General features: G+C 45.3%; 6 protein-coding genes across 11 annotated transcripts; 3 read left to right on the top strand and 3 right to left on the bottom strand.

Annotated features, from left to right (window-relative positions):
• Positions 1-17,868: 17,868 nt before the first annotated feature.
• On the bottom strand, positions 17,869-19,854 carry LOC133375163 (heat shock 70 kDa protein-like). Its single transcript, XM_061606725.1, has one exon. It carries the CDS (start codon positions 19,852-19,854, stop codon positions 17,869-17,871), a length of 1,986 nt encoding a protein of 661 aa, XP_061462709.1.
• A 3,328-nt stretch (positions 19,855-23,182) lies between these two features.
• Positions 23,183-25,108, bottom strand: LOC133374579 (heat shock 70 kDa protein II-like). The gene has a single exon (XM_061605607.1). It carries the CDS (start codon positions 25,106-25,108, stop codon positions 23,183-23,185), a length of 1,926 nt encoding a protein of 641 aa, XP_061461591.1.
• Positions 25,109-56,703: 31,595 nt separating this feature from the next.
• LOC133375011 (hemojuvelin-like) lies at positions 56,704-69,255 on the top strand. 3 transcript variants are annotated; one of them, XM_061606444.1, is made up of 4 exons: positions 56,704-56,952; positions 62,504-62,684; positions 64,704-65,206; positions 66,481-69,255. In XM_061606444.1, the coding sequence occupies exons 2-4, from the start codon at positions 62,591-62,593 to the stop codon at positions 67,105-67,107; spliced, it is 1,224 nt and encodes a 407-aa protein (XP_061462428.1). In that variant the 5' UTR covers positions 56,704-56,952; positions 62,504-62,590; the 3' UTR covers positions 67,108-69,255. The 3 variants fall into 3 exon arrangements, with proteins under 3 accessions (XP_061462428.1, XP_061462429.1, XP_061462430.1); XM_061606445.1 differs by lacking the exon at positions 56,704-56,952 and adding an exon at positions 59,753-59,984; XM_061606446.1 differs by lacking the exon at positions 56,704-56,952 and adding an exon at positions 61,929-61,990.
• A 16,831-nt stretch (positions 69,256-86,086) lies between these two features.
• LOC133374717 (SLAM family member 9-like) lies at positions 86,087-99,444 on the bottom strand. Of its 3 annotated transcripts, XM_061605910.1 has the most exons (7): positions 99,230-99,443; positions 97,489-97,833; positions 97,076-97,375; positions 94,887-95,000; positions 94,604-94,698; positions 89,517-89,611; positions 86,087-88,859 (listed from the first exon to the last, which is right to left on the bottom strand). In XM_061605910.1, exons 1-6 carry the CDS (start codon positions 99,387-99,389, stop codon positions 89,522-89,524), a joined length of 1,104 nt encoding a protein of 367 aa, XP_061461894.1. In that variant the 5' UTR covers positions 99,390-99,443; the 3' UTR covers positions 86,087-88,859; positions 89,517-89,521. The 3 variants fall into 3 exon arrangements, with proteins under 3 accessions (XP_061461894.1, XP_061461895.1, XP_061461893.1); XM_061605911.1 differs by lacking the exons at positions 86,087-88,859; positions 89,517-89,611 and adding an exon at positions 90,305-93,900 and having other exon boundaries at positions 94,887-94,997; positions 99,230-99,444; XM_061605909.1 differs by lacking the exons at positions 86,087-88,859; positions 89,517-89,611 and adding an exon at positions 93,672-93,900.
• Positions 99,445-102,414: 2,970 nt separating this feature from the next.
• LOC133374718 (SLAM family member 9-like) lies at positions 102,415-107,385 on the top strand. Its single transcript, XM_061605912.1, has 6 exons — positions 102,415-102,506; positions 103,179-103,523; positions 103,637-103,936; positions 105,062-105,225; positions 105,801-105,864; positions 107,284-107,385. The coding sequence occupies exons 1-5, from the start codon at positions 102,452-102,454 to the stop codon at positions 105,861-105,863; spliced, it is 927 nt and encodes a 308-aa protein (XP_061461896.1). The 5' UTR covers positions 102,415-102,451; the 3' UTR covers position 105,864; positions 107,284-107,385.
• Positions 107,386-121,620: 14,235 nt separating this feature from the next.
• Positions 121,621-131,831, top strand: LOC133374796 (uncharacterized). 2 transcript variants are annotated; one of them, XM_061606015.1, is made up of 7 exons: positions 121,621-122,005; positions 127,093-127,566; positions 128,056-128,145; positions 128,941-129,054; positions 129,205-129,302; positions 130,640-130,724; positions 130,967-131,831. In XM_061606015.1, the coding sequence occupies exons 1-6, from the start codon at positions 121,939-121,941 to the stop codon at positions 130,703-130,705; spliced, it is 909 nt and encodes a 302-aa protein (XP_061461999.1). In that variant the 5' UTR covers positions 121,621-121,938; the 3' UTR covers positions 130,706-130,724; positions 130,967-131,831. The 2 variants fall into 2 exon arrangements, with proteins under 2 accessions (XP_061461999.1, XP_061461998.1); XM_061606014.1 differs by having other exon boundaries at positions 128,935-129,054.
• Positions 131,832-142,092: the final 10,261 nt, after the last annotated feature.

Here is a 142,092-nt window from a genome sequence, read left to right as displayed (position 1 = left end):
TGGTGGCCACCATTAGATTTTGTGATATTATTATTATTAACAATCATAATATTTAGTTAGATTTCCTTGCAAAAGTGACTGGCAACAGTGGTGGTCTTCCAATGGGGTATAAAACTCTTCCCCTAAAAATAAAGTAAGCTTCTAGTCCTCATGGTTTGTGAATAAAGGACTAATTTGAATGTGAACATAGGAAACTACGTTATACTGAGCCAGACCCTAGGGTCCATCAAGGTCATTATTGTCTATACTGGTTGGCAGCGGCTCTCCAGGGTTTTGGTCAGAGAAGCCCTATCTGGGATTGAACGTGGGACCTTCCGCATGCCAGACAGGGGGCTCTGCCACTTTGCTGGAGCTCTTCCCCATAGGAATGTCCATTGTCTCTCATCAAGAACCAACCCTTCTGAAAAAAAGGACTCCCCTCACGCGGCAAGTAGTTAAACTATAGAATTTGCTCCCACACAAGGTGTGGTTAGAGATGTGAGACAAATTTGATTCAGTTTGCATTGAGAGACAAACGTCCTTTATTCATGCTTGCCAAAACAGTATCTGAACCGAAACACAGTCATCCTTTGAAATTTGTACGTCTCCACATTTTGCAATGCAGTTCTCCAGCCAATGAATGCGTACAAAAAGGCACCAATTTGGGTAAAGTGTGCACTGAAATGCATATATGGGGGAAAATAGTATACAAGCATGCATTATATTGGGGGAAATTGCGTTGCAAAAATGTGTATATATTAGGAGAAATTTGTACCAAAATTCTGATGAATGTTCACGAGGACTTAAATCTTTTTTTAAATGGCAAAGCTGAGTGGCAAGAATGAGACACCAGTATTGTTGGATTTGCCCATCCCCAGTGATGGTCATGAACCAGGATTGTTTCAAAAGAGGCTTAGACAAATTCATGGCAGCGGAGAAGGCAATCAAAGGCTACTAGCCCCCATTGGCTATGTCCTCCCTCCTCTGTTGAAGGCAGGACGCCTCTGAATAATACCACTTGCTGGCAGTTGCAGGTGGGGAGGGTTGATGCTGCGCTCAGGTCCTGCTCGGAGCTTCCCTTTGGGGTGCTTGGTTGGCCTGATCCAGTCACCAGGCTCTTCTGCTGTTTGCCTCCCCTGAGTCTAGCGGAAGAGGCACCGATCAGCCGGGAGCCAGCTAACAATATTACAGACACACACACGTTCTGTTTCACAACCCTTCGTGTTTCCCATAATATTCCTGAAGTGCACTTGCCTACAATGTCAAATGAGAACAGACTTGTTTGAGAGGCTAATTAACACGTTGGCAAGTAAGAAATACCACTAAAAAAGCAGGTGTAATTTTGGAGAAGCCTCGGTGTCTTGCATTAAAATTTGTACATATTTTAAGGCGATGAAGAACAATGGGATGGGAGAAGAGGCACACAGCACTTTATGGCCAATGAAGAAGCTAAGGGTCTATTTTTTGGGCGGGGCATTTTGGAAGTGTCCATGCCCCAAATTTGTTGAACTTGGGTGCACAATATCACTTCAATTGCCCAGAACAGGGATAGGATATGGGGAAAGATGCACGTCATCATGGGCATGGGTGTGCTCCCCAGTTCCCTGTCTTAATTTAAATCTGATTTGTTGTGCCACAGATCAGGGCCATGCGTTAGAGATTCTACATCTCTGCAACCAGGGCTTAGACTGCATGTCCATGCAGCAGAATGAGGCAGCAGAGTAACAGATGGGCAAACCTGTCAGTTTTGGTTTCTCTCGTTGTTTTTCAGGCTTAAGGTCAGTTCTACACCTTTCCACAACAGTCTGCAATTTTTTTTAAAGACGAAAAAGCCCTCATGAAAATTCAGCAGCATTTTTGTGGGAATTTCTCCGAATGAACACATTTTTGCAAAGCAGTTTTGCTTAAGACACACAGTTTTGCAAAGCCATTTCTCCAAATGCAATGATACTTTCAGGAATGCATGCATTTTTGTACGCGTTATTGGGATGGAGACCCTGTCATCCAGCCCTATTTGGAAATGCCAAGGATTGAACCTGGGACCTTTTGCACGCAAGACACATGCTCTCTACCATTGAGCTGCTGCCCTTCCCAAACAGGAACATAGAAAGATGCCTTATATCCATTCAGTCCCTTGGCCATCTGTCTCAGTATAGTCAACACTGACCGGCAGCAGATCTCCAAGGTTGCAGAAGGTGCATTCCCAGCCCTGCTTGGAGATGCTGTTAGGGACTGAACTTGAGGACCATCTGCGTGCCAAGCAGATGTTTTCTGGCTGAGCCACAGCTCAGAAAGATTTTGCAAAGCGATGCCTTTGTCAAAGCCCTCGGCAGCAAATTGCAACATTGCCATGTCCGTAGCTTTATGGTCCAAGAAGAAGCCTCTCCAATGGAGTGGGATGTGCCCCTTCCCGTCCTTGTCAGAGGCGATTTAAGCCAAGTGCTCACAATACAGACTTAGGAGAGGCAGGCAAAGAGCCCAGTTAGGGTACAGGAAAAGATGTATATAAAAAAATAAAATGTGTGTTTTTTAAAATAAAAAAGCAATGGATTGAACGCAGCATCACCGGGAATGTTGCGAAAGCCACGTTTATGGGATAAAAGTGTCACTTTAAAATCCCACCCAATTCCCAGTGGGGCTGCTGAAGGCGTGGAATTCTCAATCTTCAGGGAAATGCGTGGGTGAGGGTTAGAGGGCAGGGGCTTTTAGGGAAATGGAGGCATTTATGTCCCTGCCCTCGCAAGGAAGAGACAGCATGGCGGGTTCACTGCTGCAGGGATTTGAACGCAGATCTGTTTCTAGGGTGTTTTAGTTCTGCAGAATAGAAATAATAATATTTTGTAGGGATATAGGCACCTAGGAAGCTGCGTTTTCCTGAGCCAGACCGTTGGTCCATTTAGCTCAAAAGTGTCTACACTGGCTGGCAGTAGAACATAGTTCAAGGGTCCAGCAGGGAATCTCTCCCACTCCTCCTTGGAGATATCGGGCATTGAGCCTGGGGTCTTCCGCATGGAGAGCAGTTCCTCATCCACTGTGCTACAGCCCCTAAAGAGCTTCAAATGTTTCTAAACGCTGGACACACATTAAAAGAAATGCATTTTAATGCTGACCAAGTTTACTATGTCTTGTGGGCAGCGAATTCCACAGTTCTAACTACGCCCTCTGTGAAGACGTCCTTCCTTTTGTCTGTCCTGAATCTCTGGAACTCCGTGAGACCATCCGGTGAAGCTGAATGATGGAAGATTCAGGACAGAGAAAAGGAAGACTTTCTTGATGCAGGGCACTGATGAATTTTGGAATTCGCTTTCACAAGAGATCATGGTGGCTCTTAAGGTGGGTGGCTTTAGAAGGGGATTAGTCCGATTCATGCAAGATGCTTCTCTGAATTTTGGGATGCAGTTCTCCAAAAGGAAAAAAGGGTGCACAGAAATGCATCTATGAGTGAGAACATGTAAGCCTTATGTTATGTTAGGCAAAATTGCTTGCCAAAATGCATGTATTAGGAAAAATGTGGATGAAATTTGTGTACGAATTTTCATCTTTCTAGGCTGGTCCTAACGCTTCACTTCTCCCTTCACTCAGAACCTGCTGGCAAGTCTACAGAGTGTCTGTGAGTGTTTGAGCAATTAAAAAAGAAAAATGAAAAGTTACCTGTTTCATTTATTATTATTATTATTATTATTATTATTATTATTATTATTATTATTATTATTAAAAAGCAAGAAAAGAATGGAGAAGATGGATACAAAGGAATTGACTCTGTTCTTACCATTCCTTTGTTAGTCTTAAGAGCCACCTTCGGATTTTTTAAGGGGGGAAAATGAAAGGCGGCCTTTGGCAATGACACCAAGAGTGTCGACGCCACATGTGGGAGGTGCTTTGCGTGTGAAATGGACCCAGGGGGGCACCTCGGAGTGCAATGGGGTTTTTTTGGGGTAGACATTATGCATGTTTTGGACCTATTTTGGACCTCCATCGCCGTGGATTTCCAATCTATGGCACCTCCGCATAAAAAAATTGGGGATTGTTGAGGCAGTCTCTCTCTCTCTCTCTCCACCTTTCTCCTCAGCTCTTTTCAAACATTAGCCCATTCGGTTTTATTCTGGGAGAACAGGAGTGTGTTGCGGGCAGATAATTAGTGGCGCCATCTGTGAGAATATCCAAAAGAGAAGAACTGGGGGGGGGACCGCCCAGCCTAGCTTGTAGAGAGAGAGAGAGACAGACAGACAGGCAAGAATTGTTCAAGGGAGAGAGACCAGGAATTGGGGGGGAGTGGGGGAGTGAAAATGTTTAAAACGCTAAAACTCTTGGTCAATATTATTTTTATGGAGTCAAAAAGCAAACAAACCGGAAACAGAATGCAACTTGCCAGAAGCCCGTCTATCTCTGATCCTTTTAGTGGTGGGTCACTTCCTACTTTGCCTTCTCCGTTGCAGGCTCTAAGCCACAAGCGCTAATCAAGCCTCCATATTTAGAGGCAGTGTACCCAGACATGACAGGAGGCACTCTACCCAACACACACATTTTTTGCAAGCCAATTCCCCTAGTTTAATCAGGTTTTCCTGTACATTTTTTAAAATTAATATATACATTTTTATGTCCACTTTCTCTTAATGTACACATTTCTGTACACTTTTTTGGAGGGGAGTAGAGAGTTGGCACTGAGGAGTGTGAATTTTGAAGGAGAACTGTTTTTGAATTCATGCATTGTTTCAGGGAGTGTGAATTAGGCAGGTAGGTTTGCATGAAATTAAACTGTGAACCAAGCCTAATTTGTCCCTTATCCGTACTAGGGATGGAAAGATCTGTCAGTTTTTCACTCAGTTTCTCGTTTTTCCTATCTTAAATTCAGTTCTCCACCAATGTGTGCTTTTTTATATTAAAAAAAACCCTAATGAAAATTCTCCAGAACTTATTGCGATGTTCTGCTAATAAACACATTTTTGCAGGCAGTTTTGACTAATGGGCACATTTTTGCAAGCAATTTCTCACCATGTGATACATTTTTGTATGTTATTTTCACTCATATATTTGTTTTTACGCACACTTTCCCCTTACATGTGCATTTTTGTAAACTCTGGAGAACTGCATTGCAAAATTCAAATAAGTGTGAATTTCGAAGGATGGCTGCGTTTCGCTTCTCATATTGTTCTGGAAAGTGCGGATTTGATAGATTCGGCTTGAAATACAAACTGAATCGACATTCTAGTCTTCTCTAATCCTATTTTAGGCTGGATCCAGGCAAACTGGCTGGCATATTTTAATGCCGGGAGGGGGAGGGTGCATTGTGAAACAAGCGAGATACTGCAAAGACCACCACAACAAGGAGATTTATTGACAAACTTGGGGTTTTGTTGTTGTGAATTTCCTGACACACTTTGATCATATCATATTGATAGCTAAACCTAGAGGGAACAGGAGTCTTTAGGCGTAGCTGGCTGCCTGCTTGTGTCAACCTGTTTGTCAATAAATCTTGCACTTCTCCCTGCCCCCCCCCCGCCATTCTTCTCTTCCAAAACTGCTCCTTGAACTTTGCTCACTAGAGGAATGATCTGGAGTCATTTGCTCTGCGGGCTTCTTAATGCAACGCATAGAGAAATGAGGTCTGGGTTGAGCTGTGGGAGGAGTCTGCCAAGGACAGCCAGCAAGGGGTGTGGCCTGGACAGAGTGGGTGTGGCTAGGGAGGGGTGTGGCGTGGAGAGAGTCCCAAGGGCCAAATAGAAGGCCTCATTTGGCCCCCAGGCCTAGACGTTTCCCCAACTCTGTCTTAACAGAGACCAGAGTCCAGGCGGAAGCCACAAAACCACTTCAAAGTGGTTTATGCGATGCCATTTCCAGGCCAGTCATAGATAGAGAGAGAGAGAGAGTGGCTGCTGCTGACTCCTGGTTTTTAAGGGGTTCAAAGCGGCTTGCATCGGTTCAAACTGGTTTTCACCCAGCTCAAAATCCGGTAGCTCAAAATCAGGGGAAGGGCAGTAGCTCAGTGGCAGTGCCCTTGCTTTGCATGCAGAAGGTCCCGGGTTCAATCCCACAGAGGCGGCATCTCTAGGCAGGGCTGGGACGAGACCCACTGTCTTGTAACTCTGGAGAGACGCTGACGGTCAGTGTAGACAACACCAAGCCGGATGGACCGAGCATCTGCCACTTAAATTTCTCAGCAGCCTGCAAAATGGAGACAAGGACGCAACGAAGGTGTCTGGCGGGCCCTGAGGTGGCCAAGGCTGTGCCCTCCAGGTGCTGGACTACAGCTCCCATCATTGCCCCTGACCTTTGGGCCATGCCGGGTGCTGGGGCTGCTGGGAGTTGGAGTCCAACGAGATCTGGAGGGCTGCCCCTGGTATGTGCCGTCAAACATATTGCCTTCATTGCCAAGAAAGGAAGGAGGAAGACCTGGATGGACAAAAGAGAGGATGACCCTCACAGGTCTGACTTTGGCAGCGGATGCCAAATTGCACAGTGCCACATGCACAGCAGATAAAGCTGAATGCCCTTCTCATCCGGCTTCTCCACCTGGAGCTCTCCGCAGATATCAAGGCAATCCGGCTCTAACGTGATCGGCGTGGAAGGTTTCTGTTTGAGAGCAAACACACTCTGGGGGGCGGATTGGGGGGCCGGTGGAAGAGGGGATTCTGTTTCCTAATGAGCTGGCCGCAGAACACAACATGGGGTGCTGGAGAGGGATCAATCATTTGGGGGTAAGTTTGCGGTCAGCAGCCACATGCTATGTGAAAAGGTTATTCTATGGCGAAGAGAAGCCAAGCAAAGGGGTCTAACTCTTTGGGGGCCAGTGTTGAATGATACCTTGTTGCTCCAAAAGTCAACTCGCGGATTATTGGGTTGAGTGGGTTCACCGAGGAAGCGTTGCTGAAGGGGAGTCTAATAGGCAAACAGCGGATGTAGAGATGCAAATGTGTGTGTGTGTGTGTGTGTGTTTGTGTGCCTGCCCCAAGTGATCTACCCAACAACCCACTGAATAGCTACAACAGACAGTTAGGGATGGATAGAGCTGTCAGTTTTTATTCTCTCAGTTTCTCATTTTTCCAGTCTTAAATTCTCCACATTTCTGCTGCACAGCGCAATTTTTTAAAATAAAAAAAATTCTTCAGCTTTAGTGCGGATTTCTCCTAATAAACACATTTTTGTATGCAATTTTGCCTAATATACACATGTTTGCAAAGGATTTCCCTCTAACGTAATGCATTCTTGTATGTTATTTTCACTCACATGTTTTTATGCAGACTTTACCCTACCATATGCAAAATTTGGGGGCATGAGAATTTTGCAAGATGGCTATGTTTCTGTTCACATATTGTTTCAGAAAGTGCAAATTTAATAGGTTCGCCTTTAAATGCAAACTTAACTGAATTTCTCCCTCAGCCTAGTTCCGCACCTCATAGATTAGTTCCCAGGCTTGCAACCCTTGCTGCTGCCCTGTTGCAACTCCTTGTTGTTGTTGTTGCACCTGTGAAGTAAGCAAAAGGAAAGTTGGCTGAGTGAGATGAGGTGAAATAAACTGTGTGTGAAATGTGATCATTCTTCTTACTATTATTCTCATTAATGGGTTGTATTCAATTAACTTTTACTCAAAGTACACCCACTGAAATTAAAAGGGACCTAAGTTAGTAACAGTCATTAACTTCAAGGGGTCCACTCTGAGTAAGGATGTGCTATAATTCTGCCCAATTTGGATTTGGTACCAAATTTTCAATTAATTCACTTATTCTCTATCATCGTGGATCAGAGTTTTATGTAGTGATCTTCCGCGGCTATTTTCGAAAATGTTTTTTTTTTTTTAAAAAAACTGCCTCTAAAATATTGATAATTTTATCAATATTTCCTTTCATTTATTGATATTGCCTTTCAAAATATTGGTGTGTCCTTTAAATCATCAATATTACTGTCAATATTTTTTGCAAAGGGGAAAAAAAATTGGTAAAAACAGCAGCTAGTGGACAACAAACAAACTCAAATCGATACCAGCCTGTCAGTTTGACGGAATGTTTTTGAACCAGCACCAACCAATGCTTCCCATCCCTAACTCTGGGTAAGAAGTGAATTGAATACAGGACATGATTTCACATCTTCCCTTTTCATGGATCATGTCCAAGGCATCTAACAACAATGCAAAAACCAACAGACACAAATAAAACACTTGCATCCACATTTGGACTACTACTACTACTGATGATGATGATGATGATAGTGAACTGACTTGATAAGAATGGTGTTGGACAGGCAGAGGAGAGAGCAGGAATTCTTTGGCCAGCCCAAGGGCTTGTCCTAAAAGATGGAACTTCCCCTGGCATGGGGTCATCTGGGGTGACCCGCTTCTCAAAGAGCTAATTTGCAATCCTGGCCTTTAAAAAAGAGAAAAGCCCCCGAAACAGGGCTCGAATTCATCGCCCAGGAGCAAGGTGAACACCGCCTCCAGCGGAGTTGGGGAAAGAATGAGGGAAAGAGAGAAACAGCGAGGAAGAGGAGGATTTGGAAGACACCCTTAATAAAACGGGTCTGGGGGAGAGGAGGTCACAACCCGTTTTTAATTGGGTTCATGTTGAACAACAGCTGCGTCAACAGAGACAAGCCGGCTAAGAAACGTCTGCTGGGTCCCGCAGAACGAGTGGGTGGACGGGGGGGGGAGTTGTGGTGGGTGGGCAGCCGAGAGCGTTGTCATGTGGGTTGCCTAGCGACGTGAACGTCAGGGTACAGGGATTGGGGACTGGCTGACCCCCATTTAACAAGCACCCATCAGAGGCGGGCAGAGATTGACAGGCTCAGTTTCCTGCAGGCTGTGGGATGGGGTATTTTTTGGGGAGGAGGGATAAATATGGGTTTTATTGGAGTCGATTGTGAAGAAAGCCCCAGAACCTATTTAAAAATGCTAATGCTGCATCCTAAAATGGATGAAGAACTAGTCAGAGAATCTTTTGCGTCATGGGCCAGAGTTGGGCGTCCATTATCGTCAACTATCCCAGGGTAGCAGGGCTTTGAAGCCTCGGAACGTGGCTAGCTGTGAGAGCCCGGGCAGGAGGGTGTGCATGGTGGTGGTGAGAGGACAGTGGTCGCTTGAGGACTGGGGAGGCAGGAGGCCCCTACACCCTGCAGAATAGGCCTGTAGCATTAGCGCATGGGACAGCTGGGTGGGTTTGATCCTCCATTAGCAGTCGAAAGACTCCATACAATCCAGTTTTTATGTTATAAAAACTGTGTTCCAGAAGCACCATAGACAGCTCCTTGACAGGTCGGACTAAAATCCGGAGTGGATTCCACTGTCCCACTGGCATGAAGCCACCTGCTGCCCCTGCCCACCATATTAACAATAGGGGAAAGCCCCAGGGCACTGTCAAGTAGGAGGGTATTGTTTTCTAGGCGGAATAAGTAACACGCCTTGGGGAAAGTGTCGGAGGCATCATTGTGGGGAACAAGCAGATTCCCCTGAGACTTAGATCTGGCTTCCAAAGTAGTCTAAACAGGCTGCTTTCTTCTAATTTATTTATTGAATAGCTTTAATTGCTACCTTCTCTTTTCTCTTGAATAATGGCTGGCAATATGTGTCTACCCCCCCCTTCTCTCTGACGTGCATGAATGAGAAGATGAAAAGGGTATTAGCGGTGATGGATGGTCTACAAGCTGAGCCTTTGACGGCGACCAGCTTTACTCAAGAGCCACGTTAGAGGCCGTGTGCCAAAATTGCTCCAGTAGAATGGATGGCCGAACCTGCGATTTAAAAGAGAACACAGAGTAATGGCAGTGGCTCTGGCTAATTCCGGAAAGATGCTGGTGCTCAATTCTCTCTCTCTCTCTCTCTCTCTCTGGGAGCCCTACCCAGTAAATCCACATTGTGATGGGGCAAGCCTATTCTGTTTTGCAGAAGGCAGGGCTGTCAGCGGAGAGTCCCCTATCTGAAGGTGCTTTCTCTCTGAAGGTCTTTCAGACCTAGATCAGAAGGCTGCCTGGTCCAGATGTTCTACCTCCACCATTGGAGGTAGTATGCCCTTGGAAGCCAGTTGCTAGTGGGGAGGGTGCTGCCGTTGCACTCAAGTCCTCCATGCACGCTTCTCTTTGGGACATCTGGTTGGCCACCGTGAGGACAGGATGCGGAATGAGATGGACCACCGGCCTGAAAGATTGCGAACCCTAAGAGGAGAGAATGCTGGGGGAGGGGTTGACGTTGCCGATCAGGAGCTAGCACCTGGACAGCAGACGGAGCAGGCACCTTGGCCACCTAGACTGTGTGCACACCCTACATTGAAAGCACATGGCTTCCTCCAAAGAATCCTGGGAACTGCAGTTTGTTAAGGCTGCTGGGAATTGTAGCTCTGCAGGTTTCTGTGAGGGAAGCCATGCACTATCGATGTAGGGCATGCCTGCAGCCCTGGTCACAGCCTTCTTCTCCACTCTGCTGAGCTGCACTGTATTTCTGTTTAAATTATAGTAATTCTTTCTCAATGTGCATCTGTGCATCTAAATTATTAGCACATGTAAATTGTATGGAAATCTGTGCCTTTTTTGTTTAGTTTTGGCAATGCATTGTCATCTTAGCAAGCTATGGTTTATTTCTTCAGTGGATGTGTTCGGGCATGGCACCTTCCCAGAGTGGTTAACAAGGGGGAAAGCAGTGTTTCGTTGTTCAGAATGAAGCTCAGCACAACAGACTCCCCATTCATGGGGAAAAAAATGAGGGGCTGGCCTTTTTTCTTTGTTTATGAACACCGAAGAAAAACATGAAGAGCCCTTCAGCTGGTCTGTCTAGTCCAGCATCCCACCAGAAGCAAGATACAAGGGCAACAACACTCTCCTTATGTTGTTACTCAGTGGCTTGTATGCAGAGATAGACTGCCTCTGATAATGGAGGTTCCATTGTTTACTATCTTGGTTAATAAGAACACATGAGGAACTCCTGCTAGATTAGCTCAAAGGCCTATCTAGGCCAACCAAAATGACTCTTTGGATGCCCACAAGCAGGACCTGAGTGCAGTTCTGTAGATTAATAATAATAATGATAATAATGATAATAATGATAATAATGATAATGTGGCATCCATCCAACGCATCGCTTCAATGCAAGGATTTATACTTGCACAACAAAACTCCCCTCTCTTTCCTCTGTGTGCACTCTGCACTTTCCCTAGATCTGCTCCAGAGGATTGGGGGAAACCTTAGAACAGATTTAGGGGGTGCACGTTGGGAGGGCAGGAGAGGGGGCGGCTCTATTGTGCAAGCGGAAATCCTTGCACTGATGGGATGCATTAGTTGAATACCGCCTATTGTTCTTGTTGTTATTATTAATTACCTTTTTTTTCTTTCCTGCTCTCGAGAGGTGTAGCATTCACACACGTGAAAAGGTAAGATTCTGAGTGCTTCGTTCTCTGTCAGTTCTGCAACAGCTTGGCGGCGGGCCCTTTTTATTATTCGCCTTGTCAATTAAGTTTCTTTTTTCTGTTTCTTTAAAAAACAGAGACTTCATATTTTCACGGAGGCATTCTTCTCCTTGCCTGAATGGAAATACCTACTATACAATTAAGTCAGACAGATCGGCATCTTTTAAAGATTCCCCACCACGACTAGCATTTCCTTCTCGCAAAAATTGCTAATTTGTAGTCAATGTGATGCGAGTTCTTCAGCGCGCTCTCTCTCTCTCTCTCACTGCGCCTTCTAGCGCGGGTGATAATTTATAAGCACGCAGCAGCCTGTCCGTCACATACGGGAATGGTGAGATTTCTGCGCCACAAGCCACTGAAACAAGTCTGGTTTGGAGAACATGTGTTTGCTTTCTAGAGGTTTTTTTTTTTAATCGTGTTATTCTGTTTTAATATGTTGCAGTCTGCCCAAAGCATTGCTGTTTGCAACAGAAAAGCAGGGTATAAATAAATAAATAGATCAGCATTAAGGAAGAAGAGATGAGTTGTTGTTGGGACAGGCTGAGGACCCGTCATGTCCATGTCAGGCTTTCATTCCGCTCCAGCTGGGAAGTTCAGAAGCAGAAGGGGATGAAAGCAACCTCTGCACATCTTGCTTTCTTGCATCCTCCTGAAGAACAAAGCGGAACCTGTTGAATTTCTGCTTTTTGAAGGGCAGAGAAGCCCTACCAGAAAATGCTTCTAGCCCTCATGTCCATGTTCCTTTTTTTTAAAAAAAAAGCATGTTGACTGTGTGTGTTTTAAAGTGTTTTAAACTCTTGAGCTACTTGAAAGGTTGCCACAGAGAGGAGGGCCAGGATCTCTTCTCGATCATCCCAGAGTGCAGGACACGGAATAATGGGCTCATGTTGCAGGGAGCCAGATTTCAGCAGAATATCAGGAAAACCTTCCTAACTGTTAAGCGGTATGACAATGGAACCAATGACCTCAGGAGGTGGTGGGCTCTCCAACACTGGAGGCATTCAAGAGGCAGCTGGACAGGCACCTGTCGGGGATGCTTTAAGTTTGATTCCTGAATCGAGCAGGGGTTTGGACTTGATGGCCTTAGATGCCCCTTCCAACTCTACTACTCCATGATTCCATGAAAGCAAGTTTCTTCTAGCACATGTGTATACTCTTTTTTAAAAGCACAGTTCTAACCCTTGTGGCCACATACTTTTTCTTTTAAGCAAGTTTCTAGACCCTACTGCCATTCTTTTTCATTTAGATAAGTTTCTAGCCCTCATAGCTTCATTCCTTTTTTTAAAAAAAAGAAAGGTTCTAGCCCACATTACTGCATTCCGCTTTTTTTTTTTAAAAAAAGAGCAAGTTTCTAGCTCTCATGGCCATACCTTTTCTTTTAAGCAAGTTTCCAGCCCTCATGGCTGTGTTCCTTTTTTTATATATACACTTTTGTGCTGCAGAATTCCATAGATCCAGAGGTACCTGATCCTGGGGCTGGATCTTCCCCCAATTTGTAGTAAGAGGAAAGAAAGAATACCATTGACATTTTTTGGGGGGGTCTCTCTTCTACACCCCTTACTGCTTCCTCTGCTGCACAGACCCCCCCCCCTCGCTTTCTCTCTCTGCCAGATCTGGTGCAAAGGGAAAGTGAAAGCGAGATCAACAGTCTGTCCCATCTCTTTGAATCATGGAGGCAAACAGGCGAAGCTAGCCTGACAACCTCAAGCTGGCCATTAACACCTTCCCTCCTGGCTCTGTTGTCAGCCTGGGTTGGGCAGTGTGGGGTTGTGGCAGAGTGAGGGAGGCGTATACCAGTTCCATATCTTCACTGAAAATCCCCGCCCCCTACACACACACCCATCTGATCTTAACTTAGCCAGCGGCAGCAAACGTAGAGGAAGTCGCGATTAGCCTAACAGCAAACAGCAATACTGCGCTCAGTAACTCCTTCGGTGGTCCAGGGTCACCAAGTGAGTTTTGGTGTCTCTCACTCAGGTCCTGCTTGCCAGCTCTGATTTGCCTCTGTGAGAAAAGCATGCTGGACTAGAGGGCAGGGGTGTAGTCATTGGGGGTCTTAGACCCTTTTTTGGGAGCAGGGTCCCACCAGGGTTCCTCTGTCTCCAGCATCCTACAAGCCAATTGGGATGAAAGGGGAGTGTGTGAGCCACTGAGAAGACTCTTCTAACATGCTTCCTTGCCCTTTCCTGCTGATTGGAGCTGAGCAGAGTGAAAGGAGGTGAATCAGCTACTGAGAAGAGTCTTCTCCCCTCAGCAGCAAAAAATAGGTGTGTGTGGCTGTGACTATCATGAAGCGACCCTTCACTTCTCGATTTGCCGCTATGCTGCTGCTTGGGGAGGTCTTTTGACCTGGATCCAGCAGCCAGGCTCCTCTGAGTTTCTGAGTCAATGAATTAACACGTGAAGAAGTAGAAAAATCTATGGCACTCAAAGGAGAGACTCTGCAGTTCCTCCTCTCCCCTCATGCCTCTTCTCTCTCAGTTACAGTCCTCTGGAGGAATTTAATAAACCTGACCTCTTGTTGACTCAACAGCATGCCCCAGTCGCCCCCAAGCAAGCCCTCTCCTCTAACCCTTTGGCCTCGGCAAACTTCCTGTACTGGGAGGCCCACCCATCTAGAGGAGGACACCTCGAGCAACTTGGTGAGCTCACGGCCTGTTGACAGAAGGGGCCCCGCTTGGGGAGGGTGTCTACTTCTCACCCCTTGTTTGACTCACATGGGGATACTTCTCAAGAGCAAGCAGCTCGCAGGCTGCAGGCAGAGAGCGGCTCATAGTCTTAGCACAGACATGGCAGTGGGGGCAGCCGGGGGAAGGCGTCATTATAGGTGGGCGCAAAGCCGGGAGAGAAATCCCTTTTTTCAGAAGGTCTCTCTGCTCCAGTCTTCCAACGTTTTCCAACCCTGGAACATTCATTCAGATGCCTGCAAGCAGGTCATACAGGTGAGGGTTTCCGGTCCTCTTGTTTGTCCCAAGTAGCTGGTACACTGCTTCTGGATGAGGAGGTTCCATGTTAGTGCCCTGGTGGATGATCACCTTTAGCGATAGCCCCCATGCGATGGTGCTGTCAAGGCAGGGCTCAGCAGAATGACAAGGAGCAGGCCCTCAAACACAGCGGGGTCAGTTTACCACATTTTGAAAGGACAAAAGGGATACATGTTGTCATCTAAAGCTAGCGGCTGCAACCGCATTCTGTATATATTCATAATTTGCGTATTTCCTCTTTGCAACATTTATTATAGAATTTTTGGATAATTTTGTTGGTTTTTCCTAATCAAAAGGGAAGGGCCCTGAAAGCCTGACATTTCCTGACCCTGGAATGCTTATTCAGCAACTGAGATTGCAGTAGAGGTTGCCCACACACTTTCAAGGACATCTTCACAGCCACGAGGACTAGAAACTTGCTTTATTAAAAAAATGAGTAAAGCAATAGGGCTGGAAATTTGCTTAAAAGGAAAAAAAGTGCATAACCACAAGGGTTAGAAGAATCGTGTTTTCAAAAAACGAATGTAGCCATAAGGACTAGAAATGTGCTGAAAAGAAAAAAGTACGTCGCCACAAGGGCTAGAACCATGCTTTTTTTTTTTTTAAGGAACATAACCATGACAACTAGAAACGCAGCCATGAGGGCTAGCATCATGCTTTTAAAAAAAGAAATGAGAGCTAAAAATATGTTTAAAACAACAAAAAGAATACAAGGCCAGAAAAAAGGACATGGCACTTTAAAACACACACAGCCATGAGGGCTACATAGGAATGGAAAGATCTGTCGATCCTCTCAGTTTCTCATTTTACTAATCTGAAATTTCAGTTCTCCACATTTCTTCAGCAATCTGCAATTTTTTTTAAAAAAGAATCTCATGAAAATTCTTCAGCGTTTTGGCATGGATTTCTCCTAATACACATTTTTTGCAGGCAGTTTTGACTAATGTGCACATTTTTTGCAAGCATTTTAACCTGATAAAATGGATTTTTGTATGTTATTTTCACTAATTTTTTATGCACACTTTACCCTAGCGTATGCTTTTTTGTACCCATTACTTGGCTGGAGAAATACATTGCAAAATTTGGGGGCATGAGAATTTTGAAGGATTCTCACAAATATATTTTCATGCACACTTTCCCCTGATAGATGTAAACATTGGTTGGTTGGTTTGCAATTTTGTATTGCAAAATTCAGATAAGTGTGAATTTCAAAGGCTGGCTTTGTTTCAGTTCTCATATTGTTTTGGAAAGTGTGAATTTGATAGATTCAGCTTTAAATGTAAACTGAATTTTTGAATAAACTAAATAGGGCTCACAACATGCTTTTTTTAAAAAAAGAAATAATATGGGCTAAAATTGTATTTTTTATATTTTTAAAAAAGGAACTCAGCTATGAGGACTAGAAACTTGCCTTTCCCCCCAAAAAAGGACACAACCATGAGGGTGAGAATCTTGCTTAAAAGAAAAAGAACGCAGTGGTGAGGGCTGTAAAACGATGCTAACCCCCCCCAAGGAAATCTGTAGGATGCTAAATTCTGAAGCAAATGCCACATTTGCTGTCTGTGTTCCCTGCACTTGTGCAGATGTACAAGAGCTGTCTTGGCAGCCTGCTGATATCCTATGAATCCGGCACTCCTTCCCCCCTTCCAAATGTGCCAATCCTGGTATTAGGGCTGCATTCAGCCCCCCCCCGGAGGAATTCTAACCAGCCATATTTCTGGCCCGGTCCGTCTGGACTCTTCAAACGTTATTCATCTTCTTGAAGTCAGAGAGAGAGGGGGGGGGAGAACATCCCACCCTAAGCACGCCCCCTCCCCTTTCCGTTCCTGTAAGTGGCCATTAATTAAAGCCAAATCGCAGTACAGGGAAATCAAATGACTTCACAGTGATTAAAGCCTATTACCGCCGGGGGAAGCGGCACGCATGGTAATTTGTGGCTCAGAAACTGTGGCGGAGATGCCAGCTCGTTTGTCTTGGCTCCTCCTAGGCCCCTCCTCCTGTAGGCATCCTGCGCCAAGGATCGGGGCCAGCCCCACAACTGCCTGGCAAGTTGACATTGCAAGAGGTGGCAGGCTTGCAATGATGACCTCCTGACGTGACGGAAAGGCCTGTCCTCTCACCTTCCCCCTTACTCCCTGGCCACTTGTACCCCAAAACTCTCTGCCTTCAGGGGAGACTTCTTGAGATCCATTCCCCCAGTGTGGGGACCCTGAGAAGCTGCCATGGAGCATCTCTGAGCTGCAAGCGAAACAGGAAAAAACCAGAGGGTCATTTCATGTGGAGGCTGGTCCTATTGGGACACCCCTTCGCACGCCCCATCAACGGAGGGTTGGCCCTCGAAGACCCCCAAAAGCTCTCTTGCAACTCAGGGCTCATATGGTGAGTCAGACCATTGGGTCCATCTAGCTCAGTGTTGTCGACACTGACTGGCAGGTGCTCTCCAGGTTTCAGAGAGGGGACATTCCCAGTCCTGCCTGCAGATGCCAGGGACTGCACCTGGAACCTTCTGCATGCAAAGCAGGTGCTCTGCCACTGCGCTGGCCCATCCCCAACTAGATTAGATCAGCCTTTACCCCAGCCTGGTGCCTTCTGGATGCTGTTGGATGACAATTCCCACCATCATTATTGACCAAGCTGGTGGGGGTCAGGGGGCCTGAAATATCTGGGGAAAGCTAGATTAGACTGTACAGGGATCTGTCACTTTTAATTTAATCATTGCATAGCACCTCATTCTTGAGGTATTGTTGTTGTTGTTGCTGTTGTTGATATTACTACTACTACTACTAATAATAATTGCATGATGTATTCTAGAGCCAAAGGAAAGTATTAAAATGTAATATTTGATACCAAATCCATGCCAGCAGGATCATCTCCCCTAGTTTTCCATTATTATCAATTTATGCAATATCGTTAGACCGAAGTGGTAATTGTGGGGCTGATTTTTCTTTCCATAAAACAGCTGGCTTATCAGTTCTGAGGGACAAAAAGACCATCCTCTCAAACCCTCTCGATCAAGGCCTTTCCAATCAACCCATGCCAGTCTTGTGAACAAGCCCATCAAAGTTTCTAGCCCTCAAATAGTTGAACTGCCCTGCCTACTGACACATTCCATGGTAAGTCCCAGACAGCCTGAAAAAGAGGGTGAGGGGAAGAGTGAGTGGGTGGGTGGGTGCGTGGGAAAGAAAGTCAGAGAATGAAAGTTACTCTCTTCAGTTTCTAGAAACTTCTACACTGAATTAGAATCCCAGGATATTGTAGCTATGCTAGAAAGTTGGGGAGACTTTAAGGTTCCTGGCAAATAATTTCACAGCACCCTTAAAAAAAAGCCCAAGTATTTTTTAGAGGACGTTGCTCCAGGGAAAGTTAGGGGGTGAGGATAAGCTGCAACATTTTGCTTGTATTCTTTACTGTTGACAGTCCCAAATGCCTCCCCTCCTGACCTGGAAGTACAAAGCAGAAATATTCCCATCGACCCACTTCCTTTTCCTTTTAATGTGCCTCACAATCTACCCAGAGATTTGGAGCTAGGCTTTGCTTTTTCTTCCCTCCTCCTCTGAAGGTTTCTCTCCATCCATGCTGAAGTATGTGATGATGGAATAGCAGACATCCTCCAGCTCCCTTTTTCGCTCTTCGTACTCCTTCTTTGGGGCTCGCTGGTTGCCCTCCATCCAAGCGGCAGTCTCCTCGCACATTTCAAGGACCCTCCGCTTCGCTCGGTCATCCAGAGTCTTCTCCTCTACAGCCACCCTCTTCAGCTGGAGGGTGCTGGACTCCAAAGAGTTCAAGGCTTCTACCTTTTCTTGCTCAGCCTTTTCTTGAGCACGGTACTCTTCCTCCTCGTGAACAATGCGCTCCATCTCTTCCCTGTCCAGCCGGCCCCGTGTGTCTGTGATGGTAAGCTGGTTGTGGTTGCCCGTGCACCTTTCCATAGCAGACACGGTGAGAATATTATTGTAGTCGATGTGGAAGGTGACCACGATAACTGGCATGCAGCGCTGAGCAGGTTGGAGGCCATTCAGCGTGATGGTTCCGAGGAGCCGGTTGTGTTTGGTCAGTGTCCGCTCTCCTTCGTAGACTTGCAAGAACAGGCTGTTTTGGTTGTCCTCGGTGGTGGAGAAATTCCTGGTTTCCTTGGTCGGGATTGGAGAGTTGCGCTTGACCACGACGTCCATCACGCCTCCTACCGTCTCCAGCCCTAAGGAAACAGGAGTCATGTCCAAGAGGAGCAGGTTCTGCAAGTTTTGGTACCTGTGGCCTGTCAAGATGGCCGCCTGAATGGCTGCTCCGTGAGCCACTGCCTCATCTGGGTTGATGGCCTTGCACAAGTCCTGCCCATCGAAGAACTGTGACAGAAGCCTCTGGATCGCGGGGATGCGGGTGGACCCCCCAACGAGCACAATGTCATCAACCTGGGACTTTTTGATCCCAGCCTCCTCCAAGGCCCTCTCCACATGATGCAAGGTGGCTTGGAAGAGGTCAGAGCACAGGTCTTCAAAGTTGGCTCTGGTGACGGTCGTGTGGAAATCAACCCCCTTATAGAGGGAGTCAATGGAGATGATGGCTGTGACGTTGGAGCTCAGTGTCCGCTTGGCCTTTTCGCAGGCCACCTTCAGCCTCTGCTTCGCCTTCTTGCTCTGGCTGAGGTCTTCCTTATGTTTCCTTTTGAACTCCTGGGTGAGGTGGTCCACCAGCCGTCGGTCAAAATCCTCTCCTCCCAAGTGTGTGTCTCCAGTCGTAGCCACCACTTCAAAGATGCCATCCTGGACAGTGAGGACAGAGATGTCAAAGGTCCCCCCGCCAAGGTCGAAGATGAGGATGTTTCTCTTCCTCTTCCGTTGGCTGCTGTCATTTAGGCCGTAGGCGATGGCGGCTGCAGAAGGCTCGTTGATGACCCTCAGCACCTGGAGCCCCGCAATCGCACCAGCATCTATGGTGGCCTGACGCTGGGCGTCACTGAAGTAAGCTGGGACTGTGATGACGGCCTGTGTGACTGGACGGCCTAGGTGGGCCTCAGCCACCTGCTTCAGCTTGGAGAGCACCATCGCGGATATTTCCTCTGGATAGAAAGACTTCTCCATCCCTTTGTACAACACTTGCACTTTGATCACCCCGCTGCCACCGTCAACCACTTGGAAAGGCCAGTGACTCAAGTCGGACTGCACCAAAGAGTCTTCGTACCTGCGGCCGATCAGCCGCTTCACGCCAAAGACCGTGTTCTCTGGGCTGAGGCCTACCTGCATCTCTGCCGGTTCTCCCACCAGCCGCTCCCTGTCAGTAAAAGCCACGCAGCTGGGGGTGGTCCGACTGCCATAGTTGTTGGCGATGATGTCAACTTTCCCCCTCTGGCAGACTGCCACGCAGGAGTAGGTGGTGCCCAGGTCAATCCCCACCGCTGGGCCCTTGGGGCGAATTCTGGCCGCTGCCGTTTTAAACCTGGGGGTAGACTGTGGTGGGGAGCCATCGCCGGCGGGGGTGTCCTGAACTTTCTCATGGCTGAGGTCTGCTCCCATAGGCGGGCTTTTTTCCCCAGGCCCCCAGCCCTTCTGCCAAAGATGGAAAATTGGCAACCCTGGGGCCGGTGGGGCAGATCTCCTTGGCTCCTGAGGGAGGTTTTCCTCTGCCTGTCCCCTTGCTATTTCTCCTAACAGGACAGGCGTGGTGGCGGCCCATCATGTCATATGTCACAATAGGCCCTCTGGCTGTGCCTCAAGGCCTCAGGAGGTTTGCTCTCTCTACTTAGCCTGGGTTTCATGCTGCCTGCCCAACTGCGATCTTTTGGGGGAGAACTGGAGACCCATCCCTCCACCTTCTGATGCAAGGCCGGTGAGCACACAGTTGGTTGTGGGGCCCAGAGGCTATAGAACTCCCACTCTTGAGTTGGTGGGTTTGGAAACTGACAAAGATTATGAGCCTGCAGGTCTTCAGTGCTGGTTGACTTGCTCCCCACCTCGGTTGCAGTTGACTTTTTCCATCCTGGCTGTTTTGGCTCCATGACCAATTGCAATATTCAACACAAAAGTTTGATCGTTCATGCCTTTTAGCCAAAGATTGGGGGATATAGAGTCTGACATGCCTTACCTGGAGGGGAAACTCCCTGTTGTGGGCAAGTCTTTACCACTTCCCCATAATAAAGTCATTGAACTTTGGAGGGCGCTGTACCACTCGGCCACTCATAGTTTGGGTGGCTGTTTCCAGAAGGTTCCTGGATGCCTCTCGATGCTCAGATTGTTGCAAACAGTCTTGGGGCAATGGATCTCTATCCACTTCGGGGGGCCGTCCACTGGATGCGTCTTGAGGCAGCTCCACAGATGTGGGGGGCGGGACATGTCTGGGACTTCCTCAGAGGCCTTTTGTTCTTCTGCAAGTCCTTCCCCCTGGTATTGTCACTTCATACGATCGGGGCTCAGCCCTCTTTGCTGTAACGAAGGCAGCGGCCCACCCTTGGCTTGTGTGCATTCGGACCTCGTCACTGGCACACAGAGGTGGTGAGGGGTTGGTTTCTCTATTCTAGTGTGACTTCTGTTGCGGATGAAGCCAGCGAAGTTGTGTATGCACTCTGACAATACCTATCTATCTATCTATCTATCTATCTATCTATCTATCTATCTATCTATCTATCTATCTATCTATCTATCTATCTATCTATCTATCTATCTATCTATCTATCTATCTATCTATCTATCTATCTATCTTTATGTCTGTCTGTCTGTCTGTCTGTCTAATCTCATCTCATCTCATCTTATCTCATCTCATCTCATCTCATCTTATCTCATCTAATCACCATAGAACTGGGAGACCAGAGTTGAAATCCCTCACAGCCACATGAAGCTCACTGGGTGGCCTTGGGCCTGTCACAGTCTGTCAACCTGTAAACTGCCTCGCAGGGTTGTTGTGAGGATACTATAGAGAGGTGGAGAACCATGTACACCATCTTGAGATCCTGGGAGGAAATGTGAGATATAAATCCAAACCATCATCATCTAAAAGATCACCTCACCATTTATGAACCCAACTGACCTCTCTGCCCCTGCAGGAGAGGGATTCTTGTGGATCCCATCCCATCCAAAGATCCGTTCCATGCCCCATGGGAATCGAGCCTTTCCTGTGGTGGCACCGGCCCTTTGGAACTCCCTCCCATTGCACACCAGACAGGCACTGTCTCAATTGTCTTTTCGGCGCCTATTTTTTAACAATCCTTTTTTATGGAGAGATCTGTATCCTAGTGGGTACCTATATTTGATCTGAAATTGTTTTTTTTGCATATGAAATTGTTCTAAATCTGTTTTCGTATATGGTATTGTTCTTAATGGTTTTCATATCTGGAATTTTAAAAAATTGTTTTTACATATGGAATTGTTTTTTTTTTCTTAAATGGAACTGTTCTTAATTGTTTGTGTATATGGGATTGCTTGTACATATGGTTTTTTTTTTAATGGTTTTCGTATCTCGAATTGTTTAAAATTGTTTTACATATGGAATTGTTGGTTTTTTTAAAAAAAACTGTGAAACTGCTGCAAGATCTTTTATGGGAAGCAATTTATAAACGGAATTAAAAGAAATAAATTATGCAGGAGGGAAGGTCCCTGCCCCGAGTAGTTTACAATCTAAAAATCTGATGCAGGTGGAAACGACAGAGGGAAAGTGGAAGCAATCTGTGGTTGTTTCAACAGCATGTGTGCAGGCTTGGCTACAGGCTTCGCTGCTGTTGGGCCTGGGATCTTGGGGGCGTTTAGGCCAAAAGGATCCATGGAAAACAAAGGTTTTGGGAAGGGATTTAAAGAAAGGGCAGAGTTTTCCCAGGGGGCAGGAGACTTTTGGGTGGTGCTCACACCAGGGAGGACCAATGGCAGTCTGGAGGGGAGAATTCTTCCTCTTGAGATAAGCTACTTGTGGCTGCAATGAGGAGAGGAAAAAGGATGCAGATTGTCCTCTGTGGTCCTCTCTGAGAAGGTAGAAACCTGAAGATCAGGGGAAAGCACTTGGTGCGGATTGCTGTTATTCCCATTTTACAGAGGGGAAAAACTGAGGATGAGAGGTAATGGTTTGTCTCTGGCTAGGCGATGGGTGGGGGAGGTTAAAGCTACTAGGTCTTCTGGGTATATGAACAAATCCATTGTGTTCTCCCTTCCATTGCCTCCACTGTAATAGCAGAACCCCAAATTTGTTATATTGTCAGAGAGAGATGTTCCTGGGTCACCTGGGTTTTTGCTTCATTGGCTTCTTTAATTGACTGCCACTGACTGTTGTAACGCTTTTAATTATTGAAACACAGGAACCGAGGGAGCTGCCTTATATCGAGTCACAGGAACAGCCCATCCAGCTCAATATTGCCTACACTGACTGGCAGCAGCCGTTCTCCAGAGTTCCAGGCAAGGGGATATTCCCAGCCCTACCCGGAGATACCAGTGGGGACTCAATCTGGTGCCTTCTGCATGCAAAGCAGGCTCTCTGACTCTGAATTACAGTCCTTCCCCTTAAAAATGAGGTAAGATTCGTGGTTCTGAATAAAGGGCTGATTTAAATAGGAACAGAGGAAGCTGCCTTATATTAAGTCAGACCTTTTGTCCCTCTAGCTCAGTATTGCCAACACTGGCTGGCAGCACCTCTGGGCAGCAGATGTTTGCAGGGGGCTGAACCCAGGACCTTCTGCTTGCAAAGCAGGGGCTCCACCAACTGCGCTGCGGACCTTCTCCTGTCTTTTATTTGTAAGCTGGGATGAAAATGACAAAACAAAAGCAAATGTGGACAAATGGAAGAGGCAGAGCAACTGTTTTCTTTCCCCCTTTATTTTTAATGTGCCCCGTAGGTGGAACAATGCCCTCTGGCCGCTTGGTGATTTCATTCCATTCCCTCTTTGGGTTCCTCGTCTTTCTCCTCCACCGCCACATGTTGGTCTTCTTCTCCAGATGTCCCTCCTGCCCTCTCGCTTTGGGTGAGGGAGGTGCATATCGAGTCCCATACTTCCTCCAGGTCCTTCTGATGCTTCTCACATTCTTCCTTCTCGGCTAACGGGTTGCCCTCCAGCCAGGAGGTGGCGCTCTTGCACATCTCCAGCATCCTCCGCTTGGCTTTCACATCCAGGACCTGTTCCTCTGCCACCCTCTTCAGCTCAAGGGTGCAAGACTCCAGGGAATTCATGGCTTCGATCTTCTCCTGCTGGGACATGTCATTCACTCTGAACTCTTCCGCCGTCTGGACAATCCTTTCGATCTCCTCTTTCCCAAGGCGGCCTCGGGTGTCAGAAATGGTGAGGTGGCTGGTGTTTCCCGTCTCCACGTCCTTGGCAGAGACGATCAGGATATTGTTCTCATCAATGGAGAAAGTGACGACAATGACAGGAATCCCACAGGGTGCCGGAGGAATGCCTTTTAAGGTGAACGTCCCCAGGAGGTGGTTGTGCTTGGTCAGGGCTCTCTCGCCTTCATACACCATGAACAAGATGGTGTCTTGGTCGTCTTCAGTGGTGGTGAACTCCATCGTCTCTTTGGTAGGGACAGGTGAGTTGCGCTTGATGATCGTCGCCATGACTCCGCCTTGGGTGTTAATCCCCAAAGACAAAGGGGTGACGTCCAGAAGGAACATATTCTGCATCTTCGGGGTCCGGTTGCCCGTTAAGACGGCGGCCTGAATGGCCGCTCCGTAGGCCACTGCTTCATCGGGGTTGATGCCCTTACACAACTCCTTCCCATTGAAGAAATCCTTCAGCAGCTTCTGGATCCTGGGGATGCGGGTAGAGCCCCCAACCAACACGATATCCTTGATCTCACCCTTGCTCATCTTGGCATCTTTCAGTGCCCTCTCCAATGGCTTCAGGGTGGCCCGGAAGAGGTCGGAGCACAGGTCCTCGAAACGCGCCCTTGTGATGGCTGTGTGGAAGTCTATCCCGTGGTAGAGGGAGTCGACCGAGATGCTGGCGCTGGTGCAGGAACTCAAGGTGCATTTGGCACGCTCGGCAGCAATTTTCAGCCTCTGCATTGCTTTCTTGTCCAGGTGGAGATCCTTCTTGTGCTTCTTCCTGAACTCATCAGCAAGGTGGCCCACCAGCCTTTTTTCGAAATCCTCCCCACCCAAGTGAGTGTCCCCTGCTGTGGCTTTCACCTCAAAGATGCCGTCCTCTGTGGCGAGGATGGAAACGTCGAAAGTGCCCCCACCCAGGTCGAAAATAAGGATGTTCCGACTACCTGCCTCCTGGTTCCTCATATCCAGGCCATAGGCGATGGCAGCAGCTGTCGGCTCATTGATGATCTTCAGGATCTGGAGGCTGGCAATGGCTCCGGCATCTATGGTGGCTTGGCGCTGGGCATCATTGAAGTAGGCTGGCACTGTGACAATGGCTTGGGAGATGGAGCAGCCTAGGTAGGCCTCGGCCGTCTGCTTCATCTTGGACAACACCATGGCGGAGATCTCCTCAGGATAAAAGGTCCGCTGTTTCCCTTTGTGGGACACTTGGACCTTGAGCTTCTCCTCATGGTTGACCACGGTGAAAGGCCAGTGCTTCATATCCTCCTGGACGGTGGCATCCTCGTATTTCCTGCCAATCAACCGCTTGGCATCGAACACTGTGTTCTGGGGGTTGAGAGAGGCCTGGCTCTTAGCGGGGTCCCCAACCAGGTGTTCGGTGTTGGTGAAGGCCACGTAGCTGGGTGTCGTGCGGTTGCCTTGGTCGTTAGCAATTATCTCCACTTTGTCGTGTTGGCAGACAGCCACGCAGGAGTAAGTCGTACCAAGGTCTATCCCTATGGCCAGGGCATTTTGCTTAGGCATGGTTGGTTGTGCCGATCTCCTTTTTGGTTGAGGTTGACCAAGAACTGGGAGGGGACAGATGTTCCCATGAGAGATTTGTTGGCCTCTCTCTGTGTGTGTCTGGGTTTTCTCTCTCTCTTTCTGTCTTTCTCCTCCTTCAATACCAAAAAGTTGGCTGACCAGGACTTAGATTTTTTATCGGGGTCATAACATCTTCTCCCTTGCCTATAGCTGGGCAGTTGGGACTTTTCTAAGGGTCTCAGGGAGGCTAACCTCAGCTTCAGACCCACACTGATGACTTCACCATCACACACATCACAATGGGGGTTGAGTAGACAAACCTGAAACAACTGGCTTGGGCCACACCCTCTGTGCACCAGCTCTCTCTCTCCCTCCCTCCCAAGGGTGACCCAGCTTTGCTTAAGAATGCAGGACCTACTTGCGGCATCAGACCACAGGGCCGCCTGGCCCAGCATCCTATTTAAAAAACAGCGGCCAACCAGATGTGACCCCAGGAAGCCCACAAACTGGACTTTTCATCCCAAGTCCTTTCTGCTGTTTTTTTTAAGATATACTGCTTCTGCACATGGGTGGTCTACTCAGCAATTATTTGCTATTAGCTGTTGATAAACCATCCATTCCAGGGATGGAGGACCCTCAGAGAGGTGGCTGGCACGTGGAATTTCAGTGGCAACACCCAGGAGTGTTCCTAACTTGCTCCGCTGTGAGTCTTCCAAGGTGGGGGATGGAACGCCTTGAAATGGGTAGCCTGACCCAGGGCATATTGCAAGATCGGCTTGAAGCTTTCCAAGGAAAAATGGGATACTGGTATGAATAACGGAATAAATAATATGCTCTAAGAAGCAGAGGGAACATGTGTGTGTGCCTGAGCGTGCACAGAAGGGATGAATGATTGTTAAAAGAAACCTTTTTCTCTCAGGAATCTGATACACACATCAATTTCCCTACCCTGAAGGAGGACGCAATTCACACGGAAAAAAAAATTAGCAGCTACTGTTAAAAGCAGGTCAAGTTCGACTAAGGAAAATGTACACGAGGGCTTTACAGTAACACAGACTATAGGGCTCCTGTGTTGGCCGTGACCCTGGGGGTTAAAGGTGAAGGGTTTCCCAGGAGTGTCTTTGATAGAGCCATCTTTGATGAGAAAAGGCCCTCTATACAGATCTCCCATCATTACCATTAGAATGTGTTGCAAAACTCAGACCTCGAAAGCGAGATGTGATGGAATGTAATTAAAACTACACCGTTTAGATTTCTCTCTCTCTCCCTCCCACCCCTCCGGTTGCCTCCACCCTGCATCTCCAAGCCTCTCACTTTCTCTTTCTCCCCCCCAGTTAGACCCTTAACCCTTTGCATTGCATTGGTTCGTGACTAGCCTGGCAGAGAGGTATCCCCCCCTTCCCCCCAGCTGGCAGGGCCCTCTTCTCCCGTTTTGAACAGAATGAAAGAAGGAAGCAGAGACTGTACGAGCACCTTCGCTTTTACCAACCCCATCTGAAAATAAACCCTCTCCTCTTTCAGAAGCTTACCCTGTGTCCCTGGATGCAACACTGTCCCTGAAGTGTAGGCCCCAATGCCTTTCACCTGCTTGACCTAGCTGAAATGAAGGCTGAATACCTATAGCCATTGTTAGCTTTTAAAGTTCAGCGTATGTTAATGTTATGTTACGTTAATGTTTATTTATACCCCGCCTTTCAGCCAAATGGCCCTCAAGGCCAGCGCTTCATGTCCTCAAGGCACCTTACAGAAAAAGTGAACACAAATATAAAAGTACATCAACAAGGCAATACATCAATAAAGCAATACATTGTAGAAAAAATGAAATTAAATAGCAAAGAACATTAATTAAGAAAAAATATCTAGGGAAAGCATTCCATCTCGTATTCAGTTTGCAAGTGTATTCAGTTTGCAAACCATAAACATCAAATACAGAAGATTCCATGCTTAAGTCCTAGTGCCTATAGGCAGGGCTGGGAAAGGCCCTCTGTCTGAAACCCTGGAGAGCTTCTGCCAGTCAATGTAGGCACTACTAACCGAGTGGATGGATCAGTGGTTATTCAAAGCCATGAGGACTAGAATCTTGCTTTGTTTTAAGGAGCTCAGTGGCAGAGCCCCTGCTTTGCATGCAGAAGGTCCCAAGTTCATCCCCCAGTGGCATCTCCAGGTAGGGCTGGGAAAGACCCTCTGTCTGATACCCTGGAGAGCTGCTGCCACTAGTCAGTGTAGGCAATACTGAGCTAGATGGACCAGTGACATAAAAGCTAATGCAAAGATTTCCTTTAAGGGTTGGTCCTGATGCCCCTCCCCCCATGCAAGCAAATTTTTTTGTCTCTCCAGGGCTCCACTGATTTTGGCAGTGGCAGCAAAAAGCAAAAAGATGAAACAGACCCGGTGATGGGGTGAAAAGAGAGGTTATACCTCTCCGCCCAGCCTGACGTGGCCTGACGTGGATGCAAATATTTATCCGATATCTGCAATGCGCTCGAGACTGACCCGGAAGGTGCAGCTGGTGCAAAATGCTGTGGCTCAACTGCTCACAAGCAGGATATCGCCACTGTATTCTGCCGGTGCTGGAAGAATTGCACTGGTTGCCAGTTAGCTACCAGGCTGAGTTCAAGGAGCTGGTGTTGGTGTGCAAAGCCCTATATAGCTTGTGACCAGGATATCCCAAACCTTATATAGCTAATGGATCACTGTGCTGCCGGCGAGGGACTTCTGCAGATACCATCTCCTCGGGAGGTCTGTTCTGCACAGCATAGGATTTGGACCTTTAGTGTAGTGGCACCGGCCCTTTGGAATTCCCTCCCCTATCTCGGTGACTGTGTGATTGTTATTTATTATAGCTCATTGGATGTTTCAGTATGTTATATGATGCCTTCTATTGATGATGCAAACTGAGTTGAGATCACATTTATAAAAGATAGTGGTGTGTGTGTGTGTGTTATGTGCATTCAAGTTGATTATGACCTATGGCAACCCCATGAATTGGCAACCTCCAAGAGCATCTGTCATGAACCACCCTGTTCAGATCTTGTAAGTTCAGGTCTGTGGATTCCTTTGTGGAATCAATCCATCTCTTGTTTGGCCTTCCTCTTTTTCTACTCCCTTCTGTTTTTCCCAGCATGATTGTCTTTTCTAGTGAATCCGGTCTTCTCATGATGTGTCCAAAGTATGATAACCTCAGTTTCATCATTTTAGCTTCTAGTGACAGTTCTGGTTTAATTTGTTCCAACACCCAATTATTTGTCTTTTTTCACCATCCATTGTATCCCCAAAGCTCTCCTCCAACACCACATGTCAAATGAGCTGATTTTTCTCTTGTCCATTTTTTTCACTGTCCAACTTTCTCATGCACACATAGAGACTGGGAATACCATGAATGATCTTGACTTTGGTGTTCAGTGACACATCTTTGCATAGTGGGATGTAAGTTTCTAAAAGCAATCAATCAATCAAATTGAGGAGGAATCTGAGCACCTGTTAGCTGGCAGGCTACTTTAGGAAGTTGTGACATTGTCTGTTTTGTCCCTTAAGAACATAAGAAGAGCCTGCAGGATCAGGCCAGCGTTCCACCTAGTCCAGCATCCTGTTCTCACAATGGCCAACCAGATGCCCATTATGGGAAACATGCAAGCAGGACCTGAGTGCAGTAGCGACTTTCTCCCTTGTGATTCCCAGCAACTGGTATTCAGAAGCAGACTGCCTCCAATGGTGGAGGCAGACCATAGCCATTGTGGCTAGTAGCCTCTGATAGCCTCCTCCTCCAATGGGAATACAAGCAAGGCCTTCTCAACTGGGGAAACTCAGGGCACTTCAGGGGCTTTATATCGCAAGTGGGTCACTAGACATCCACAGAGATGTCCAAGTTCAAATCAACTCTAATATTCCACCAATCAAAATAATTTACAGTCAGGGAGGTTGTCTCTGATGTTCCCTCTGAAACAGCAGATCCTCACTGGCATCTGACAGCAATCTGGTTGGTGTTAAAAACCCAGCACATTCTCCAATGCACATGCAACAGTCAAGTCCACTCTTTGCCAATCGTAGCTGATGGATCGAATGTGTTGATTAGGCATACCGACTCATCAAGAGAGTTTCCCACCAAACTCTCCTCACTATCACCAGCATATTTAGGAGCAGAAGATGATGCAGTTCGCAGGAAACATGTTTTCTGCAGACACCAGACCAGGCACACAACCCTGCACATGTTTAACACATGCCTATGAGCTGTTACTAAAACTAATAACAAAATAACAAAGCGCTGTCACTCAAAATGTTGACTCCACACCAGGGATGGCGGAGAAATTTGATTCAGTTCACATTTAAAGGCAAACCCACCTAATTCACACTTTCTGAAACTGTACGCAAACAAAAATACAGACGTCCTTTGGAATTCATGCTTCTCTGAATTTTGCAGTGCCTTCAAAGATAGTGGTGTGATTGATTGATTGATTGATTCTCCAAGTGATGTGGGAAGGTGAAAAAGTGAACTTGACTGGAAAAATGAAAACAGATTTGCCCGTCCCTGCGACAGGGCAGTTTTTCTCCTTCTCCCATAGTTCTAGAACTTGGGGATATCTGATGAAGATGAAAACTGACGGCAAATCAGTGTAGAATTGGGAGAACCAAAAAAGCAAACGGTGAAACAGAGAGAAACCAAAATGGACAGATTTGCCTATCTCAACTCTGAGCTGAAGCCTCTCCATCCCTTACTTAAAAGTCAAAGTGACATGGTGTCCTGATGTCACACCAACATGTTCCCTGCATCCTGTCTTGTTTGTTTACTTATTTATTTATTTATTTAGTAAATTTATATCCCGCTCTTCCTCCTAGAAGGAGCCCAGGGTGGCAAACAAAAATGCTAAAAGCACTCTAAAACATCTTAAAAACAGAAGACTTTAAAACATATTAAAGCTAAACATTTTTTAAAAAAAACATATTGAAACCAAACATCTTAAAAAACACAACTATTAAAAAATGCCTTAAAAAGCAATTCCAGCAGAGAGACAGACTGGGATAAGGTCCCTACTTAAAAGGCTTGTTGTTCACGGCCAGCCAGAGATATGTGTGTCTTGTGTGCGGGGAAATGCACAAACGCTGACCTCAGAAACACGAGTAACTTGCATTGCACGTCACCATAGGGGAGAAATTTGACACTGGACTTTCAGGCTGGATCAGGTCAAAGGGGCCTCCTTTTCTCACAGTGGCCAACTAGATGCCCATTATGGAAAGCCCACATGCAACTCTCCCCTCCTTCAGCTTCCGGCAACTGGCATTCAGGAGCATGCAGAGGGAGAACATAACCATCATTGCTAGTAAACATCTACATTTTTGAGAATGGAAGAAGAAGCTGCTGGATCAGGCCAAAGGGGGCTCCCCATGTGCCCCAGTGAGAAGCCCGCAAGCAGGACCTGAGTGCTCCCTTTCCTATGCAGTGAGTTCGATTTCAGGGTCTACAAGGAACAGTGCGCAGGATTGCAACCTCTTGGCCTGGATGCTTCAGATGTGAGTGTGCATCTCTTTGCTTGTCATTACAGAAAAGTCAGCCCCATACAGCTACACATATGTCTTGTTAGTTAGCGTAAGCAAAGGTCAATGTAATTGTAGCAGGCCAGTATAAATCATTCTGGAGGTGCTCAGCGCCCGCCATCCTGCCCTTCTGAACAAAAGACTGGCAAATCCCTCCCTCACCCTCTCCCTCTGTCCCGCTTTGAAAATTCACCAGGTCTCCCACAACCACTTCTCCTCCGCCCCTGACCTCTCCGCCATGGGGTCCTGCCCTTTTCTCCTGCCCTAATATTGAAGGATGTCGTACATCACGGTCCTTGGTCCATCCATCAAGTTGCCAGCCCTCAAGATCAGGGTCATGGATAAAAAGAGATCACAGGTCGACTGGGAATACACAGAGAGGTTGGACAGAGCTGCCTGCCCTGGGGGGGGGGAGGGCAGTGGGGCGGATAATATTCTTCTTTGGAGGCAGAAGCTGGAAATTAAGGATGAGGTGTTGGGGGCAGGGGAGTTAAACCCTTACATCTGCATAGCTACTACAGGCTTCAAGGGGCTGATTGCAAGTACATAGGATTTTTTTTAAAATGGCAAACAGTTGTTAAAAAGTTTGCCACGTTTTTTAAACACTGTTTCCCACCCTTCAAACTCACCTGGTAATAATTTGTGCCAATGGGGATTGCACAGAAAATTTCAGAGTGGTTTGCGTCTTGTTTTAATTAGTGTGTGTGTGTGTATGTCTGTGGCACCAGCATGTCTTGAATTGTGGCCTTTAAGGGGTTTATTTTAGTTAGTTATTTGCATCTTTACATTCCACTTAAAGCAGGAAGACATTTACCATATAGCTAACAATAAAATATAATATATAAAATCTGCCTGATAAATCAAACTAAATAATAGCAATGGATCCAACCAAGTCATCAATTGAAATTAAGGGATTTGGGTCTAATCTGACTAACACTGAATTACTACTACTAATAATACTAATAAACTGTGCTCAGAGTAAACACATTGAAATGAATGATTAATAAACTGAAGTTAGTCATGAGTAGCACTAACCCTATAACACAACCCTATAATACCACCACCAGCAAACAAATGGATTTACTGGTTGGCGTACACACCTCTGCCTAATTTAATTGCTTTTATATATGCAAATATATCAGCTGTTTTTATACGAAATTGTTCTGCGTATGTCTGTAATACAAATCTATTTGGGAAGGCCTCATGGCAAACAATATATAAATGAAATCAATCAATCTATTCAGTCCTGTTCAAGTTTTTTTCTTTTTTCTTTTCTTCTTCAATTTATCGTATTTTGTATCTGTACATCACTTAGAGATTTTTGAAATATTAAGCGACTTATAAATGCTTTTAAATAACAAGAACAGAAATTTCACCCTTTAAGCATGAAGTACAAAACAGCATCAGGGTAGAGGTGGGCTGAGGAGGGGGCTACCCTTTTCAGTCTTCACAACAACCCTGCAAGGTAGGGTTAGCCTGATAGATACTGCTCAAGGACAACCAATGAATTTCATGGCTGAGTTTCATGGGAATTGGAACTCAGTCCACCATTCTGTCCACTATATTAAAAAATGAGTTAAAATTATATTAAAAAACAGTTTTAAAAACTGTTTGCTTTTTAAAGATTTGGTTGGTTTTTATAACAGTAGCTGTAATCTGCTCTGGGCAGCTCATTTGGGCTGGAGGGAGACGACATGGATGTGTAAAGTAGGTTCATCAAACTGCCACCACCATCTGCCACCCAAAGAGCCTGCAGGACTTTGCATCATGCTAAGGCCAAACCTGAACAGCTGGCATAGCCCAGTGGGGAGGAGAGCCTGGCTGGGAGTCCAGAGTCTGTGAGTTCAAATCCCCGCTCGTGTCTCTTGGGTGTCAAGGGCCAGCTAAAGATCAGCCCACAGTGAGTGGCTCAGGGGTTACATGCCCTGCCACCTGTGCAGCCGTGGGCAAGCAGCATAGTCCCAAGGAGCCCAGTCGCCCCCCAGCTGGCAGTTGCGGACAAGGAAGGGGCTGGCTTGTGCAGCTGTGGCAAGCTGAGCAGGCCCTAGCCAGCTGGGGAGGACTAGCCTCAGAGGGAGGCAATGGTAACCCCCCTCTGAATACCGCTTGCCAAGAAATCCCTATTCATAGGGTCACCATAATTCGGGATCAACTTGAAGGCAGTCCATTTCCTTCAGCCTCCCTGCACCCACCACAGCCCAGCTTTTAAAATTCTCCAGACACCAAACATTCAGTGCCTGAGGTCAACTACCCAAAGAGATGTGTGCTTGGAGAAGCAGAGGTTCCGCTTCCACAACTGTCTCCCACCTAGGAACAGGGGAGAAAGCTGTTTGGGTTGCATTTGAATGTGAACCTACCAAATAAAATCTATATTAAAAAAATTCTGATAGGGGAAATCGCTTGCAATTATTTACTTATTTCTTTCTTTCATAAACAAATCGCTTCCCGCAAAGCGTCTCGAAGAGATTTCTCAGTACTGTGAAAGCCATATACAACACAACTGTGTATATAAGGACAGTTAACACAACTGCAGATATAAAAGGTTAAACTCTATAAATATATCTGTCCTAGGTAGGGATGGAATTATCTGTCTGTTTTCGTTCTCTGAGTTTCTCCCTTTTTCAGTCTTAAATTTGGTTCTCCACATGTCTGCAGCAATTTGCATTTTTTTTAAAAAAAAATCCTCATGAAAATTCTCTAGCATTTTAGTGTGAATTTCTCCTCATAAACAAATTTTTTGTAGGCAGTTTTGACTAACGTATGCATTTTTGCAAGCCATTTCTGATAATGTAACACCATTTTTGCGTGCTTTTTTCACTCATATATTCATGTTTGCGCTCACTTTCCCCTGAATATAAGCACTGTTGGAAACATTGCTTGGTTGGCGAACTGCATTGCAGAATTCGGATAAGTGCGAGTTTTGAAGGATGGCTGTGGTTCGGTTTTTGCGTTGTTTCGGAAAGTGCGAATTTGATAAATTCAGCTATAAATGGAAGCTGAATCAAATTTCTCCCTTATCCCTAATACCAGGCAAAACTGTGCAAGAAAAGTGCACATTTAGAGAAAACGTGCACGGGAATTTGTGTGACTGTTCATGTGGATTTCCCCCCCCCCTTTAAAATGTTTGCAAACCTATGTGATAACGGGGCGAAATGATTGGGGAACAAAATGAAAAATTGGAAGGGGCGTCCATCCTGACACCCAACCCATCACCACCTCCCCTACGCACGCGCACGCAAGCACGCACGCTCCTTTAAATAAAGTCCCCCTCTTTCGTTTTATTTCAATCTAATTGAACGGGGAGTTCTGAAGACAAAAGCTGGCAAGGCTAATTACACCTCATTATTCCAAAGGCTCCTCATGCCTCACTTCTCCTCAAATGCCGGCAAAAGCATGGGGGAGGGGCGAGGCAATTAAGGATAAAGCTTTGGTGGAAAACAAAGTTAGTTAATTCACACAGCGAAGCAGAAAAAGAGAGGAGGAGGGCTGGTGGGGTTTCATTATTTTCTCTCTCTCTCCCTCTCTCTCTTTTGTTTCTCTTTTCTTTTTTTGGGGCGGGGAGGGAGAAACACACCAGATTTCCCCTCCCACTAGTGAATTGATGGCCTAAGAGCAATTGAAGATGTGTGAGGGGAGATGTAGAAATTAACAAATTACCACAGAAATTCTTCTAGAACGATCGTTAATGGGGGAACTCACACACAAACATGGACGCCACCACCGTGCCGGCTGCCAGAGCCCCGATTCCGGTGTTACCTCCTCCTCACTTATATTACTATCGCCTCATTTCTGTAGGGCAGACTCATATAAAATCTATATCTATGCAGCGTACAGGCCGAATCTCAACTAAAACCAGATTTCAACGATGCGTTCGCGGGACCACCCTTGAAACGGTTGGCTATAAATCCTTCGGTTGCATCCCGCAAAGTCAGAATAGGCCAACCGGAAAGGGCGCACCGAAGTTACCCGCGGCCATCGCTTCTCATGGGTCTCCTCTGAGTAGGAGCACGACGGGATGCAGGCCCTTGGCTTGAGCTTTAGCGTTGCCATTGCCGTGGTGCAGGATTTCGTGGGCGGCCTTGGGTGGGCTAGGCCCCAAAGCGCAGCACAGAAATGCTTTTCATAAATAAATAAATCCTGGGGGGTATGGGGGAAGGGATGGGTAGGAGTGGTATCCCCACCCCCACCCCGTGGTTTCGCATGTGGATTCATGTGCACTCAAAAAGAAACATGGAGGACATTCAGCCTTGAGGTCATCTGGGTCCAGAGCACACGCCTCTGTGTACCAGTGCCAGCAATGGGCAAACAGAGAAGAGGCTATGTGGCATAGTGGTCCAAATCCTGACCCAGCCATGAAGCTTTCTAGGTGACCTTGGGCCAGTCACAGATTCAGAGTAGACCCACAGAAATTAATCAACGCAACAAACTCAGGTCCATTAATTTCAAGTAAAACTTAGTTGAATGCCACGCACAGTTTCTCGGCCTGACCTACCTCACAGGGTTGGTGTGAGGATAAAAGGGGCAGTTGGGGAGGGAACAAACCCTGTACTCCCCAGAGGAAAGATATTATTATTATTATTATTATTATTATTATTATTAAAAAGTTAAAGGTGTCCCCGCACTTATAATGTGAGTCGTTTCCGACTCTTAGGGTGACGTCTTGCGATGTTTACTAGGCAGACCGTATATATGGGGTGGGATTGCCAGTTCCTTCCCCGGCCTTTCTTTACCCCCCAGCATATGCCGGGTACTCATTTTACCGACCACGGATGGATGGAAGGCTGAGTGGACCTTGACCCCTTTTACCGGAGATTCGACTTCCTCCTTCTGTTGGAATCGAACTCCAGCCGTGAGCAGAGCTTTGGCTGCGTTACCGCCGCTTACCACTCTGCACCACGGAGGGTCTTATATTATGATGATGATGATGATGATGATGATGATGTGTTTCCTTTTGGCCAAAAGGCCCTCAAGGCAACTTACAAAAAACAAGCCCTGAGGGGCTTCGACACTTGTACCTGAGGTTCCTCTCACCCAATAACATTTTGTTTCCTCAGCTGGATATACCGCTGATCTGTTTGCTTGAAATGAACGGCCCCGCTTCCTCTGATCTGGGGAATGTTCATACTCCCCCTCACAAAGAAACTCTTTCGCACTAATGGCTTCCTCATGTGAAGTGGAACGGGTAACACCGCAGCGTGAGAACCAGATAGCCAAATCAGTCCTAACTTGACAGCTACACGAAGGAAACGTAGCAGGCAGTTGGAAGCAGGACGGACAATCCTGAGGTTAAAACAACAGCAGCCCAGGTCAGCACACCAGAAACTCTCTTTCCACAAATTTAGAGTTTACCTCAGATTTTCAATATTTGCACCTGTCTCTTTGTGGTGCTTCAAACCTTACCATCCTTTCCATCGGCTTCCACCCCTTCCTTCCTCTCTCTCCCGAGGCACAGTCACACGTTCCATTGAACACAGGTCCAAGCTGCCTCTGCCCATGTACAAAATGTTTATGTGAAGACATGCAGGCTTGGCGGTTTGTACAGCTCAGCTGTCATGTAGGCAGAGTGTGAATGTACCTACTGGGAAGATAGGACCCTGCGTTGTACCAGGACAGGCCCTCAGTCCCTCTAGCTCAGTATTGTCTACACTGACTGGCAGCTACGCTCCAGGGATTCCGGCAGGGGACATTCCTGGTCCTACCCAGAGATGCCCTACTAGGGATTGAACCTGGGGCCTTCTGCATGCAAAGCAGGTGTTCTGCCCCTGAACTAGGGATGGCGCAAATCTGTCCATTGCAGTTTCTCATTTTTCCAGTCTGAAGCAGAGTTCTGTACGTTTCCAAATCAGTTGGTGAATTTTGTTTTAAGGATCTTGTGAAAATTCACCAGCACCTTAGTGCAAATTTCTTCCAATACACACATTTGTATGTAATTTTGCCTGATGTTTGCTGCACAATTTCCCCTGATGTAAAAAAAAAATTGCGTATGTTATTTTCAGTAATGTATGCATTTCTAATGCACACCTTTCTCCAGTATGTGCCTTTTTTGCACATACTGCTTGGCTTGAGAACTAGCTGCATTGCAAAAACGGGAAAAGGGCTAATTTGGAAGGACGGCTGTGTTTCGGTTCACGTCTGGTTTCGGAAAGTGCGGGTTAGGTAGGAGTGCCTTAAAATGTGAACTGAATCAAATTTTTCCTCCATAGCTATGGCTACCTTGAGCTATGGCATTTCCTCTAAAAGCAAATATAGACTCCTGTCCTCATGGCTCTGAATAAAGCACTGATTTAAATACAAACACTGCACGCAACCTCATTCCCAGTCAAACTGTTGGTCCATCTAGCTCAGTACTGGCAGCAGTTTTTCAGGGTTTCAGGCAGGGGACGATCCCAGCCTACCTGGTAGATGCTTTGTTGTTGTGATGTGCCTTCATGTCGATTATGACTTATGGTGACCCTTTGAATCAGCGACATCCAAGAGCATCTGTCATAAACCGTCCTGTTCAGATCTTGTAAGTTCAGGTCTGTGGCTTCCTTTATGGAATCAATCCATCTCTTGTTTGGCCTTCCTCTTTTTCTACTCCCTTCTGTTTTTCCCAGCATGATTGCCTTTTCTAGTAAATCCTGTCTTCTCATGATGTTTTCAAAGTATGATAACCTCAGTTTCATCATTTTAGCTTCTAGTGATAGTTCTGGATTAATTTGTTCTAACACCCAATTATTTGTCTTTTTCGCGGCCTGTGGTATCTACAAAGCTCTCTTCCAACACCACATTTCAAATGAGTGAATTTTTCTCTGATCTCTTTTTTTCGCTGTCCAACTTTCACATCCATACATAGGGATCAGGAATACCATGGTCCGAATGATCCTGATTTTGGTGTTCAGTGATACATCTTTGCATTTGAGGACCTTTTCTAGTTTGGGAACTTCTGCATGCAAAACAGATGCTCTGCCACTGATCTTATAATGGCCCTTCCCCTGATAGCATGGCCTAATGGTGAATGCTAATTTCTCACACTCAGGGCCTGCTTAAGTGACATATTAGTACATGTGCACACTCACCCCCACAAAAGTTAGTTGAAGTCAATGGGACAAGTTAAGACACCTCACTTGCACCCCCTGTTGATTTCAGTGGGACTTAAGAGCAACTCACTTTCTCCAGACTGAGGTCCTGCTCCTGACAAAGGTGAAAGTCGATCTCCACACTGACAATTTGGACTCAAGCCTTTCAGCTCCAGGATTTAAATGTTATTTTTCAAGCTTTGCATGTAAATCTGAAGAGTTCATGGTTCAGATTCTGTAGATAAACCTTTTAAAACTTTAAGGGGTTTGTGTGTGTGTTTTAAAAAAGAAAAATCAGGTAAGTGGTTCTGCTTTTAACCTAAGCAAACAGATATTGCGAGGACCATTTGGGTGAGTCTGAGAGAAAGCAACCTGCTTTTTTCAACTGAGCAGTGTGGGTGCTCCAAAGCAGATAATCTAAAGCCTTGTATCCAAAAACAAGAGAGGAGCAAAGATCACTTGCAACTCCTCCGATATCCGGAAGCATTTCAACAGGGAACGCTTACAATTAAAATCAAATTTTAAAGTCTGCATGTTAAAATCTCTAATTGACTCAGTTTAAACTAGGAATATAGTAAATACTGAATATAGAATCAGTTTTCCAGTCATTTTGGGGGGGAGTGTCTAAAATTTGTTTGGTTCTTTTGATAGCGTTCTATGTTTCTAGCAATTTGGATGGTTTCCTGTCCCCACCCCAAGCACTATTTCCAATAATCAAAATGTTTGATTAATTAAAATGTTTGATTGATCAAAATTTCATTTTGCCTTGGAAAGCCAGGGCACTCTGTTCGACTTCTTGGGAATGTTGAAGAAATCTTGTTTGCCCACAAACAGCTGTTACTCCAAAGAACTGACGTGGATAACAGCTTTAAATATTTTGCAGCTTGTTGTGAAGTAATTTCATTTTCTCCTCAGTTGAAAGGCTGTTTCTATCTTTTGGAAGTTTTGAGAAACACACAAGTTCTCATTCTGGGCTTTCTTACTCTTGACTAATTGGTAACCAAAGTTATTAAATCATGTCTCACTGCACTTTTTAATCCTTTCCTTTTTATTTATTTTTTAAATGGCAGTGTCACAATTTCTCTCTCCCCGTCCCTCATGTCCCACAGGAAGACCGGGGGGGGGGGCAAAGTGAGTTTTGGGGAAAAAAGATTACAAAAGAAATTAACATTGTGATATTCTCAGGGTTTTGGAGCTGTTTTACAATTCTGCCCGTCATTAAATTGCCCTAATCTGGCTGCTGTTATGAAAACACAGCGCGTCTTAGTCTAACAAAGCATATTTCTTTGCAAGTCACTTCACAACAATAATTTCCAAGCCAACAGGAACTTCAAACCAAGTGTCCAGGCTCTTTCTTTCTGTCCTTCCAAAAGCAAGCAAGATCAGTGACAAAGACATTTTTAAATGAGTCTGAAGTCTCAAGCCAACCTCTTTGCTCAAGTCCTGGGAGACTTTGACAGACTTCCCCGTGCGTAACCAGCTTTTAAAAAATGCAATCTGTTTTCTAAATGTTTCTCTTTTGCACAACCATTTTTTACTAACCGTTTCCAAAAAATCAATAATTCTGGTTCTTTACTTGCAAAGGTCAAGTTCTTCTTTTTTTAAAAAATGAAGAAAAGTAACTTCACATTTTCAGGGTGCTGTTTTATTCATTTCTGATTTCCAACATTTTATGCTACACTAACAGATTGTGCTTTTTGAGAGGAACAGTATATCTTCACCAAAATCTGCGAAAGAAATGTAAATCATAGGGAAGCATGCACCACACGTGTGCCAATCCAATGTGTGTTTACTCTGGAGTAAATCCCCACTGGGTTCAGCAGAGCTGATGCCCAACTTGTGCATGCACAGCCTTAATCTCAAACTAATTGCACACAGGCACTCGGTCAAGTTCAATGGGGTTTAAGTGGGCAAGATGCCACACCAGACCTTTTTTTAAAAAAAAAATATACTGTGGAACGCAGGGGTTCCTGGAGGTGGGAGGGGACGCCTTTTTTTTTTTTTTTAGTGAAAACCATTAAGTAGGATTTAGGGGGTAATCATAATATAAGCAAACACGACTGGATTATCGCTTTGCCTTGTTCTTCGGATAGCGTTAAGCCCTCTTCTCCTTGGATTACTTTGCTCAGTTATAAATAAAGTAGAAGGGTTAGCATAGAATGAGCTGCACAGGACCCTGTCACCTTGTGGGCAGAACACTCTTTATTAAGGCATCTTCTTCCTCATACTCTGACTGAGAGATCAATGGCATAAATGGCTGTCCTCTTGTCCTGACTTCTGGGACAGAAGAACTGAAGGATGCAATTGTCTTTCCACTTAAAATGTAGCCACAAATGTCTCCTGTTGCTATGAATTGATGAAGTCTTGCTCTCTCTCCTGCCCTTCTCCTTTCCATTGAGGCATGCAAGGATCAACAGAGAGCTGGACGAGAGATGCTAATTGTTTCAAAGAGCTAAAGTTGGTTTGAGAAAGAGAGAGATCGCTGCCTGGGGCCTGTGAATCGATCCATTTCTCACCTTGGTCAATAGGCTTGGCAGGTTTTACTGTCGCTTCTAAAACCTGTTTGATCGGCGTCAACAGCAGGGTAAAAATAGCATGAGGGTTCACTCTTGTGAAACTATTTCAGTCCTCTGCAGTCTTCTCTTCCTCCATCTTTTACCATTTTAATTTCTTCCCCCCCCCCCGCTCCTTCAGGAACTCTGTGATAAGATTATGATTCCGCCCCACCCGCTCCAGATGGAGGACCAGAAACCGTTTGCATTATTGTTGAGGGAGATTGATTCTGTCCATTTTGGTTTCTCGCCTAATCTCATTTCCCCCCCCCCAATCTTAAAATCAGCACACCACATTTCCGCTTTGTGTGTACACGTGTTGTTGTTTTTAAGTCCTAATGAAACTATATCAGCAGTTTATTTATTTGGTCATTTTTCAATTGCTAATCATATAAGTAAACATTCAATAAAACAAAGAAAACACAGTTTCCATTAAAATGTCATTTTAGTGTGCAGTTTTGCCTAATGTACATATTTTTGCAAGACATTTTCACTAATATAATGTATTTTTATATTTTTTAAAAAATTAATGATGGGCTGTGTCCAGTTCTGCCCAGAATAGACCTATTGAAACTAATGGACACAACTAACTTAGATCCATTAATTTCAGTGGCTCTGTTCTGAGTGGGAAAGGACCCATATGCATCTTGTGCATACTTTCCCTCTGATATGCACATTTTTGTACAATTTTGGGGGGGGGGGTTGGAGAACTGTATTGCAAAATTCAGAGACATGCAAATTTCAAAGGGTGGCTGCGGTTCAATTCCCACATTGTTTGGGGAAATGCACGGTCTGTAGTTTCACATTCAAAGGCAGAAGTAAACCAAGTGTCTCCCTATTAGTGTGCCATTGGTTGCCTACGTGACTGTGGATTAAGGCACATAGCCCCTGTACGAATTTACAGAATTGTGATATTCAGGGTTCCCTGCCCTCATTTCCTCTTCCAACATCTACATTTTCCTTCATCTATTTCCCATTTGATCCCTGTTGCTTATTGATCTGTAAAACCAGCTTACTCAAAATGAGTGATTCTGCATTATTCAAATTTGTTAGGAGTTACTGGGAAATCACAAAAATTCGGACAGCCAGTGTAATATACACATATAAATGAGTTTTGCTTACTGTCTCCAGAGCCATGTTTCTGCTAAAGAACTCTGAAATATTAACTTCAAACTATAGATGTCCATAATATTTCATGATTAAGAGAGAGAGAGAGAGGAGGACTGAAACGAATTTAATTTTTCATAGACTAACAGGACAATCCTAACCATGTCTACTCAAAAGTAAGTCCTACTGAATTCAATGGGCCTGATTCCCAGGTAGAAATGGGGGAGAAATTCAATTCAGTTTGACCGTATTAAATCCGCACTTTCTGAAACAACATGAGAATTGAAACACAGCCATCCTTCAAAATTCCCACTTGTCTGAATTTTGCAATGCAGTTCTCCAGCCGAACAATGTCTACAAATAGGCACAGGTTAAGGGAAAACATTCATAAAAATGAAGGAGGGAGAATTCAATGTTAGTCCTACTCAGAGTAAACCCATTGAAGTTTTTAGATAGGACTAACTTAGATTCATTAATTTCAAAGGGTCTGTGATGAGTAGGACTTAATGGAATACAACCTGAATTTATTAGTGAAAATAACATTCAAAAATGCATTGTATTAGGAGACAATTCTTGCAAAATTACATTAGTCAAAACTGCATACAAAACTTGTTTATTAGCAAAAATTAACACTAAAATGCTGAAGAAATTTCCTACTCCCAGGGTTAGGACTATAGCCTAAATTATTTTAAGGGTTAACTATTTTAGGCTGCAGTCCAACACACACTTACCTGGGAGTAAATCCCATTGCACACAATGGAGGTTACTTCTGAGTAGACATGTATTGGATTGCAGCCTTGGTTATAGTTCTGGGTTCAGTTGGTCTACTCTGAATAGTTGAACAAAACCCTCTGGGTTGCATCCAATATTAATCTCTTTCACTAGAGTGACTTGCTTCAATTATAAATGGCTTTTGAGCATTAATTGTTGGCCTTTTGTGCATTTTTGTTTTGTTTGCGGGGGGGACACCTTCTCCTCTAGTGAATTTCATTTTTCCTGCAGGGCAGCCCAACGCGGGATCCCTGCCATCCTTTCTGACATGCCCAATGTACGTCAAATTCTACACAGAGACGAATCTCAGGCTAGGAAGAAGGGTTGTGTGAAGAAGTATTTATTCACTCCCTAAATCATGCAATAATCAAGGATAGAAGGAATCCAAGGAATTTCAGAGCTGAAAGAGACCTGAAAGAACTTCCAATGTCAGAGGTGGCCAGTTCCATATTTGGAATAAAGTTCTCCAGACTGTGAAATGGATTTTTTGTGACATCATCTGACCGAACCCACTTCTAGGGCCCTGAAGTGTGTCTTGTTGTATAATGTGTCCCTCTTGGGTCGTTTGTCTCTATAACAACACTGGTGCCACCTCACATTAAGGCTTTATGGTTGTGGATTACAGATACAGCTGGTGGATGACATAGTAACCCTAAAGTGATTAATTTACAGTTTTATTGCTGTTGTTGAGTTAAAGCATTTGTAGGGTGGGGTGAGTGAGGCGCTCTGACTCATGGAGTCCCATCCATTTGTCAAGAGGATTCTTCCGTTATACATTAAAACATGATGTAACATCAGCAAATTGAAGCTCCGGATGGTCTCCTTTCATTTCGTTTCAGGGAATTGGTGAATTGTTTCTGTCCCCTCCAATGTGAAGTAAAATGATACACAATAGGATCACGCCAGTCCCATGGAAGGAAATAAAAAATAAACTTCAGAAGGCGACTCCGAACTACAAGATATAATGCCAAAAGTGTCACTGATAGCTCTTTCATATTTTTTTTAAAGGATGGTCTTATTCTCTATAGTGATGTGGGGTTAGCAGTTCCCCTAAAAAAAATGAAAAAAATTGCCTTCATCTTTCCAAAAGGTCACCAGCTTCCCTCAAAGTTCCCCAGAATTATCTTTTGCCTGATGAAGGACACCCCCTCTTCAACTTAAATTCCAGTTTTGGGCAGAATGTCGGTATCAATTCTAATTTCTTCTGAGTGAAATTGGGCGGAAAATGGGGTCCGGGAGGACCAGCAGAGAGACCAGAAAAAAATGCATTGTGAATCGTGCACCGCCCGTGGAACTTTAGTTGGCCATCCCCAATCTTATCTGTTCCTCTCCACTCACCAACGAAATCGAGACTGCAAGCAAAGACAGCAGCCTTGTAGCATGGTAGCAATCGATCCAGATGTCTCATGCAAGACAGCCAAGAGTTTCTGGGTCCCACACTTTCCTTGTGTTCCCATTGGGTCACACTCCTGCAACTCCTCTTTAAAGTTGACCATTGGAAGCATCCGTGGCGAGTGGAGGGATGAACTGCAGGAACATCCAGCTGCCCTCTCTGTTACCTGCCTGTAAATCTGAACTCAGAACTCCCCAGGATTGACCCTCGACACTCACCTCACCCAGGGGCAGTTTCCTCCAATCCAAAGAAATCACCCTCATGGATGATTCAAAGATGGATATTGCTATATTTGGGGCTCTTTACTTTAGAGAAAAGGCAAGCGAGAGGAGGCATGATAAAGGTGCATAAGATTATGCATGAAGCTTTCTCCTTCTCATTATGCTAGCACTCATGGAGAACCAGCAAAGTTTCAAGGCAGGCAGAAAAGGAAGAACTTCTTCACACAGCACAGAGTTAAAATTATGGGATTCGCTCCCACAGGAGGCAGTGACGGCCACCAACATGGAAGGCTTTAAGAGAGGATGAGACAAATTCATGGAGGATAAGGCTATCGGTGGTTACTAGCCATAATGGATATGTTCCATGCCCACTGTCGGAGGTAGTGTGTCATGGAATGCCAGCTAATGGGAATCATAGGTGGGGATCATTTCTGTGCACTGGGGTCTTGCTTGTGGGCTTCCCTTTGGGGCATCTGAATGGCCACCGTGAGAACAGGATGATGGAGTAGATGGGGCATTAGCCTGATCCAACAGGCTCTTCTTGCGTTCTAATATTATGTTAGGGACACAATGTGGTGGAAGACCAACACCATGGCTATGAAACCATTGGAGAGATTTTTTTAAAGAACTAGACGGAATGTTTCTGAAAGTGCCAATGTTCCGAATATAATGCTCTCAGAACTTTTTAACAAAGAACAACATGTTTTATGTTCACCGCCCAGAGAGCTATTGCTAGTCGGGCGGTATATAAATTTAATAAATAAATAAATAAATAATAAATAGGTGCTAGGAATCTGCAGTAATGTGGTCTGATATCATGAGCATGGTATGCCTTGCATTCCGCACATCAGAGTTGCACATCCAGCGCTTCTAACAGCGTGTTAAAAAAAAATTTCATGTCAAATTTAGCCCAAGAATGTGTGTAGTTGCTGACTGATCTTCTGGTTTGCCAAGCGGGGCTCTTAGTGGAAAACATTATCCACTCCATTCCTGCTTTCAACATGGCTAGACAACTAAGCAATAAAATGGCTTGCTGCTTTTTCTGGGGGATGTTTTCACTGGTGCCAAAAACATCCACTTTTCGGCCGTCCTTGCCAAAGTGTTCACTTATGCATTGGCGTTATCCTCATTTGAACTCAGCGACCTCGTTGCAAAGACAAATCTCCAGGGGGAGGGTTGTATTATTGACTGACCTCTGGTGATGTCATCAGGTCAGTAATCGCACTGTGACATCATTCTGCTCACTTCCTGATTGGGTGAATCGCAAGTTCTTTTAGGGGGGAATATTCAAATGAGAACTAATTCAAGAAATTGAGGAAAAAGGAAGCAGCATCAGAAACGATATTGCCAAATGCTGTTGGGGTGGAAGATGAACCTTCACAAGGGCCAGCCCTGCTGTTAGGCAGAGTGAGGTTGCTACCTCAGGCAGCTGAATTTGGGAGCCGTGAGAGGGCCAGAAATTGTTTGGGCTATGTGCACACATCCCTGCCATCAACCAAGATGACGGCGGAGGCATCAAGCCCTTAGGGAAACCTCGGCTGCCATCTTGGTTGATGGCAGACTTGTGCCCACAGCACAATGGGCCCCGGCATGCCTGGCGACCAGCATTTACTTCAATAGGTAGGTGAAACATGTTGCAAGAAGCCGTCACGGGCCTGCACAGCAGTGGGGGGCCCCTCGGAACTCCCTCCTGCAATCTGCGCCATGGATCGTGGAATCTACCGTGACCCACCCACCCTAAGGAGGGCCCCTTCAAGGGCCCCAGGGGCCCTTGGCCAGGGCCCGACCTGGCTACCATCTGGCGCCAGCCCTGGCTCTGTACAACATAGGAAGCGGGCCTTTAGAGTTGTGGCACCAACCCTTTGGAATTCCCTCCCCTTAATATCAGACAGGTGCCATTTCTGTTATCTTTTTGGAGCCTGCTGAAGACCTTCCTCTTCCAATAAGCCTTTTAAGTAGAGACCTTATCCCAGTCTGTGCTGGAATTGCTTTTAAAGCTGTTTTTAAAGCTGTTTTTTAAAAAAATGTTTTTAAGATGTTATGTTTTAATAAGTGTTGAGTAAAAACAGATGAATATGAATATTTCAAGGCCTATAGAAGCAAATGAAACGTGGACACCAGAGGATGAGCTGCATTTCTTGGATGTCTCTATAGGTGAGTGGGGGGAGTTTGTTTGGTCCACTTCTCAGACTGATCTGATCTGGGACTATCCAGCTTGCTTGACAATTGGAACGCAACTCTCAGATTACGCATTTCTCTGGATTTTGTGGTCCAGTTTTGGTCCAGGAAAAAAAATACATAGGGTTTATCCAACTAAGTTTTACTTAAACTTTTTGTTGTTATTATGTGCCTTCAAGTCGACTATGACTTATGGCGACCCTATGAATCAGCAACCTCCAACAGCATGTGTCGTGAACCACCCTGTTCAGATCTTGTAAGTGCTTAAACTAGACCCACGGAAATTAATGGACCTCACATCCATTAATATCAATGAGTCTTCTCTCTAAGGAGATTGAGCATTGGTATGTCCCATTTTTTACATAAAAGATGCATACAAAAGGCTTTTTTAAAACAGATACATTGGAAAGCATAAAATGCGTATATTTTACAATTGTATTTTCCTTTTACATGTGTTTAATTGTGGTAGCCTATGGCTCTGAGCAATAAAGATTCATTTAATTTCAATTAATAGAGTTTAAGTTTATTTTATGGGGGGGAAATCCATAAATTATATGCAATTTAAATACAGACTGTTTTGCACATTCCTTCAAAAAATCTGCACAAAACAGAAAGGAGCAGACCTATAACTGAGCCCCAGCAAGGCTGAAACAGAACAGATTTAGCTGCTCAGCCCATCCTGAGGTCTCTCCAGCTCTCCACACACCGATTTTTTTCTTTTTGCATACACAATACAACAAATTCTTATGCAGAAACCTGGTTTTGTGAATTGCATTCACAGAACCGAGACAAATCTGGTCAGCTGGGAAGCTGTCTCATCCTGAATCAGACCGCTGGCACATCTAGCTTGGCACTCTATCTACACACTGAGCAGCTGTGGCACTCCCGGTTTTCAAACAGGAGTCTTTCCCAACGAGGATAATTACAAAAACGTCTTGCAAAGAGATTACAACATAGGATTCCCTCCAACTATGCCACTGTGTGATGCATCACAAAGCCGAGTGGGGTCCAGAAATCCCAGCATGAGAGTCCCAAACAAATTGTGCCATTGCTAGCCAGCATTGTGTAATGGAAAAGACGGTGATGGTTGCTTCCTTCTTGCGATATCCTGCCATTCTACACAAGCAAACGGCACATGGACAAAATCTTCTGCCTAAAACTCTCGGTGTTGCTAATTGTGATTCTTTGCCTCATGAACCCACAATTCAGTTCTGTACTTTCCTGTGCTGAAAAGGCCAGAAGTCCCACATTCACAGAGTTACCCTTAAAATCAACTTTATTACATAGTTCAGGCTTTGACACTTCCCCAAAGCAAAACAGTGTGGTCACTGGTCAAACAGCGTAGGTACAAATCAAGCAGAAACATTAGCTAAAATAATCGAAATAATAAAATATCAGAAGGAAACAGGGCAATAGTTATCCTCCCTCCCTCTCCACCCCTCTCATTTTGAGCTATGATCGTATTTCCTTCACCCATTCCATTCGTCTCCTTTTAACATCCAAAATTCTCTTTGAATTAAAAATTCAGCACATATATTTCACTCAATGGACGGGATTGAAACTTCCCATTCAGAGCCCAGTAGGGGGGAATCTCTCTCTCTCTCACACACACACGCATGCACACACGCACGCACTTTATTTTTGTAGAAAATCTAGCAAGCATCCGCATATTCCCCCCACTTGCCAAAAGGTTTACCCACTTGATTCCCTGTGGTCCCTTCAAGATCTTAGCCCAAGCTTCCCACGGAGCTGCTTCAGAGATGGGACGAGTGACTTTGGAAGCAGTGAGTGGCATTGTGGAGGAAAAGAGAGAGAGAAAGGAAAGAAGGGAACCAACCAGTCTCTAATCTGCTTGAATACCCTCCTTTTGCCGAATCCATCCATTTAATACGGGCTTTGTTTTCAGGGTGTTTTGTTTTTTTAAAAAACTAAGTAAGTCCCTTCTTGTAGAGCCATCTGCAGAGATTGCAAAGTAGGATAAATGGTTTGGGAAGGTATTTTTCACAGACACCCTAAATGTAATTCTGGTGTCCTTACTTCGAGCCCCGGCAAACGCAAGACATCTCTTTACAAAATGCTCTTGGGAGGTGTCCCTGAGGACGAGTTGTACACCAGAGGTTGAGGGCCGCTACAGGGCTTGTGGCATGTACAAGATTTAAAGTAATCGATGATCACAGTTTGGGTTGCAATTAAAGCAGGGAGACAGAAGCGGATCTGACCCACAGGAGATCACATCCACCAGGGCTTTTTCTCCTGAACCAGCCCTTTGACAAAAATGAAGGTGAGCTTTGTAAGAGAGTGCTTTTCTCACTTCAGTGGATTGTTGAGGAGAACATCCTTCCTCATGTCTTGGGCCCTGTGTGCAAGGGCATCCAATTTAGTTACCAAACCCGAATCCATAATTGATTTTAAAAATTCACCCACCTTGCTTTTTCCACCCTCTATGAAGAAGTTGCTCAAAGCAGCTTCCAAATATAGAAGCAGACATGAAACCATCTAAAAACAGGAGCAAAAACAAAGGACAGGAAAGGCAATGCTAACGATCCAACACCACATCAAGCAGTTAGGCCAGGCACAAAGAGCTGTAGCCCAGTGGGTAGAGCATCTGCCTTACACACCGAAGGTCCCAGGTTCAATCCCCAGTGGCATCTTCAAACAGGGCTGGGAATGCTGGTGCCTGGAGCCCTGGAGAGCTGCTGCCGGTCAGTGTAGACAATACTGAGCTAGATGGACCACTGACTTGGTGTGAAGCAGTTTCCTATGTTCCTGATTAAACTGGCCCTTTATTCAGAACCAGGACGACAGGAATCTTACTTTTGCTGCCAGTCAGTGTGGGCTACACTGAGCTGCATGGACCAATGGCCTAACTTGATAAAAAAAAACACCCAGTTTCTTAGGTTCTAGTTGCTGGTGGAACACCAATGAAGAGGGACACTAAACCTCCGAGCTCCTGGGGCAGGGAGTTCCACAGACAGGGTGCCCCTACTGAGAAAACCCTTGTGTGCTGTACCACCAGGCTTACCTCGAAGGAAATGGCACATGCAAGAGGGGTGACAAAGGCCTCAAGCTGGCCTTGAATGTTCATCGGCCGCATGCAGCATGGCCATGCCAAGGTGCCAGAATAAGAATAAGAGCCCTTCAGCAGCTGGATCAGGCCGAAGGGGTCCCATCTAGTCCAGCGTCCTGTTCTCACAGTGGCCAGTCGGAAGTTCCACCGGGAAAGGCCGAAGGCAGGACCTGACCGCAATGGCAATTCTCATCATACTGCCTCCAACAGTGAGTAGAGCACGCCGCCCTCCCGGCCAGTAGTCATGGACAGATAACCATACATTTGTCTAGCCCCCTTTGAAGGTGGCCATCAATACTCTCGTGGGAGTGAGTTCCAGAGTTACAGCTATGCAACGTGTGACGAAGTCCTTCCTTTTGTCCACCCTGAATCTTCCCGCCTTCAGCTGCATAGGGCATTAATTCGGTGCATAGCGGCTGGGCGTGCAGGCAGTGTGGGGAGAGGACAGAAGTGTCTAGCAGTTGCCACATGTGCAAGTTGTCTTGAGGATGGGTCACCTTCCCACAGAAACAAGATTATCTGCTTTCTGTGCCGAAGGTCCCAAAGTCAATCCTCCGCATCTCCTGGTTGGGCTGTGAATGTCCCCCGTCTGCTGGGTCCGGCTGCCAGTCAGTGTAAACAATCCTGAGCTAGATGGACCCCAGTGACCTGAAAGGCCTCCTATGCTTCTTGGAGGTGGATGTTAATCCTATGGAGCTGCCGCCGCTCTACCAACTCAGAGCTTGGAAAAGTTACTTTTTTGAACTACAACTCCCATCAGCCCAATCCAGTGGCCATGCTGGCTGGGGCTGATGGGAGTTGTAGTTTTAAAAAAGTAACTTTTCCAAGCTCTGCAACTCACGCTGACATTGCTAAAGAAAGGCACGCCCAAATCTCCCCCTGCAAGGCAATGAAGTTTGGGACACTCCCCTGTAAACAGGGGCTTGGGAGGGTCTGAGCTTTGTTTGGTTAACCAGGTGATGGCCCAAAGGACATCCCCCACCCTTTACTGCAAATTCCCAGGGTCACAATCCTCCCTACGCTGCTGAACTCAGGAAGAAAAACATGTCGCCAGAGCAGTGTCACTGTGAAAACACAATAGAGACGACGTTACAGTCTTCGGTCTCAGAGCGGCTGGTGATTTAGAGCATTCTTGGTTCCCCAGGGGGGTCATATTCCACATCCTGAATGGCTCCATCAACCAAAATATTTCATTTTGGTGCAGTTGTTGGGTTGTGTGCTTGTGTGCACACGCATGCAGAATCCAGCTCCATGTCCTTTTCTGGGCATGCCAAAAGCTGAGTTGTGCGTAAAGATAACAGTGTTTAAAAAAACCAGTTGCCGCTCATTCTGTCTGTGGTCATGAGGAGCAGTCCAAGTTAGTCCTGTTGTCATGGGAGAGTTCAAGAGTTTAAAAGCCTCTTAAAAATGAATAAATGATAGTAAATAATAGAGGGTATCTCAGGTCCAGAGAACTCAAGCCTAAGTTGCGCAAAAGCGTGAGAGCCTTGCCTCTCCTTCGCATTCTTGAGATGATATTCAGAGAAGGATAAATAGCAATTTGGCCCCACAAGATGAATACAAAACACTCAAAGACAGACTTTGGTTTCAGCTACAATTCCCACCGAACTCTAGGTAGAGTTTGTTTTCGAAGCGAAGATTTAGAGATTCTTGCTCGGGTGAGACCCCCGAAATGTTTTGAGGGAAGCAAAACAGTTCTGAAAGAATGCTGAGTTCTTGATATTAACACGTTTGCTACCAATTCAATTCAAACATCTGTTTCCACATTTTATAATATGATACTGGTGCCAAGGTGATCTTTACTATCGTGGTGAATAGGAACATAAAAAGAGCTGCCATGGATCCATCAAGTCCAGCTTCTGCTCTACCATAGCCACCAATCCAGATGCCCCCAGGAAGTTCACAAGCTGGACATAAAATCAGAAGGCTTCCCCTACTGTGTATCAGATTCAAGGTGCTGGTATTGACCTATAAAGCCTTACACGGTGTGGGCCCGCAATACCTGATGGAACGCCTCTCCCGCTATGAACCTACCCGTGCACTTTGTTCGACATCTAAGGCCCTCATCCGAGTACCGACCCATCGAGAAGCTCGGAGGGTAGTGACAAGTTCCAGGGCCTTCTCAGTGGTGGCCCCCGAATTCTGGAACAGTCACCCCGAGGAGGTACGCCTGGCGCCTACGTTGCTATCCTTTCGGCGCCAGGTTAAAACCTTCCTATTCTCCCAGGCATTTTAATATATTTTAAACGTTTTAATGTTCTGGTCATTCTAATTTATTTTATTGTTGTTATGTATTTGTATTTTACAATTTGTGATTTGTTGATTCATTGTATTATCTTATGTTGTACACCGCCCAGGGAGCCATTGGCTAAGGGCGGTTTATAAATTAAATAAAATAAATAAATAAATAATATCCTTAGTTGACTAAGACCGATAGACTGGAACTAAACATGGCGGCTCTACATGGGAATTGTAGCTCTGTGAGGGGAATGGGGGTCTCCTAACAACTCTCAACACAGTTTACAACAACAGTCCCCAGGATTCTTGGGGGGAAGCCATGCCTAGGAGACCAGGGTTCGAATCCTCACTCAGCCATGAAGTTCACTGGGTGACCTTGGGGCAGTCACAGTCTCTCAGCCTAACCTGCCTCACAGGGTTGTTGTGAAGATAAAATGGGGACGGGGAAGAACCATGAATGCCACCTTGAGCTCCTTGGAGGAAAGGTGGGATACAAATGTAATAAAAATAAACAATTTTTAAAATGACTGTTTGAAGTAGTATCATAGGACTTTAAATGTAGAGTGCAGATGGAGCCCTTCTCTCTAGAGCCAAGAAAATGCAGCACAAAATGTGCTCTCATGCACACCATGGAGTAAGGACAGGAGAGAATTTCAGTTCAGTTTGCATTTCAAGCCAACTCTTTCTGAAACAATCTGAGAAGTGAAACAGAGCCATCCTTTGACGTTCGTACATGTGAATTTTGCAGTGCAGTGCTCCAACCAAACAATGTTTACAGAAACGCATCTATTAGGGGAAAGTGTGCATCAGCATGGCTACATGAGTGAAAATAACAGGCAAAAATGGCATTATGTGACATGGAATCGCTTGCCAAAATGTGTATGTTGGTCAAAACTACCTGCAAAAATGTGTTTATTATGAGAAATTCACACTAAAATGCTGGAGAGCTTTCATGAGGATTCTTTAAAAAAAAACTGTGGAGAACCAAATTTAAGACAGGAAAAAAAGACAAAGTGAGAGAACTGAAACAGTCAGATCTTTCCATCCTTCTTGGTGTTATGTCCCTTCAAGTCCTTACTATGGAGCCATCTAGTGTTCAGCCTGACATTTCACCTGCCCCAGTGAGGGACCAGCCATTCCTTCTGAACCCTTAAAGAGAAGACATTGTAGCAGGACAACGGTGGGTACTGACCCCTGTCTGGTATACCTTGCACCAAATGGGGGTTCCCATCAGGGCGAGGTGTAAATGTATCGGAGGAGGAAACTTTGCGAGTATCGGATGGGACCCTTCAGACTAGCTGAGTTGCGCGTAGGATGCAGTTAAGGGGTGGCCAACAGGGTGACCTCCAGATGTTGTTGGACTCCAACTCCAACGCCAGCCAGTATGGCCAATGGTTAGGGATGAAGCTGTAATCTAGCAATGTCTGGAGGACACACATTGGCTACCCTGCTGTCCACACTTTTTTACTTGGGAAGAAGTCCCACTGAATGCAACAGAACTTACTTCTTCCAGGCAGGATTTCTCTGTTAGGCCCTGGTCAAATCAGTGGGATTTAAGTCACGACTAACGTTTCATACTGAATCCTAAATTAGAATGAAAGGCCTGCTCCTAAATTAGACATGACCCTGGAGTCTTTGAAATTCAAATATGGCCCACTGGTTTATATGCACAGAGAACCCTCCTCAGTGCCCTTCAAAAGCACAGAGAAATAATAAATGATTTGTGGGACTGACACAACCTTGAGGTTCCTTCTGCTAGTCCTTCCAACAGAATGGCCTCAAAACTATTTTGCTTAAGCGTCACTGACATCTGCTGGTGTGGAACTCATACCATCTAAGTAGCTTTCTGTACCGTTTTTCAGATCCGGGGACAAATGTAAGCAGTGCAGCTGAATATGCTCACAAAAAATGGCAAATAAGTTGGCTGACGTACCATTAATATGTCCTTCACATGGGCAGAAACCTCCAGGCGACCGGCAATATTTTTGCATGTTCAGCTGTTGACAAGATGGAGACTACTCCATCTGCAGAGCAATGCCCCTTGATCTGGCCTGAACTTGCTCCATTTTTTATTGCATGAACCTGCGGATGAAGGAAATTCAATTTGGTTTGCATTTTAAAGCCGAATCGATCAAATTCACACTTTCCAAAACAATATGAGAACCAGAATGCAGCCCTCCTTCGAAATCTGTACTTGTCTGAATTTGTGATGCAGTTCTCCAGTCCAGCAATGTTGACAAAAATGCTTATATTCAGGGGAAAGTGTGCATAAATGTTGTTGTTGTTGTTGTTATGTGCCTTCAAGTCGATTACGACTTATGGCGACCCTATGAATCAGCGGCCTCCAAGAGCATCTGCCATGAACCACTCTGTTCAGATATTGTAAGTTCAGGTCTGTGGATTCCTTTATGGAATCAATCCATCTCTTGTTTGGCCTTCCTATTTTTCTACTCCCTTCTGTTTTTCCCAGCATTATTGTCTTTTCTAATGAATCACATCTTCTCATTATGTGTCCAAAGTATGATAACCTCAGTTTCATCATTTTAGTTTCTAGTGAATATATATGGTAAGAGCCTTTGGTGTAGAATCTTGAGCATTACTTTACTTGCATGGGATATTCAGGCAATAGTTCGATAATTACTGCATTCCCTGGGATCCCCTTTCTTTAGAATTGGGATATATATCGAACGCTTCCAGTCTGTGGGCCATTGTTTAGTTTTCCATATTTCTTGACAAATTTTTGTCAAAATTTGGACAGATTGTCTCAGTGGCTTGTAGCAACTCTGTTGGTATGCCATCTGTTCCTGGTGATTTGTTTCTTCCAAGTATTTTAAGAGCAGCTTTTACCTAAAAATTTCTGCTTCTTCATCATATGGTTCCTCCGTAAATGAATCTGTCATCCTTGCATCTCTTTTATAGAGTTCTTCAGTGTATTGCTTGCATCTTCCTTTTATTTCATCTCGGTCAGTCAGTGTGCTCCCCTGTTGATTATTCAACATCCCTACTCTTGGTTTAAATTTCCCTTTCATTTCTCTAATATTTTGAAATAGGGCTCTTGTTCTTCCCTTTTGGTTGTCCTCTTCTATTTCTATACAATAACTATAGTAATAGTTCACTTTGTCCCTATGTACAAGTCACTGTATTGTTGCATTTAGGGTTCTGACTGTGTTTCTATCTCCTTTTGCTTTTGCTTTTCTTCTCTCTTTAAGCATTTTAAGAGTTTCTTCAGTCATCCATTGAGGTCTTTCTCTCTTTTTAACTAGAGGTATTGTCTTTTTGCATTCTTCCTTGATAATGTCTCTGACTTCACTTCATAGTTTTTCTGGCTCTCTGTTAACTAAGTTTAAAGACTCAAATCTGTTCCTTATTTGATCTTTATATTCTTCATATTCTTCTGGGATGTTATTTAAATTGTATTTTGGCATTATGATGGCTTTGTTCTTCTTTAGCTTTACTCTGATTTTCGATACAACCAGTTCATGATCTGTACCACAGTCTGCTCCTGGACTTGTTTTTGCAGAAAGTATGGAACTTCTCCATCTTCTGCTACCAATTATATAATCAAATTGATTCCTATGTTGACCATTTGGTGATGTCCATGAGTACAGTCATCTTTTCGGTTGCTCAAAAAATGTGTTTGCAAGAAACAAATTCTTGGCTTCACAGAATTCAATAAGTCTTTCTCCTGCTTCATTTCTGTCTCCTAAGCCCCATTTCCCCACAATTCCTAGTTCTTCTCTGTTCCCTACTTTTCCATTGCAGTCCCCTGTGATTATCAAAACATCTTGTTTTGGTGTGTGATCAATTTCCTCCTGTACTTCTGCATAAAATCTCCAATTCTTCTTCTGCGTTTGCCGTTGGAGCGTAGACTTGGATGATGGTTATGCTAATAGGTTTCCCATTTAATCTCATTGATACTACTCGCTCAGACCTTGCACTGTAGCTCCTAATTGCTTTTGCTACATCACTTCTCACTATTAAAGCAACCCCATTTCTTCTTAATTTCTCATTTCCTGCATAAAATATTTTGTAGTTGCCTGATTGGAAATGTGCCATTCCCGTCCATTTTAGTTCACTCACACCAAGTATTGTAATGTTGATACGTTCCATTTCTTTCTTTATAATTTCTAACTTTCCCTGGTTCATGCTTCTCACATTCCATGTTTCTATTGTGTGCATCGTACAACTCCAGACTCTCCTTTCGCATCTGTGTGCATCAGCCTCTGGGCTTCCTTTCGGCTTTGACCCAGCTGCGTCATTAGTCACAGCGCTATTCTTACTTGTCCTCTGTTCTTCCCCAGTAGCTCGGTGAGTGCCTTCTGACCTGGGGGTCTCATCTTCCAGCATTATCTCACATGGCATTTTGGATACTCTGTTCATAGGGTTTTCGTGGTAAGAGGTATTCAGAGGTGGTTTAGCATTGCCTTCCTCTGAGTTTGGATGCATCTTAGTCTGGTGTCTCAGCTTTGGCCATTCTGCCATGGGTGCCCCTGCTAGGAGTCTAGCCTCTTGGTCTAGAGTCCAGCGTTTCCCAACTAGTGGGCCACTAGGTGTTGTTGGACCAGAACTCCCATCAGCCTCAGCCAGCATTGCCAATGGTCAGGAAATATGGGAATTGCGGTCCAACAACATCTGGTGGCCCACTAGTTGGGAAAGGCTGGTCTAGACTCCTGACGGCATTGCTCTCAGCTTCTTCAACACTCTCAAACCCCCTCACCACATTAAGGTGTGCATCCTAAAGGGGGGGGTGCATAAATAAACATGAATATATGAGTGAAAATACCATACAAAAATGTGTTGTATTAGGAGAAATTGCTTGCAAATATGTGTACATTAGCCAAAACTGCCTACAAAAATGTGTTTATTAGGAGAAATTTGCACTAAAATGCTGTTTTATGTGAATTGGATACAACCCAATAAGATCTACTGTTTTTAACATCTGCTCTTGTTATCGCTGTTAAAAAAATTAACATTTTGTGCTGTTTCATGTCATCTGCTGAGAGTTATTTATTTATTTTTGATGAAGTGGGATATAAACTTTGTTCAACAAACAAACAAAATTATTTGAGGCTGGCGGAGAGGGAGGACAAGAGGAGTGAGAAGAGGGCTGAGATGGTATCCACTCAGGCCAGCCACATTGACTAGGTCAAATGCCTTGATCACGCCACTTCTCTTGAATGGTGCGTTTGCAGTCGTTGCTGAGGCTTTTGCCCCTGTGATGGAATCTTGCCCTTGCTCCATCTGCTCTGGTCTTTTTTTAGAAAACTCCCCCCCCCTCCCCAGACCCTTCCCGGACTGGTTCTTGTTTTAAACCCACACACTCCGATCCTGGCTCAGGTTCCCTTTTACAGATGCCAGCTTTAGGAACAGGTGCTTCTGTCTGTTGATTTATCTCTGGGCTGGCTCCTCCGGAGGGTGTGTGTTGGATAGCTTGAATGACTCCAGAGAAGCTTTTCCCACCCCTTTTCTGTGCCCAGTGATGTGACCCAGTCCCATCGTCTCTTCCCATATCTCCTGCCCCCTGCCTTCCAAGGGGAAGGGAAATGACAGGAGGCTAGAAGGTCTCCCCTAACCCTTCACAATTCCCAACAAAGAGCTCTGGGTTCTTAGGAGAAACTCCACAGCCAGCGTCTTCCAAAATGCCTCTTCACCAAGGCCAGTTTTGGAAGGGATACGCCAAAGTCCATCCGGTTGTCTTGGTGTTAAAAAGAGCGTGACTTTCGTGAATGGGTAAGAGGACTCTAAAAGTGCACCCCTTTCAGCCAGCACAATGTTGGCCTCACCCCTTTTTTGTGAAACTGGGTTTTGGAGGATTTTTTTTAAGGGTATGGACATAAGCAATCATAAAGAAAAAAAAACAGTGATGGGATGTCCGTTGTCGTAATGGGAAAGGCAGGAGGAAATAGACTCAAGGATGAGATTTAAGCAGCAGTTGTGTGAAAGCACAACTAAACTGGCAATGAAAGAGGTCTTGGTGTTGGAGAGGCTGCACCAAGGTTGGTGCCTCTGGAGAAAATAGGCAGGTACCCTTTAGCTTCGAGAGAAAAGGTGAGTAAGAGAGAGCATGCTAGGAGTGTATAAAATGATGCATGGCAAGGAGAAAAAGGTTTTCTCCCTCTTGCACAAGACTTGGACTCGTGGACATTCAATGAAGCTGAATGTTGGGAGATTCAGGACAGACAAAAGGAAGGACTTCTTTACTCAGCGCATAGTTAAACTATGGAATTTGCTCCCACAAGAGGCAGCAATGGCCACCAACGCGGATGGCTTTAAAAGGGGATTAGACTCATGAAGGAGGATGTGATCAATGGCTACTAGCCACAATGGCTGTGTTCTGCCTCCACTGTTGGAGGCTGTATGCGTCTAAATAATACCAGTTGCTGGAAAAGGCAGAAGGGGAGAGTCCCCTTGTGCTCGGGTCCTCTTTGAGGGCTTCCCTTTGGGGCATCTGGTTGACCAGTGTTAGAACAGGGTGCTAGACTAGATGGGCCCCCTTCGGTCTGACCCAGCAGCCAGGCTGCTCTTACGTTCTAATCTCAGTCATCCCTTTGTTTTGTTTGGTTTTAAAAAAGCCAGAGAGAGTTTTGCAATGAAAGAAAGGCATAATAAAACGCTATCGGATGTTTGCGAGGACATTATTATTATTATTATTAAAAATTGCAATCTGATACAGAAATGGGGCAACCTCAAGACTCGAAGAATGAGAAACTGAGTGAAAAGGAAAGGGACAGCTTTGCCCAGCCCTGATTAGATGGTGGCGTTGGAGCTTCACATTGTGATGACGATGCCACAACCATCAATACATGAGGCGCTTTGCAGCTTTGGCAGCAAATATAAGCCCTTGCCCCGCCCCGAAGATGTTACAGTCCAGATGCTGACAGCAGGGCAGACTTTGGCAGAAGAAAGGAAAACATTGAACGGTTAAGATCGACAGAGATTGAAGCCAAGAGTGACGACTGGGGAGGTTATTCCTCCAGATCTCTCCATGAGAGCTGAACCAGGTGGATTTCTCAATGAGATGTTATCAACTGATACTTGACTTACTTGGCTGATGTATCATTCCTTTTCATGGCTGTACATGTTGCTATCTTAATTATTCAATTTTTTAAAAAAATTAAACACCCCATTTCTACAGATACCTCCCATTTTGGCCAAGGCATGACCCTTATCTTTTCCCGTTTGGAGGCCACATAATGTTTTTCCAAGCTGCCACCACGCTGAATTAGAGAGCGTTGACCAAGGCAGAGAGGCGAAGCAGGTGCTTTGGTAATTGCATGCAAGCAAAGACGTGCAGACATAACACACAGTCATCACCGGGGGGAGGTGTAGCTGGAGGGGGCATAGTTAGTGAAGAGGGAGAAAACTGGCTTCAGTCAATTTGCACTTCCCCAAATGATCTGCAGAATGAAACACAGCTACCCTTTTGAAATTCTCTCATCCCCAAATTTTGCAATGCAGTCCGCCATCCAAACTTGTTTGCACAAAAAATGCATATACTAGGGTTAGGTGTGCACATGCATGTGTGAGTGAAAAGAACGTGCAAAAATGCATTGCATTGGAGAAATAAATGGCGGCGGTGTCATCCAATAAGTAGGTAGGGAGTCCTTTGCCATCTCACTAAAGCTCCACTATCTTCCCATTGAAGCACCATAGAGAGAGAAAGAGAGAGAGAGATGAACACCTCTTATTTGCATGCCAGCCGAGGTCTTAACATATGAGGCATTCAATGGAAAATATTTTAGAAACATGAAGAGGAAAAATGAAGAGCCTTTCATGTCCCTGTGGATCAAGCCAAGAAATGTTTCTCCTCACTGGTGTAACAATAAAATGATAAACTAAATAGTGGCTCATTTGTTGACCTTTCAAGGTCCCCCCAAATCGTTGTAGCGGTGGGACACACACCCCCAAATCCCCAACTCCGGGAAGCTGAGAGATTCGAAAATTCATACCGGATGAAGCACTATCAAGACCTTGCCTTATTGACCTTGAACGAAAACATCACCAACTTTATTTATTTATTATTTGATGTATGTCCCACCATTCCTCCCAGCAGGAGCCCAGGAAGGCAACTTGTGGGGCGAATCAAATAAATAGGACTTTGGGGTGTGTGTCCTTGGTACTCATATTCAAGAACCTATAAGGAGCCCTGCTGTTCAGTGGCCACCCAGAAGCCCACATGGGAAGCCCACAACCTGTCCTGCAACCTGTTCTTGCTGTGACCAACCAGATGCCTCTTCCAAGAAGGCAGGACCTGAGTGCAACAGCAACTCTCCCCACTTGTAGTTCCCAGCAACTGGTATTGTTCAGAGGCAAATGGTGGAGGGAGAACATACAGTAGCTATCATGGCTAGCAGTAGCCATTGATAGCCTTACTCTCCAGGAGGAATTATCCAGGCCTGCCACAGCTAGGCAAAGTGCGCATGCGTGCGTGCATGCAAGGTGCCAGTGCCTAAAATAAAACCGGCCGCCTCTGGGATGCACCCTTTCTGCCCGCTCCCAAATTCTCCTTTCAGGATCCAAAATACTACAACCTATTTTTAAAGCATCCGCTTCAGACCTTTGCCTTTTGGGGGACAGATCAGGTTGCAACACTCGGCTGTTTTTAGGCTCCTGGCCTCTGGCTGTGAGCAATTGATATATTCCCCCCCCCTCGATTATCACAAGAAGCCAGAAATTGGGGATATTTAGGGAAGTTTCTAGAGGAAGGCTGACAGGTTTCCCACTGGGGGAGTTTACCAAATGGCTTTCTAGCTGAAGTGGAGGTAAGTGCTATGGTTTATTATTCATCTATTTGATTTCACTTGGATACATTTATATAATGCTTAACATTTAAACAAATGTCTAAATGGCTTATGATTGATATGGTTACAGAAATAGGCTCCTGTGGAGGAAGGAGAAGCACTCTGCATGTGCTCAGAGGCACTTGTTTTTGTATGTTGCCTCATATCTGTTTCTTTAACGAAGGGGCGCGGCTAACCGATGAGAAGGAGGTATGGCTTGAAGGAAAGTTGGGGGCTACAAAAACAAGGCTTTGTCCAGAAAAGAGAAAGAAGGTGAACAGGGTTGATGACCTCAGGGTTGGTGATTCTTCTAGCGTTGGTGTTAAGCTGATTCATCTGCACCTTTCATTAAATCAACTGGCCTTAGTTTCCCTCCAGTCAAAGGGGTGATGCCAGTCTCTGCAACCCAGCTGAAAGATGGAGATTGGTCTACTGACATGACAGCTTCTGTATATTACACGAAAGTTTGATTTGCAGCTATGCTCTCAGAACGTATCTCCACTCTTCCTGAAGAGTGTGCATTGGACACTTTGTTTAATTGTGTGCGTTTTTAGAAGAGCATTGCAGTTTTTTTTGTAGAGCTGGGACAATAAAAGGGCATTGCAGGGTTTTCAGGAAGTGTGGATAGCCAGGAAGGCTGCAGAACGCAGACCACTCAGAAGATGACATGTGGAAGGCAACGAAACTGCTTGGCCCGCTTCCATGTTAGACATGCATGACAAACCACACCCAGGAGAATGTCGCTTGAAATTTTGTCTGTCCTTCAATAGTTTTCAAAGGAATTTCTTTTCCCCATGAATTGACAGAGAATGGTTGGTTTGGGGAAACACATAGGAAATTTGGGCAGAACGTTAGTATCTTCTTGTGCAGAGATCAACGGGTTGATCATTAGCTGAGAGCCCACAAGTAGAACCAAAGTGGTTTGTGTGTGTGTGTGAGATTGTTTACCAACTTTAATAAAGGAATAACTTTAATAAAGGAATATCAACCCAATTTCTGACATTTTCTTCCTCGCCATCTTAAATGCTTCATTCTCCCACATCATCTCAGTATGCCAGGATGATCTGAGAGAAAGATCATCACCTCTTCCACTGACATGCACTCTCTTCTGTTCCGAGATGCCCAGTTTCTGCACGCTGGTTCTCTGACGCCCAGCATGGCCCAATCATGCCCACCCCACAGGCACAAGTGTTTGAGCATGATTGAGGAAGAAAGAGGGCCTTCTTGGTAGTGGCCCCCGAACTATGGAACACCCTCCCTGGCAAGGTACGCCTGGCGCCTACTTTACTATCTTTTCGGCGCCAGGTGAAAACCTTCCTCTTTGCCCAGGCATTTTAATATTTTTAGTATTTTAGTATTTGTATTTAATGTCTATAAAGATAGTTATATGTTCCAACTTTTTTTCTTTCTAATTACTTCTGATTTGTATTTAATATGGGCTTATTAGGTTAATCTTACTTTTGTTGTATGTTTAAACTGTTGATTTGATGATTAGGTGCTTTTAAATTGAATGTAAATATATATTTTTATTTGATGTACACCACCCAGAGAGCCTTGCTATGGGCGGTATAAAAATTGAATTAAATAAATAAATAAATAAATAAACAAACAATAGCAGTAATAATATTCCATCCTTCCTCCCAGGCAGAGCCCAAGATGACAAACAAAAATGCTGAAAACAATCTAAAACATCTTAAAAGATCTCTAAAACATATTTAAAACCAACTTTAAAAACATCTTTAAAAGCAGTTCCAGCATTGATGAAGACTGGGATAAGGTCTCTACTTAAAAGGCTTGTTGAAAGAGGGTCTTCATTAGGCGCCGAAAAGATAACAGAGATGCTGCCTGTCTAATATTTAAGGGGAGGGAATTCCACGGGGTCGGTGCAGCCACACTAAAGTCCCGCTTCCTATGTTGTGCAGAACTGACCTGCTGATAAGATGGTATCTGCAGGAGGCCCTCACCTGCAGAGCGCAGTGATCGACTGGGTATGTAAGGAGTAAGACGGTCTTTCAGGTATCCTGGTCCCAAACTGTATAGGCCTTTGTACAGCAAGACTAGAACCTTGAATTTGGTTCGGTAGCTAGTGGGCTACCTACTCATGGGATGGTGAAGTAGGAGTTTCTTTAAGGGGAAAAAAAATCCTTCCACCTGTCTTCTTGAAAGCCAAGAACCTTCCATCTCCATTTTCAACCCTCAGAAGAAGAAACAGGCATGTTTTCAAACTGATGCCTTCCAACCACTTGAAGGAAGCATTGCCTTGGAGGGGAGATTGTTAGTATCAGTCAAACCTGATGCAGTCGTCAAAAATACCAGGCTCTGTTGCACCAAAAGTGCAATTAAAAGTTCATGATAGAAAGTTGTATTTTTGCTTGTTTTACTTTTAAAGGGGGGCTCCTAATCAGAAGAATGTCGCAGAGTCTGGCGGAGAGGGGCATGGCGTCTAGTGGATCTTGGATATATGTTTGGTATACCTCTCCGTCTTTTTGCTTTACTTCCAGACAGCCAGTGAAGGAAAGAAAACAAAGCACCAGGAGGAGAGGACAGATCTGGATGAGCAACTTTCATAAAACTCTGAATGGATTGGAATGGGGAGAGCTGTCTGCTCCACGAGGCTGTCCCACTCGACAAATGCTGGGTTCATCATTAAAGCGCTCTTCCTTCTCCTGTTTTGTAGACATGGTAAGGAAGGGGGAGGGGATCAACAGATTTTACTCTTGCATGGTCTTTATTTTATTTTCCTAATTCATCCAATTTTGTGGGGCAAAAACCTGTCCCCCCCGGTGCAGTTCTCACTGTGTAATCGACACATGAGTAGACCTACAGGGTAGTCTTTCTAGGACACTGTCACCAATTGTCACTCATACCACGTCCCCAAATGTCAGCCAGCTGCCACTTACCATTTTCCTTCTGGGAACCAAAAAATCCCACCTGGAGCATCAAACATCCCAGAAATGCATTGGGGTGTATTTACTGCCCCAGCCAATGTCGTTGGATTGGGGTAGTAAAAACACCTCTTCGATTTTTCATAGAACAAAGAGCACTGGAGTCGGATGCACAGAAACCTTCTACTTCCTCTGAATAAGTGTTTTCTGGCTCTGGACTGTTGAGCAGACTTCTTCTGACACCACAGACACATGTGATCTGGGCCTACGCGCAGGAAATCTCACTGGGGCAGAAAACACACCTCAAAAACCATTAGTGTGGTTTTTTTTCTCCATTAGATGAAGTTTTTTTTTTTAAATAAAAGCTAGAATTCTTGCGGCTCACTGCCATGTTTCAAATCCTCAAAGCAAGAGGGCTTTCTTGGGTCTTCCAAACAGTTAAAGATCTTCTTGCTTAAGAACATGAGAAGCGCGTTGTTAGATCACAATGTGGGCCACCTAAGGCAGCAACTTTGGCTACCATCAGAGCTGGCACTACATTTTGGAGATCCTTGGTCAAGACATCTCCATGAGCCTCTTCCCTCAGTGAGGTGGGCTCCTCATGGTTATAACGTCCTCTTTGCTATGACCTGCTTGCTTGCTTGCCAGAGAGCTAACAGGCAATAGCACCTCTTCTTCCTCCTTCTCACCATCTCCACCTCTGGAAACATTGTGAGAGGCGGGTGAACAAGCAAGCAAGTTGCAATGGCGGAGAGGAGGAACAGGTCTGGGGTTGATAGTGATCTAGTCAGTGGGCCCCACTGATGGCATATGGGCCCTCAGCAGATGCCCAGCCATGCTGACTTTTGGTGCCAGCTCTGGGAAGCATCCTTGTAGGGGCTCTGTGGTCTGTCAGAACTCTTCTAGTGGTCTGCAGCATTGTTTTCTGACCACCCCTTGTGGCAACAGGCACAACGTTAAGGCCGCTCATATCACCCTATCATCAATCTATCAGATTTGCAGTTTACAAAGCAGTATGAGAACCAAAACACAGCCAATCTTCGAAAATCGTACTTATTCAAATTTTCCAATGCAGTTTGCCAACCAAAGTTTACAAATATGCATAAAAGGGTGCATAAAAATGAGTATATTCATGAAAATAACAAATGAAAATGTATAATATGGCAAGAAACTGCTTGCAAAAAATGTGTGCATTCATCAAAACTGGCTACAAAAATGTGTTTATTAAGAGACATTGGCACTAAAATGCTGGAGAATTTTCAGGAGGGTTCTTTTTTTAAAAAAATTGCAAATTGCTACAGAAATGTGAACTGAATTTAAGGTTGGAAAAATGGAAACTGAGAGAACAGAAATGGACAGATCTTTCCATCCCTACTCTCAGGCTAACCGACCTCGCAGGATGAGTTCAGTTAGATGCTAAGCAATTGCACTTTTGCAATAGGGGTTAGTGTGTTGGATTATGACCCGGGAGACCAGAGTTCAAATCCCCACACAGCCATGAAGCTCACTGGGTGACCTTGGGCCAGTCACTGCCTCTCAGCCTCAAAGGAAGGCAATGGTAAACCCCCTCTGAACACTGCTTACCATGAAAACCCTATTCATAGTGTCGCCATAAGTCGGGAACGACTTGAAGGCAGTCCATTTCATTTTTTCAAGCATCCATAGCATCTTTGCAAGGGAGGAGGACAGAAAACCAGAACAAATTGGACCCCCTTCCTGCCACCCCACAAGGCCCAGGGGTCCCCAGCCACCTGTGCCCTGTAGCGGTCCATGCTCAAGCAAGCATCAATCCTTTGCTGTTGTTTCTGTTGTGCAGCTTATTCCCACTGCAAGATCTTGCACTGCAACTCCGAGTATGTGGCCTCCACACTCAACTTGCGTGGCCCCAACAAGCATGTGGCCTACTGCAACGCCTTGCGCTCCTATTCCCACTGCACCCGCAGGACGGCCCGCACATGCCGTGGAGACCTCACATATCACTCCGCCGTCCACGGCATCGAGGATCTCATGATACAGAACAACTGCTCCAAGGAGGGGCCGACCTCACCGACACGGTCCCCTGTGCCCTCCCCCGGCCACCAGGGCATGGAATCCCCAGAGATCTGTGACTATGAGAAGAGTTTTGCCCGTCAGCACGGCAGGCCCCCAACCTACCAGCACTGTGCCACATTTGGGGACCCGCATGTACGGACCTTCGGTGACGAGTTCCACACATGCCGAGTGGAAGGCTCCTGGCCGCTCCTTGACAATAACTATTTGTTTGCTCAAGCCACAAGTTACCCCGTAGCAAAAGGATCGAATGCTACTGCTACTAGCAAGGTAAAAACAATTAGCCTTAAAAGTTGTCCTTCAAATGTTTCCCTTGACTTGCATTGTCAGCAGTTCATGGATGATGGTGGTGGTGGTGATTGAAGAGGGAGAAAGGTTCATATTTCGTATGGCTTCTGCTAGCAAATTGATCTACCAGTGGCAGAGCACCAGCTTTGCATGCAGAAGATCTCGGGGTCAGTCCTTGGCATCTTCAGCGAACGGGCCTCAGATAGTAGCAGGTGAAGGGAGAGGCTTCCTCTGCCTCAGAACTGCTGCAAGTCAGAGTAGACACTTCTGGGTTAGCTGCATCAAAGATATGATGTGGGGTAAGACTCACTCATTTTGCTTATTCCAAGTGAGAAACCTGAAGCCCGGAGGTAATTTTCTCCCCCCAAAAGTGTCTATTAGACAAAATAGTATACAAACATGTATTTTAGGAGAAATTGCATGCAGACATGTCTCTCTCTCTCTCTCTCTCTCTCTTAGAGATGGGGAGAAATTTGATTCCGTTTGCATTTAAAGCTGAATTTATCAAATTTGCACTTTCTGAAACAGCATTGAGAACCGAAACACAGCCATCCTTTGAAATTTGCACTTATCCAAATATTGTAACACAGTTCTCCAACAAAGCAGTGTTTACAAAAATGCATATATCTGGGGAAAGTGTGCACAAAATGAATATAATTAGTGAAAAATACAAGAATGCATTATATTAGGATAAATTGCTTGCAAAAATGTGTAGATCAGTCAAAATTGCCTGCAAGAATACACAAAAATGCTGAAGAATTTTCATGAGGATTTTTTCTGAAATAAAATAAAATTGCAGATTGCTGCAGGAATGCAGGAATTTAAGATTTAAAAAATGAGAAATGGCGAGAACCAAAACGGACAGATCATTCCATCCCTATATATATGATGTTTTTAAGATGTGTTATTTTTACAATGTTTTTAAGATGTTTTGTTGCTGAGATGTTTTAAGTTTTTTTAGTATTTTGCCTCATTTGCCGCCCTGGGTGCCTTCTGGGCAAGATAGAAATTTAATTAATAACAACAACTGGAGAAACTTGCATTAAAATGGTGATGGATTTTTATGAGGACTTTTAAAAATAATAATCACAAACAAGTGTGGAAATCTGGACTTAAGGGTGGAAAAATGAGCAAGTGAGTGAAACCGAAATGGATGTGGGCTGCCTTTTTTGGAAAGTAACAAAGAGATCCCCTAACATTTGCACACCTGGGGAACTTAATTGGCTTGGGCTTCCTAATCTCTTCTCTCCTTTCAGCTCACCATCATATTTAAGAACATGAAGGAGTGCATCGATCAGAAAGTCTACCAGGCGGAGATTGGCAATCTGCCGGCAGCTTTCGAGGACGGATCCATGAACGGGGGCGAGAGGCCTGGAGGGAACAGCTTGACCATCCACGAACATACACCTGGGCGGCACGTGGAGATCCGAGCAGCATACATTGGTACTACCATTGCTGTGCGTCAGGTAGGGAAGCAGTTGTCTTTCTCCATCCGGGCGGCCGAGGAGGTGGTCCGCTCTTTCACGGACGAGCAGGACCTTCAGCTGTGTGTGGGAGGCTGCCCGCCCAGCCAGCGCATCTCTCGAAACGAGTGCTGCTGCAACGACGGCGTCATCACCGCAGAGAAGGCCCATGTGTTGTGCAAGGAGAAACTGCTGATAGAGGATGTGTACTTCCAGTCATGTGTCTTTGATGTGGTGACATCGGGCGACATCAACTTTACGTTGGCTGCCCATGCTGCGTTGGAGGACGCCCAAGCCTTCCATCCGGATGCCAAGAAACTCCACATTTTCCAAGCTGATGCAGCTGGTTGGCCAAGGGGCTCAACCTTCCTCCTCCTCACCATCGCAGTGGTCCTTTCAGGATTTCAGAGGCACTTTTAAAAGTTTTTTGGGGGTTGCTGGGGAGTTATATGGTGCCAGATCTAAAAGGATGGTAAAAGTGGTTGATTTCCCCACAACAGTGGCAGTCAGCAAAGCCAGGAGTGTTCAAAGGTTCTTGGTCTAAAGACAAGAAGCTGTCGGAGAGTTGGGAGCCATTGAGAATCAGGGATGGATGGAGATTAAATTTATAAGCAGGCACCCAGTTCTCTGAGAGGGCAATCTGAGAGTGGGAAAGGACGAATCCCTCAATTTTGATCTCTCTTTCTCATTTTTCCAATCTTGTGTTTCCTTTGCATTGGCATGAATGGGTGGCTTAACGTAAAGACAATGTAACTTCACCTAATTAATTACGTCTGCAATTTCGCGCAGCGGACAGTGATATGACTGACATTGTTTTTGGTAGAAGACGAACTGCAACGGAACAGAAACAGTGTTGCATGCGACAAATATAGGGTGGAATAGAAAACGATGCCTTTGGACATCCCTAGCGTAGAGCAAACACACTTTGAGTGATCCACCCCCTCACCTGTGCCTCCAGTTCTCTGAAAAGAGCATCGTCTGTCTTCAGAATCCTGCTCTTAAGGAGGACTATACTAGGAGTTTTTTCCAGAAAGAGTCTTGAGGGTAATTACTTGAGGAACCACTCACGGCTGGTCCTACCATTAGGCAGAGTGAAATGGCCACCTCAGATGGAAGATGCTGAAGGATGGCAGTGAGGTGTTTGGCAGACAGAGCTGCGCATGCCACATGTTTTGCCTGGCAGTTTCTTAAACTAGCCCGCTCCCCTCAGGTGTGGTGAAGGACACTGCTCAGTCACTAGTGCTCAGGTAAGAGAACGGCTAGCCTATTCAGCTTCTTTGTGAGGAATGGAGCGGGTGCCATTTTGTCCTTCACCTCAGGCAGCCTTGGATCCACACATCTCCATCTGGCTTGCACAGGAGAACCACCTTCCGGGATGCACCCTGACTTTGTGACCTTGTTTACTCCCTACTGAAGTGAGGGAGATCTCTCTAATATTGGTAGGCCACACCTTCGGGCCCATATAACCTGTGCTACCTGAAACCAAACAGGCTCTAAGCAGGAATTTGGGAGGGAAACTATTTAGGAATGTAAATAAACAGGGGGAATGTTTAATATATTAATGATGGAGACTTTAAAGTGAAAGCAAGTTGTCGTATTTATCCGTAGAGACCATGAACGAGATCCACTAAAAGGGTCATCGCTCTCCATTGCTGTTGGTGTGCAGAAATCAAAGCTTCAAGGAGGGAGGAGGGAGGATGTGGGTGGTAACAGGCGCACATGATGCGTTTCTAGAGTTTGATTCATCATGCCATGTACTTCACAGCTGGAAACTCTTTCATCTGTCCTGGCTTCTCTCGCAGAGAGCAAGGGGTTTTCCATCAGAGAACGCTGCTACACTGCAACTGTTCCCAACAAATCTTTCGTTGGGGAAATCTATGGCAGCGAAGCTGAGCTTTGCAGGGTGGATATGGAAAGCTTGGCCCAATGTTTCCATGTGGAGACTTGAAGGCACAGAGCACGGGATGAGGAACCTCAGGTGCAGGGCTGGATGCGGCCCTTCAGCCCCTCTGCCTGGCCCCTGGGGCTCTCCCCAGACCCCAACTGTCATGGCACTTGACCTGTGCACTCCCCAAATGCTTTGCCTGGCTGACGTGTGTCCTTCAGTTGTGATAATGCCTCTGGGTTTTGGGGGGCTGGAATGCTTCCTACAAGACTACAAGTCCATGGCTTTGCCCCCTTTTACCTCTGGTCCTTCCCATAATGAGCCCCCGGAGAGAATGTGGTCCCTGGATGAAACCCCTGATATAGAGGGTTGAAAACTAGATGGGAGTCCTCAGTAATAAATCAAAAGATGGTAACATCCCCGCCCCCATCTCTCAAACGCTACCAAGAGCCGCAGCCCAGTGGCCGAACATCTGCTTTGCATGCAGAAGGTCCCAGGTTCAATTCCTGATGGCATCTCCAGGGAGGGCTGCTGCCAGTCAGTGTAGACAATACTGAGCTAGATGGACCAAGGATCTGAGTTGGTAGAAAGGCTCCGTACGTTCCTCTCTCTCCGACCCTGCCTCCGTTGCTAACTGTGTTAATCCCTAAATGTTTGGCATTAAAAATACTTCCATTTTCGAAGCCCTCGTTTCCTGTCATCTGTTTAGTCGCCTGGCTTTCAACAGGTGAGACTAAAAACAGCCGATCTTGCAGAGTGGGTGGGTGCGTCTCCTCTTTCATTCCAGAAATGAAATGCACACAAGAGATACTCACTCCCGGGGCAGGTCTTCTTCAGTCCCCCTAGTGCTGCAGCTTGTATGTTTGTTGGTGGTGTTCTTACTTTGCTTCTTTCCTGTGTTACTACTGTTTCTACAGAGAATCTAACCTAGAAAATTATATCTTTCCAAGCAGGATCTGAGAGCAACAGCAGCTCTCCTCCCCACTTGCAAATCATAGCAACTGGTTTTATTCAAAGGCATCCAGTCTCCCACAGTGGAGGTAGAAGATAGCCATTGCTGGTTAGTAGCCATTGATAGCCTTCATGAATTGGTCTAATCCTCTTTTAAAGCCATCCGAGCTGGTGGCCCTCACTGCCTCTGGTGGGAGCAATCCCATAGTTTTAATGATGCACCGTGTGAAGAAGGACTTTCTTTTGTCAGTCCTGAATGTTTCAACATTCAGCTTTGTTGGCTGTCCCTGAGTTCAGGTATTTTTAAAAAATAATGTTTTGTTTTAATGTGTTTCTAAAGATGCTTTGTTTTAATATGTTTTTATAGTGTTCTGTTTTTGAGTTTCTTTTTTAGTGTTTTTGCTTGCCACCCTGGGCTCCTTCTGGGAAGAAGAGAGGGATATACATTTAATTAATAAATCCTGTTAAAAACAAGTAATAAAATATAGAAGAGGAAATTTCAGCAGGTGGAATTTGCATAACTAGTGACCTCTGCGAAAATTCTATACAAGGATGGAAAGTGCAAGAGGCCCCTCCTGGCCCCACTCCACCTTTACATTTCATCCCCCCTCCACTCAAGAAGAGAACACAGGCATGATCCAGATCATTGCCCCCCCCATAGGTCACTTTGCACAAAACAGCTTTAATGCAGGACAGCATCCCACTGTGTCTGCACCCTCAGCAATCATGATGCTCATTGCCTCTTTTATAACTCTGGCCCCAGCTGGCTTTACCGAACTCATAATTCACTGTTTAAGGTTCACATGTGGAGTTGTTCCCTGCTTCAGGCCTGAACCACAGTTTCTCTTGTCACCACTAGATGTCGCAAAGATTTTAAAAATGGGCTTATGCTCTCTGTAAAACTTGCTCATAGCTCCTTGAACGCCTTCTGAGAAGTTGATTCATCTGCCCTGAGGAATGACAGATGCTGAAACTGATTCCCTTGTAATGGCAACAAGGCAAGGCCTGCTGGGTCTGTTTTCTTCTCAGTTTCTGGGTACACAATAGAAAGGTGACACTGCTTTTTTTGAGAATGCCTTCTTTGGCAGTGTTTTGAAGAGTCTTACCTCGGCCATTGTAGTTTCATTCTTGCAAGCACTCCTTTGAACCATGCTACAACAACCCTGCAAGGTAGGCCTGTGCCCATACAAATAATTTAGTGCAGGGGTGGCCAGAAGGTAGACTGTAATCTATTGGTAGATCCCTGGGAGATTTGTAGTCAGTTGGCAAGCACTTCTGGCTTCCAGTTGTTGAACAGCAGCAACAAAAGGACACACATCTGTTTGGAAATTTGACAACTGAAATTAAGAGTGCTTGTGGTAACTAGGAATAGACCTATGCGTGGAAAGACTGTGAGCTCATCTCAGTTCTGATAACCCTGAGAACCCTCAGCAACTTCCCAGAGACACCATGTTCTTTCATACTAGACGTATGTCTTTTGCAGCTGGCTGTAGTTGGTGGCTCTTGGGGTTCTGGTAAAACACAGGGTAGATCCCAGACTCTGCAACAGCCAGAGCTTGGAAAAGTTACTTTTTTAAACTACAACTCCCATCAGCCCCAGCAATGGGGATGGGGCAAGGTGTCTGCACGTTCTGCCATCCTGCAGCACATGGGCACACACCTGCAGGCTGCCGCTGCTGCCTTCTGCCAAAGTACCCCCAACCCTGCCATCTCAGTGCCATTTCCATTCTGCCCCCCCCCGATGTGTCACTGCTGACCTATGCCATCAAATTATTGAAGGAGTCCTGGCTATATTTCTCTCTCTTGACCTTTAGGAGGAAATGTAAAGCACACCACAGAAATTACATTACCATTGATTTCAATAGGTTTTAAAAGACCAAGAAAGAACAGGATAGTGGGTAATTTATATTGTGATCGATAGAGGTACTATAGTCTGCGGGTTCTGCAAAAGCCAGTGCGGTCCAATGAGAAGACTGTTCGACTAGGGCCTGGGAGACTTGGGTTCAAATCCTCATTCATCCATGAAATTCACTGGGTGACTTTTGGGCTAGTCACCTTCTCAGCCTAAACTACCTCACAGGGCTATTCTGAGGATATATTTGAGAGGTGCAGGACTACGTATTCCACACTGAGCTCTTTGCAGGAAAGTTGAGATATAAAGGAAATAAGGCATTTAATAAAATTAAGCCTGCAATCCTATGCACATTTACTTGAGAGTAAGCTCCATAATTGGGTATTAGAACAAATTAAACCAGAACTGTCACTAGAAGCTAAAATGATGAAACTGAGGTTATCATACTTTGGACACCTAATGAGAAGACATGATTCACTAGAAAAGACAATAATGCTGGGAAAAACAGGAGGGAGTGGAAAAAGAGGAAGGCCAAACAAGAGATGGATTGATTCCATAAAGGAATCCACAGACCTGAACTTACAAGATCTGAACAGGGTGGTTCATGCCAGATGCTCTTGGAGGTCGCCGATTCATAGGGTCGCCGTAAGTCGTAATCGACTTGAAGGCACATCACAACAACATCAAGCTCCATTGAACAGTGAAAGTTCTTTTTGAGTAAACCTGCTTGGGATTATGTTGTTAAAACAGAAGAGGTAACTATTACCCAAAGTTTCTATTATTTATTGATAACTATCATTTCTGAGCAATATGTTACCAAACCACTAAGTTATTCTGTTATTGCAGTTGTGACTGCAGCTATTATTCATTACATACCACAAGGGTTTGGAGCAAGTTTAAAGCACTTATTTCTAGTGTTGTCTAATCGCCATAATCTATAAACTCATTCCCTGCCAGCGCACAGGCGCTCTGATTCAGGCTGGCCTCCTGTCCCTCTTTCTTGCCCTTCTCGCCATTTTAGCTTTATTTCTCTTTCCCGCTCCCCTTTGTGGCTCCAGCAAGTGACGTTTCCTTGAGCTCATTTCTGACTGGCAGCTGCTGCTAAAACAAAGCCTCGGGCCCTCCCCAGGGGGGAAAACTAGTTGCTCATGATCAACTCCATGTGGACAGCATGCAGGGAGAGTCAACATGTGAACAAAAGACCTCTTTCTTCAGGGGAGCAGTCAACGTGGTGATTTCTCCAATCACCACATGTAGACTCTTTCTCAAGAGCAGCTGAACCCAGGTGCAGGGGGCTTCTACCTGGGTACAGAATAATGTGTGAATACCTCCCCATGTCTACCTAGCCATCAGGCGCAGGGCAGGTGAAGCAGCAGCAGCACTAGATTCAAAAGTGTCCTCCCATCATGCTCCAGGGAGCTGCCCTCCAGGGCAAGGGATCGAATGGAACGGGGGGAGAACCAGGTTTGCCACCTTGAGCACCTTGGAGAAGAGGTGGGATGGAAATGTTATAATAACAAAAATATCGGTGAAATGCCACATATGATGCATTTCATTAGGGAAACGTCTTGCCCAAATATGTATATTATGCAAAACGGCATACAAAAAAAATGTGTATTAGCATTTAAAGGCTTATGAATTTTCCTGATGTCTGAAATTGCAAAGCAACACAGAAATGTGATGGACTGATCTTAAGACTGGAAAAATGAGAAACTGAAACTTGACAGATTTGCCAGTTTTCACTCAAAACAAAAGCCGCCTGTCTCCCACTGGTACCTCCTCCTCTTCATTTTGTAGGAAAAAGGGTTACTCAACGGACTAACGTGCTTTTGAAGATTTGTTGTGGGCTAGAAAACCCAGTTTTAGTCAGATTTCCGACTCCCCCAGGGTAGGTTTAGATGATGATGATGATGATGATGATTTATTACATTTGTATACTGCCCCGAAGCTCTCTGGGCAGTTTACAACAATTAAAAACATTAAAAACAAATATACAAATTTAAAAACACTTTAAAAAAAAACAATTTAAAAACACATGCTAAAATGCCTGGGAGAAGAGGCAAGTCTTGACCTGGCGCCGAAAAGATAACAGTGTTGGCGCCAGGCGCACCTTGTCAGCCCCATCATTCCATAATTTGGGGGCCACCACTAAGAAGGCCCTCTCCCTTGTTCCCATCCTCTGAGCTTCCCTCGGAGTAGGCACCCGGAGGAGCGTCTTTGATGTTGAGTGTAGTGTATGGGTGGGTTTGTGTTGGGAGATACTTTCCATCAGGTATTGTGGTCCCAAGCTGTGTAACGCTTTATAGGTTAAAACCAGCACTTTGAATCGAGCTCGGAAACATACAGGCACGATTGAGAGATTGAGGACGATCCTATGATCTTGGCTGAATGATTGGTTCTGTTCCTCTCTGGACTTTGAGTGTCCTAAGTTTCATTTTGGACTGTGGGACAATTTAAAGGGAGTGAGTTTCCCTCCCCAGGCTGCTTTTTTGCTGAGAGGGTCATTAGGGCAATGGACCTCAGCTGCATCCTATATGACAGTGATGAGGAATATTTTTCACCCTGAGGGCTACATTCTGTTCTGGACAACTTTCCAAGGGTCACATGTTGAGGGGTAGCATGGCCTAGGGCTGAAAGTATCTGTCAATATTTTGGTTCTCTTAGTTTCTCATTTCTCCAGTCTTAAATTCAATTCTCCACATTTCTGCAGCAATTTGCATGTTTTTTTAAAAAAAAGACGTCCTGAAAATTCTTCAGCATTGTAATGTGAAGTTCTAATAAACACAGATCTATATGCAGTTGTGATTAATGTAGACATTTTTGCAGTCATTTTATCATTATACTGCATTTTTGGATAGTGTTTTCACCAGTATATTCACTTTCATGCATACTTTCCCGTAAGATATGCACTTTTGTAAACATTGTTGGGTTGGAGAACTATATTGCCAAATAAGGATAAATGTACATTTCGAAGGATGGCTGCGTTTCAGTTCTTTGTTTCAGAAAGTGTTTGTTGTTACGTGCCTTCATGTCGATTACAACTTATGGCGACCCTATGAATCAGCGACCTCCAATAGCATCTGTCATGAACCACCCTGTTCAGATCTTGTAAGTTCAGGTCTGTGGCTTCCTTTACGGAATCAACCCATCTCTTGCTTGCCCTTCCTCTTTTTTGACTCCCTTCCGTTTTTCTCAGCATTATTGTCTTTTCTAGTGAATCCTGTCTTCTCATGATGTGTCCAAAGTATGATAACCTCAGTTTCATCATTTCAGTTTCATCAGAAAGTGTGAATTTGATAAATTCGGCTCTAAATGTGAACTGAATCAAATTTCTTCTCCATCCCTAGCTGGCCCCGAGGCAAAAGTGGGTGGAACAATGAATATAAATGTAGCCGTTGTCCAGTTTCCTCACACAGCCCTCTCTACGCCCCGTCCAGACAAGCGAGAGGCCTTGTCAGAGTTCAGCCGGGCAAAAGTACTCAAGAGAGATGCAGAGCAGGGCCCATTAGGGGTATGGTGTGGGACAGCCCCGAGGGCCAGATAGAGGCATTTGGAGGGCCGCAGTTTGAGCCCCCAGGCAACACAACCACCTGCTCACTTTTCTTACAAGCCCTTCTCAAGAAATCAGCAACTGCTTCAGTTTCAGGCGACAGAGTCAGATTGAAAGTTGTGGTCAGGAAAGGGGGAAAGCGTCTTTACATTTTCCAGCAGTTATGCATATGGCGCCACCATCATTTCTTTTCCTCACATGCCCGGCCATGTGAGTCACAGCATTTGCAAAGATAAAAATAAATGTAAAGAACCCTCCCTTCTGCCCTTTAAAAAATGTATTTATTTGTTAATTGATTTATATCCCGCCCTTCCTCCCAGCAGGAGCCCAGGGCAGCATATATTATATCTGATAAGCAGGGAATGTGGATCCTAGGAGTGGGGGCGGGGCAAGGGGATTCCCTCCCTGTATTTTAGGCTAGGGATAGGGGAAGAATTCACCTTGGTCTCCATTTTAATGAAAACCATGTGCCCAATTCATACTTCCGCAAAATAACATACACGCCAAAACGCAGCTGTCCTTTGAAATCCATGCTCTGAATTTTGCAATGCAATTGTCCAACCAAACAACAGGTGTACAAAGATATGTATGTGTGTGTGTGTGTGTGTGTGTGTGTGTGTGTGTGTGTGTGTGCTGAATTACACAAAGGCATTATATCAGGGGAAATTGCTGGCAAAAATGAGTGCATTAGGCAAAACTGCGTACAGATATGTGCATACTAGGAGAAACACACTAAAATGCTGACAATTTTTATTTTATTTATTATCTGATTTATATCCCACCCTTCCTCCCAGCAGGAGCTCATGAACTTTCATGAATTCATGAATGTTTCATGAACTTGTTAAAAAAAACTTGCAAGGTGATGAGGAAATGTACTAAAATTTTCCATTTCTTCCTCATTCATTTTAAGTAGTTCCCCTTCTGCACAGAAGATTAGGGAACCTCTTTTATTGAAATCCCCTCCCCAACCCCTTTTATTGGAAGATTTGCCCAAATGCTATATTCTGCAATAGCAAGGATCCCATGGTCACACCATTAAATTAATGCGCTATTTTGCTGGCAGAAGTCTCATGAGATATTTAAGGGGGGGGGGAATCAGCCGATCTGGGAAATCACCGTCCGGTTAGTTTAACATCTCTTCCAGGAAAACTTGGGGAAAGCAAGATTAAAAATAGAATGATCAAGCCTATAGAAGAACAAGTCTTGCTGAAGCAGAACCAGCATTGCTTCTGCAAGGATAAGTCCTGTTTATCTAATATTTTAGAGCGCTTTCAGAGTGTCAACAAGCATACAAATAGAGGTGATCCAGTAGACAGATAGAGGTGACCCAGTGTGTTGGATCGAATAGTTCTACCTAGACAGAGCTTGGAAAAGTTACTTTTTTTGAACTACAACTCCCATCAGCCCAATCCAGTGGTCATGCTGGCTGGGGCTGATGGGAGTTGTAGTTCAAAAAAAGTAACTTTTCCAAGCTTTGTACCCAGAGCAGACCAAGTGAAATTCATAGGCCCAAGCTAGTCTTGTCCATTAATTTTAATGGGCCTAACTCTGAGTAGGACAAACATTAGAGACAACTGAGGCTTTCAAACTGATTTTGATACAGTGCCTTCTCCTTACTAAAGATTCCTGAGTAAGCTTAGCAGTCATACAATAATAGGACAGGTCCTCTTATGAATCAGTAACTGATTAAAGAGCAGGAAGCAGAGAGGAGGAATCGATGGACAGTTCTCCCAGTGGAGGGATGCAAGAAGTGGAATCCCCCAAGGATTGTGATTAGGGTTTGGTGAAGCGCTGTGCATATTCCATGCCGCGTTAGTCATCATGGCACTGGAAGCTGCAAGTGAAACAGACTCCGGCCTTTGGCCGAAAAAAAGGGACGGAAGGATCTGTCAATTTTTGCTTCTCTCCGTTTCCCATTTTTGCAAGCAGTTTCTCCTAGTAAAATGCATGGTTGTATGTTAACTTCACTAATGTATTCATCTTTATGCACACTTTCCCCTAATCTATGCATTTTTTGGAAACATGGTTTGGTTCGAGAACTGCACCGCAAAATTCAGAGAAGTGTGAATTCCAAAAGATGGCTGTGCTTTGATTCTCATATTGTTTCTGAAAGTGCAAACTTGATAGATTTGGCTTTAAATGCGAAACGAATCGAATTTCTCACCCATCCCTATCAAGAAGTCATATAGCCAACTCCTGACTGTAACATGATGTTTTTCAAAGCCACGTCAGCTGATTGCATCCAAAAAGGGGGAAATGTTTATAGACACAGCATTCTTTCCAGATGCTACCATTGGGGAAGCTTTGAATCATGTATATATATTCAGGTTGAACCAAAGTTCATTCGAAATGCTTCTGCAAAGCTCCCAAGTTCTTGATTTCATTTATTTCTTTATTTAGGGTTATAGCCAACTAAGGCTTACTCAGGGTAAACCCACAAAAATTAATGGAACCAAGTTAGCCATGCTCATTATTTTCAGTGGGTTTACTCTGAGTAGGACTAACTATGGGTGGTATCCAATGCTCAGAGTAGATCCGCTGAAGTTAATAGACATGACTAACTTCGATCCATCAGTTTCAAGGGTAAGGCCTAGGGCTGGCTACAACTCACAGGTTTTAAAAGGCATCTAATGGAAAGTTATCCTTGATAGAGACTTATAGAGACCTATCCCAGTCTGCATCTGTGTTGGAATTGCTTTTTAATATGTTTTTAAATCTTCTTTTTTAAAAATGTTTTTAATGTTAGAAGATGTTTTGAAAACTTTTTTAAGAAACCTTTTTTTAAGAAGTTTTGTTTTAATGTGTTTTAAAGTCTGTTCTTATGATGTTTTAAAGTGTTTTTAGTGCTTTTGTTTGCCGCCCTGGGCTCCTGCTGGGAGGAAGGGCGGGATATAAATCAAATAATAAAAATATAAGATAAATAAAATAAAAAGCAGGGATTTCCCCAGCCAAACTTCTACTGGCGAGGAGTTCCACAGGGTAGGGAGCAAGAGTAGGAAAAGGAGGACCCCCCCCCAGTCTCAGTCAACATTTGGTCAATGTGGAACTCAAAGCTGGGGGAAGGAAAAAAATGTTCTGCAAAATATCTTTCTGTTTTGGTAAAAGGTGAGATACATTTTAAAAAGCCACATGAAGGAAAGGGCCGCTGCCTCTGTCTCTTATGCTTTAGCCTTCAGTTGCAAGCCCCAGCTGCAAGAGCTGAGGTCGAAATAGGCCAGCTCCCTTGCAAACCAGACAGCAAAGGGACGAGTCATCTGCACCATTTGGCCGCTCCAGGAGTGAGCGATGGCGGTCTGAGGCTAGCCTGTCTGTGGCTGCTTCGATACACTGGCCTTCTTCGGGTGGGCGAACTGCGAGAAGCGAGAGTGGGCCTCGAGATCTCAGCCGCACTCCGCAGCCCTGCAGTTTCGCTTTGCAAAGGTGGTCGGGGGAATCTTGTCTCCTGAAGGCAGCAGCAGCAGCACCAACTGTAGCAAACCATCTGCAGTTTTAAACGTCTGGTTAATTATTTATACCCTTCTATTCTGTTTAAATGTTTAAACTGCAGTGGGTCTCAACTAAAGCATCAAAAACATTATAAGGAAGCAGAATCTATCTATCTATCTATCTATCTATCTATCTATCTATCTATCTATCTATCTATCTATCTATCTATCTATCTATCTATCTATCTATCTATCTATCTATCTATCTATCTATCTATCTATCTATCTATCTATCTGATTTATATCCCACCCTTCCTCCCAGCAGGAGCCCAGGGCGGGAAACAAACGCACTAAAAACTCTTTAAAATAATAAAAACAGACTTTAAAATACTTTAAAATTAAAACAAAAGATCTTTAAAAACATTTTTAAAGCTTTCAAAACATCTTTTTTTTGCATGATAAAGAATGACAATAATAATTAAAACAGCAAGGACAGTGACACTAAAAACTTCCCGAAACATGATTAAACAGCAGGTCAATGATAAAAAGCTAGCTAAAGACACACACACCCCATTATCATGCATCTAAGGTGACCAGGTGCCCCACTTTACAGAGGACAACCCTTTATTTGAAGCATCCTCTAGCTGAACGGTTGACCAGTCCAAGTCTGACAGAAGAGACACCTGTAGGGGCCTTGAAGTCACCTACCCATAATTTAGCAGTGGTTGGCTGGCATAAGAAGGTCATCAGTCCATCTAGGCCTGTGTTGCCTACACTGACTGGCAGCGGCACTCCAGGGTATCAGGCAGGGGTCTTTCCCAGCCCTACCTGGAGATGCCACCAGGGATGGAATGTGGGACCTTCTGCACATGAAGCAGGGGCTCTGCCCCTGAGCCACGGGTCTTCATTGAGCCATAGTCCTCCATTTAAAGGGCTGTCTGGGACAAGGCTGGTTTAAAGATAAAGAACCTGAACAAGGGAGAGCCTTGAAGCTGCTCACCCACGGCGATCGGCGAGTGAGCAGGCACACAGGTCTCCAGGGCCAGTCTCCCTCACGATGGTGAGATGTGCTCTGTTTCTAGATAAACTACAGGAATTGTTTCTGTCAGTGTAAAGCAGAACGTGTACCTTTTGCGCAAATCTGGGGGTGCATTTCCTGCTTTTTGGTGATGCAATAAATGCCCACCCGACATCTGTCCAAAGTTACAAAGAGAAAGAGCCTGGCAGGTCACCCACAGTAGAGAGAGTTCGACCACCGTGGTGCCACCACTGAGGAGCCCCCGTCTTTTTTAAATGCCCACCTGATGCCACGTATGAACGAGGCAGGGAGCAGGAACTCAAAACCAACCACGGCAGGGCGGGGTGTAGGCTCATCTGGGAACAGATGGTTCCTGAGGTTATCTGACCCTCACTCATTTATGGCTGTCAGTGTCAATATCAGCCTTTTTAAAATTAGCTTTGGTGCGAGTTCATTTTCTCCTGGAACATGGAATGATGATGAACTGCTGTGATTAAACTCCAACATGCTGTAATGTTTACTTCCCGATCATGAGCTCCATGAATAGCTTCATCACTTCCCCTCAATCCTGACCCACAGATGGCCTTCCTGTTTATAGGCTTCGGGAGATTCCATATGCACAAGCCCCAGCAAAAATCCCCAATTTTCCAGCTGAGTTCATCCCCTGGATGGCTGACATCCCACCCTCCCTTCGTTTCCCAGCTAGCCTTCAGCCAGAAAACAGTCTGGCTTGTTCAAAGAAGTGGCATTCAAAGCAGCAGAACCTACTCCTAAACCAAAGCTCTTAAGGTTTGGGCCACCACATGTGGCACCCATGGGTGCAGTGGTGCCCTTGAGGTATTTCCCTGGCACCCACGAAGCCTCTGAGTCCACCACCCGTAGTCACTGCCCCCTTGGCTATCGAGAGATGATGAGAGAGGTGACCGTTTGCTCCCTTGAGCTGCAGGAGGGAGTTGGGAAAGTGACGGAGTGGACAACCCTAACCCTCTGGAAGTTGATGGATTACAGCTCCCATTGGCACCCCTGATCACTGGCCATACTAGCGGCTGAGGCTGATGGGAGTTGGCATCCAACAACATCCCTGTGGTAAAAGAAATGGGGCCTGCAGCTATGCCAGTCACCTGCTGTTAGCTCTCCTTAGGATATTCTCCTATTTTCGCTTTAGGGTTGTGTCTGCAACTCCAGTCTTTATGAAGGATGCAGACAAACTGGAACAGGTCCAGAGGAGGGCAACGAGGATGATCAGGAGACTGGAAACAAAGCCCTATGAGGAGAGACTGAAAGAACTGGGCATGTTTAGCCTGGAGAAGACTGAGGGGAGACAGGATAGCACTCTTCAAGTCCTTGAAAGGTTGCCACACAGAGGAGGGCCAGGGTCTCTTCTCGATCATCTGAAAGTGCATGACACGGAATAATGGGCTCAAATGACAGCAAGGCAGACTTTGGCTGAACATCAGGAAAAACTTCCTAATGGTTAGAGCAATACAACAGTGGAGCCAATGACCTAGGGAGGTGGTGGGCTGTCCGACATGGGAGGCCTTCAAGAGGCAGCTGGACAGCCATCTGTCGGGAATGCTTTGATTTGGATTCCTGCATTGAGCAGGGGGTTGAACTTGATGGCCTTATAGACCCCTTCCAGCTCTACGATCCTACGATTCTATCATCTCCACCCTTGGCATATTATTTCAGCACATCAGCTGCTGCGTTGCAAACCAAGACTTCAATTCAGGCTGCTCTAACTGCTGCAGAGGGAAGGTGGAGAGGGGGAAGGAAAAATATAATGTTCATAATTAGGAGGAAGTGGGGTGGGTTGCCAAAGCAACAGATGTTTTTTGCACGTTAATAATCTTTGTGGTAAGAGAAGCAAAAGCCGAGGGATTCAGTTACTGGAGCCTGGGAGGTGATGTATTGCAGACTGGAATCGGCAGCAAACAAATTAACCTTGCAGGGAGGGGAGCAGCTCCATTTGGAACAAGGCTAAGCACGGAAAAGGCCCCTCCAAGATCTTCAGAATCTGTCCTCCCATGACTAAAAGATGCTTGGAACATAAGAAGAGGCCCAGCTGCCGGATCAGGCCAAGGGGGCCCCATCTAGTCCAGCATCCGATCCTCAAGTGGCCAGCCAGGTGCCCCCATGGGAAGTACCCCAGTTCTCTTCACCATGATCCCTGCCATTCTCTCCCCCACTACTCCCCCCTCCACTGTTTACACAGGGAGAGGCTTTCTACCATCACCATCAACGGCTGCTGCTGCGGTGTGCAGAGCCTGTGCGAGGTAGACTGGCCTCGCTTGAAAGGAGAGAAGGGAAATATACTTACTAGTGACTCTCTCGGTGAGGTGAGAAGAGTCAGTCTGATTATGCGGAGGGCCTTAGCTAAAGTGTTTTTCACTTTTCACAATTAGTTTTTAGAAAGTCCCAAACTCTATGAGACAGCCCCTTTGCTACAATGGTTGATAATAAACAGGGCTTTCTTGGTGGGGGCCCCTCGTCTCTGGAATGCCTCCTGATCTCCATGATATTTGAGCTGCCTCCACTGCAGAAAGGTCTAAGCAACAGTTGAAGTCATCCCCCCCCCATTCAGTTGAATCCTGAAGCATTATTTGTAGTGTGGTGCTAGTTTTATGACTGCATTTTTAAAAGAAAGTTATATTATGATTATTTATTTATTTATTATTTGATTTATATCCCGCCCTTCCTCCCAGCAGGAGCCCAGGGCGGCAAACAAAAGCACTAAAAACACTTTAAAACATCATAAAAACAGACTTTAAAATCCATTAAAACAAAGTATCTTTAAAAACATTTTTTAAAAGCTTTCAAGATGTCTTGAAAAAAAGGTTAAAAACATACTGTTTTTTAAAAAAGGTTTAAAAACATATTAAAAAGCAATTCCGACACAGACACAGACTGAGATAAGGTCTCAACTTAGAAGGCTTGTTGAAATTATGGTGTTTGCAAAATGCCCTTCCTGGTGAGGTGAATCTGTCTCCCTGATGATGAATGAAAAACATTCCTGTTCACCTTGGTATTGGATGGCTGGAAAAAATACAATTCCTGGCAACCTTGAAATGATTAGCTGTGTGAGGGTGCGTGGCTGTTTTGAAAATATCTTTAGATGTTCTTGTTGTTTTAAATATGCTTTATTTTAATTTTGGAGGAAGGGTGGGAGATTGCTGGATCCAACTAAAGTTTTACTCAGAGTTAGGGATGAGTGAGACATTCGATTCAGCTTACATTTAAAGCTGAATTTATCAAATCCACACTTTCTGAAACAACATGAGCACCAAAACACAGCCTTTGAAATTTGCACTTATCCAAATGTTGCAATACAGTTCAGCCAAACAGTGTTTACAATATTGCATATATTAGGGGAAAGTGTGCATAAAAATTAATATATTAGTGAAAATAACATACAAAAATGTGTTACGTTAGAAGAAATTGCTTGCAAAGACATGTATGTTAGTCAAAACTGCCTACAAAATTATGTTTAGCAGGAAAAATTCTCACTAAAATGCTGGAGAATTTTCATGAGGATTTTTGGGTGTTTTAAAAAACCACAAAATGCAGAGAACCCAATTCAAGATTGGGAAAATGAGAAAGTGAGAGAACTGAAATTGACAGATCCTTCCACTCCTACTCAGAGTTGACCTATTGAAAAAATGAGCCTAAATTAGTTGGAGGCCTAGCACTGGATGCAGCCCACTGTTGGATCACATCTCTTAACAACCCCCATCCAACATGGCCATTGACTCAGGGATGATAGGAATGCTGGCCCTTCAGAGGCAGTTCTCAGCAGCACCCATGGCCAATGGGAGTTGGAGTTCCACCCCTTCGGCCCGTTTCAATGGGAGTTGGGAGTCCAGCAACATCTGGGCGGCCACAGGTGAGCCACTCCTCTGGTTGGCCCCTGTGAGAACAGGATGCTGGACGAGATGGGCCCCCTTTGGCCTGATCCAGCTACATGCCTCTTACGCAGAGGGGGACATTGTGGACTGTTTGAAGGTCTGATCTCTCCCTTGTGGAGGGCCCTTGATCAGCACCCTTGACATGGGCCAGCTGTCATGCAAAGAAGGCGAAGGCAGAGTCAGCGTTACCAAGGCTGCGTCAATAATGCAAGGGGAAAATCCCGAGCCTTAGATGCTCGTCAGTTGTTCTGCTCGTGAAGGTCATTCCTCCGAAATGTGAGTATGTGGGCCGGGGGTGGAGGGGCAGGGAGGTGGAGGAGTGGAAAGACAGAGAGCAGATTTCTTAAATCACGGTGTCCTTTGACGGCAGCAAGAGGAAGCAGAAGAGGAGGCGCCTTCGGCACAGCCACAAAATAGAAAGGATGTTTTCCTCTGGCTGGGCAAGGCTCCAGAGTGGCCAGGTGGCACCCAGCCAGCTATAGAACAGAGGCACTCTTAAGGGGGGGTGGGAGGAAGCAGCAGCCTCATGGGGCCAGGGAGAGGGGAGCCCAGGGAGCTGGAGTCCAGGGACATCTGGCGGGCACCACGTTGGCTGCCCCTCTTTTATGCAGTTAAGCTGGGGTCAGCGATGGCTTTCGCCATGCCTGAGATGTGCGGGGTTGCTGGGTGTGTGCAAGAGACAGAGGGTTATGAAATACTTTCCCACCATTGTGGCCATGTGTGATGAATAAGGCATCTTATCAGCATTGGCTAGTGGACGTTGGGACCAAGTGGGGCGGAAGTCAGAGTGCCCACCAATGGGCGGAGCCAGAGCCAATGACTGACAGGCAGGGACAGCTCATTCTCGTTCTGTCCCCATTAGGGATGAGGGGGAATTCAACTTAGCCTGCATTTAAAGGTGAATTTATCAGATTTGCACTTTCCAAAACAATGTGAACACCCGAGACGCAGCTGCCCTTCAAAATTTGCACTGACCCGAATTTTGCAATGCAGGTCTCCAACCAAGCAATGTTTACAAAAATGCATTATATATATATATATTTATTTATTCAGCTTATATCCCACCCAACTAGCAAACAGCCCTCTGGGCAGCAAACATAGCAACATATACAATAATAAAATTACAAAGTCAGTATAACAAATATAAAAATACACCATCTAAAATAGAAATTACAGCATTTACATAAATAACTTATATGGCGAGAAATGGCTTGCAAAAATGTGTATGTTAGTCAAAACTGCCTACAAAAATGTGTTTGTTACGGGGAAAATTTGCACTAAGATGCTGAAGAAGTTTCATGGAGACTTTTTAAAAAAAACAAACGCCACAAATTGCTGCAGAAATGAGGGGAGCTGAATTTCAGACTGGAAAAATGAGAAACTGAGATCATTGAAACAGACCCGTCCTTCCATCCCCAGGTCCCTCTCCTTTCCCTTGCTGAGCTCTGCAAGGAGGAGGAAGCTGCCAGCCCCTGGACTGGTTGCAAGTAAGAAGGGAAGCAGGTGGGGGCTGGCTGAAGGCGGACTGAGATTTATGGGGCTGGGCCCCCTTCGCACCAACAGACACGCCTCCACTATGTCTTGGATTTCTATGACTCGCTTTCACGTGTTCAGAGCACTGTCGGCGCATTATCCAGTTATTCCCTGCAACAGCTGTGCGAGGTAAGCCAGTATTTAAGCTGTGTGTACTTAAGCTTCAGTATTTGTGTGCACGGAAGGAGGCAAAAGAGTGACAAAGCCACAGCCTTTTATCTCGATTTGTGGTCTGCCAAGAGTCCTGCTGTTTGCAAAACAAAAACAACAGCAGTGCAGCAATGGTGATTCTCCACAGAGCAAGAAAGCTTCAAGGTGGACACACACACACACACCCCAATTAAGAATTTGTCCAGGCAAGGAATTGCGGCTGAATGGAAAAGAAGCGGCTTTTCCATCTATGTCAAATACTTTGATGGATCATTTGCTGTCATTTTGCAGAACATTAACATTTGTCACTGAAACGACCTAGAGCTGGACCTGGAGCCAAAGTCCATGGACCCAGAGCATGCCCCCCTCCAAATTACCACCCAGAGAGTGCTGGATGATGGGGAGGCAGTTTCACAGGTAACAGGTGCATCATCCTTCTGTCCTGAAGGGAAAACAATGTGCTTCCAGATATGGATAATTACTACTACCACTACTACTACTAATATGTTCATTTATGAATTTCTTTCTATGAAGCATCTTAAAGCAATCTCACAATGTCACAGAAACCAATACAAAACAATTGCATATAAAAAAACAGTTTCAAACCCAATACAGATGCTGATTGGGAATAAAAATCTCCATTTAGGAGGCTTGTTGAAAGGGCAAAGTCTGAGCTATCCCAGTGGGTACCCCAACTCCCCCCCACACACACATACAGACCACTATGAAGATTGCTGAGGGTCTTGGTAGACAATCATTTTTCTGCCAGCTGTAGCAGCTGTAATACACTGTGCTAGATGCTGTATAATTTTTAATTGTATTTCCACAGACATGCCATGGACCTCTTGAACGAAACTTCGCAGACCACCATTTGGGAACCTCTGGATTCTCCAAATAACACTCCGTAGCCAGGCTGGAAGGCCTCCCTTGCCCAGCCCCAGGAGGCAAATCTCCATCTGGCCATTTGCCTGGGGAGAAAGAGCTCCCCGCTCCCTCCCCTCACTTCTGATTGTGCAACTGCAATTTGAGGGGTGGGTGGGGAGAGGCTGAGATGATTAAGGCAATGCTGTTTGGAAAGAAAAGGGTGAAAGTGATCCAGGTGGTCCACCCCTGCATCAAAACATACCTGATGATTAACCAAAAGCATTTATTAACAAACACAAAGAACACAGAATTACATTAGGATGTATATTAAAAAAGCCAAAATGTTAGTTCTGCTTTCAGACAGATTATATCTTGTATGGCACAGTTTGCCAACATGGTGCCCTCCAGATGTTGCTGAACTAGAAAAACCAGTGCGCTTTTTTTGGTAAAAAATGAGGTGCCAGTACTCATACCTTGATCAAAGTGCTGTGCTAGTGCCGGCGCAAAATGGTTGCTATGGGCAGCAAAAGAACAATTGACGGTACTCCAGACTGGTGAGTCCTTTTACAAAAAAGGCCCCGACGAAAACTATGGTAGTGTTTTAATCAAATATGTTTTTTTCCCTGTTTTTTTGTAACTTTGTGGTTTGCCGTCCCGGGCCCCTTTGGGAGGAAGAGTGGGACAGAAGAACCTCAATAAACCACAGCAACTGCTCCCACCCGCCAGCATGGCTGACGGCCGTGGAGGTTGGGAGTTGTAGTCCAGCAAGTGGAGGGCATCACATTTGCTGCCCCCTTTATGGGACTGTGGAGGAACCATTGCAAAAGGCAATCACTTTGCCTCAGAATCCAAACGTTTTTCTCTCTCTCTCCGTGGGGCAGTTGGCTAAAGGCCTGCCTCCAAAACTGACACAAGAGCCTGCACTGCTTCAGGATCTAGGGCTGGAGGGTAGCACTGGTCAACGAGGCCCACGTGCGCGTTTGCCCCATTTGAAGGGGTGAATCCCTGGCCCCCGCCTTGGCCGCTTCAGGAAACGATAGACGGCAAAATGGACCGATGGCCAGACTGAGGATAAGGCAACCTTGCAAAATAAGGATATATCAAATACAGTCACACAATACTACAACACAACAGCAAATAATAAATACAGGTAGACCCTGCAACAAAATGTTGCAGTGGGCTGGGGGCTGTTCCTGTTTAGGCTCTATTTTGCCCCCCTTCTCTCCTAATCTTTCAGGGCCCCCCCCCGCAACATTCATACAACATTATGCAGCCACAGAGCATGCTCACTGGGCTGTTTACAGGCTCTTCATTTGGGTTATTTTGTTTTTTGTTTTTAATTTTTTTTTAAAGTACTTCTGCGAACTTTCAGGGTCCCTCCCAAGCCTCCTATGCACCTTGCCTGCACAAGGTTCAGCATTGCTCATGCCCGAGCATGTGAAACGGAGAACCCTAAAAACAAACAGAAATGTTAAAAGACCAACAGCTGTTCAACAGAGGAGATACAATCCCATTGAAAATACAGAAGAGGAACTTAAAACAACCATAACTATTTGGGCTGTGTTCCCAATTCTCGACAAGTTTTCTCCTCTTGCAAAAGAGGAGCCAACTTTTCTTCTGCAGTCTCAGGGCACTTTAGAATTTCTTTAGAATTTGGGTGGGTTTTGAGCTTCCTTTATCTTTGCGAGGTGGCCAAGGCTGGTGATTTGCGAGTTTTTCTTTCCAGTAAACACTTTCCCCAGAACTCTCTGAGCTGCCCGGCTGCCAGCACTTCCTGACCTGAAAAAGCCCTTGCAATGTCCTCCCCTGGCACTTTGACTGAACTGTAGGAAGCCAGGGGAGGATGCAGAGTGCAGCAGCCCTTCACAGAACGGACCTTCACAAACACCCCTCAGCCACCTCAAAAGCACAACAGAAAGCTTTCAGCCCACTCCTGAGAGTTTTCACAGAAATGTGCTCTCTGATCACTTTAAAATGCAATTTCTTTTCTCTTTAAGAGAATGGTTGCTCTCAGATCTTTCCTGTCTGAAAAGGTTTTAACAGCAACTAAAGATGATCAGTGATTGCACTAGACAAGCTTCCTTAAGGAGGACACTGCACAAGGCTGGTGCCACGACCAAAAAGGCCCTGCTCCTTATGATTGCCCAATAAAGCTGGCCTGTTAGCTTCAACACCTTGGCTTGGTCGCAACTGGAACCTCTGATAGCTCTGATAGTCCACCACATTATAATCCTGGGAGTTACTGAAGCAGGAACGACTAGTTAGATATGTGGGGTGGGACTATTCATGAGACTCTGACATCAAGGGAAAATCCACTGGAAATATTTTTGGTTCATAATAAAATGTCACTGAGAGTTGAACTTGTGTTGCAGAAATGTTTTCCCCTAAAGTGACCTTCTTTGGAAGAGGAAGTAGCAACATTTCCCAGTCTTTCTCAGTGAAGTACAGTTCTAATTATAGACCATATAGAGTTAGAAAGGTCTGAGGGTGTATTGGCAAGAAAATAAAAAAGGGAAGCTGTTTAAAAAAGCATTGTCCTGTTCCCATTTCAGGTCATAAACCCCGGGTGTTAAGGGAATCAAAATGTCATATATGTATACTTCATCCCTGCAGCTTCCCTAGAAATCTCCGAGTTTATTACTAAGATAATAAGTTTGCATAATGTCAAAAATGGACCTGCAAGTCACTGACCAGTATAATTCCATTTTCTTTTCGTTGACCAGAAATAGCCTTGCTCCTGACACAGGGAGTTCTTTTCTCAAATAAATAAATAAACAGGATTTCGGCAAATGCACATTTGGTTCAAGACTGCAAATGGAACCAATTAAAGACAAATTAAGATGCTTTGCTTGGGAAAGAGAAAGGGGTCGACTTTGCAGTCAGGGAATAATGAAACGAGAGCGCTTCATTAACCGGCTGCTTTTCAGGGAATGGAGTTCATACAGTGACAGTTCCTGAGATTGCCAGACTGGCGAGAGCCGGGTCCTTCCGTCAAAGGAAAGGTGAAGTGAATGTTTCGAACAATTCCCTCTTTCAGCAAACCTGCAAGGAAAAGGGAACCAGAGTCATACGTAGGACAGCATGAGTGGAATTAGCTGCTTTCCCCCTCACAACAACCCAGCGAGGTAGAGCATTTGCACAATGACTTGTGCAACACTTGGTGGTTTAGTAAGGATTTGAACCCAAGTCTGACTGGATCTGCGCTCCACCTGTTCCCCCACCCTGGTTCTGAGTCCTGAGTTGGAGGCTGCAGAAGACAGTAGCTGCTTCAAAAACAGCCAGATCATTTTCTCTGTCTGCTTTGGGACACCTCTCCCTTCGCCTCTGGTGATCTCAGACCATGTGGGGCCACCCACAGCAAAGCGCTGGCCCAGTCACCGTCTCCGCCCAGCCTACAGCAGAGCTGGGCACGCCACAGCGAGTCAACAAGTTGACCTACCAGACAATTCTGATTTTTTTTCTGTGAAGCTGATTTCATGGAGAAGCGTGCCGAAGCTGCATTTCCCACATTTTGGAGTAAAAAGGGGGGCAGAGTTTGACTGGCATCGTATGTCTCTGGCTCCAGAAAACACAAGTGGAGATGCACAGTTGCAAAAGTGTGTCTCTGCCCTGAGTCGCTTGCACTAAATTTTGGTGGGCTGAGCCCAGGTCGGCCCTGCTTAAAATGAAGCTCCCCTCCCTCTTCAATTACAGCCTCACCCTGTTCAAGTGACCCGCCCAGAAGTGGGCATTTGCAGCATTGCATACACTTCAGTCGCCCTTGTGGGATTCAGATCAGAGAGATGATGATGCTCCTGAAAGAGAAAAACACCAACGGCAAAAAATATGATAGGCTGTGGCCTATTTAAAATTCTTGGACAATCCAAACTGTGTGTCAAGATTAGGAGTGGGGGAGAATACGATTCAGTTTGCATTTAAAGCTGAATTTATCAAGTCCACACTTTCCGAAATAATGCAAGAACTGAAAGACAGCCGTCCTTCAAATTTTGCACTTATCTGAATTTTGCTCGTGGACATTCAAAGAAGCTGAATGTTGGAAGATTCAGGACAGACAAAAGGAAGTACTTCTTTACTCAGCGCATAGTTAAACTATGGAATTTGCTCCCACAAGAGGCAGCAATGGCCACCAGCTTGGACGGCTTTAAAAGAAGATTAGACAAATTCATGGAGGACAGGGCTATCCATGGCTACTAGCCATGATGGCTGTGCTGTGCCACCCTAGTCAGAGGCAGCATGCTTCTGAAAACCAGTTGCCGGAAGCCTCAGGAGGGGAGAGTGTTCTTGCACTCGGGTCCTGCTTGCGGGCTTCCCCCAGGCACCTGGTTGGCCACTGTGAGAACAGGATGCTGGACTAGATGGGCCACTGGCCTGATCCAGCAGGCTCTTCTTATGTTCTTATGCTCTTATGATGCTTACAAAAATGCATATATTAGGGGAAAGTGTGCACAAAATGAATATATTGGTGAAAATAACATACAGAATGCATTATATTAAGATAAATTGCTTTCAAAAATATGTACATTAGTCAAAACTGCCCATTAGTCAAAATTTTCATGTATTAGGAATTGATCCTGAAATTTTCATGTATTAGGAATTGATCCTGAAATTTTCATGTATTAGGAATTGATTAGGAATGAATCGTCACCTTGTAATGGTGAGTGGGCTTGTGTGTTCCAACGAACCCTATGAGCGATGCCGTCGGGAGTCATCTACTCCCAACAAGGTCAACCATGGCGGTAAGGTCAAGGGAGAGGAACCAGACAAAGAACGATTCAAGAATGTCCTCAACAGCAGAACAGGTGGGAGATAACAATGTGTATGTTCCAACGGCTGTGAAGGCGGATGAAGGCTGCAGCAGATAAAAGACTTCCAATCGTCGTGGTATCCATGCCATTGGATCAAAGCCTTTTTCTGTCAAGATTGTGTGATCGTCGTGCGCCGATCTCCCCACATAAAACAAATTCACGCACAGGCGTCTCCCAGCCAAATTATCTTGGAAGACAATCTTACTCGGCCACGAGAGATCGCCAATGAATAATGAATGCACTAATATGCTGAAGAATTTTCATGAGGATTTTTTAAAGAAATCACAAATGGCTGCAGAAAGGTCAAGAACCAAATTTAAGATTAGAAAAATGGAAAATGGAGAGAACCAACTTCTCAGATCATTGCATCTCTAGTCAAGACAAGCTGAACTGCATATATTCTGATTCTATATAACTCCTTCTGCCTTTGTAATGCAGGACCCATTCTTTCCAGCGGGTCTACTCTGAGTATACCTGGGTTCGATGCACCCCATTGGTCCCATGCTCTGCATATGGCAAACATTGGACACCAGCCCAGCAATTGTTAGCGCCGGCGGTGACTGGCACGGACACAACCAGCTGCGAGATGGGAGGATTTCCAGGAGCAACAGTGAAAGGGTTGTGGTCTGTTATTCAAATAGTAATTTATCATGCAAATATTGTTTCTGGAGGAGTCAAATATTGTTGACTCACAGGCCATCTGTCTGCAAGAAGACCCGTACCAGGTGGGAATTTCCAGAACAGAGGCCTTCCCACCACAGCCCTTCCTGGCGTTTCCCTTCTGCTGCTCTTTGTCTCCTTCGGAGGAGAGATCTAGCCTGGTGGAAGGTCCCCCTCTCCGGGCCGTATTTAAGCCAGGCTGCTGAGGTCCCTAAGACTAGCTGTTAATTTCCTTTTTGCTTTGCACTGATGCATTTAAGCTTAGAGTACGACTTTTGTTATACTGAATTCGCTCTGATTGTGTTTGCCCTGTTTGAACGCATTGTTATGTTTCTCAAACTGACTCCTCTCCCCTGCACCAGCGCTTTGTCGTCTTGATAGTTTGAATGTTTGCTGTGCACCGCTTTGGGCACAGCTCGCAGTGGAAAGGCGGCATATAAATAAGATCCGTCCATCTGTTCCAGAAAAACAAAGATTTGGTGTCCTGAGCCACGACGCGTTGGGCTAAACAGGAAGTTTATTGTTCAGAAATGCTTCAGCCTTTCTCATCCCTGGCAACAGTCGCCTTTCCCCTACGGCACATCGGAACCACAAATGCAAATTGGTCAGACTGTGGTATGCCTGCATTCTACTAAAATTCTCTGTCTTCTTGGCACAGAGCCACAATCCCTGGGAAGATTCCGTATGAAAAGTCATGTCACTTGGAACAAACCCATTGTGGAATTTAGGGCTAGATCTCTGTGGCAGAGCAGCTGCCTTGCATGCAGAAGGTCCCGGGTTCAGTCCCCAAGGACAGGAGTGCAGTGGCAAATTCAGAAGTGCCAGATCCCTTCATGAAAGTCACAGCCACCCCCCTTCTAAGATTATAGAATAATCTGGCCAGGCTCGAAGACCGCTTTCTGCTTCTCTGTCATTGTCACTGTCCTTCCTCAGTGCCAGAGATATTGCTTGAGTTCCTGAAGAGCCTTCTGACTCATCTTTTTTCACTCTGATTGGCTCCAATCAGCAGGAAAGGGCAAGGCAGCAAGTTAGAAGACTTTTCTCAGTGGCTAACACACTCCCCTTTCAAGCTTATTGGGTCACAGCATGCAGGAGACCTAGGGGCCCTGCTGGGACCCAGCTCCTAAAAAAGTAAAGGGTCTAAGACACACACCCCCAAGACCCTGGATGACAACACCCGTGCTCAAGGGTATCTCCAGGTAGAGCTGGGAAGGAACCTTGTCTGTTACCCCAGAGAGCCACTGCCAGTCAGTGTTGAGAATACTGAGCTAGATGGACCAAGAGTCTGATTTGGTATAAGGCTGCTTCCTACATAACCCCTCCCTATAGCGCAATGTGTTCTGAGCATGCTCAGTGGACACAGAATGCTGAGGTTCTATTGGGGAAGACCTGGGGGAGGGGAATGGAATGGAGTGGCCTGGAAAAGGGCATGGTTGTCTGGAGCACTCCATGCTGCTAAGCCACATCTGGGTCTCAAAGTGGTTGGACGTGTTGTGTCCGGACATTTGGGAAAGAAGGGGGGGTATGTTGAACAGCTGAGAAGACCAAGTACTCTTGGCATGAGTTCTAGTGAGGGATGGAAACTCACTTTGGCTCACATTCTAGTGCAAATCTACCTGGTTCACATTTCCTGAAACAACACAGAAACTGTGTTGGCTCAAATTCTCCAAATGTAGCAACACAGTTCTCCAAACAAACAAGGTGTCCACGAATGCATATTATTAGAGGGATTGGATTCGCATCTATAGAATCGCATTTGCTCCCCCCCCCATCACTGTTAACACAGGGAGAGGCTTTCTACCATCACCATCAACGGCTGCTGCTGCGGTGTGCAGAGCTTGTGTGAGGTAGGTTGGCCTCGCTTGAAAGGAGAGAAGGAAAATATACGTAATAGTGACACTCTCGGTGAGGTGGGAAGAGCCAGTCTGATTGTGCAGAGGGCCCTAGCTAAGGTGTTTTTCACTTTTCACAATTAGTTTTTAGAAAGTCCCAAACTCTACGAAACAGCCCCTTTGCTACAATGGTCGATGATAAACAGGACTTTCTTGGTGGGGGCCCCTCGTCTCTGGAACGCCTCCTGATCTCCATGATATTTGAGCTGCCTCCACTGCAGAAATGTCAAAGAAACAGTTGAAGTCATTCCCCCCCCCACTCAGTTGAATTCTGAAGCATTATTTGTGGTGTGGTGCTACTTTTATGGCTGCAGTAGACTGTATTTTTTAAAGAAAGTTATATTATGATTATTTATTTATTTATTATTTGATTTATATCCCGCCCTTCCTCCCAGCAGGAGCCCAGGGCGGCAAACAAAAGCACTAAAAACACTTTAAAACATCATAAAAACAGACTTTAAAATCCATTAAAACAAAGTATCTTTAAAAACATTTTTAAAAAGCTTTCAAGACGTCTTGAAAAAAAGGTTAAAAACATACTGTTTTTTAAAAAAGGTTTAAAAACATATTAAAAAGCAATTCCGACACAGACACAGACTGAGATAAGGTCTTAACTTAGAAGGCTTGTTGAAATTATGGTGTTTGCAGAATGCCCTCCCTGGTGAGGTGAATCTGTCTCCCTGATGATGAATGAAAAACATTCCTGTTCACCTTGGTGTTGGATGGCTGGAAAAAATACAATTCCCGGCAACCTTGAAATGATTAGCTGTGTGAGGGTGCGTGGCTGTTTTGAAAATATTTTTTGAGAGCCCTTGGGCTTAGGGCGGTATATAAATAAAATAAAATAAATAAATAAATATCTTTAGATGTTCTTGTTGTTTTAAATATGCTTTATTTTAATTTTGGAGGAAGGGTGGGACATTGTGGAGGGCCCTTGATCAGCACCCTTGACCTACCCCAGCTGTCATGCAAAGAAGGCGAAGGCAGAGTCAGCGTTACCAAGGCTGCGTCAGTAATGCAAGGGGAAAATCCTGAGCCTTAGATGCTCATTCCTCCAAAATGTGAGTATGTGGGCCAGGGATGGAGAGGTGGAGGAGTGGAAAGACAGAGAGTGGATTTCTTAGATCGTGGTGTCCTTTGATGGCAGCAAGGGGAAGCAGAAGAGGAGGTGCCTTTGGCACAGCCACGCAACAGAAGGGATGTCTTCCTCTGGTATTTGCCATTTTACTACCCATTTGCCCAGTCTGGAGAGATCCTTTTGGAGCTCTTCAAGACCCTCTTTTCATTTTAACCACCCTGAACAATTTGGTGTCATCATCATCATCAAGCTTGGCCACCTCCCTGCTCTCACCCTTAACTCTAGGCCATTCAGGAACAAGTTTAACAGCACGGGTCCTGCCAGCATCTCCGGTCAGCAAGGTGGCCTCACCTGGACTTCATCGCCTTCCGGGGGGCTCCTCTTTGTGATCTCGGAGTACTGGAGCTCAGGCGGACTCTCCTCCTCCCTTGGCACTGTGGAGGCAGCTGAGGAATGCAACAGGAGACGTTTATTCCATGACGTTTCCAATATCTGCTTCTGAGGAATAACGGATTGCATTGGGGAACTCTCAACCCCCATCGAAAAGGACTGAAGATTAACAGAGATAAGCCTTGGGAGAGAGACAGGGTGATGGTCCAGATGGACGCCTGCAAACCGTACCATCCCTTCCTACCTCTTTTCCTTCTTTTCTTCCAGATCAAGAGCCAAATCCCGGTCACCACAGCTGCACCCAAGATGAGCATAATGCCAAGAACCATCTGCCAATGGATCCTGCCTTTACCTCCTTCTGCAAGGAATAAAGAAAGAATGCCAAATGTTGGGCCATAAACACATGAACCCACAGCTCAGTGACAGCAGCACATGCTCAGGATGTGCAGGGCTCTCAGCCTCTCAAAAGCCTCCGTCCTATTTGTGGGCAAAGATATTTGGGAAGCCATTTTACTACATTCCTCCAGGAGTGGGGGTGGAAAGAGAAATTCTCCAGCAGTTTTCTCAGGGGTGAAGCTGTCCCACCAGCAGGGGCAAGAGAACAGGCTTTATTTTTCCTTTGAAGCCGGGCCATGCATTTTGCGTCCTCCAGAATGCTCCAAGCCTGGCATCATTTTGGAATATCTCTTGTGCAGACATGTGCTCAAGAGAGAGTATGAAATGGACACTACAAGGGGGGGAAAGTGGTTGAGAAAACTTAGAGGAAATTTCTGCAAAGTGGCATTCTTTTTTTTGTGCGGCGGAGAGTTGGGGATGAGAAATTTTCCCGGAGGAAAAAAAAGACTTCTGAGAAATTTTGGCTCAGCTGTAGTCCCAGCTAAAGGATCTCAGGTAGAACAGGGTTGGGAGGCCCTTCTCTGCCTTGAGACCCTGCAGAGCCACTGGCCACTGGCCCCTGGACCACTACTCCTTTGCTACTAACCGCAGACTGGGTCACATTTGTCAGGAATTTTGTGTGACACATTTTGGGAGGCTGAGGAAGATGGTAGACATTCCCCTCTGGGTGCAGGGAAATATGGCTATTGGGGTGTAAATGACTACTAGGCTTGCCTATCTCCCTAACAGACAGGATTTAATCAGGAACTTTGTCTAATTTAGAAGGCATGTCCCTGATTCACTAGGCTTGATGGAGGGCAGGAGGGCAGACAGGCTGTTTCTTTATGATTTTAAAGCCGTTATCAGGATGAAAGGAGCCACCTGGATTACTCCCTGCTGTTAATCGCAGACTTGGTCACATTTGTCAGGAAGTTTGCGTGTCACAATGTGGGGGGCTGAGGAAGATGGTTGACACCCCCCTCAGGTGCAGGGAAAGACGGCTATTGGGGTGTAAATTGTTACCAGGCTGGCCTATCTCCCTAACAGATAGGATTTAATCATAATTTAATCTGAAGGGATAAACGTTTCTTGAAGATTTTAAAGCCATTATCAAGATGAAAGGAGCCGCCTGGATTATGGCAGGTGCAATGAAACAATAACATATCAGAGGCCGTTGGAGACCTCTGATCATTGCCAATGAACAGCTGGGGAACTCTTTTCCCGCCGTTTTTTCTGCTAAAACATTCCCTTGGGGGGGAGTTTGGGAAAGAAGATACTAGACCCCCTGCTCAAGTTTTTGGGTGGGAATAGGGGGCACAGACGTGGAGTAAAAAAGAGATTATCCTGGCGTTTTAGCATAAAAATCACCAGAGAATTTTAAACCACGAGAGCATGCAATTGCAGCACATGATTTTAGTTAAGTATCGTTGTTTTTAAAATTATTGATTTTGTTTTTACTTTATAAATGTATGTAATTTGTTTTTAAGGTTTGCTTCTACTGGTATTTTTGATGAATATTTCAGATTGCTCTTTTTGTAAACTAAGAGGTCTTTTTGCCCAAATTAGTGATATATAAATGTTGTTAAATTAAATAAAAGGGGGAAACCAGATAAGAAAACCCTCCAGGCTTCACCTGTCATGCCTTCTGCAGCAATCTTCCCTATCCCCCCCCGCTTCTAATTCCTTCCCTGTTATTCTCTGTTGTCTTCTGAAATCAAATTTTAGGCTTTGCTTATTAGCCTTTTGTTTGAATTTAGACTGCAAGCTACCTAGGACTGATATGTACATACACACCACTTTAAACATTTGTCCAGATTTCCCAAAACCTGAATTTAAAATTCTCAAAGTTGGAATTCAAAGTTCAGTTTCAGTGACCCCATGAGAAGGCTAATTTTGAAAGCTTAATATAGTGGTTTAAAGGGTTGTGTTGGATATGCAGCACCCCAACTAATGCAAAATGAGGAAAGTGAAAAGGGTGGCAAAAATTGCTGACTTTACATAGTATTTTATATACTTTGAGGTTTTTAAAAACCCAAAAACAAATGGATGATTGCTCACCTTCCATTTGGCAGATGCTGAGCATGTTGAAGGAGACACTCTTCTGGTCAGCTGGATTGGTGACCAGGCAGGTGAAGGTGGGCTCCGAGGAGGTGGGCCACCAGGACAAGCAGAGATCCCTGCCGTTATCAGAGAGCTGGTACCAGTCGGAACCATCTTCTGTGTCCCTGGGGGAGTTCCCTCTTTTCCAGGAGATGTCAAATTCCCCCTTTCCAGACACCTGACACTGCAGGGTCACGTTGCATCTCTTTGTGCTGTTGGAGACATTTCGGGGGAGAATCTGCGGCTCTGGAACGGGCTCTGTTGGAAAATGTTTGAAATGCTCTAGTCATCTGCCTGCTCCCCGAGGTGTCCATCACTGCATAGGAAAAACGGATCCTTTCCCGTGCTCAGTTCATGAAATAATTACTTACCATAAAGAGTGAGGTGGAATGTGTGATCTTCGATCTGATTTGAAACAAACCTCATACGAACGCTATATACTCCACTGTCCTCCATCTCCAGATCTTTGATCCTCAGTGTGGTCCCGCGGGCCATTTCCAGCCTCTGCCCAAATCTGTCCCTTGGATTCCGCCGCTCCAGCTTTCCATCTCTGAACTCAGCAAACGAGAGTCTCACACCAGGTTTTGATGTGAAGTCCCATTCAGATGTGTCCACTGTTTCTGCTGAGGAAATATTTGCAGCAAGCACGATTGATCCTCCCAGGATCCCGTTCACCTGATACTGGGGAGAATTCTGTACTGGATTACTTGCAGTACCTTTTAAAAAATTAAGGGAGACGAAAGGGTGAAAAAGAAAAAGGGAGAAAAAGTCAAAGGGACAATGGATAGAAATGTTTGTCTGAGAATCACCGATTTAAAGCTTTCATGAATATATGGATTTATTTATTATTTTAACTTAAAATGTATGTACTGCTGGACTGCAGATTAAAACCTCTAATGTTGTTTACAAAAAATAAAAACAAACATTAAAATTGTCAGTACAAGACCAAGTTAAATGTAGCTATTTTTACAATTCAAAATATAATTAAAATCAACAGGAGATTAGAACCTGATTAAAACAGATTTCTGGAATTTAATCTTTCATGAAATTGAGAATATAACTCATCAACATATAGTGCCGGATTGTTATTTAGCTTTACTAAACATTTACTCAAAGAGCAATAGACTAAAAGAAATGAAAGCACTTTGGCATCTATGTGTCTGGATAGGTTTGCCTAAACAAAAATGCTTTAAGCTGGTGCTGAAAAGAGTATAGTAAAGATGCCAGGCAGGGAGTTCCAAAGCGTAGGTGCCGCCACAGTAAAAGAGTGATTTCATATAAGCGCAGAACAAATGTTATGTAACAGGGCCAGTTCTGCAGAGCGAAGTGCTCAAGTGGGCACACGTGGGGTAAGGTGATCCCACTGGTCCCAAACTGTTCACGGCTTTATATACTAATATCTTGAACTTGGCCTGGTAACAAATGGGCAGCCAGTGGAGATCTGTGAGCAAGGGTCTTACTCTCACTCCTGTCAGCACTCTGGCTGCAGCATTCTGCACTGACTGCTGTTTCTGGACCAAACACGAGGGAAGCCCCACAAAGAGTGCGTTGGATCTCATTATTCAGTCCTCAACAGAGTCTTTTAAGACCACACAGTACATCGCTGAAAACTATCTCTTGAAACACAAAACAGCCAGAGGTCTGCTTTCAAAAGCAACGAAAGATTTGACAACGAACTATTTGCAGGGTCGCAGCCCCAATGAAAGCAACAGGAACAATATTCAGGCATTTCATCTGTTTTCCATTCCCCGTTTTGAGAGGAAAAACTGGGAATACGTAGCTGTACCCCATTTGCTTCAGAGGAGCGAGTAATACGTTTGAAATGAGAGCATGTTTGGCAGTCTCTGCACCATCCATCGCTTTGGCACAACCCCTCTCTCGACCTTCGATCTTCGTTATTTATGCTCCGCTTGGAGTGTCGCTTTTTAAAAACCTTTCAAAATAACACACCGCCCGGCGGCTGCCCCTTCACAAAGTTGGAAGGCTGGCCCGCAGCTTCCCACTCAGGCAGTTCTGTTTCCTTCTGCAAGTCAAAACCAAACTTCTTTTTCTGCAAAAGACAAAGAAAAAAGAAAAAACGGCATTTGCATTAGCAATTCTTGGCAGACTTACCAGACAGAAAAGAGAGCAAAAGGAGAAAGGTCTCGAGGCCACTTTGGATGCAGTTCACCACCACTTTCTTGCTGGTTGTGCGGAGGGACCTTTGAGAATCACCACAAGTTTTTTCAGAGGAGGGGGCTGCGGCAGTTGTGGAAAGCAGAGAGAGAGACATGTCTGCTGTTCTTCATTCCACCTAGAGGTCTCAGAAATGGAGAAGGTGGGTGTGTTTAACTGAGGAAGCATGGAGATGGGGGGAGGGTCAATTTGTCCTGCTCAATGAGCCACCGCCCCTCCTTGCTAAAGTGGTATTTGCAGGGAAGTCTAGCACTAGTGCTGAAGTGGGAGGGATACCTGTGCCCCAGATGACTGCCATTCATACCATCTCCCTGAGAGATGGGAACTTCAACCCCTCCGGGCCAAATGTGGCCCTCCGTAATTTAGGGTTCCACCCTAAATATGCATTGCTTTCACACATCCTCCCCCAGTGCCCACTGGACCACAGATCTTGCCCACAGCAGTCCACATGCTGGGAAAATCCATGCATGAGTGTGGATGAGAATCCAAGATAAAATATTTTTAAACTCCAAAGTCTACATTTGGGTAATAATGCCTTTTATCTGGCCAAAGAAAATGTCACAAAATTGTGTGCAAGAACTCTTCATCGAGCAAGGCGTGGAAAGGAGAAATGTGGCTGCTAGTCTAATGTTGTAGGAGACTCACGAGGGAGATAGAAAGAGGCTTTCAGATGAAGCTGTGTGAAGTGCTATTCAGGGATCAGGTTGCACTGAGGCCTCTTGGGAAGCAGAAACATGCCCAAAGGCTGTTTCCCTCTCTGTAACAATACAAAACCCAGCTCATCCTCACTGAGACTTGATGGAAGCAGGGATGCAGCGATCTGAGAAGTTTGGTTCTCTCGGCTCCTCGTTTTCCTCATCTCAAATTTGGTTCTTTCTGCAGCAATTTGTGATTTAAAAAAATTCTTCAGCATATTAGTGTGAATTTCTCCTAATACATACATTTTGTAGGCGGTTGTGACTAATGTATGAATTTATGCAAGCAATTTATCCTAATATGATGCATTTTTGTATGTTAATTTCACCAATACATTTGTTTTGTGACCACTTCCCCTTAAGACATGCGTTTTATTTGGTTGGGGAACTGCATTGCAAAATTCGGATAAGTGTGAATTTGGAAGGGTGGCTGTATTTCAGTTCTCATCTTGTTTTGGAAAGTGCAGTTTTGATAAATTCAGCTTGAAAAGCAATCTGAATGGAATTTTGTCCCCATCCCTAGATGAAACACACAAGGGGTGTTCACATATTACATTCAAACGTGTGCATGATTATATGTATATACAATAGTTGAGGTGTACAAGTCAGTAAGTGCACACTCCTTCTCACAAACACTGTGCGCACTTGTGTTCAATCAGGGGAATGTGTGAACCAGCCCATAGGTTCTTTTGTAGATGCAGGCACGCCCCTCCTCTTGGCTCCAGGACCTCACCCTAGCTTCAAGGCTGGCACAACAGGAACAACGCCCACCCTCCAGTGTGGCACAAGTGTGGCCCCAGTTTTCCCTTACTCTTAGCAGCCCTCCTCTCCAAATTAATATGTTGGTATGTCACTAGAAGCTAAAGCAGACTGGCTGATATCAATGAACCTAAGTGAGCCATGTCTGTTAACTTCAGCAGGTCTATTCTGAGTAAAACTAGCCTTGGATAGAATCCAATTTTGTGCAATGGTTGAAATGTGGTGTTGGAGGAGAGCTTTGCGGATACCATGGACTGCGAAAAAGACAAATAGTTGGGTGTTAGAACAACTTAAACCAGAACTATCACTAGAAATTAAAATGATGAAACTGAGGTTATCATACTTTGGACACATCATGAGAAGACATGATTCATTAGAAAAGACAATAATACTGGAAAAACAGAAGAGAGTAGAAAAAGAGGAAGGCCAAAGAAGAGATGGCTTGATTCCATAAAGGAAGCCACAGACCTGAACTTACAAGATCTGAACAGAGTGGTTTATGACAGATTCTCTTGGAGGCCACTGATTCATAGGGTCACCATAAGTCATAATCGACTTGAAGGCACATAACAACAACAAATGTTTTAGCCACCGGCTGGCAGTCTTCAAACACACTGAAAACCTCTGAAAATTCAACAGGCTGGGTGATTGCTCTGATCAAATCAGCTCTGCCTGGCAAAGGCTATGCAGGCTTTCAAGTGCCACTGAATTCTTTCTTGGCGGCAACAGGCGCCTGCTCACAGCCATCCCTGAGTTTAGGGACCTTGTTGCCACAGGAGAAGTTGCAAAAGGCAAAAACGGAGCAAGGTTAGGAATGTCAGAAAAGGTCTAGGAAGCTGTCGGCCGATTCAGACCATCAAGCTCAGCATTGGCTACACTAACTGGCAGCAGCTGCCCAAGATTTCAGATAGCCTTCTTTCTCAGTCCTACCTGGAGGCTGACCCTGGGACCTTCTGCTCCACCACTGAGCTATTAACCTCAAAACAGGTCAAGATTCCAGTCCTCATGGTTCTGCATAAAGGGCTGATTTAGAAAGGAAACTGGCTTATATGGAGTGAGTCCATTGGCCATGGGTCCATCTTGCTCTGCATTGTCTAGAGGGACAGGTTGTGGACTTGGCCTTTTGTTCCCCCGAGGGAAGAGGCAGTGGGTGGCATCCTTTGGGGGGAATCATAGAATAGTAGAGTTGGAAGGAGCCTACAAGGCCATCAAGTCCAACCCCCTGCTTAATGCAGGATTCCAAATCAAAACATTCCCGACAGGTGGCTGTCCAGCTGCCTCTTGAATGTCTCCAGGGTTGGAGAGCCCACCACCTCCCCAGGTCATTGGCTCCATTGTCACACCACTATAACAGTTAGGAAGTTTTTCCTGATGTTCCACTGAAATCTGGCTTCCTGCAACTTGAGCCCATTATTCCGTGTCCTACAGTCAGTCAGCAGTACATCCAATATCAAGGAACTGGGACTGTTGCTGAAAATAGGTGCTGTTGGAGGTGTTGGTGGAGAACTGATTGGTTTTTGTGACCCATTAGCTTGGAAGGGATGGGAGAAGCGACAGGCGAGCGAATGACTCGAGAAGGAAGCTGTGGTGGTTGGGGGCCTGCTGTCAAAGCAGGAGGGGCGGAAGCCTCAACCTCCTGGAGAAGCGCAGGATGCCAGACCAGAGCCCGTGTCAGCGCAGAGGGAGGACGGCGGCAGGGAGGAGGATGGAGCTGCACAGAGGGTGGCTGGCGCTCCTCCTCTGGGCTGCTCAGTCCCCAGGTGAGGCAGGAATCCGGGGTGGTGACGGGATGTGGGAGGACGACGGGCGCAGCTTGGAGGAGGAGCACTTGTTTGGCATGCAGGAGGTCCCAGGTCCCATCCCCAACGTCTTGAGGTGGGGCTGGGAATGTCCCCTGCCTGAAACCTGGAGAGCCTCTGCCAGTCTGTGCAGACAATACTGAGCTAGAGGACTGGAGTCTTACTGTATCTTTAAGGCAAGGGCTGCAGTGCAGTGGTTAGAGCATCCACTTCGCCTGCAAAAGGTCCCGCGTTCAATCCCCAGCATGAAACCGCTGCCGATCAGAGTGGGCAATACTGAGCTCAGATGGGCCAAGGGTGTAAGGCAGCTTTCTCTGTCCTTATGATGGGACCCCGAGTGGCTCTTTTGCCCAGGCAGACGGATCCCCTTGGGGTCTGGTGATGTGGATGGTGCATCCCAGGGTCAACAGGATGGTTCTGGATTTTCCAGCTTAACAGCAGCAACGGCTGTTTGAACGAGTGATGCGGGTTTTGTGAAATGTGGAAGTCAAAACTGAATGCAGGTGGAACTTTGCAAAGCTTGCAGCCTCCCTCACAGCAAGGAAGCCTCAAGTATGATAAATAGTGTGCCATTATTATTTTTTTGGGGGGGGGACATAGATATTTTCTCTCACATTTCTCTTTTATAAATAGGCTCGCAAAGTAATCCAGTACAGAATTCTCCCCAGTATCAGGTGAACGGGATCCTGGGAGGATCAATCGTGCTTGCTACAAATATTTCCTCAGCAGAAACAGTGGACACATCTGAATGGGACTTCACATCAAAACCTGGTGTGAGACTCTCGTTTGCTGAGTTCAGAGATGGAAAGCTGGAGTGGCGGAATCCAAGGGACAGATTTGGGCAGAGGCTGGAAATGGCCCGCGGGACCACACTGAGGATCAAAGATCTGGAGATGGAGGACAGTGGAGTATATAGCGTTCGTATGAGGTTTGTTTCAAATCAGATCGAAGATCACACATTCCACCTCACTCTTTATGGTAAGTAATTATTTCATGAACTGAGCACGGGAAAGGATCCGTTTTTCCTATGCAGTGATGGACACCTCGGGGAGCAGGCAGATGACTAGAGCATTTCAAACATTTTCCAACAGAGCCCGTTCCAGAGCCGCAGATTCTCCCCCGAAATGTCTCCAACACCACAGGCAGATGCAACGTGACTCTGCAGTGTCAGTTGCCTGGAGAGGGGGCATTTGACATCTCCTGGAAAAGAGGGAACTTCCCCAGGGACACAGAAGATGGTTCCGACTGGTACCAGCTCTCTGATAACGGCACGACTCTCCACTTGTCCTGGCGGCCTGCCTCCTCGGAGCCCACCTTCACCTGCCTGGTCACCAATCCGGCTGACCAGAAGAGCGTCTCTTTCACCATGAGCCACGTCTGCCAGATCAAGGGTGAGTTGGTTTAGAATCGTTTCTTCAAAGTTGTTAACAAGGAGAAATATCCTGTGGGGTGCGCTGTCTGCAAAATGGGGATGGGGGAATAGCATGAAGTGTGCATAGCGGAACAGCAGGCCTCCCCCCCTGGGTTTTCCATGAGCAGAGTTTCCTTCCTGAAATGCTGGCCCGGTGCCAAAACATTCCCCTGTCTGGGAGTTTTAGAAATAAACCAAAGCTCTGCTATCAAATGCGGCAAAATGTCAGAGTCTAGCTGGCTCTGTGGGCAGCCATAGCAGGAAGCAGATCAGGAGCTCACACACCCCATCCTCAGACCCTGGAGGAAGGGTGCTGGCCCCGAGGTCCACCTTGAGGCCGGCCGGGGCCAGCCCAAGACATTTTGCTGCCTCAGGTGAAGGACAAGATGGCGCCCCCATCTCACGTACAGAAGCTGAACCTTATTTTGAGACTGGTGACCAGCACTGTCTTCCTGAGGGCAGCAGGCTAGCTGAAGGGGTGCAGATTGCCCTCCAATACCTTGCTGCCACCCCACGCCCTCCCCAGCATCTGCTCCCTGGGGTGACTGCCTCACTTTGCCTAATGACAGGGCCGGCCCTGGGGACAGCAGGAAATTTGAGCAGGGCAGGGGATTTGGCCAGATCCTCCCCCTTGACCAGTCTAGGGGCCTTTCGCTGTCTGCCACTTCACTGGGCCAGATGTTGCTGATGTTGGAGCCCCTTCTTCCTTTGCTCCCTGAATGAAGGGGAGGGGTGTAGCTCTGTAGGAAAAGATCCTGGGGAATACCGTAGTTGCAGAATCCATGCCTGTGGGTTGTGGATGGGCGCAGTTAATAGAGAAGGAACAACTTGTGGGGTTTTGCTGATAGCACATCCATAGGAAGCTGCTTTATATCGATTCAGACCCTTGGACCATCGAGCTCAGCATTGTCTACACTGACTGGCAGCAGCTCTCCAAGGTTTCAAGCAGGGAGTCTCTCCCAGCCCCACCTGGAGATGTCACCACTGAGGATTGAACTTCCTGCATTCGACGTAGGTGCTCTATACAGGGCTCTCATCCAGGCTGGCAACTCCCCAAATTTGCCTGATGGTACCTCCCTCTCCAATCCCTCCTCTCTCTCTGCAGGAGAACCCATCCCTCTGCCCTGGGTGAGCCTTAGAGTTATCATCATCATGGTGGGGCTCTTGGTGCAGATTGCAGTTGTCACCTCGGTCAACCTTCTGGGAAGGAAAGAGAGGAACCGAAGCCGCAGCAGATGTTTGGAAGGGACCCACCAGGCCAGATCGGGGGTGAGTTGGTTTAGAACCTGCGGGGGAATCTTTTTTCAAAGTTGTTAACAAGAAGAAATATCCTATGAGGTGCGCTGTCTGCAAATTGGGGGCTGGGGAATAGCATGAAGTGTGCATAGCGGAAAAGCAGGCCTCCCTCCCTGGGTTTTCCGTGAGCAGAGTTTCCGCCCTGAAAAGCTGGCCCGGTGCCCAGACATTCCCCTGTCTGGGAGTTATAGAAATCAGCCAGAGCTCTGCTATCAAAGGCGGGAAGATGTCAGAGACCAGCCATAGTAGGAAGCAAATCAGGGGCACATCACCAAACCCTAGAGCAGTGTTTCCCAAAGTGTGGTACGCGTACCCCTGGTGGTACACAAAAGGGTTTCAAGGGGTACGCGGCCAAATGTTTTTTTTGTACTTTATCATTGGGTTTTAACTGTGTGCGTGTTTTCTTGTAAGAGAAAATACAGTTCTTGTGATTTCTCCAGTTTCTCACACAATCATGTGAGGGAAGATCAATATAATAACAGCGGTTTATCCCGATGTTATTCAACGCGTAGTCTCTTTCGCTCTCAATGCATTCCTTGTCTTTTCAGTTTCTCATAAGACTCGGCTCCCTCTCAATGACTTCTCCCCTTCCCCACATCGTATTTGCGTGAGGTAGGATTCTCTGCGCTTGTGAACATCAAAACAAAAAAACGAAAACGAATTATTGATGTGGAGCCCCATCTTCGTCTTGAGATCACAAATATCGAACCGGATTTCGCCGCACTAATATCTGGTCACAAGCAGTCCCATCCCTCCCACTAAACAGTTGTTTTGTATTGACAATTTTAATACCAAAAAAGTATTACTCTTTATTTCCAGAATGGTTTTTTTTAATAATAGCTGTTTTAATTATTAGTATATGAATTATTTCTATATTTTTGAATATATATTGTTGTTATATAAATATTATTTCTATTATTAAAATGTTTACTACTTACTTCGTATTTATTTTTTTACAAACATTTCATATAAAATTATAGGAATTACGAATGTGATAAAACCTTACCCCTCTCCCGATTATTTTTGTGAAAGTTGGGTATGCCGGTAAAATCAATGTCTCAAAAGGGGTATGCGCATGTTGAAAGTTTGGGAAACACTGCCCTAGAGGAACAGTGCTGTCTCCCAAGGTCCACCTTGGGGCCAGCCCAAGACATTTGGCTGCCTTAGGTGAAGAACAAGACGGCGCCCCCATCTCACGTACAGAAGCTGAACCTCATTTTGCCTTATGGGCAACCTTTCATGCCAGTGATGGGCAGAGCAATTAATGCAGATGTTACCCTTGTGCGGTAGGCTACTTTCTACACACACTTGCGCACTCCCCCAGTGTCCTCCATCAGGAATGGGGCATGGTGGAGCAAGGTGCAAAAGACGCTCTAAGGAAGATTCATGGCTAACTTGCAGAAACTGGCAGGGTGTGTTGCTCAGAAAGCATTTGCGTGCCTTTGAGATGCACACTCAGGTCAGGATCCAGGCATTGGCCAGACCTCGAAAAGCCTCCTGGAAGGAGCATAATTGCAGCTAGATTTGGATCTTGTTATCTCCAAGAGATGTTATCTCCTGAGGCTTGCAGGGTTACAGATACAGCCAGAGGAGGCGTCTTTAACCAGCAGCTGCTCAGAGCGTGTGGGAGGCCCCAGAAGTGGTGCAAGGCACACTTTCCTCTTGCGCCAATCTCAGAGGTGGCAATGGCAGAGCAGGAGCAGCACTGCCCCCTGCTGGCACAGAACAAGTTTCCTTTTTGTGGTTTTGGTCGTTTCATTTTCCAGTCTAGTCCTCCCCTCCAACATACTGTATTTTTACTTTTCAGCCAGCAGGTGGCAGGCTTGAAGTTCCTGTTTGGAAAAAGACTTGTCATTTCTGAAAGAAAGACCCTTTTGTGGATGTTTTTCACCCCAGGGGAAGAATAAAGTCAATTTTGTGCTATTGCTGAATGTATAGTGCATGTTTTGCCCATTATACTTTAGATTTATTTTTAGGGTCTGATATTATTCATATTTCATCAGCTGATCATTTTTTATTTTATCTTTACAGGCTTTCCCAGGATTAGTTGACTCGTGGGTTTCTCTTTTGAGAATTGTTTTATGTTTTTGCTTGCTGCATTTTTCATTGTTGTTGTATGCCACTGTGGCGTTGTTTAGTGTTTTAGAAATATTCCCAATAAATTATAATAAATAAATGAATGGATGAATTTAGACACTGCTTTTTTCAGCCCAAATGGGTGCCTTTTATCTTTGTGAGCTGCCCAGGGAACAATTCTATTGGGCACCTAATATAAATTCCATAAATGCACAAATAAATAAACACCTTCCTTATTGGGAGTGCAACAAAGGACAGGGTTTTCCAGTGGTGGCGCCCCAGTGATGGAATGTCCTTCCAAAAGAGGTGCATCGTCATTAGATGTTCTGCTGGGACTTGGGGCCTGCCGGGAAGGCCAAGGTGAGCCGCCGCCCCTCCTTGCTAAAGTGGTATTTGCAGGGAAGTCTAGCACTAGTGCTGAAGTGGGAGGGATACCTGTGCCCCAGATGACTGCCATTCATACCATATCCCTGAGAGATGGGAACTTCAGGTTCAGGTGCCTGGAGAGGGGGCATTTGACATCTCCTGGAAAAGCGGAAACCCACTCAGGGACACAGAATATGGTTCCGACTGGTACAAGCTCTCTGATAACGGCACGGCTCTCCACTTGTCCTGGCGGCCTGCCTCCTCGGAGTCCACCTTCACCTGCCTGGTCACCAATCCGGCTGACCAGAAAAGCACCTCCTTCAACATGCTCAGCATCTGCCAAATGGAAAGTGAGCAATCGTCCATTTGTTTTTGGGTTTTTAAAAACCTCAAAGTATATAAAATACTATGTAAAGTCAGCAATTTTTGCTACCCCTTTCACTTTCCTCATTTTGCATTAGTTGGGGTGCTGCATATCCAACACAACCCTTTAAACCACTATATTAAGCTTTCAAAATTAGCCTTCTCATGGGGTCACTGAAACTGAACTTTGAATTCCAACTTTGAGAATTTTGAATTCAGGTTTTGGGAAATCTGGACAAATGTTTAAAGTGGTGTGTATGTACATATCAGTCCTAGGTAGCTTGCAGTCTAAATTCAAACAAAAGGCTAATAAGCAAAGCCTAAAATTTGATTTCAGAAGACAACAGAGAATAACAGGGAAGGAATTAGAAGCGGGGGGGGGATAGGGAAGATTGCTGCAGAAGGCATGACAGGTGAAGCCTGGAGGGTTTTCTTATCTGGTTTCCCCCTTTTATTTAATTTAACAACATTTATATATCACTAATTTGGGCAAAAAGACCTCTTAGTTTACAAAAAGAGCAATCTGAAATATTCATCAAAAAATACCAGTAGAAGCAAACCTTAAAAACAAATTACATACATTTATAAAGTAAAAACAAAATCAATAATTTTAAAAACAACGATACTTAACTAAAATCACGTGCTGCAATTGCATGCTCTCGTGGTTTAAAATTCTCTGGTGATTTTTATGCTAAAACGCCAGGATAATCTCTTTTTTACTCCACGTCTGTGCCCCCTATTCCCACCCAAAAACTTGAGCAGAGGGTCTAGTATCTTCTTTCCCAAACTCCCCCCCAAGGGAATGTTTTAGCAGAAAAAACGGCGGGAAAAGAGTTCCCCAGCTGTTCATTGGCAATGATCAGAGGTCTCCAACGGCCTCTGATATGTTATTGTTTCATTGCACCTGCCATAATCCAGGCGGCTCCTTTCATCCTGATAACGGCTTTAAAATCATAAAGAAACAGCCTGTCTGCCCTCCTGCCCTCCATCAAGCCTAGTGAATCAGGGACATGCCTTCTAAATTAGACAAAGTTCCTGATTAAATCCTGTCTGTTAGGGAGATAGGCAAGCCTAGTAGTCATTTACACCCCAATAGCCATATTTCCCTGCACCCAGAGGGGAATGTCTACCATCTTCCTCAGCCTCCCAAAATGTGTCACACAAAATTCCTGACAAATGTGACTCGGTCTGCGGTTAGTAGCAAAAGTCCAGGGTCCTGGGGCGTCACAGACCCCTTACCTTTTTGGGGAGCAGGGTCCCAATGTCTCCAGCATCCTACAAGCCAATCGACATGAAAGGGGAGTGTGTGAGCCACTGAGAAGAGTCTTCTCACATGCTTCCTTTCCTGCTGATTGCAGCCAATCAGAGTGAATGGAGGTGAGTCAGCCACTGAGAAGACTCTTTTCAGTAGCTAACGCTTTCCCCTTTCATGCCGATTGGCTCCTGGGGGCGTCTGTTGATGTGGAAGAAGGCATTGACAAGGATCTCATTCTCAACACAGCAGCAGCAAAAGGTGGGAGGGAGTGGCTGTGACTGTCATGAAGGGACTCTGCACTTCTGAATGTGCTACTGCACTACTGATCAGCAGGAAACAGCCAGCAGTCAGTCAAGAGACCGTGGGTCCTAAACCCTTAAAAATGGACGGTTGCAAAATTTGCCCCTCTTTGGACCCCCACCCGCCTTGCAAGTGATTCCAGAAGCTGTCAGTCAGCACCAGAGGATGACCATTGCGAGTAAGTTTTGCAATGTTAGTTTGGATCAGTGTGAGATTATTCTTTTTGGTATAGTGTCTTATTTCCATTTTGAGCTGCATGTTTGCCGTTTCTTCCCCTCTTCCTTATTGCATGTACTCTTTCTGAAAAAACTGCTGAATTCAATTTCTGGGCTGAGCTGGTTTCTGAACATGCTCAAGCCTGTTGCCCTCCCATCTTGGGTTAGGCCGCTTGGAGGCTAGGCTATTTATTAAAGTGCATGGGAGAGCAGGAGGGTAGAATGCCTGAAGTTGCCAAGGCGCAGACTTGGGATTTATTTATTCATTTTATTTATTATTTGATTTATATCCCACCCTTCGTCCCAGCAGGAAAATTCCGCTGGCTGTTCCCCTACTCCCAAGGACACCACCCTAAAGGCAGTGGGAATCCTGCACCCTTGCCCTAGGTGACACATAAGTGGGTGGTGGCAACCAGGAGAGAGGATCAGTCCCCTGGGGCTACGAGGCTACCCTACAGGGTTGTCGCTGGAGCAGGGGACCACTTTACATGGATCTCTGAAAGGCTGCTCATATTACAAAAATACCCAGAGATGGAACTGGCCCAGCAAGTGTGCAACAGGGCAGATTTTTCCAGAATGTGCAAAACATTCAACTCCGTCTCTACTTCCTAGACCCGGCTCTGGTTTTGTCTCCCAAGCACGTGTTTTTGGACAAGCCATCATTGCAATATATATTTTTATTGAGTTTATCCTGCCTTTCCTCCAGAAGGGGCGCAGGGTGGCAATGTTCTCTCTTGAACCAGCGAGGAGGGCCTTCATTTGCCAGCCAACATTACCCAGAAGAATATTTGGGGGGATTATGACGCTCAGGTTTTGAAAGCGTCTTGGTAAAATAACGGAACTGTGCTTGTACAAAATTTTGCTCTCTGATGTCACTTTGGGTAGTTATTTTGTCTTGCACTCCGTGGTGCAGAGTGGTAAGCGCCGGTAACGCAGCCGAAGCTCTGCTCACAGCTGGAGTTCAATTCCAACAGAAGGAGGAAGTCGAATCTCCAGTAAAAGGGGTCGAGGTCCACTCAGCCTTCCATCCATCCGTGGTCAGTAAAATGAGTACCCGGCATATGCTGGGGGGGGTAAAGAAAGGCCGGGGAAGGAACTGGCAGTCCCACCCCATATATACGGTCTGCCTAGTAAACGACGCAAGACGTCACCCTAAGAGTCGGAAACGACTCGCACTACAAGTGCGGGGACACCTTTACCTATTTTTTAAGAGAAAAATCAGCACAACAAATTGCATTGTCTTCCCCCACATTAACTTCATAAAATAATGCAAATAATCTCAAACTGCAAAATTGCATGTAGACGTTTGAGAAAGCATCCAGATTTGTTGCGGGATGTGATATGAAGCAAAAGTCGCTGCTTGCTATCTTTATTGGAGTCCCAGCACGGCTGCATTATGGAGATGTCCCCATGCAAGGGCATGAGAAGAATCCTGCTGGGCCTGGATCCGACTAAAGGTCCATGTTGTCGAGCATTCAGCCTCCACCCAGCCCATTCCAACTCTGACTGGCCAGTGGCTCTGCAGGGTCTCAAGGCAGAGAAGGGCCTCCCAACCCTGTTCTACCTGAGATCCTTTAGCTGGGACTATGACCACAGAGATCTTCATTCCAATACCTGCTCAGCTGAACAAATCACTGTCACTCAGCCTGACCTACCTCACAGGGCTGTTGCAAGGAGGAAAGTGTTCTGTTACTCCTATGTATGCTGCCCAGAGTTCCTTGTAGGAATGACAGGATCTGGATTAAGAACTGGGTCCAGTGATATATTAAAGGCAAACATTTGGAAATGTGTGCGCTTTCTCCTCTTTTTTACATAGGTTATTTTGGTCTGGGTATTCCACAGGGAGGGGCTGTGCAGGTCACTAGAGCCTCATCTTCTGGTGACGGGAGAAATTATCCAGCCACCCCCTCCAGCTCCAGAGATTTTTGGAGACATGGCCCACTTGTACTCCAAGACCATCTTTGCCACCCAATGGTCTAGGAACTTCCTAAAGACATAAAAGTACCATAGCTCAGTGGTAGGGCATCCGGTTTGCACACAGAATGGCCTAGGATGAATCTCTGGCATCTGCAAGAATGTCCCCTGCCTGAAACCCTGAAGAGCTGCTGTGTAGACAAGGCTGAGCTGGATGGACTCCAGTGACGTGGCTCAGTATAAAGGTGCCTGGATGACTGGGTGACCCAAAGCCCTTCCTTGGCCCCCTTCTCAGAAACAGAAGATGCCGGCTGTTATCTTAGTTGTGTTATAAACATTGACAGTGGTCGGAGTTCTCTTCCTGCCCTCTGAACATCAGAGAGCCCGAGGTGTGAAAAGGCAGGCCAGCAACCAACGTCTAGAAAAGTTTGCATCCCGTTCTGAAATTTATCTGACCACATCTTCTCGCCTTCCACTGGTCTCTTGCGCTGCGTGGGTGAAGTTTGTTCATTGGGCAACTCTTGGAGTCTGGCTGGCAGTTTCTCAGGGCTGAAGAACATTGGCCGGGTTCTCGCATAAAAAAGTGTGGCCTGGCTTGTGAGTGGCAGAACACTGCCCGCTGTCCATCGTCCCACTTGGGTCCCTAAATCACCCTTGAGAGTGGGCCGTTGCAAAATAGGCCTTTACGCCTCTTGATTTCCCCGACCTGCAACGGATGCCTGGAGCTGCCGGCGCTAGAGGTGACCATTCAGAGTATGCTTTGCAGTGTTACCTTAGTTTAAGATCAGTCAGACCAATATTCTGGTGTCATGTTTTATTTGCATTTTGAGCTGCATACTTGCTATTTCTTCCCTTATAGTCAGTGCTTGTTTGGTAAAAAAAAATGAGGTGCCAGTACTCATACATTGGTGAAAATGCTGTGGTGGCACTCAGCCATGGGCAGCCCCAAAAGAAGTGATGGTGCTTCGTACAGGTGAGTACCACCATAGAAAAAGTCCTGCGTATCTTCTTTTTCAATATATTGCTGAATTAGATTCCTGGGCTGGACTGATTTCTGAACATGCTCAAGGGCTGGTTGGCCTTTCATGTGGCTTAGGCTATGCTATTGGTTGGGGGAGCAGAGGGGAGATAGGCTGAATCTGCCAAGCTGGAGACTTGGGATCCAGCTGGCTGTTCTCCTATTCCCAAGGAGGCCACCTTGAGGCAGTTAGAATCCTGCAATCTTGCCCTAGGCGGGTGGTGGCAGTCGAGAGAGAGGATGGGTTCCCTAGCGCTACTAGGCTACCCTACCGGGTTGGCGCTGAAGAGGGAGACTCCCCTGTAGCTTCTCCTGCTTCACATCCACACAGGAACATGTGGATGAAGAATCGGCTAAGGACTGCAAACATCTCTCCCAAGGGGAAGAGCTACTGAAAGGTCAGGCCCTGCAAGCCTTCTTAATCCATCCGATGACGTTGATACTTTGCAGAGAACTATCTGCCATAGTTCAGCGGGCAGGTCCCACTGGGAGCTGTCCAGGGTCCTGATCAGCCTCACCTTGGCTTTCCCGGCAGGCCCCAAGTCCCAGCAGAACATCTAATGACGATGCACCTCTTTTGGAAGGACATTCCATCACTGGGGCGCCACCACTGGAAAACCCTGTCCTTTGTTGCACTCCCAATAAGGAAGGTGTTTATTTATTTGTGCATTTATGGAATTTATATTAGCTGCCCAATAGAATTGTTCCCTGGGCAGCTCACAAAGATAAAAGGCACCCATTTGGGCTGAAAAAAGCAGTGTCTAAATTCATCCATTCATTTATTTATTATAATTTATTGGGAATATTTCTAAAACACTAAACAACGCCACAGTGGCATACAACAACAATGAAAAATGCAGCAAGCAAAAACATAAAACAATTCTCAAAAGAGAAACCCACGAGTCAACTAATCCTGGGAAAGCCTGTAAAGATAAAATAAAAAATGATCAGCTGATGAAATATGAATAATATCAGACCCTAAAAATAAATCTAAAGTATAATGGGCAAAACATGCACTATACATTCAGCAATAGCACAAAATTGACTTTATTCTTCCCCTGGGGTGAAAAACATCCACAAAAGGGTCTTTCTTTCAGAAATGACAAGTCTTTTTCCAAACAGGAACTTCAAGCCTGCCACCTGCTGGCTGAAAAGTAAAAATACAGTATGTTGGAGGGGAGGACTAGACTGGAAAATGAAACGACCAAAACCACAAAAAGGAAACTTGTTCTGTGCCAGCAGGGGGCAGTGCTGCTCCTGCTCTGCCATTGCCACCTCTGAGATTGGCGCAAGAGGAAAGTGTGCCTTGCACCACTTCTGGGGCCTCCCACACGCTCTGAGCAGCTGCTGGTTAAAGACGCCTCCTCTGGCTGTATCTGTAACCCTGCAAGCCTCAGGAGATAACATCTCTTGGAGATAACAAGATCCAAATCTAGCTGCAATTATGCTCCTTCCAGGAGGCTTTTCGAGGTCTGGCCAATGCCTGGATCCTGACCTGAGTGTGCATCTCAAAGGCACGCAAATGCTTTCTGAGCAACACACCCTGCCAGTTTCTGCAAGTTAGCCATGAATCTTCCTTAGAGCGTCTTTTGCACCTTGCTCCACCATGCCCCATTCCTGATGGAGGACACTGGGGGAGTGCGCAAGTGTGTGTAGAAAGTAGCCTACCGCACAAGGGTAACATCTGCATTAATTGCTCTGCCCATCACTGGCATGAAAGGTTGCCCATAAGGCAAAATGAGGTTCAGCTTCTGTACGTGAGATGGGGGCGCCGTCTTGTTCTTCACCTAAGGCAGCCAAATGTCTTGGGCTGGCCCCAAGGTGGACCTTGGGAGACAGCACTGTTCCTCTAGGGCAGTGTTTCCCAAACTTTCAACATGCGCATACCCCTTTTGAGACATTGATTTTACCGGCATACCCAACTTTCACAAAAATAATCGGGAGAGGGGTAAGGTTTTATCACATTCGTAATTCCTATAATTTTATATGAAATGTTTGTAAAAAAATAAATACGAAGTAAGTAGTAAACATTTTAATAATAGAAATAATATTTATATAACAACAATATATATTCAAAAATATAGAAATAATTCATATACTAATAATTAAAACAGCTATTATTAAAAAAAACCATTCTGGAAATAAAGAGTAATACTTTTTTGGTATTAAAATTGTCAATACAAAACAACTGTTTAGTGGGAGGGATGGGACTGCTTGTGACCAGATATTAGTGCGGCGAAATCCGGTTCGATATTTGTGATCTCAAGACGAAGATGGGGCTCCACATCAATAATTCGTTTTCGTTTTTTTGTTTTGATGTTCACAAGCGCAGAGAATCCTACCTCACGCAAATACGATGTGGGGAAGGGGAGAAGTCATTGAGAGGGAGCCGAGTCTTATGAGAAACTGAAAAGACAAGGAATGCATTGAGAGCGAAAGAGACTACACGTTGAATAACATCGGGATAAACCGCTGTTATTATATTGATCTTCCCTCACATGATTGTGTGAGAAACTGGAGAAATCACAAGAACTGTATTTTCTCTTACAAGAAAACACGCACACAGCTAAAACCCAATGATAAAGTACAAAAAAAACATTTGGCCGCGTACCCCTTGAAACCTTTTTGTGTACCACCAGGGGTACGCGTACCACACTTTGGGAAACACTGCTCTAGGGTTTGGTGATGTGCCCCTGATTTGCTTCCTACTATGGCTGGTCTCTGACATCTTCCCGCCTTTGATAGCAGAGCTCTGGCTGATTTCTATAACTCCCAGACAGGGGAATGTCTGGGCACCGGGCCAGCTTTTCAGGGCGGAAACTCTGCTCACGGAAAACCCAGGGAGGGAGGCCTGCTTTTCCGCTATGCACACTTCATGCTATTCCCCAGCCCCCAATTTGCAGACAGCGCACCTCATAGGATATTTCTTCTTGTTAACAACTTTGAAAAAAGATTCCCCCGCAGGTTCTAAACCAACTCACCCCCGATCTGGCCTGGTGGGTCCCTTCCAAACATCTGCTGCGGCTTCGGTTCCTCTCTTTCCTTCCCAGAAGGTTGACCGAGGTGACAACTGCAATCTGCACCAAGAGCCCCACCATGATGATGATAACTCAAAGGCTCACCCAGGGCAGAGGGATGGGTTCTCCTGCAGAGAGAGAGGAGGGATTGGAGAGGGAGGTACCATCAGGCAAATTTGGGGAGTTGCCAGCCTGGATGAGAGCCCTGTATAGAGCACCTACGTTGAATGCAGGAAGTTCAATCCTCAGTGGTGACATCTCCAGGTGGGGCTGGGAGAGACTTCCTGCTTGAAACCTTGGAGAGCTGCTGCCAGTCAGTGTAGACAATGCTGAGCTCGATGGTCCAAGGGTCTGAATCGATATAAAGCAGCTTCCTATGGATGTGCTATCAGCAAAACCCCACAAGTTGTTCCTTCTCTATTAACTGCACCCATCCACAACCCACAGGCATGGATTCTGCAACTACGGTATTCCCCAGGATCTTTTCCTACAGAGCTACACCCCTCCCCTTCATTCAGGGAGCAAAGGAAGAAGGGGCTCCAACATCAGCAACATCTGGCCCAGTGAAGTGGCAGACAGCGAAAGGCCCCTAGACTGGTCAAGGGGGAGGATCTGGCCAAATCCCCTGCCCTGCTCAAATTTCCTGCTGTCCCCAGGGCCGGCCCTGTCATTAGGCAAAGTGAGGCAGTCACCCCAGCGAGCAGATGCTGGGGAGTCAACAGCTTCCTAGACCTTTTCTGACATTCCTAACCTTGTTCCATTCTTGCCTTTTGCAACATCTCCTGTGGCAACGAGGTCCCCAAACACAGGGATGGCTGTGAGCAGGCACCTGATACCACCAAGAGGGAATTTGGCGCCACTTGAAAGACCAGATAGCTGAGAGGCACTAATTATGTTTTCCCCCTGAGATATGCACAAAGCATGATTTTTTTCTATTTTCTCCTTTTTTTTATTATGAGACGTTTAGCATTAGCTAAGCTGCCTTATTCCAAGTCAGACCTTTGGACTGCCTAGCTCAGTCTTGCCTCAATGAACTTTGCAGTGGTCTCGGACAGGGAATCGCTCCCAGCCCCTCTCAGAGATGGCGGGGACTGAACCATGACACCTCATGTATGCAAAGCAGGTGATGCGCCACTGATGTTTTCCAATGTGCTTGAAGACTGCCACCTGGTGGCTAAAGCAAACCAATACATTAATTTGGAGAGGAGGGCTTCTAAGAGTCAGGGAAAACTGGGGTCACACTTGTGCCACACTGGAGAGTGGGCTTGTTGTTGGCAAAATTCTCAATAATAATAATAAAATTTTATTTGTTAGTCGCCTATCTGTCCGAATTAACGGACACTCTAGGTGACTTACAGCAGCAACAAAATACAATACACAATACAATAAAATACAACCACATTCATCAATTAAAACTAACATCAAAAACATCAGTTAATACATTACAAACTAATCTAGTTCGAAGTTCCTGTAGGCCTGCCTGAATATATATTTCTTATAACTGATTGATAGAAGGAAACGAAGAATTGAGTTAATGAACAGCCCATGTACCAGTTCATACCTTAGAATATAATATACAAAACGTATACTCACCACGGAAGCCACTGAAGAAGACTAATTGTTGAAGTGTCTGGCTATGGTGCTTTCTATGGGCACTTATTTGTGTACATTGTTTAAAAGTTGCCCTTGGTTTCCACACTGATATTGCCTTGATTATATTATATATTCTGTATTTTATTGGGTTTGGGCACTGATCTTTTTCCATATTTTTGGCCATCTTTTCATTACTATATGAGAATACTTATAAGGATTTTATATTGATTGTTTATAGATATATTAAATTTTTGATATTATTTTATAATAATGCTTTTTATGCCTGTACCTTAATTTTGTTTTGGAGCTTTGCTCCTGTTGTGAAAGAGGTACGGCCATCTTTGTTCATCTTCTTCACCTGGGGTTGAGTCTCCCTGACAAATATGCATCTGCCAGACTTGTGCTTATCCTGGGGGACAGGGGCAGATATTAGTCAATGCAACAGACTACATAATGTGTCTTATGTTAGGCTCCGTAGATACTGCCTCCAGGGTGCCAGTGGAGGAGGAGAGCTCTCTTCCATGCCAGCGCTCAGTGTACTCAAGGGAGGACCCCATCAGATTTGAGGAGATCCAGGTGAGAGAAAGGGATGGTATAACACTGGGGAGCACTGAATATGCTTGGGAAGCACTTAACACTTACAAAATTATTATTAAAGATGCTGTTGTTTAAAAAACAGAAATTACAAACAGGTGACAGTAATGAGCCGCACCTCCACCTACGCCCTAACCAACCCACTGCAACTAGCAGATTTAAGGCATAATAAGCTTCTGTGATCTAGAATCTAGTTCATCATTTGCGTGATGCAGTACCCTCAGTCGAGTTAGAGCTTAAATGTATGCAAAATGCATGAATGCATTAGATGTGTTTTTCATAATTGAATTGCCACAGACCTTTCACATTTCATTGGCATTAAACTCCAGCTTTCCACTCACTCTTTCTCTTTACATTTTGCGTGTATATATTAATTGTGTGCGTGGGCCCCAAGATTCACCTTCAGCATCCGGAGAATCACTTTTGTCTTTTAAAAAAGAAAGTGCCTAGTCCTTGTGACTTTCAATGCAGACTTGAAAGTGTGTGAGCAACGCCTTGTGAAATCGTTGAAGTGGATGCGCATCGGGGGCACTGAGCGGGATTTAGAAAGTTAAAGCACGGGACTTTCGAGACCTGCATGTGTCACAAGAACATATGTTCCTTGTCCTGCACTAATGACTACCGGAAGCACAATATGCTATGCAGGGCTGGTGTCAGGCATGACTGGGCCCTTCGGCACCAGCCTGCCCTGAGCCCGCAGTGCCATAGCCCAACACTCCCCCATACAGGCAGCATGGGGCTAATAAGCCCGCCCGTGCACCCCACCTACCTCTCATGCCATATGAATGGCATAGTGCGCCATTAGCCCCTTAAAGAAGCCACCCCCGCCATCCTGACTGATGGCAGGCATGCACCCACAGCACCCACAGCATTCACACTGATAGGAGAGGTAAGTTTGGTATGTGGGTGGGCTTATTAAAGCCAGCACTGTCTGTATTGGGGGGGGTGCCTCGGAGCTCCCTCTATGTGAGCTGCAGCAGGGTCAGACTGCAGGACCTGATCCTGCCACGGACCACAGTACAGGAATGCCACCAACTCACCCTAAGGAGGGGCCCAACCTTGTAGCTTTCTGGTGCCGGCTCTGATGCTATACAAAATAAATATATGCACATATTTGCTTGATTAACTTATAAGGGTTTCCACCCCTCTTTCCCCCCTGTTTCCAGTTCAGTTTCTTCCTAGAATAATTGACTCCGAGAAAATGGTAAGGTGCCTTAAACGAGATGGGGGTAATTATGGATGGGAGGATCTGTCAGTTGTGGTTCTCTCAAATTCTCATTTTTCCAATCTTAAATTCAGTTCTCCACATTTCTGCAAAAGTTTGTTATTTTTTTAGACCTCCTGCGGCTTCCGGCAACTGGTATTACTCAGAGACATAATTCCTCTGACAGTGAAGATATTGAAGGTATCCATCTTGGCTAGTAGCCATTGATGGGCTTATCCTCCATGAATTTGTCTAACCCCTGGCTTTGACAGCCGTGATATATATTTTCAGTAACCAACCATTTCCTATGATTTCTTATCATTGTATTTAATATTGAATTTTAAACTGTTGTAACCCTTCCACAGGTGGTAACTGTCAAAGAATTGTCCCCCTGGGGTCCCTTGCCCTCAGCACCCCAAGGGGGGTTCTTTGCTTCTGAGAACAGTCCCAACACCTTTGGGTCTCGGCTTCTCAGGCAAACTCTCCCTCCTTCCAGATTTAGTTCACGGTAGTAACTGCTACCACCCCTCTTCCAAGCTCTTTTCTCTGAGAAAGGGGATCTCAGAGAGCTACGTGAGTTCCAAGAGTATTAACCCATATTAACCAACAGTAATCAGTAGCGGCCAGTGATCAGAGACTGGATTTAGAATAATTAATTCATTACATACCAATGTAATGGTATTACATTACATACCAATTATAGAATCATAAAAAGGGTAGTTTATTTAAAAGAAAAGAAAGGTATATACAAAAAGAGAGCAGCAATTGTTTCCTCAAAGCTAGTAGCTCTCAGCAGAGCTATAAGAGATACATTGGCATAACAAAGGTGAGAGGTTCAACACAGACAAAGAATATAACAAAGAGCTTGCTAAGCTAAGATCCTGTACTCACAGTATAACAGCCTGGTCCCCAATGGCCTTTCCCTGTGTTGGGTTAAAATGAATCATGGAAGAAATAAAGTTGATTTCGGTTTATGTGCCCCTGACCAGATCCCCATCCCAGGAAGCTTTGCAGGAACAACTTTGGTTTAAAATGTAAACTGAATTCAGCGTTTCACGTGCTCATTGAGTTTTAACAGATAGGTGTCAAAGGATGGTAACCTTTGTTCCCCACATAAATGTGTCCTGCATTTGTTTATACCATGCCTATGTTTTAGTGCCCTGTCCATGGTTGTTTCAGAACTCTGGCTCCAGTCTTATCTCAAGGCTGTACACTGTCTGTATGCCCTGATTTACAAAGGGCAACATGCCCCCTAGTATTTTTGCCCCTTCCTCTCCCTCTCCCCCTCCTGTCATGACCTTTATGCCAACGTGTGATTCCTTTATGCTGTATGAGGTGATGATGGTATCTGTCTGCTGCCAAAGCTTTCTCTGGCTGTATGGGGGTGTAGGTTGTTGTCATTTTATTATTTTGTTTTACAGTATGATATATCTACTCTTGTTTTTAACAATGTTAGAAGTCACATGGATAACAAGCAACTAACAAATCTAATAAATAATAATAATCTCCTCAAAATATAATATGCTTGTGCACATTTTACGGTACAAACATTTCCTTCTCCTTGCCTTTTGTACCATCTCCCTGTGCCAGGCAGTTCCACAGGACAAGCACAGGGGTGGTACTTAGCAGGTATCAGCTGCTCAGGAAGAATTCTGCAGGGCTCAGAAACCTGCACAATCTTGGCCTAGCAACGCTGGAACACGGAAAAAGATCACGATCTCCGTTTTACAATGCACCCTTAAATCTCTCCCCCTTTACTTTCTTCCTTTGTGTACGAACTACAGCACGAATCTCCTCCTCAGAAATAGCTGCAAAATGCACCTGCTTTCAGACACAAGAAGTGTTTTGCCCTCTGCCGCCCTCGTTGCTTAGTGTGAAATTACAAAAGAAAACTAAATGGCTGAAATGTGTCTTCCTTTTATCTTCTGGGTCAGCAAGATGATGATGGCAATCATTAACATTCATCGTCTGATTCTTAAGCTGTTGTTTTAACTCACAGGCACAGCTCAGATATGTCTGCTTCATGACTCAGTGCCGTGGGAGGGGGAGGGCAAGGGGAAAGGAAGAGAAATAATCATAAATCTTAAAAACAGTAATCACTGCTCTGATATTAATGGTGGATCCAGCAACATTATTATTTGGTTGGCAAACAGGCTATATGTAAGGACTTGAAGGCAGCAGCCAGTGAATGGTTAAGTTTGCAACTTTCACATTTGCATCACATAGATGGAGGGGGAAAAACTCAGCTGGGCACGCCTCCTTTAATTGCTGGGGGGGGGCTTGTTAGTTGATTGTCCTAGGACCGCTGGAGATTGGTGGTGGAAAAGCCCAAACTGTCCAACACTTGTTTAAATCATGACTTCCCCCAAAGAACCCGTTTTCCTTTTAGGGAGCTGCAGATTCTCAGGAACCTTAACAAGCTACAGTTTCCATGTGGGTGACAATGTCCTGGAAGGGAAGTGATATGACGCAGAGTGGTTTTATGACTCCTCTAGCCCACAAAAATCACTATCACTTTTCAGCGGCTTGATGGATGGTTCTCCGTGAGAGAAGACTTTGAAGCTGAGGCAGGGGATGTGCGGTGGAGGGCTTTGCGCCTCAGGTTAATAGCAGAGGCCCCTTCTTGACATTCCCAGCACCTCTTCTGTGTTTGTGCCTGGAGAGCAGAGCCAAGGGGGTGGCTGCAAGCTGAGCCTGTCAACTCTGCCCAAGCCACACGCACACCAGGAGCCACGCCCAAAGCTCACTGCATTCCCCAGACAGAAAGGAACATGAATTTTGCTCGCCGAACCCCCAGAATCCTTCTCCTCATTGGACTATTGGTTTTCTCTGCCTTTGGTAAGTCCTTGCGAAAAAGCTCAGTGCACAGAGCCTGCCCCCATAAATATGGTTTGTTGGGAAGGGGCAAATAATTGTCAAATGATGACATTAGTTATGCATCTCCGGTTCTTTATTGGCATGAATGTTCAGAGCATTAGAACTCAGCTGTAGCTCAGTGGTAGAACACCTGCTCTGCATGCAGAAGGTCCCGGATTCAAGCCCCGACATCATCTCTAGGTAGGGAAGGACTCCCTGCTTGAAACCCTGGAGAGCCGCTGCCAGTCAGTGTAGACAATATTGAGCTAGATGGACCAATGGTCTGCCTTGGTATGAGGCTGCTTCCTGTGTTCCGTGGCTCACTCAGAAAAGCCACCTGTCGGAAATGCTTTGATTTGGATTCCTGCAATGAGCAGGGGGTTGGACTTGATGGCCTTATAGGCCCCTTCCAACTCTACTATTCTATGATTCTATGAAGCCTCCAATAACTGCTTACATGCAGTAAGGGAGAGACAGTGTGGTGTAGTGGTTGAGGTGTTGGACTACGACCTGGGAGACCATGGTTCAAATCCCCACATAGCCATGAAGCTTACTAGGTGACCTTGGGCCAGTCACTGCCTCTCAGCCTCATGAAAACCCTAGTCATAGGGCCGCCATCAGTCGGAATCGACTTCAAGGCAGTACATTTATATGCGGTAAGAGAGCCACAGAGCATGTACCAAATGCAATATTCCCATTACTGCTGACTAGAGATGAGGTTCACTCTTCTGTACCTGTTCATCTTTTGATTGTGTTACTGTGCTCTAACTCCGTCCATAGGGTTTCACATAGAATCATAGAATCATAGAGTTGGAAGGGGCCTTGTAGGCCATCGAGTCTAACCCCCTGCTCACAGCAGGAAATCCACAGCTAGAGCATCTCCCGCAGATAGCTGTCCAGCCTCTGCTTGAAGACATCCAGCAAAGGGGATCCCACCACCTCCCTAGGCAGTCGGTTCCATTGCCAAACCGCCCTTACTGTCAAGAAGTTCCTTCTAATGTCCAATCTGAATCTACGCTCCTGCAACTTAAAACCATTAGACCTAGTCCTACCCTCTGGGGCAGCAGATAACAAATCTGTACCCTCCTCTATGTGACAGCCCTTCAGGTACTTAAAGAGTGCAATCATGTCGCCCCTCAGCCTTCTCTTCACCAGACTGAACATGCCAAGTTCCTTCAACCTTTCCTCATAAGACTTGTTCTCCATACCGGCTATCATCTTTGTCGCCCTCTTCTGAACCCGCTCTAACTTGTCTATATCTTTCTTAAAATGAGGCGCCCAGAACTGAACGCAGTATTCCAGATGAGGCCTGACCAATGCAGAATATAGTGGGACTATTACTTCCCTCGACCTGGAAACTATAGCTCTGTTTATGCAGCCCAAAACTGCGTTTGCCTTTTTTGCCGCAGCATCACACTGCTGGGTCATGTTCAACTTGCGATCCACTGCAATTCCAAGGTCCTTCTCACACACACTACTGCTAAGCCGGGTATTTCCCATCCTGTACCCGTGCATTTTGGTTTTGTGGCCTAAATGCAGAATCCTGCATTTGTCTTTATTGAATGTCATTTTATTAATTTCAGCCCAATTTTCTAGTCTATCCAGGTCCCTTTGGATTTTATTCCTGTCTTCCATTGTGTTAGCTATCCGTCCCAGTTTCGTATCATCCGCAAACTTCATAAGGCTTCCCTCCACCCCATCATCTAAGCCATTGATAAAAATGTTGAAGAGTATCGGCCCCAGGACAGAACCCTGTGGCACTCCACTCGAGACCTCCTTCCAGTCCGAAGCAGAGCCACCGACGACCACTCTTTGAGTACGGTTTTCCAACCAGTTGTGAATCCACCTGACAGTATTTCCATGTAGTCTGCATTTGACTAGTTTGCTAATCAAAGAGTCGTGGGGGACTTTGTCAAACGCCTTGCTGAAATCTAGATAGATGACATCTACAGCATTTCCACCATCTACTAAGCTAGTGACCCGATCAAAAAAAGAGATGAGATTAGTTTGACAGGATTTTTTCTTGACAAACCCATGCTGGCTCCTTCTAATCACAGCATTGTCATCTAGATAGTTGCCAATGGACTCTTTTATTATCCGTTCTAATATCTTTCCCGGTATTGAAGTCAGACTGACCGGCCTGTAATTCCCCGGATCTTCTTTTTTACCCTTTTTAAAGAGCGGGACGACGTTTGCCCATCTCCAATCCTCTGGCACCTCTCCCGTTCTCCAGGATTTCTCAAAGATGATGGCAAGAGGTTCCCAGAGTACATCCACAAGTTCGTTCAATATTCTGGGATGCAGTTCATCAGGCCCTGGAGATTTGAACTCATTTAGGTTAACTAGGTATTTCCTGACTATCTCCTTATCAATCTCGAACTGCAGTCCCGAGTCGACCCCTTACTGAGATTGCTACCGATGCAAGGTTGCACACTGTTCCCTTTTTGGGAGAAAACGGAGGCAAAATAGGTGTTGAGCAGTTCTGCTTTTTCCTCGTTATCTGTCAACATTTTGCCATCCTCATTGAGCAGCAGTCCCACCATTTCCTTGGTCTTTCTCTTGCTTCGAACATATCTGAAAAACCCCTTTTTGTTGTTCCTCGCTTCCCTCGCCAGCCTCAGCTCATTCTGGGTTTTAGCTTTCCTTACGCTATTCCTGCAAGCCCGAGCCGCTCGTCGGTACTCTTCCTTGGTGATGCGTCCTTCCTTCCATTCTTTATACATGCTCTTTTTTACTTTTACCTCCTCCACCAGTCTTCCGTGTAGCCACATTGGCTTTTTCCGATGTCTTCCATTTTTCTTCCTCTTTGGAATTGTTTGCATATCGTTACATTTGTATGATCTCAGCCTGGTTTGGCAATTTGCAAAGATAACATTAGTGTTTTCGATTCCCCTGATGATGAAATGATCACCTTTTACATAATGGGCATTATTTATTTTTCACTGTCAAGGTGCTATCCGCCCCCAGAAGCGGGAAGCAAAGCAAAAGATTTAAATTCATTGTCTCTATGTAAATGACCCCGGCCATCCGCAAGATCTCCCCCATTAAAGTTTATAAAGATCGGATTGTTCACTTTTCCTTGGGGGGAGCAACATATTTCGCTTTGGCCATTGCTGTGTGGATTAATACTATAACAAAAACCAGCAGAATGTTGACTGAAAACACGTAAAAAAGGAAGTGAAATCAATACATCATTTATTTAAAGTAAACATTTTAATAACAAAAATATATGTCACATTCAGATTTTTCAAACCAAACACTATTTTTTTTAAAAAAAGCATATTCAGTTTAAACTTATTGATTAACATAAATCAGCAACATTAAAAATAAATAAATGCATGCTATTAATCTTTGATGGCTGTGAGTCTGAGAAGGTCTGTTGGACTGGGAGATCAGGGTTCAAATCCCCATTTGGCCATGAAGCTCACTGGGTGACCTTGGGCTAGTCAATGTATCTCTCAGCCTAACCTACCTCACAGGGTTGTTGTGAGGAGAAAATCAGGAGGGGGAAAACCATGTTTTTATGCCACCTTGAGCTCATTGGAGGAAAGGTGGGTTATAAATGTAATATAATTAAATATATAAATAAAACTTATTTGTGTATATATTTATAAAGGTATTATTATTATTATTATCATTATCATACCCCACCCTTCCTTCCAGTAGGGGCCCAGGGTGGCAAACAAAAACACTAAAAGCACTCTAAAGATGTTAAAAACAAAAGACTTGAAAACATATTAAAACAAAACATCTTGGAAAATATGTTAAAACATCTTAAAAACATCTTTAAAAGCATGAGTACTACAGTAGGGCCCTGCTTTACAGCACTTCGCTTTACAGCGTTCCGCTAATACAGCGGTTGTCAATTGTAGAAAGGCCCCGCCTTACAACGCTTGTTCCGCTTTTATGGCTTTTTTTGCCTCCGGGCACCATGTTGGTCAATGTAAGTCAATGGGATCCGCTTTACACCGGTTTTCGCTTTACAGCGGGGGCCCGGAACGTAACCCCCTCTATGAGTGGGGCCCTACTGTATTACCTTTAAGTTTTACTACCTTAACACTCCCGCAGACACACCCCACAGCAAAGAACATTCACGGCCTCGATCATCGCCTCAAGAAAACAGAGTTCAGTGGAATACACTTTAGCATAATTTTAGCATAAGAAAGGATTGCGAAATGTGTCCTGGTTTGAAAAGGGGTGCTTTAAGTTCATCATCCCGCAAGCATCTGGCTGGGCCCTGAGAACAGAATGCTGGATTAGAGGGGCCGGTGCCCTGATCCAGCAGGCTCTTCTTACGCTGAGGGAAGGGTGTTCCGCCGTACAGGGCCACCCAGTGCAGAAAATGCTCATTTTGGGGTCACCGCCCTATGACATTCTGTTGGGTACCATCCCCTGAGAAGAATCTCCCCAGATGATTTCAGTGATCCCACAGGCGGTTTTTCAAGTAACCGGGTCCCAAGCTGTGGTCCAGCGCTTTCTAGCCTAACAGCAAGACCTAGAACATGGCTTGGCAGCTGATGGGCAGCGAAGGCAGTCCCCTCATAGTGCATGGTGCTGGTTTGATGTTGGATGGGAGTTCAAGAGAGTGTCACCAGTCCTGAAAGGGCTGCACTGGTTGCCGGTGAGCTACTAGGCCTAATCCAGGCTGTTAGCATCAGCACATAATGCCCACCTTGGACCCTACGATCAGCAGGTGGTGCCACCACCGAGGGCTGAATGGTTGGCTCTCCCCTGTGACAGGGCCTTTTCAGTGGCAGGGCCCCATTTGAGGATGCCCTCCCTGGTGAGCTGCACCTGTCTTCCTCATTATTGACCTACAGGAGAAATTTAAAAACAATCCCATGTACCCAGGCATGTGAGGGCTGAAAGATTCCTGTCAAGCCTGAGATCGGTGGATGGGAGAATATTTCAACTGTAACTATTTTTAGAATGTTTTAACTGTTTTCAGGATCGCTTTTTAAAAATTGTTTTGTTGTGGATATAGTTCCCACCCTGGGCTCCTTCAGGAAGAAGGGCAGGATGTAAATTCAGCAAATGAATTTTCTGTCTCTCTCCCTGACCCCGTGCAGGAACTTTAAGTCATGCAGCGGAGAATCCCCTCCATCAGGTGAAGGGGGCCCTCGGAGGATCCGTCTTGCTTCGTGCAAACATATCCCTAGGTGTAACGGTGCAGAAAATTGAATGGGACCTGGTTCACCCCAAAAGCGGGAAGCCCTATCACTTTGCTGAGTTCAGAGATGGAAAACTGGAGCAGCCAGATTTCAGCCAAGAGTTTAAAAAACACATGAACATGATTTCTGAGAACATGTTGAGGACTGAGAAAAATCTCAGCAGCTGGGCTGAACGTCTGGCAAGACAAGGTGAGACCTCGTGGAAGAGCCAAGTACTGATCAGGAACATGTTCGGACGACGTCTGGGGATGGCTGATGAGGCCACACTGAGGATCAAGAGGCTGGCGATGGAGGATGAAGGAATCTATACAGCGCGTGTTTGGTTGAACACGACAGAGTTTCAACATCAGAATTTCCGCCTCACTGTTTACAGTAAGGAATTGTCTTCACAATCCTTGTCAATCTGCTGTAGAGCCAGGCATGGAATAGGATGCGCATGGGAGAGGGTGGGGAATCTTTTCCAGCTCCAGGGCCGCCTTCCCTTCAGAGAACCTTCTAAGGGCCACATGGCAGTGGCGGGCAGGTTCAGGGGCAAAAACGGAGGCAGAGCACTGGATGTGAATTCTACCCTTGTACAGGAAGTTACTTTCCAACACACCGTCACACAGCCCCCTCTCCAACCCCCCATTCAGAGTTCGAGGGCACATTCTCAGCCAAGCAAAAGCACTCAAGGAGGGTGGGACGTAGAGCGTGCGTGTGCAGGCGTGTGCATTTGTGTGTAGAGGCCTTGGAAGGGCCAGATAGCAATGTCTGGAGGGCCTCGTTTGGCTTCTGAGGGTGAAGGCCCAAATCCCTGCCCTACGCACTTAGTGACAACCACTGAGGCACAAACTTCACCTTGCTTTCCTTTGTGCTGAACAGAGCCGGTGCCACCACGAAGGATACACCGTCAAGACTTCAAGCCTTTCCTAGGCTCCAGACCTCCAGTGCCAGATATGTGGAAGGGGAAAGGTGAATATCTCTTGGGAAAGACAGCATCCCCCCAGGGCCTTAGCAGAAAGTTTGGATGAGTACCAGCTTCCTGACAGTGGCTGGGAACTCCACGTCACTTGACAAGAAGGCTCTTCTGACTCCCCGTTCACCTGCCTGGTCAGCAATTCTGCAGATCGAGCGAAAGCCTCCTTCAACTTGCTCCAAATCTGCCAAAGCAAGGAAGGTGGGCAATGTGCCCTTCCCTTCATTACCCACAGGGTTTGCTTGGGGTGGAGAATATTCAGAATATCCCTTAAGATTAGGGATTCAAGGAGAGGTGTTTGTGTAAGCATACTCTCTTCCTTGAATGTTTCTGAGCAGGATCGGGGGTAACCACAGCCCTCCTGAAAGGGGAGAGTTAGCTACTGAGAAGAGTCTTCTCAGTGGCTGACTCACCTCATGTCACTTTGATTGGCTCCAATCAGCAGAAGCAGATAAAGAAGCATAATAGAAGATGCTTCTCAGTGGCTAACCCCCCCTTTTCATGTTGATTGGCTTGTAGGATGCTGGAGACATAGGGACCCTGCTCCCAAAAAAGTGAGGGGTCTAAGACCCCCTGAGCCCCCAGGCAATGACACCCCTGGCCAGTACTAAGCTAGATGGCCCAGTGACCTGACTCATGACCCAGTGAGCTTCCTATGTCCAAATGGAACCGAGTGGCCCATTGACTTATCTTTTCTCATTTATTCTGCTGCTCTCAGCCATGAGGGGAGGGGTCCACTTTGGTGGCTGTTCTTCCGGTGTATTCCAAGAGACTCTTATCACTAGTTGCAGGTTACAGTGGAGAACTCTCAGACTTGAGGATCATTGCCATCGTCGTTGCATGTCTATTACTGGTTTGTGCAATTGCAAGAGCGCTGTCAAAATGCATCAATGATGAGCAAGCAGGTAGGACCATCTCTCTTCCTCTTCCTCCCCTCTCACCTGGGGTCAAGGCTGCCTGACAAGTATGCCTCTGCGGGCCTTTTGCATCTCCTGGGAGGCAGAGATTATTCAGTGCCATGGAATAAATAGTGTGCCTCGTGTCACACTCTGCAGACGCTGCCCCCACGATGCCAGAGGACAATGAGGTCTCTCTTCCACTCCAGTACTCAATGGACCCAGCAATGAGCCCACCGAAATATGAGGATCTCCAGGTGAGATAAGTGTGCAATGTAATGAAGGGCTGATGGCTAGAGAAGAACAAAGGGGGGCATTTAATATGTTTGGGAACATTATTAAAGTCTTCTTATTACTATTCACTAATACGCAAAGAACACTTGTGGTTTAAGGATGTACTTATAGCCAACAGGTATTTCTATCAGACTTTAAAAAGCAGAGAAATTGGGCAGCTACAGTGACTGCACCAGGGGAAGGAGACCTGCCCTCCTCTCTGATATATTACACTGCCCTACACAGTTGTCAAAATGCAAACACAATTTGGGTTGGTCTTTCACAGTCCAATCCACTTCTTTTATAGCTTGGAAGAATTTCAGAGGGGAAGGGAGAGAGGGAGGGAAAAGGGGGAGAGTTGGGAGGGAAGAGGGGAGAAGGGGGAAGGGGGAAGGAAGGGGCAGGAGGGAGGGGATAGGAGGGAAGAGTAAAGGGGCAAATTTGATCATTTGCATGCTTATTGAGTTCAATGGGATTTAGTCCTGTGCAATTATGCTCAGGATTGGTGAAATTGTCCTGGGGCCGGGTGGGGACAGGGAGGGGAGGAGATTGGGTGGGTCGGCATTGGGCAGAGGGAGAGACGCTTTCCTTTCCAAAAGAAAAACACTGTTAATTGTATCCTTATTTGGGGGGGTTTCCCCCACCTTTTTATTCTGCAGCAGGCACATATAGTCTCCCACCCAGATTTAAACCAAAGCTGTCCCTGGCCACATCCACGCCAGACCTTTATTCCACTTTAAACAGTCATGGCTTCCCCAAAGAATCCTGGAAAGTGTAGTTAGTGAAGGGGGCTGAGAGTTGCTAGGAGAAGCCCTGTTCCCCTCACAGAGCTACAATCTCCAGAAGAGGAGCTGACTGTTAACCCTCTGTGGGCACTGGAGCTCTGTCAGTCTCCTAACAATTCTCAGCACCCTCCACAAACTACACTTCCCAGGATTCCTGGGAATCTTCAAACAACACCTGAGGCACAGACTTTGCCTTAAAACATGGAACTGCCGGAGGAAGGAGATAACCCACTTTTGGCCCACAAAAGCAAGCCAACACAGCTGCCCTGATAATAACTTAGTTGCCGTGAGCGATCCAAGAGCCCGTGGAACCCAACGTTCACCCTCAGTCCTGGAACCAAGAGGCAAGACGCCTGCCTTTTGCCGAGTCGGTGGCCCTTCTCAAAGCACGCCAGGCCTGGCCAGAGTTCCATTCACGCCCAGGGTTTAGATGGTCTCCGGTGCTCAGAAACCCTTTGAGGAGTGGCGCATCAGATTCTCGTCTGCTGGGTTGTACGGCTCGTTCAGTCTCTCTCTCTCTCTCTGTGCGTCTGCAGTTTGTCTCGGACACATTGGCCACATCCGACCCACAGCCAGACGTGGATTGCTCATGCACTGACTGATGTTCCGGCTGGGACCCAGGTTTGTAGGCAGGTCCCCCTAGGACCAACACTGAGGGCCCCTTGCAGGGTCCTTGTCAGAGGGACTCACTGAAGAACCAGAAATATTACAGGCTAGAGTCCTGGCCACCTTTATGCACGAGAAATCTTTTGCCTGTTGAATTTTGCCTTCTTCTGCAGCTAAGTTCATTTAGGAGCTGCACATCAGAGTCTCTTCTGCCGTGTTGCATAGCTGGTTCATTCTCTCTCTCTCTGCATTTGCAGGTTGACAGGGACAGAAAGGAATTTTCAGTGAGTTCAGCTCCACCCTGAGAATCCTGTGTTTTTGCCATGGTCCTGCTATCTGTTCATATCCACCAGAAGTGTACAATCAGTATTGTGGGCCTGACTCTGTGGAACTCCCTCCCAGCTAAAATCACCCAGTCCTTCCCCTCCCTGTTGAACATCAGGTGCTTGGTGAAGACCTTTTCACTTCAGCAAGGTCCGTCCCCCCTGATTCTATGGTTAATTTTAACAGATGTTATCTCTGTTGTGTCTATTGTAACCTTACTCTACACCGCTTAGGGACTAAGGTGTTAAGCAGTATATACATGACTGAAATATATTTAGTTTTATATTATATTCATGTGCGCAGATGATTTGTGTGTGACTGTGTGTGCTTTAGGGACCTCAGTCTCTACCTGTCGCAGAATCCATTTCCTCGTCACTGAGACCACGTCCATCAGTGCACCAGTCCTGGTCAGCTGCAGTTATCTTTGCTATAGTTTTAATCATTTATTCCAGCCTTGGCCAACCTGGTGCCCGCTGCCACTCTGCCTTAAGCAGGCAGAGAGACACTTTAGCATTCACACAGCAGAGTAGCAGTGCTGTTAAAAGGGACTCAAACCTATTCCCTTCCTCCACCCCCGGCCACCCTTGTTATGATTGCCTAGGCATACAGGAAAAACTCAACCCCTCATTGTTACTTTATATGGGCTGGCCTCCTATGCTCTCCAATGTTTCTCACTTTCAGATTTGCTACCAAAGATTTTTTTTTCTCTCCTAAGCACCTTCCTTATAGCCTAGCCAAGAACCAGGCATGTGCACAAACAAATAGCATTTATTCAAAGAGCAGATGTTAATAAAATATATAAACAAGTTAATGTAGCGTGTTGTTTTGTTCAAAAGCTTACGGTTGCAATACAGTCCTAAAAGACCCAGGGCCTGCAGGAAGAGAACATCGCCGCCCAGGGAAGGAGAGTCTGCTGCTGCTGCTGTGGGATCACCACCTCCACCACCCTTCCCAGTGGGACTTCTGCCTGGCAGACCTGCATCTTGCAAGGCCCCAGGTACCCAGCCAGCTGTGACTGATTGCTACCACCTGTCCCTCTTTGGAGGGATACATAAGCTGGCTGGCTGAGGTGGCCTGGGTGTTTTTTTTGTGTGTTGGGTTTTTTTTCCCCTTTCTCTTTTGGGGGGGTTGTTTTAAGGTAGGGCGGTGAGAGGTAGGGGGGGGTTCTTGGGGTGGAGGCCCAGGAGTGGTGGGAGGTGAGAGGTAGGGGCAAGGGCCTGCCTGACCGGCAAACAGGGAGGGAGATATGTGTAGACCGGGAGGGGATACCGTGAGAAGGGTGGGAGCCATGATATTGAAAGGCTGGGCGGCAGATCCTGGAGAGGCGCAAGTGGCAGGCCACGCCAGCATAGGGGAACAAGGGATAGATGCATAATACCCATCCCTTGTTCCGGGCCTGTCCACAACCAGAAGATAACTGGGGGATGCAGGACTCCATCCAACCTTCGACTGCTGTTGTGTAACGCCAGGTCTGTGGTACAGAAGTCATCTCTCATCCACGACATGATCTTGGATGAGGACGCAGACCTGGTGTGTATTACGGAGACCTGGCTGGACGAGGCCTCAGCTCCTATCCTTGAGGCCATGTGTCCAGCCGGTTTCCGAGACGCACAGCAGCCGAGAATTGGTAGGCGGGGAGGGGGAGTGGCAGTCCTCTATCGGGGATCTCTGGTTTTCGCCAGACCCCCTCTCCATGAGACCGAGTTTGCTGATTGCATGTACTGGAGGTTGGGCCCAAAGGGCAGTTTAGGGATTCTACTTGTGTACCGCCCACCCCGCTGCACAGCTGACTCCCTGACCGAGGTGCTCGAGGTGATCTCAAGCGTGCCGTTGCTTTCCCCAAACCTGATGGGTTTTCGCCAAGCCTTAAAAACCAGGCTGTTCAGACGGGCCTATGGGATTGGGGAGGATTCATTTTATAAGGTTTTAAATAGAAATTGGTTTTAAATGGATTATGATTGTGTTTGCTTGTATTTTATTTTGTATTATGTACTGCTTTCTATTATTGTAAGTCGCCTAGGGCGCCCACTAACCTGGACAGATAGGCGACCAACAAATAACATTTATTATTATTATTATTACTTCTTATATGTTTCTCAATAAATCCTCTTCAGAGAATTATAATCTAGAACCTTTTTGGGAAAAAATGGCCGCGAGCTACTAATGGGTGAGATTATCTCTCCTCTCTGCTAAAAACAAAATCCAGTATTTTCTCTAGAACTCAAGCAAGTGCAAACAGAATTGATAACTTATCTCTAAACGAAGTATTTTGAACTGCTACCAAGGCTGGAAATAGAATTGGAAATGTAAACTCCCGGCGTATGCTCTGCAAACGGTATGTCGGCTATCTGACTCATAGTAGCTGGATCTTCTGTTTCTGGGAGTCGAGCCAGGAGACTGAGGAAGCATATTTCTGGTGGTTTATGAACTAGTAAGAACCTTAAGAACTTTAAGAATCTGCTGACCTTGAGACTTTTAGGGTGGGGTAAATAAATTCCATTCCGGCGCTTGATAGTACCTAATTGCTATCATGGTCCTAACAAGACAAAAATCTAAAGACTTAGGCATTATGCCGAATGCTGAAGAGTGGATATTACCCACTAAAAGGAAACAAGCCAAAATAACACAATATTACTATCCAAGGGTTAGTAACTCAAGTAATGAAATAAACTCTAAAGAGGAGAGCAAAGATTCAATGCAATATGAAAATATAATTAATAACTGGACCTTAACTAACTTTTCACTCTGGCACCAAAATGCTGAAGAGACTGGGCTTTTAAATTTAGCTCAAGAACTGGTTGAGGCTGAGGAAGAACAAAATTCATCGCAACTCATGCCTGAGTTTAATAATATAGCAATAAGTACGGCTAGCTCGATGCCGCCTCTTGAGTCTTCTGATTCTTATGAGGCAACAAGATATAGCTCTCTGTTACCAACGGTGCAATTAAAGGAGTCACAAGCCCTTGAGGCATCTAAATTCTCCCCTGTACTCATGAATGAGAGCTGGTGTCAGGCGACGCCCAACACATCATCTCAAATCTCTAGATCTATAGTTGGTTCGAACCTGTTGCCCTCAACAGCCTACACTATACAGCATGGAAACACTGATGAGAAGATACCTTTTAAAACAAAATTAACTCCACTCAATGAAACTTGGAGTCAGGCTGTCACTCAATCGTTATCCTTGATTTCAAGATTTGTAGCTGAATCAAATTCCCTCATTACAACACTAACGCAATTTTTTATTAAAAAAGAACTTAACATAAAAGAAGGAAAAAAAACACCAAACACAGTTACTGAAACAACACAGACAATGTGCAAGGATTTCTGCGATTCAGAGGGAAGAAAGAGGAACAAGAAGAGGTCTTCTATCTCTAACCAAGTTAAGAAATCTAAAAACCTCAAACCTTCTAAAATTCGATCCAAAAGTCATATGAATTTTAAGAGGCTGTTTAATCTAGTAGATCCACCAAACCTCAAGAACAAAACATTGAAGAAGAAAAGGAAGAAAAAGAATAGAAGAATGAAGACGAGTAATGCCATCAGCTTGGTGCCTGCTGTTCAAACTCCCGTCATAGATCAGGTTCCTACTAACAAGGATAAGGTATGTCATACTCATCAAGAAAACACAACTTGTTACGTAGAAAAGATGCTGGAAGATAACAAATCCAAAGTTAATCTAAACCATAAACCTTGGAAATTGATTCTTAATCCCGACGGATACAATTATGCGCTGGTTAGTGCTTCGACTAAGCTCTATGTAGGAGCAGTGAAGGCAGCTAAAAAACATCATTTTGCTGCCACTATTAAATCATCTCTTTGCCGCCCAGCGGAGCTCTTTCGAGTTGTCCGGGGGCTTCTCCATTCAAACCCTCCGGACAGGGTGGAATCATCGGAGGCCCGCTGTAATCAGTTTGCCGATCACTTCCAGAATAAGATCTCATGTATCCGCCGGGACCTAGACTCTCAAGTTATAGCAGTAGATCCTAGTGAGGTGTCCGGAGCACAGTCTTGTCCTGTTTTGTTGGATGAGCTTCAGTTGGTTCAACTCGAGGACGTGGACAAGGTGCTTGGACAGGTACGTGCAACCACTTCGGTACTGGATCCTTGCCCCTCCTGGCTGATAAAAACTAGCAGGAATGGAACAGGTAGCTGGGCCAAGGAAGTGATAAATGCCTCTTTACGAGAGGGAGTGGTCCCGGGCTGTCTGAAAGAGGCAGTGGTGAGACCACTCCTGAAAAAGCCTTCCTTGGACCCAGACAATTTTAACAGCTACAGGCCAGTGGCGAATGTTCCATTCCTGGGCAAGGTCTTGGAACGGGTGGTTGCTGGCCAGCTCCAGGCGCTATTGGATGAAACTGATTATCTAGATCCATTTCAATCGGGTTTTAGGCCCGGTTTTGGCACTGAGACAGCCTTGGTCGCCCTGTACGATGACCTATGTCGGGAAAGAGACAGAGGGAGTGTAACTCTGTTGATTCTCCTTGATCTCTCAGCGGCTTTTGATACCATCGACCATGGTATCCTTCTGGAGAGGCTCGCGGAGTTGGGAGTTGGAGGTACTGCTTGGCAGTGGTTCCGCTCCTACTTGGCGGGTCGTCTCCAGAAGGTAGTGCTTGGGGAACATTGCTCGACACCGCGGGCTCTCCAATATGGGGTCCCGCAGGGGTCAGTTTTGTCCCCCCTGCTTTTTAATATCTACATGAAGCCGTTGGGAGAGGTCATCAGGAGTTTTGGAGTGCGTTGTCATCAGTATGCTGATGACACGCAGCTCTACTTCTCCTTTTCATCTTCTTCAGGTGAGGCTGTCGATTTGCTGAACCGTTGCCTGGCCTCGACAATGGACTGGATGAGAGTTAACAAACTGAAGCTCAATCCAGACAAGACTGAGATGCTGTTGGTGGACGGGTTCTCTGATCGGATGGTGGATATATACCCTGTCCTGGACGGGGTTACACTCCCCCTAAAGGACTGGGTTCGTAGTCTGGGAGTCTTTTTAGACTCTTCCCTCTCACTTGAGGCTCAAGTAGCCTCGGTGGTTAGGAATGCGTTTTACCAACTTCGGTTGGTAGCCCAGCTACGTCCCTATTTGAGTAAAGAGGACCTTACATCAGTGGTACATGCTCTGGTAACCTCACGTTTGGATTACTGTAATGCGCTTTACGTAGGGCTACCTTTGAAGACAGTTCGGAAGCTACAACTAGTGCAAAATGCGGCGGCCAGATTGCTGACAAGGACTAAGCGGTCCGAGCATATAACACCTGTTCTGGCCAGCTTGCACTGGTTGCCAATATGTTTCCGGGCTAGATTCAAAGTGTTGGTATTAACCTATAAAGCCTTATACGGTGCGGGACCACGATACCTTGCGGAACGCCTCTTCCGATATGAACCGGCCCGTGCACTACGTTCTGCTACGAAGGCCCTCCTCCGGGTTCCAACTCACAGGGAGGCCCGGAGGGTGATGACAAGATCTAGGGCCTTCTCAGTGGTGGCCCCCGAACTATGGAACAGTCTCCCTGAGGAAGTACGCCTGGCGCCGACTCTGCTTTCCTTCCGGCGCCAGGTCAAAACCTTCCTATTCTCTGAAGCATTTTAAGTTACATTGATCTAATTTTAATAATGTTTATTGTATTGCTGATTGTATTTTAATATTATTTTGTTATTCATTGTATTTTTATACTATTTTATGTTCACCGCCCAGAGAGCTATCGCTAGTCGGGCGGTATATAAATTTAATAAATAATAAAAATAAAATAATAATAATTAATCCAACCAAAATAGCAATAACAAATTTTCCGAAACCTAGTGGTTTCCTGACTCAACGAGAACGAAGAATCCATTTCTGGAATATAATGGAAAACATTATGCCTGAATTATTCAAGATAGAGAATGTTGCTTGGATTCAATACCTATTTTACAACTATACAAAGGCGAGAGCCATAGTTATGTTTCACAATAAAAATCCCGTAAAAAATTTGCTTCGAAATAGACAGATATTTATGAACCACGATCTATTGATTACAAGAGTCTTTGTGAACACTGTGCCCCCATTGAGCCTTATTCCACCTCAAATTAAAACAACAAATGCTCCTCTTCTAAGAAAGCAGGAACAAATAGCTCTACGAGAAACTAAGTGGCAGAAGGAAGTTTCGTCACCTGCCAACGAGCCCAAAATATCTCCCACAAAATCACCTGATCTTCATCTCATCCAATGTATAGAGACTGATACCAATCGTGTGGATGATGACCTCATACCAGAAGAATCCCATCTTTTGGAGACATTTACACAAATATCGATGGGGGCTCAACTCGAAATCATCAATAGATTGGAAAATCTGTTGATTGAACTAAAGGATAAAACAAAGACCCTGGAAATTAAAGAGTCATTACTGGACAGTACAATTAATGTTGAATCTTGGAACATATCTAATATCTTGACAATTGACTCATATAAAACGGATACTGATACTCTTATCACAAGTCAGTTAAACAGACCTTTTCACCAAACAGCTTCAGTTCCTATACAAGCGGATAACATCAGTCTGTCCATAAGTCTTGACTACTCATCACAACAGAAACAGAACTCTGACCCCCCTTCTCGACTTAGGAGAAGTGATGATACCAACTCTCACCATTCTCAGGCTATCTGACAAAGACCCGTATCCAACCACGCCCAATTGAAGTTCATTTCCTGGAATGTGGCGGGATGGAAAACTAAGGCTACTGATTCTAACATTACGCGATTTTTATCTGAATTTGATATTATTTTTTTACAGGAAACTTGGACGGAAGATGATTTAACCCTAGATGGATACTCAACGTTCCATATGAATGCTACCCCTAGTACTAGGGGTGGTCATCCTAAAGGGGGCATCTGTATATTATTAACAACAAAAATTAAGGCTGTAACCATTAACATGGAAACGCTACCTGAGTTGGCACTTGCATTAATTTTAAAGTTTGTTCATTTTTCACTATTACTGGTTAATGTCTATATACCCCCTAGCCGTGATAAGAAAAGTATTACAAAGAAAATTGAATTACTTGAGACCTATCTAATTAATTTAACAGCGTCCCATCCAGATGCGCTGATTCTCCTTGCAGGTGATTTTAATGCAAGAGTAGGATCATCAGATGAATCTATATACAATAAATATCAAAGGACGGCTTGCCCTTTAGATCCTCTGCCTAATATCCCCCCTAGACAATCTCAAGATAAAGGTATGAACTATGCAGGGCTCCTATTAATCCAGCTATCAACCAAGTTTAACCTAATACTCTTAAATGGGCGAACCGAAGGTGATTTGGAAGGCGAGTTCACCTTCTTATCACCTAGAGGAGCGTCCATGATTGATCTAGTATTTGTCTCCTTAGAACTGTTCCATCGGGTGGGAAATTGTAAAGTACAAAATCGATTAGATAGCGACCATTCTGCAATAACTATTGTACTTTCCTATGATGATTGTTCCTTATATATAAGGCAACAAATACCCGCACCCAAAGAAATGATAATACGACCTGGCAGGATCAAATGGGTCCCAAAATTGGAAAAAGAAATAGCAGATAGACTAAATTCACCTGAAATTCAAACTATCAAGGAGCAAATCCTACAATCTCCCCACACTGATGTTCTTTTTCGCAATTTTCAACAATGAACTCTTATGCTCCAAACGACCCTTGTAATTAATCCCAAACAAAAATCAAATAATCAAGTTTATAAATCGAAAATTTGGTTTGACCAGGAATGTGTCATAAAGAAAAAGCAACTCATTGCTACTCACCAGATATATAAAGTAAGGAGATCTCCAGATTCCTTACAAAAATATTGTTTAGTGAGAAAACAATATAAACAAACAATAAGAAACAAAAAGAGCTTAGAACAAAGAGACATTTGGCAACATTTATTGCAGGCCTCTAAACTGAAAAACTCCTCTATGTTCTGGCATCTTATAGCACATCATTGGCCAAAGCCTTATGTTAAACCTGACTGTTTTATTTCTACAGCTGTTTGGGAAAACTTTTTCGGGAAACTATATCAAACTGGACATGACTTAAACACCGTGTCTATTTGTCTGACAGATGAACTCCCAAATTGGCCTCCAGTTTCTATGGAAGAAATACTTGAGCTTATAGCAGCGTTAAAACCAAATAAAGCTCCCGGTCCGGATAATTTGCCTGCCGAAATATATAAGTTCAATGCAACATGGTGGGCTCCTATACTTGCAGCCCTTTTCACTCATGTTTTTTTTTTTTTCCAATAATTTTTATTCAGATTTTCATAAAACATACAAGACAAAATCATAAAACATTCAAAGACAAAAAACAAAATCAAAAATAGTTAAACAAAAAAAAAAAAGAAAAAAAAAACAAAAATAAAAAATAAAGAGTAAAATATTGACTTCCCATTTGTCAAAGATCAAATCAGTTATAAGTCTATAATATATAACAATCCTGTCTCTTAAGTCATATTATAAAATCACTTTCCTCCAGTAGTTATCTTACTTAATCATCAAATCTCATAAACATTACTTTATTCTTTCCACAAAAAGTCAGAGAGGTTTCAATTCTTTGAGAAATATATCTATCAATTTTTTTTTCCAGATAAGCATATCGATTAATCCATCTCATTACTAATTATGATAATCTTATTGTCATAACCATAGTCAAAATAAACATTTCAATTAATCCATCACATCAGAATCTGTTAGGTTCAGTAATTTCAGTAGCCATTGTTCTATTATCCCTATTAGTTCCATTTTCCATCTTCCATCTTCAGTAGTCTTGTTAAGTCCAGTAATTTCAGTATCCAATCTTCCATTATCAGTATTCCATAATAATCTTGCTGTCAGAGCCATAGTCATATAGTAAGAGTCTGATGGGAATTACCTCTATCCCAAATATTTTCTTGCCATCCATTCTAAATAGGTTGCTGAAATACTGCTGTAAAATCATATCTCTGTTCTTTTTTTCAAAATACACTGGGTCATCTCTTGAAAGTTTTTCCATTGTCACATGGCTGCAGTTAATTCCATAGATTTTCTCTATATTGGGCTCCATCACATCATTCCAGTCCAGAAGATTATCCATGCCATTGATAACTTTATCTCTAGAATCTTCATTAATTTCTTCAGAGATAACATTGAGTTCCAAACAATAGATTTTATTTCTAAAGTCCATAGACTCCAAATCTTGTTCCTGTTCCACGTTTGTTCCAATCTCCGGGATCTCCTCTCTCACAGGGACCCCTGTTCCAGTCTCCAGGGTCTCCTCTCTCACAGGGACCCCTGTTCCAGTCTCCAGGGTCTCCTCTCTCACAAGGACCCCTATGTCTTTAATCTCCTGTGTCTCCAAACAATAGATTTTGTTTCTAAAGTCCATAGACTCCAAATCTTTTTCCTGTTCCACGTTTGTTCCAATCTCCGGGGTCTCCTCTCTCACAGGGACCCCTTCCAGGGTCACCTCTCTCACAGGGACCCCTATATCTTTAATCTCCTGCTTCATTTTACTCAATTCAATTTTCAGCTCCTTACAACCCTGTCGCAGGTTTTGTTTCGTTATCTCAATCTCCTCCATTATTTTCTGAAACATAGTTATTTCCAGATTCTCAGCCACTTTCTTAATTGCCATTTTAAAAGAAAAATATAGGAAAACCACTTCTTATTTCAGCAACAATTGGGTTAATACTCCAAACTTGGTGACATCACAGTATAAACAGAGCAGACAGCCTTATCTCTCCATGCTTAAGTAAACAAAATGCAGTTCCCAGGATCGAAACAATTAATGGCGGTCGTCAGGAAACAGATTCGTCAAAATAAAATAGACCAAAAAGAGAGTAGTCTCAGACAATATAATATTCTTCAAAATAAAAATCTGGAATAGAAATCCCTCTTCTGTGTATATCTTTAGAATGCAAATCCAGGACAGCTTTTTGCAACAAAAACAGAGATAAGCTATTAATTAGTGAGTAGCAGAGAGAAGTTATGGCTCCCCAGTGAGATGTCAAAAACCGATCAATCTGGCAAATCTCTTTTAAACAGCAACAATTTAAGTCAAGTAAAAGAAAAATATAGAAAGAAGGGTGCTTGCCTGTTAGTGCGTTCTCTCTTAGAAGATAAGATGAACGTTCGCTTTATCAGATAGAGCTTGTTGTTGAAAATCCGTCCCACCTTCGTCGGCTGGACCTCGTCCCATAAATTAATGAGATCTGGTCGTCCCAACAAAAATAGGCTTTGAGGTTAATCTCTTCGTTTCTCCCTACCCGGGAGAAGTTTAATCAGTCAAAAAAAAAAAAAAATCTGACTGATATATCTGAATAAGCTTCTTTTGAGGCAGGAGCCCGTCTCAAAAGCAGGCACAGGCTAAGTCACCCTTCCCGGAAGTCCCCTTTTCACTCATGTTGACGCTTCGATGCAGATCCCTAATGATTGGAAATCAGCTATTATTATCCCTATCCATAAAAAAGGCTCCTACTCTGATCCAGCCAATTACAGGCCTATTAGCTTGCTTAATATAGTTAGCAAGCTATACGCTGTTCATCTGCATAAGAAGCTTATCATGTGGATAGATCAAAACGATATTTTAGTACAAGAGCAAGCTGGTTTCCGTAATGGGCGTTCAACAACAGATCAAGCTCTTGTATTGCACCACCTGATAACAAAATATACCACCAGAAAAGGCAGCGCCCTTTATGTTGCGTTCATAGACTTAAAGATGGCGTTTGATTCCGTATCCAGAATAAGACTTTGGGAGAAATTAAATAAATTAGGTATTGACAAACGTCTTTTAGCACTAATAAAGGGCCTTTACGATAACACTTCATCTCAAGTAAGATGCTCCAATAAGGGCCACCTTTCAAATCCTATTTACACCTATAAAGGGGTAAAGCAAGGTTGCCCTTTAGCGCCCCTCTTATTTAACATTTACATCAATGATGTTGTAGCTAGTTTAACTCCTATCTTGTCTCACCCCCCAAGGTTAGCAGGAACTCCGCGTTTTTTACTCCTATACGCTGATGACATAGTTTTAATGTCAAGGACACCCATTGGCTTAAAGCGGCTGT

The sequence above is a fragment of the Rhineura floridana genome, chromosome 22, assembly GCF_030035675.1.
Source record: "Rhineura floridana isolate rRhiFlo1 chromosome 22, rRhiFlo1.hap2, whole genome shotgun sequence".
NCBI lineage: Eukaryota > Metazoa > Chordata > Lepidosauria > Squamata > Rhineuridae > Rhineura > Rhineura floridana.
This window is presented reverse-complemented; position numbering and strand designations above follow the sequence as displayed.

Coding starts and splice junctions, on each gene's coding strand:
- LOC133375011 (XM_061606444.1), top strand. CDS start 62,591: ATGGGGAGAGCTGTCTGCTCCACGAGGCTGTCCCACTCGACAAATGCT. Junction 62,685..64,703: donor TCTCCTGTTTTGTAGACATG/GTAAGGAAGGGG, acceptor TCTGTTGTGCAG/CTTATTCCCACTGCAAGATC. Junction 65,207..66,480: donor ATGCTACTGCTACTAGCAAG/GTAAAAACAATT, acceptor CTCTCCTTTCAG/CTCACCATCATATTTAAGAA.
- LOC133374718 (XM_061605912.1), top strand. CDS start 102,452: ATGGAGCTGCACAGAGGGTGGCTGGCGCTCCTCCTCTGGGCTGCTCAG. Junction 102,507..103,178: donor CTGGGCTGCTCAGTCCCCAG/GTGAGGCAGGAA, acceptor TTTTATAAATAG/GCTCGCAAAGTAATCCAGTA. Junction 103,524..103,636: donor ATTCCACCTCACTCTTTATG/GTAAGTAATTAT, acceptor ATTTTCCAACAG/AGCCCGTTCCAGAGCCGCAG.
- LOC133374717 (XM_061605909.1), bottom strand. CDS start 99,389: ATGTCTCTCTCTCTGCTTTCCACAACTGCCGCAGCCCCCTCCTCTGAA. Junction 94,699..94,886: donor GAAGAAAAGAAGGAAAAGAG/GTAGGAAGGGAT, acceptor TGCATTCCTCAG/CTGCCTCCACAGTGCCAAGG. Junction 93,901..94,603: donor CGGAAGGCGATGAAGTCCAG/GTGAGGCCACCT, acceptor TATTTTTTCCAG/CCATCCAACACCAAGGTGAA.
- LOC133374579 (XM_061605607.1), bottom strand. CDS start 25,108: ATGCCTAAGCAAAATGCCCTGGCCATAGGGATAGACCTTGGTACGACT.
- LOC133375163 (XM_061606725.1), bottom strand. CDS start 19,854: ATGGGAGCAGACCTCAGCCATGAGAAAGTTCAGGACACCCCCGCCGGC.
- LOC133374796 (XM_061606014.1), top strand. CDS start 121,939: ATGAATTTTGCTCGCCGAACCCCCAGAATCCTTCTCCTCATTGGACTA. Junction 122,006..127,092: donor ATTGGTTTTCTCTGCCTTTG/GTAAGTCCTTGC, acceptor GACCCCGTGCAG/GAACTTTAAGTCATGCAGCG. Junction 127,567..128,055: donor TTTCCGCCTCACTGTTTACA/GTAAGGAATTGT, acceptor TGTGCTGAACAG/AGCCGGTGCCACCACGAAGG.